Source organism: Balaenoptera physalus (assembly GCF_965194825.1).
Source record: "Balaenoptera physalus genome assembly, chromosome: 1".
Taxonomy (NCBI): Eukaryota; Metazoa; Chordata; class Mammalia; order Artiodactyla; family Balaenopteridae; genus Balaenoptera; species Balaenoptera physalus.
The window spans coordinates 23,831,293-23,975,471 of record NC_138882.1 but is presented as its reverse complement, the minus strand read 5'-3'; the positions used below and the strand labels follow the sequence as shown (position 1 = coordinate 23,975,471).

The 144,179-nt window shown below is 40.7% G+C and overlaps 2 protein-coding genes and 2 pseudogenes across 11 annotated transcripts; 3 read left to right on the top strand and 1 right to left on the bottom strand.

Annotated features, from left to right (window-relative positions):
- Nucleotides 1–24,627: 24,627 nt before the first annotated feature.
- Nucleotides 24,628–51,502, top strand: LBR (lamin B receptor). Of its 5 annotated transcripts, XM_082426747.1 has the most exons (15): nucleotides 24,628–24,763; nucleotides 25,410–25,753; nucleotides 29,574–29,752; nucleotides 31,346–31,561; nucleotides 33,963–34,073; nucleotides 34,304–34,496; nucleotides 35,591–35,787; nucleotides 37,685–37,739; nucleotides 40,425–40,616; nucleotides 41,353–41,456; nucleotides 42,380–42,505; nucleotides 45,516–45,684; nucleotides 48,480–48,560; nucleotides 48,658–48,780; nucleotides 49,515–51,502. In XM_082426747.1, the coding sequence occupies exons 3-15, from the start codon at nucleotides 29,588–29,590 to the stop codon at nucleotides 49,673–49,675; spliced, it is 1,893 nt and encodes a 630-aa protein (XP_082282873.1). In that variant the 5' UTR covers nucleotides 24,628–24,763; nucleotides 25,410–25,753; nucleotides 29,574–29,587; the 3' UTR covers nucleotides 49,676–51,502. The 5 variants fall into 5 exon arrangements, with proteins under 5 accessions (XP_082282873.1, XP_082282874.1, XP_082282872.1 ...); XM_082426748.1 differs by lacking the exon at nucleotides 25,410–25,753 and having other exon boundaries at nucleotides 33,963–34,046; XM_082426746.1 differs by lacking the exon at nucleotides 25,410–25,753.
- A 116-nt stretch (nucleotides 51,503–51,618) lies between these two features.
- Nucleotides 51,619–118,775, bottom strand: DNAH14 (dynein axonemal heavy chain 14). 4 transcript variants are annotated; one of them, XR_014254163.1, is made up of 9 exons: nucleotides 103,599–105,837; nucleotides 102,227–102,454; nucleotides 90,998–91,195; nucleotides 86,371–86,561; nucleotides 81,377–81,537; nucleotides 80,136–80,332; nucleotides 72,497–72,574; nucleotides 71,405–71,544; nucleotides 68,090–68,201 (listed from the first exon to the last, which is right to left on the bottom strand). XR_014254163.1 is itself a non-coding variant. In XM_082427208.1 (8 exons), exons 2-8 carry the CDS (start codon nucleotides 102,272–102,274, stop codon nucleotides 53,316–53,318), a joined length of 1,104 nt encoding a protein of 367 aa, XP_082283334.1. In that variant the 5' UTR covers nucleotides 102,275–102,454; nucleotides 118,643–118,775; the 3' UTR covers nucleotides 51,619–53,315. The 4 variants fall into 4 exon arrangements, 3 of the variants coding, with proteins under 3 accessions (XP_082283334.1, XP_082283332.1, XP_082283333.1); XM_082427208.1 differs by lacking the exons at nucleotides 72,497–72,574; nucleotides 80,136–80,332; nucleotides 81,377–81,537; nucleotides 103,599–105,837 and adding exons at nucleotides 51,619–53,531; nucleotides 53,950–54,096; nucleotides 118,643–118,775 and having other exon boundaries at nucleotides 68,038–68,201; XM_082427206.1 differs by lacking the exons at nucleotides 72,497–72,574; nucleotides 80,136–80,332; nucleotides 81,377–81,537 and adding exons at nucleotides 51,619–53,531; nucleotides 53,950–54,096 and having other exon boundaries at nucleotides 68,038–68,201.
- Nucleotides 106,871–113,522, top strand: LOC309643526 (exosome RNA helicase MTR4 pseudogene; annotated as a pseudogene). The gene has a single exon. The product of its transcript is annotated as an exosome RNA helicase MTR4 pseudogene (transcript).
- A 2,060-nt stretch (nucleotides 118,776–120,835) lies between the features above and the next one.
- LOC309644220 (homeobox protein CDX-1 pseudogene) lies at nucleotides 120,836–122,459 on the top strand (annotated as a pseudogene). The gene has a single exon. The product of its transcript is annotated as a homeobox protein CDX-1 pseudogene (transcript).
- The last annotated feature ends 21,720 nt before the right edge of the window (nucleotides 122,460–144,179 follow it).

Below are 144,179 nucleotides of genomic sequence, written 5' to 3'. Positions count from 1 at the left end.
GGTTTAGGGCCAGGCCATTCTTTATCTTGGTTTTCACAGAACAAAGCGGTGCTGTTCCTCCCGGCAGCAGGGGTCCTGGGGTGAGGAGGGGCGCGTACTACTCCCGCTGGCTCTGGCTTTTGTGTTCTCTTCTAGCCTGGTCTGGGAGCCCAGCAGGCCCAAGACGCTGCAACCTGGACCGGCACAGCCGGCAGGGACTGGGGAGGGCCGCATAGTCCCAGCAGAGTAGCAGAATGTTTGCCAGAAAACTCCAACAGGCCATCTGCTTCCAGAGAGCAGAGCACACGGTCTTGAAAGAGGCAGCCGGGGCTATGGAGCCACAGAGGGCTGTCCTAAGGGAGTTGCTTTTTTAAAGGTTTGTTTTATCTATCGTTGGTTCATTTGGGTTTGAATGTGTTTGAAAGCAGCCCCTCTAGGCCTCGGCCAGCTGCTGCCCTGCCCCGCGCCTGCCCTCTAGACCCTAGCGGACATCCTCAGACGGAGAAGGGATGAGGGACAAACAGTGGATGCAAGGCGAAGGAGAAGGGCGTGGGTCCTCCAGGTCCTTCAAAAGCAATCCATCCCTCTGGGTTAGCTCTGGCGGGGGCAGGAAGCCCCACACGCTGTTCCCCTCGAAACACTCAAGGGCAGCTGGAAGGGAGAGAAGTGCCTCAAAGGAAAAGTGGAATTACCTCCCTAGCTGGGCCATTGCAGTGGCCATGGTTCACAGCAGGGCCGTGAAAGACCCCCGCTGGGGGAGATGACCCACACTCTCTGTCACTTTTACCCTGTAGATGCTGATTAGCAATTCAACCCTGGAAAGTTTTGCTTCTTGGTTTTTATTTAATCATATTTTATTTATTGATATTTATTTATTTTTGGCTGCACTGCACGTCATGTGGGATCTCAGTTCCCTGACCAGGGGTCGAACCCATGCCCCCTGCAGTGGAAGCGTGGAGTCTTAGCCGCAGGAAAGTCCCAGGTTTTGCTTCTTGGGCTAAAAAAAGCAATGAGGGTGGAGCCCTCATTGGGGTAATAGTGAGAAGTGACCCCCATTTTCACCTGAAAGCACTGGTGGGGAGAGCTGCTCCCAGGTGGGTGGGTCATTCAGTCATTCAGCAAGTGTTTATCTAGAGGCGGTGATGTGAAAGGGTCCTGAAGGATAGGTGGTGTCCTATGCGGCGTGCTCGGACGTGGCGGCATAGGAGAGGAGTTGCAGAGGTTAAGGGCAGGTGGGGGATGACTGGTGGCAGCTGGCTAGCCATTTTGGCTGTGGTTGCTGCTTTTACGTGAGATCAGATTTTCCTCAAGCATGACACCCGAGAAAGTGTAGTGGCACAGGCTGGCTTTCTGAGCAGAATTCAAACTTTGGTCAAAGCCCATTACAACCAATTTTGTATCACAATAAACATGCTCTATAGTTTAAAAAACCCTCAGACCTCAGCTAACTATTCTATATTGCTGAAAACCCTGAATATGCTCCCAAAGCAGTAAAACAGAAACCCTCGCTGTTCCTTGCTCTTGGTTGAGAGACCGTGGTCATCTGTATCCTTCCGTGATCATCTGCATTCTTCGCTGCAGGAAGGGCGGCCCGGGAGCCTCCAGATCACAGACACCCACTGGGGCTCGGCTGGTGTCCGGAGGCATCCAGGACCGGAGGATTAGGCACTCTCTCTCCTGCTCTCCCTACCAGGTGCCGGTAGAAGGACCGTCTTCAGTGGTTGTCACATAGGTCTCATAGGTCTGCACTCCCTGTCTGCTCGGTTCACCCTCACTCCCTCCTCCCCCACTGTGATCTGAAGTGTCCCTCCTCTGACTCCCAGTGGCTGCTCGTCCTCACCCCGCCTAAGGGCTGACACCTCCAACCTCCCCTTCTGGGTGCCCAGGGCTCAGTCCCCGGTGAGCCTTTCCTTTTGCTTCCCGACTGTTCCCCACCTCCTCCTCTGGCCGCTCGTCCTCTGCACCCCCCACCCCGCCCCAAGTATCAGGAACCTCAGGTCTCCATCGTTGTTTCTCTCCTTTTCCCCTCCTCCGACTAGACTCTTACGCGTGCTCTCATTCACTCCCGAGGAGGACAAGTATATTCGACGGTGTGGAAATCCGTCATTTCCTGGCCTCCTCTCTCTCAAGCTCTTGTTCCATTAACCCGTTGTTACATGGAATATCTACTGGATATCCCAGAGGCATCTCAAATTCATCATGTCCCAGGCTGAACTTGTCCCCTTCCCCCCAAATCCTTGCCCCTCCGTCAGTACTTTTTTTTTTTAATAAATTTATTTATTTTTATTTTTATTTATTTTTGGCTGCGTTGGGTCTTTGTTACTGCATGTGGGCTTTCTCTAGTTGAGGCGAGCGGGGGCTACTCTTCACTGCAGTGCGAGGGCTTCTCATTGCAGTGGCTTCTCTTTGTTGCAGAGCACGGGCTCTAGGCACACGGGCTTCAGTAGTTGCAGCACATGGGCTTCAGTAGTTGTGGCTCGCAGGCTCTAGAGCGCAGGCTCAGTAGTTGTGGCACACGGGCTTAGTTGCTCCACGGCATGTGGGATCTTCCCGGACCAGGGCTCAAACCCGTGTTCCCTGCGTTGGCAGGCGGATTCTTAACCACTGCGCCACCAGGGAAGTCCCAGTATTCTTTTGTTTTTGAAAAACTGTATATAGTTTATATATAATTTGGTTTAAATATTAATTTTATATAGGACCCCTTGTTCCAAGTTTGGAATGCTCTAGCTTGTCCCGGTTTGGTCCTAATATATAGGTAATTCAAACTTTCTCTGCCACCTGATATGTGCCTGGTGATTCCCACAGTATTTTTCCCTTCCTTCCTTCCTTCCTTCCTTCCTTCCTCCCTCCCTCCCTCCCTCCCTTTCTTTCTTTACTGGGGTACAGTTGTTTTACAATGTTGTGTGAGTTTCTACTGTACAGCGAAGTACAGTTCCCTGTGCTCTACAGCAGGTTCTCGTTAGTTATCTATTTTATACCTATTAGTGTATATATGTCAATCACAATCTCCCGATTCATCCCATCCCCCCTTCCTCCCCTTGGTGTCCAAATGTTTGTTCTCTACGTTTGTGTCTCTGTTCTGCCTTGCAAACCTGTTCATCGCTCAGAGAGAGATGTCCCCTCCTCCAGCTCACCCACCCAGAAGCCTGGGGGTTAGAGGAATGAGGCTTCAGAGTCGAACCACTTGGTGCAAATTCCAGTTCCACCACATCCTGTGTTAGCCTGGCAAGTTCCTGAATCCCTCTGCGCCTCAGTTTCCTAGAATAAAAACAGCCCTTCTTAGAGAGTTACAGTGAGCAACAAAGGAGATGTTCCATGGGTCGCGGCCATACAGAAGGCGCTCAATAAATACGAGCTGTTATTAGCTCCCTTCCAACGAGAACGACAACGACAACAACACACACACACACACACACACAACCCTGTGGGCTCTACCTCGTCTCCACATTCAGGCCCCTGTTCTCCACCCTCAGGACCACAGCCTTGACTCAGACCTTCATTATTTCTGCCCTGAACTACTGCAGTAGACTCTCTCACCCTTCACGCTCCCTCTACTCCAGTCCAGGTGGAAATTCCTTTTTAAAAAAAAAATATATGGGACTTCCCTGGTGGCACAGTGGTTAAGAATCCACCTGCCAATGCAGGGGACACGGGTTCGAGCCCTGGTCAAGGAAGATCCCACATGCCGCGGAGCAACTAAGCCTGTGCGCCACAACTACTGAGCCTGCACTCTAGAGCCTGCAAGCCACAACTACTGAGCCCATGTGCCACAACTACTGAAGCCCACGTGCCTAGAGCCCGTGCTCCGCAACAAAGAAAAGCCACCACAGTGAGAAGCCCGCGCACCACAACGAAAGAGTAGCCCCCGCTCGCTGCAACTAGAGAAAGCCCATGCACAGCAACGAAGACCCAACGCGGCCAAAAATTAAAAAAAAAAAAAAAAAAAATATATATATATATAACAGTTTTATTGAGATATAATTCACATACCACATAATTCATTCATTTAAAATGCATATTCAGTGGTTTTTAGTATATTCGCAGAGTTGTGCAACCATCTCCACAACCATTTTTAGACCATTTTCATCGCCCCAAAAAGAAATGACCCTGAGCCCATTAACAGGCCCACTTCTTCCTCCACCCCCAGCCCTAGGCAACCACTAATCTGCTTGCTGTTGCTATAGATTTCCCTATTCTGGACATTGCATATGAATGGAATCATGCCATATGTGGTCTTTTGTGACTGACTTCTTTCACTTAGTGTGATGTTTTCAAGGTTCATCCGTGTTGTACCAGGTTATTATTCCTTTTTATGGCCAAATAATATTCCACGGTATGGGTGTGGCACATTTGGTTTATCCATTCACTGGATGATGAACTGAACAACAAAGAATTGTTTCCACCTTTTGGCTATGACAAATAACGCTGCTATGAAATTTGTGTACAGTTTTTGTGTGGACATATGTTTTTATTTCTCTATATACCTGGAGGTCATACTTTATGTTTAACTTTTTGAGGAACTGCCAAACTATTTTCCAAAGTGGCTATACCATTCTATAATCCTCTCAGCCAACCTCGGGCATGGTCTGCCTGTAAGGGCGTCCTAAGCTGACTTGAGCCACATCTTCTTCCAAAAATGACTATTTTTATTTTAGTTGTGTTCTTGTTATTGTCTCCTGCTTGTCCATGTTTTCATGATGTAGCTTTGTTTCATTATGACTCACCAAGGACTGGGGGAGTCCTTCACTCTCCCACTAGAAGGCACACTCCCTGAGGGTGGGGGTGCTGTGTTTGTTCCCATCTGTTTCCAGTGCCCAAAACAAGTTCTCAGTAAATATATGCTGACTCAACTGACAATGCTCCATCAACTGCTACTCGATCTGTAGTTACTGACCCTGATTCCCAGCAACTGTTAAAGAAACACCCCTGTGTGTGATGGAGCATTGCTGACTTCTGATGGGTGTTCTGTTTGGTCCAAACTTTAGACTGTGTGGCACATTTCTAAGAGTGCCGGATTGGGTAACCGCTTTTCCTGTGAAGTCCTGTGTTCTTTTATGCACAATATATAGCTTTAATGAGAGTGAACATTTGTTTGGAGGATTTGCTGTATGTCAGGAGCTGTGCCGAGCGCTTAATGCATTACCCCTTTTTACCTTTATAACAAGCTGTATGGGGTAAGTACTATCATTAGCCCCATTTTACAGCTGAGGAAATGAGGCACATAGAGGCACTGACTTTCCCGAGGTCACGTGCCTGCCGGGTGAGAAGCTGGGAGTCTCAGTTCAGGAAATATGTCTCTGAAACTGATCCTCATCCTCATTGTGCTATGCCCCTCCCCCAAATAAATACCTGGCCAATAGATTTTGCAGGGAAAACGCATCCAAACACACATTCTCCTAAGCAGCTGAATTTTGAAGTGTTTTTTCCCCCATTTTTTAATTTTTTATTTATTTATTTATTTATTTATTTTAGCTCCTAAGTTTACTTTATTATTTTTTTTTCACACACACACACTGTATTTTATTTTTACAAGAGATAAATATACTGACACCAAGCATTGTACATGGATGACCACAACAAAAGCAACAATGATTGCAATTACCAAACATGAAACACACTCATACTATGTCATAATATTGACATTCAGTCCAGTAATCCTCCACTGTAACAGCTCCTTTACTTTGCAGTGAAAATTGATTTGTATATTCTTTGCCTCTGAGTCCTTGTGGGATTTTTTTTTTTTCTTTTAAATTCAGACAGAAAGTCACAAAAATTATACTCATCCTCATCAGTTCACTCAGTCCCATGTAATTAATTGTTGTTTTTTTTTCATCTTGATCTTTTGTTAGCACTTTTATGAGTTCATCAGTTTTTCATCAGAGTTCTGAAAATGCTTATTCATTCAGTTCAGCTCTTTATTTCCATTCCATCCCTTTGGCTGAACATTATGAGCACAATATCTGCCCTTCTTGTATTCCCCTCTCTCGTGGAAGGCATCACTATCCAGTAACCCAAGCCCAGTCTCCTTTGTCATCCCGCCACAAACAGTCATCAAATGCTAACAAGACAGCTTCCTAAATCTCTCTGGAATTGATCTCTTCCCCATTAGAGTTCCCTTTTGCAAGTCCATTTCTTCATCATAAGTCTGACACGTGAGCTCTTAATTGCTCTGCTGCAGTTTTCTCTTCTTCAGTCAGTGGTAACAGCTTCAGGTCTGTTTGCTTTTGTAGTTCTTGTATCAAGGTCATAGTCTTATTGAAAGTAGCACACATACGGCTCTTAGTCTCTTTATGCTCGACAGCAATTTGTTTAAAGCGTGCATGCAAAGTTTGATAGCGAGACTTTATTGCTGACAATTCCTTTAAGAGTGTAACAGGATTTTTCATCAGTTCCAGCTTATCGACCTCCGCCTCCATGTTGAATAGTTGACCTCCCCCATTTTTTAATTGTGGTAAAATATAAATAAAATTTACCATTTTAAGGGACTTCCCTGGCGGTCCAGTGGTTAGGACTCCGCGCTTTCCCTACTGGGGGCGCGGGTTCAATCCCTGGCTTGGGAGCTAAGATCCCATAACCCCGTGCAGTGCAGCCAAAAAAAAAAATTTACCATTTTAACCATTTTAAGTGCACAGTTCCATGGCATTAAGTATATTGACGTTGTTGTGCAACCATCATAATCATCGTCCGTCTCCAGAACATTTCATCTCAAACTGAAACTGCACACTCACTAAACAAGTCCCCATTCCCCCCTCCGCTGGCATCTGGCAACCTCCATTCTACCTTCTGACTCTATGAATTTGACTAGACCCCTCGTCTAAGTGGGATCACACAGTAGTTGTCCTTTTGTGACTGGCATATTTCACTTGACCTAATATTCTCAAGGTTCATGCATGTTGAAGCAAGTGTCAGAATTTCCTTCCTTTTTAAGGCTGAATCCTCTTCCACTGTATGTATAGACCACATTTTGTTCATCCATCCATCTGTCCAGGGACAGTGGTTGCTTCCATGTTTTGGCTGTTGGCAATAATGCTGCTGTGAACATGGGAAACATGCTGTGAAGCATGTTTTTATGAAATTGATCAAGGAAATCAAGGCCTCATTGGGGGTTCCCGAGGGCCGCGCTGATGGGAAGGAGGCGCTGTCACCTCACCTCATCTTGCCCCCCGGCTCCTCTGCCATCCACCACTGCCCTTGACCATCCCTTTAGGCATCTGCCTCTCCGCCTGGCTGTGAGGACATATGCTGGGTTTTATTGTCTTATTCCACTGCTTTACTGCCTCTTCCTGGCACCTGAAAGCCCCCGTTCCCCCCGAATCCAGGCAGCAGGGACCCTAAGAGCAGCACAGGATCTGGGGGCTCCGTGCTGAGAGGTACCTGCTCCGGGGCTTCTGAGTGGCTGCTGCTTAGGCTGCCAGGGCGGCTGGCCCAGCCCTCCTCATCCCCAAGGGGGCGCCACTCAGGGAAGACGAAGAGGTCCACTTACCCCGGTCCTCCATCCAAGCCACCCCTGTTTCCTTTCCTGGCCTCCGTTTTTGTCTTCTCCTCTCCCCAGAGCATGTCGGACAAGTGGGGACAAAGCAAGGGGAATTTGAAGATTTCTGACAGGCACAGTTCCTAGAAACTTAAAAAAAAATTTAAAATAAATGTTCCAAGAGGACTTCCCTGGTGGCGCAGTGGTTAAGAATCTGCCTGCCAATGCAGGGGACACGGGTTCGAGCCCTGGTCCGGGAAGATCCCACATGCTGCAGAGCAAGTAAGCCTGTGTGCCACAACTACTGAGCCCGTGAGCTACAACTACTGAGCCTGCGCTCTAGAGCCCGTGAGCCACAACTACTGAGCCCTCGTGCCACAGCTACTGAAGCCCACACACCTAGATAGAGCCCGTGCTCCGCAACAAGAGAAGCCACCGCGATGAGAAGCCCGCCCACCACAGAGAAGAGTAGCCCCCGTTTGCTGCAACTAGAGAAACCCCGTGCACAGCAACGAAGACCCAACGCAGCCAAATAAGTAAATAAATAAAAGAAAAAAAAAAAAAAAAGGTTCCAGGAGATACAGTTCTGCCCTAACAAAAGAGTCTCTCAGGTGCGGGTCTCCAAAAGGTCACCAGGCTACATTACTCAGCGCTGGGTGAGGAAGTAACTGAATGCCAGGGGACTGGCTGCAAAGGGCCACCACTCCAGGAAGGGAGACTTTTCTTTCTCCACACTTGCTATTCAGAGGGCATCTTATTACACCACCACCGCATCTGTCCTTGTGAAGAAAGGACAGCAAGCTGCCTCCCACACCAAGGCAGTGTGTTCAGTCTTTCACTCCCTTAGCATTTGGGGAGCACATGCTATGCCTTGTTCTAGGGCTGGGAAAACAGACAAACTCCCTGCCCTGCAGGAACGATTCTAGCTTGGAAAAACTGATGAATGGAGTGACACGGGCGGAAAGGGCTCTGGAGAAAAGGGAAGGAAGTATGGGGTGGTGGGGAGCCATCATTTTCAACAGAGTGGTCAAGAAAGACCTCACTGGGAAAGTAACATTAGGGTAAGAGCTGAAGAAGAGAGAGAGAGCACCCGGCAGTGCTGGAGAATGTTCAGGCAGAGAAGGCAGCATGTGCAAAGGCCCTGCGGTGGAAGCCAACAGCTAGGAAGCCAGGGTGGCTGGAGTTGAGTGGGCAGAGGGGGGATGTCAGGGGATGAGGCCAGTGAAGGGTGTGGGCGTGGCCTTCTGCACCACTGTGAAAGAAGGGAAGCCACCGGAAGGTTTGAAGCAGACACATGACATGACCTCAAGTTTTAAGAAGAGAACATCAGTTGGTGGCTGTGTGGAAAGCAGCCTGCAGGGCAAGGACAGACGCAGGGGATCAGTTACAAGGCTGTTACAATAATTCAGGCAAGAGATGGTGGCAGCGAGGGTATGAGAAGTGGGCAGATTCTGGATATGCAGCATTTTGGAGGTAAAGCTAACAGGATTTCCTGACAGGTCAGATATTTCAATTTTAACACAGAGTAGAAACAAATAAAAGAGCCCTGGATTCGATTTCAACAAGCCTGGCTTATATTTCTGGCTCTGCCTCCTGCTAGCCATGAGACGAGGATAAGCAGATCAACCCCTTAGATCCCAGCTTCCTTATTTGTAAAAAGGAAGTGAGAAATATCTGCCCCTTTACCCGACAGGTTTTTTTGAGAGGATCAAAAGAGAACCTGAGGGTGACCACTCGCTGAAAGCTACAGAGTGCCATGCTTCTGCCAAATAAAAAAAACCTGATGATTTGTTTTAATGACAATAATATTTCTCTCCATCAGTGGAGTCTTTTACCTTGGGGAGGGGGTGCCAGAGGGATCAGCCCCCTCTCTCTGCCTCCGCTCTGGGTGCTGGTGTGCTGGGGTCGGGGACCTTCCCCTTCCTATAACCTACCAAAAGTGCCACGGACAACTCTTCAGGTTGTGCCCTGTCCAAGGGCTCCTGGGTGAGATGCGGTGGGTGCTGAAATCCAGCCTGTGTGTGCCCTGCTTCAGACCTTGTACCCTGATGGGGGGCTGCATCTGCCCCAGGAATGTTCCTTGTTTTGTTTTATTTTTTTTCTCTAATTTGCACAAGACAGAGGATCAGGCAGCCCCAGCTGCCCCTAATTCAGCAGCTGAGGCAGAGAAGGGAGGATGCAGGTAGGGGATGAGGTGGTGAGCTCATATCTTCCCTGTTAGAGTAGTTTCTGTGGTCTTACAGGAGAAAACATTCTCTGGGGAAATCTTTTTTTTAAAAAATAAATTTATTTATTTATTTTTGGCTGCGTTGGGTCTTTGTTGCTGCGCGCGGGCTTTCTCTAGTTCTGGTGGGGGGGGGCTACCCTTCGTTGCGGTGCGCGGGATTCTCCTTGCGGTGGCTTCTCTTGTTGTGGAGCACAGGCTCTAAGCGCACGGGCTTCAGTGGTTGTGGCACACGGGCTTCAGTAGTTGTGGCGCATGGGCTTAGTTGCTCCGCGGCATGTGGGATCTTCCCGGACCAGGGCTCGAACCTGTGTCCCCTGCATTAGCAGGTGGATTCTTAACCACTGCGCCACCAGGGAAGCCCTTAGAAGTCTTTTTAACTTGGATTGATGTGGGTTGCACAAGGCAAAATTGGGGCTCTGGAATCATTTGAAGGCTAGAGAAGGAAAGGAAAAAAAAGCAACTGAGGGATCCTACCACCGGCCCCTTTCAAAGTGGCGCCACTGTAGAGAAAAGATGAAAACTTGAGATTTAGGCGGATGTGTTACACTGCGTCCCACCCGATCAGGTGCTTAGGGTGCCAAGGGCCTGATCCCACCTTGCCGTGACCCCCTGCTTTGACCTCTCAACTTCTGACCCTGAAATTCAAGTGTGGCTCCCCCTTGGCATGATCTGTGCCCATCCTCTGGCTTGTTTAGCAGCTGGCTGCTCTAGCAGGCAGGCCTGGTGTCCCAACCTGGCCTCAGGCCATGGTGAGAGGGCTGCACATTTTCAAGGTCATTATCTCTCCTCCAGGTTCCCCAAACCAGGTGAGAACCAACTTTGGTAGAATGGGTTTTGTAATGTATTGTGTGTAGGGTGAGCCTCTGTTTTTCTCCATCTTTCCTCTGCACGCTTCCCCTGGAAGGAGAACCCTAATTACCCTCTGGAGTAGCACCCCTCCCCCACTCCTAGATCATGAACTTTGGGCGGGGGGTTAAATCCAGCTTAGCAACATGGCGGCCATGGGACTCGCGAGCTTCTCACTGGGGAGGGGTAAATGTCCCAGGCAGAGCAATGACATGAAATGAGCCTTTCCAGAGGATCTTTGGGTCAGACGTTCCCTACTGGACCTAACAACAGGAAGGATGGCCTGAATCTTGAGCTGCTGGGACCTGACAATGAAACCAACCTTCAGCAGAGGTGGAGCCAAGAGCTGCCTCTCTCCTGATGGCATCACGTGAGCCTCTGAATCAAGCTCTACTGGAAGTACCAGATCTATCCCTGCCCTTCCCCAAAAGGCACCAATAATTTCCTTTTTTTTTTTTTTGCATAAGCCACTTTTTTTTCTCCTTGTAAATTACTGCAAAGGTCCTTATTGCATAGACCACAGTTCAGAGAGGGCCGCTGCCCACAGCGGTGTAGCAGAGTGAGGTTATATGGGCTACTGTGACCTTCCCCTGACATAAAGCTGAAGGCTTTGGCTGGGACAGTTGGTAAAGCTGGAGTTGCACTGGCTAATTGTGAGCGATGCCTCAGGAGCTTGTCCTGCCTCAGAGGGGACTGGCGGGTCAGTCACGGGGGCTGCCTCGTCAGATGACCTGGGCTCCTCCCGGGCCATCAGCCTCCCCTGAGGCCTGGCCTGCACTTCCTGTCTCTCTGACTCACTCTCTCTGTGCCCTCTGCCCTCTTCCCACCTTTTCTACATCTGCTGAGATGCTGCCCACCCCTCAAGGCCCAGCTCGAATGCCACCTGCTCCTGTCACCCCTGCGGGCGTGTCCCCAGCACAGGAGCCCTCTCACTGTGGTGGGGACAGCACTGCATAACCAAGAGGACTGAGGCCTGGCTCTGCAGCCTTCCAACTGTGTGAACCTGGGCACGTCGCTTGACCTCTTTGAATCTGATTGTCCTCATCTGTAAAATGGGAATGACACTCTACCTTGAGAGGACAGACCTTGAAGGACCTGGATGCAAGGTCCCAGAGAGGCAACGAGACTCCTGAGAGAGGTAGGGTGCAGGCAGAGGGGCCCAAATCACCGCTCACAGAGCCCTGTGCTCTAGCGTGGGATGCAGCTGCAGAATGATTCCCGCAGGCTCACCTCCCCCAAAGTCCTCCACGGGGGCCTGGGGACAGCATGGAGGTGGGCCTAGGCGAGAAGGGTATCTGTGCCCTGAGCTACACACCCGCTGTGGTCGGGCACTTGCACCCCACATTTCCTCCTTCCTCCGGACCTCAGTCGAGAGGGCAGATCCCACGGGGACAAGGGTGGATTCTTCCCCATCCTGTGAGCTCGACAGGTGAGCCCAGCCCAGTGGCATACAGGTGCCTCTTTAACTGGATTGAGAAAGTGGAGTGTTTCCCCTCCCCATTAAAAAAAAAAAAAGGTTGAATTAAGCAGAGCTCCAGGCAAATGCAGAGGCTGAAAACAAGAAAGGTCACATTTGTTTTTCCTCAGGTACAGCCCTGCAATCTCAGCTCTCCACCCTGTTGCGGGTTCCTTCACTCATTCAGCTTTACAGAAAGGGTGTTTCTAGAATTCCTACTCTGAGGGAGGCTCCTGGGGCACAGAGTGAGGGGGCGCAGATCTGTTCTCAGGCTGCGCAAACAGCGGGCACCGAAGGCAGAAGGCCTCAGGCACCATCCAGACAGACGGAGGGGCTGGACCCCAGAGGCCGGCCAGATGCCAGACCCTGCGAGGGCTGACCCTGGCCTCCCCCACCAAGCTGACTCCTCCTTTCCTCCCTAGAGTGGACAGACAAGCTGAAAACCAACTGGGTTGAGCTTCCTTCTCCTTAAATCTCTGGCAGGGACAGGATGGAAGTTGGGGGCTGGGAAGGAAGAGAAGCCAAGGTCTGGCTGCAACCCTCTGAGCACGGCGGCAGAGGGGCCAGACCCTGAGGGAGCAGGAGGGCAGTGCCCTTCACGTGCTTATCCCGCTGTCGAATAGCCGAATGCTCGGGTCCAAGTGCCAGAGAATGAGAGGCTTTTGAGCACGGAGAGCTGTGAGAAATCTCCGAGTCAGATTTACACCAGGAGAATAAACTTCTGGGAGAATTGCAAAAATCCCCCAAGCCTCGCATCCTCTGCTGTGTGCTTGGCTCAAGGTATAAATATTCACTGTGATTCAGTCAGATGAAGCAAAGAATAAATATTATTCTGGGCTAAAGGAATAAAAAGTCCAGAGGCAAATGACAGAGATGTGTCTAAGACGGCTGAATGTTTTCCTTGAACATTGTGGGTTTCCAAAGATCTCTTGATCCCAAAGACATGCTTTTGGTCAATAAAATACTGAATAAAATGCATCATGTTTCCAGAACCAAGTCCAATTCCATTGGGAGGAAAAACGAAATCAGGCCACATAGTGATGCTTTGAATACTGGGAAGAAGGCCCGTTATAGTGGGTACCGTTCCGAATCTTTGGATGAGAAAGGACAGAAAGACAGACTGACCAGCTGTGACTGCCCACCACTTCACCGTGGTGTGTGTTCAATTCCAGACCAGCCCCTAATCTGCGGAGGGAGGTCAAGGCCAGACCAGAGGGCAGCAGACGAGGGAGGGGCAGTGGAGATGCCTCACAGCCCCAGGGAGACCCTGGGTCCTGGAAGGGCAGGGATTAGTGTCCCCCTGGAGGCAGACTCAGTGGGGTAGTGTGGAAATGGGGTGACAAGGAAGGAAGGAAAAGGAGAGCAGACAGAGAGAGGAAAGCGGCCTCTCCCTGTTCTAAATACCAAGTGCAGTAGGAATCCTTCCCAGTTCAGTCCCGGCCCCCTCCATTCAGGGGGCTGCTTGCAAGGATGCCCTCCCTCCCACCCACCGCTTGCTGGGTCTGACTTGGACGCCCCCCTCTGGGCCCCATTGTCTCTTCCACTGGGCTGTGGCCTGGCCCTAGCACAGTGCTTGCAAACTGCAGGTGCTCTGGAGGTGATGTCTTGAATGAGTGAACATCTGTCCGCTATCAATCTGCAAGACGCCTGAAGCCCCTTCTCCAGCATCCTGAGGCGGGTGTACCCTTTACTGTGGGCTCATGGTTCCAGGCGCTGTGCAGAAGGCCCTCCATGCAGTGCCTCAGGGGTGCCAACTATATCGTTTTCTTTCTGGCAACAATATTTTGGATCAGTAGAAGTGTCTTTGAAATGCAACTTTTTAAATCTTTTTTTTTTTTCCAATATTTATTTATTTATTTATTTATTTATTATTTATTTATTTATTTATGGCTGTGTTGGGTCTTCATTTCTGTGCGAGGGCTTTCTCTAGTTGTGGCAAGCGGGGGCCACTCTTCATCACGGTGCACGGGCCTCTCATTATCGCAGCCTCTCTTGTTGCGGAGCACAGGCTCCAGACGCGCAGGCTCAGTAGTTGTGGCTCATGGGCCTAGTTGCTCCGCGGCATGTGGGATCTTCCCAGACCAGGGCTCGAACCCGTGTCCCCTGCATTGGCAGGCGGATTCTTAACCACTGCGCCACCAGGGAAGGCCCTGAAATGCAACTTTTTAATTACAGAATGAATACTGCCCCTGGGAAGGGGCCTTTTCCCAAACGCTCCAGGAAGCACTTGGCAGGATGCCTTTCCAAGGGAAGCAGAGCCCAACCAGTGCCTGTGGCTGTGACAGACCCAATGTCCTGTCCAAACAGGAACCTGGGCCCAAAGAGGGGCTCCCAGGGGAAGAGCAGAGGCCGCCTGAGGCAGAAGCCCCCCTGCTCACCAGCTCCCTAGCATTCCCCCGACCCCAGGAGGTCCCTTCGGCCATACGCCAAAGGCTGGGAACTAGGGTCTCTGCAGACGCAGTCCCCTCCACCTGTACCAAAATATTCCCTCCACTCCATGCAAAATGGCGCCGTCTTCCTGGAGCCTTTGGGCCGGTGTGTGTTGACATCTGTCAGCCGAGCCAGCAATGGCTTTCCCATGTGTCTCAGGCCCGGTCACACACACAGTTCTTCTCTTTGTTCTCAGGAACCAAACAGAGCCAGGAGGGCCAAAGCTGGGAGGGAGCTTCCGGAAACATCTGCGGTGGCTGGACAGAGGTGAGCCGTGACCCCGGCTCGCTGCAGAGCTCTGTGTGGCCTTTGGAGGCCAGCCTGACCCCAACCCCTGAGAGCTCTACATCCTGGGGTTTTCCTGGGCTGACTCCCTGTCTTGGGAGCTGGGTATTTATATTCATATCCCAAATGCTAATTAAGATCAAACTGACTCTGCTGTTCACTCTGGGGGACCGCAGTCTGGACAGGTGACACAGCCTCTGCCTGTCCTCCAGGGGCACCAGCCTGCAAGGGCTTCTCTCGGGGAACCGCCAACGTCATAGCCCGCCTGGGGGCTGTGCTTGGAAATTAGTTAAAGGTGTCTAGTCTTTAAGAATGATGAGAAACTTGGGAGGAACTATGTTGACAGCCGACACTCAGACATTTCCTCAAATAAGCATGGTAGGACCACTCCCAGTCTTGCTTTTCCAGTCTTATTTACCTGCTGAGCCGGGGGTAGCAGGCGGCAGAGAGCTGCAGGGAGGCTGTTTTGTCTCCTCCTTGATGGGTCCCCGAAACCTTTGGAGCCAGGGAGGTTCACACTGCCTGTGCCCTCAGGATGCCTTTGATGTGACTGTCAGAGAGTATGTCTTCTTGTGGCTCTATCAGGATGTCCCATTTCATGAAACTCCAGTATTTCTATCCTTAATTGGCATATCCTCACTGAAACTCTGTGGTCTCTTCTCAAGCAATTTTCTGGTAAAAAGTTTTCCTGGCTAGCCTGTAAGCAGTATTTTCTAGCATTTGTGTTAGCACCGATCCAAGTGGCAATTTTCGACCAGCTGTGAGACTACCTGGCAGGTTTTCAAGATCAAGCAAATCCACAGGCTTAAACAGGCAGGGTGGTTCAAGCCACTGAAACACCCTGAGACACGGGGTGGGGAGGGACAGGGCACCCATGTCTCCTCCATCTCCTGTCACCACTGACCCATGTGCTTCTCACTCAAGTCAAACCATAAGGAGGGCTGTTAATTTTTAGAGAAAATCAAACTATGTTTTAAAAAATCAAATTGCATTCTTGTAAACACTCTTCTGACTATCCCATTCTGATGGGACAGGGTTACACTTTGGGGACTTTTTATCAGGTGCCAGGACCTGGGTGCTTCTCTGGAGGACAAAGACTCGCTCCCCTCCTAAGCTTCCAACAGTAAAGGCTCCAGTTCATTGCCGACTTTGACCCATCAGCCTCCTCTAAGATAAGCTTCCGGGTTTTCACGTTGCAACACACATCAAACCGCAGAGGTTATGACTTCTCTGTGTTTCTCCCCTCGTGAACCACCAGGCAGGGCAACAAGCCCTGCCCACTTCCTGCTCACGTGTTGGGTCTGCAACGACCTTTTATTCCATGAAATGAAGTCAAAAGCAAACCCTAGACAATAGCCAGGAGACTCTGTGAGGTGGACACTGCAGTCTGGTCACCAACTCAGAATTGCCTTATCTTCAGAACAAACTGCAATTACTTATGTAACAAATCCCAGCCAATCTCATAAACTTCAGGCTTTAGGAATGAAATATGGATTAACTCTACTCTTATGCGTAAAGATGTTCATCTTCTATCTCTTGTATTTCTTTTTTTTCCCTTGGTGGTGCAGCTGAGGCTCCCAGGGGAGGTGTAAAAGAAAGAGCTTCTGATAGAAGCAGATATGGAGTTTGGAGGCTGGGTTTTTGTGACATCAAATAGCCCTGCAGGGGGCTGGTTTTTTGTTGTCACAAAGAGCACAGCCTAAAAAGACAGCTGCGCAAACAGCAAGCAAGTGATTGGGTGTGTTCACCACACTGTGCACAGCCCTGGTTGCCAGCAAAGGGGATGGATAATGAGGTCACATGACAAGTCCTAGCTTTCCTGGTGCCTACAGTTCATGAGCCAACACCCACATCAAGCCACCACTCTCACTGGGTATATAATTACTGGTTCTGAGGCGTGGGGCAGACTCACCACCAGCGACATCTTGTGCCCCATCCCAACTCTCTGGGAACCAGCTGGGATTTCAGCTGCTCTTGGCTGGCCTCTCTTAGCCCCTTGTAGGTAACCATGGGCTCTGAGTCACTCTTGGTTTCTCTTCCCAGCTCTTCCCACTTACTCCTTGTGTCAACCTGGCAAGTCAGCCAGCCCTTTTTTTCAGCTTCTTCACCTGCAAAATGGGTATAATGTTCCCACCTCATCGGACTGTTGGAAGGATTAATAGAGCTATCTGCACACAAGATCCCGGCACTTAGTGGAGTCTTATTTTTATTTATTTTTTATTTTTTTAAGTAAATTTATTTATTTATTTGGCTGCGTTGGGCCTTCGTTGTGGTGTGCACCCTTCTCATTGCGGTGGCTTCTCTTGTTGTGGAGCACAGGCTCTAGGCGCGTGGGCTCAGTAGTTGTGGTTTGCGGGCTCTAGAGTGCAGGCTCAGTAGTTGCGATGCACGGGCTTAGTTGCACCGCGGCATGTGGGATCTTCCCAGGCCAGGGCTCGAACCCGTGTCCCTTGCATTGGCAGGCGGATTCTTAACCACTGCACCACCAGGGAAGCCCTGAAGTTTTAATAAGTGTTAGGTAGATCACGCATCTTTGTATTCGCAGATATTGGCCGGCCTGCAGTGGGCTGCCGCATTACTGTGCGCAGGACAGAGGGCAGGTCCAAGCACTGGCCTAACTCTTCACATTTCCCTATTTTTTTCTCCCCTCCAGTATATCCTTTAAAATAATCATGCCAGGATATACAACCCCAACTCCCACCGCTGAACACTTCTGTGGTGTGGCCCTGCATGCAGCCAGCAATCTGCCACCTCCCTCCCCAGGTGAGGGTACAGCACGCTGAGGGGCAGCGCCACTGGAGAGTGACTTGGGCAGATCCTGATAGGAAACTCTCCGAGCCAATAGGTCCACGTCACCATAGCAACCACGTCACCCCTCCAGGGTGGTACATTTTCTTCCTCTGTTCTTCTCATTCTTTCTTACCCTTTTTTTGTTCCCCCAAGGGTTTTTGTTTGTTTGTTTGTTTTGTTTTCTTATCCATCCAACAAATCTTTATACCATGAGCCTATACCAAGGCTAGGACACAAAGACCACTAAAATGATGAAACGGTGCGCATCTTCAGTTTGGAGTTAGAGGCCAGCACACACGTCACGCTCACTGACGTGTGGTGATACCAGTTACAAGGGGAGACATGCCGCACTAAGTCTTTTTTAGCCAAGACATGCCCTTCTTCTGGCAGAGCTGGGCCTCATCCACACGTGACAGCCCTCCATCTACACCTGACAGCCCTCCCATCTATACTTGACAGCCCTCTGAGGGCTCTGGCTGGTCCAGGCAGGGCACTCTCTGCAATGCTCCCAAAAACATTTTGATGGACGGCCCTTTCCTCCTCCTTGGGACAAAGATGGTGCCTCCAGGTCCTGTCATGCTGGAGTGATTCTCATGTGAATCAAACCTTTTTTGTTCTTCCTATTTAGAAACTTGCAACAAAACAAAGGGGTTCAGATATTGTTTTATTCTCTCTGGACTCCTTAGGTGCATGACAAACAGAGAAGTTTCCAGCCCCTCTGCTTTCGGTTTCATCTGTTCACTGCGATAAGGTTCTAGAAGGGCTCCTGAGCTGTGCATCACTTACCTGTGCCAAGAACCACACAGACATTCCAGACTTCTGCCTTGAAAGTGAACCTGGCAGTCCATCAACTTCTAGCTACTTTTTAGACATCCTCTGCTCCATCCTCTTGGTTTGTGGATTATAAATTGTTCTCTTCGTGGAAGAAGTAGAAGCAGAATTCTCCCCTGCCACAGCTGGCCGAGGCAGAGCCGGTAGAGGGAGCTCAGGGATGTCATTAATTATTAATTAAGTGTATTCAGAACTTCTAACACTTGGCACACGGGCAACGGGAGAAAACATTGAAAAATGATCCAAATCTTACCGACAGGGAGAGAAACTCATCATGAAACACTGCTGAGCTTGTGGCCAGACAAAGCAAGTTCATGTCAACATGGGCATCGATGGCCATGTGATTTTCAGGAGCCCCAAGTCAGATTGCCAAACCTGGTGTGTACCACGTCCCACGTCCTCCTCTCTCTACCTGAGGTGAATGCTTTCTTTCTGGACCCAGATCATCAATCCTCAGTGAACACCGACCTGTTGGTAAGCTCTTAAAGGCCCTGGTGTGAACTCAGTGAGTATTCCTTGCCAAATCAACTTGAAGGCAGAGGACGAGGTAGAGGCCTTGGTTTGTATGTGGTGGGCAAAGAACATGCTCAAGTAATTTGAAAGACTTTCTTCATGGTCCCTGGCATTTTAGAATCACCTGATGGTTGCAAAATCACCAGCAGTACAAGTATTTTGGGCAGGCGGAGGATATTGTTGGATTTGAGGTATTTCCAAACTCTAGGAAAGACATTTTTCCAATTTAGTTACTCTAAGCTGTTTTAGGGATGCCAAAGAACTTATCTGGTTATAAAGTAGTCAGTCCAGTGTCACTGGTATCAGGGATTGGGTGATGATTTTCCAGCCCAAAGTGTTAATTCAGGGAACTGGAACCTCAGTCTCCCTCTTGTGGGAGGCTGTGTTCTGAACCATAGCTAGCTGGCTCCACTAACTTTTCCAGGCCGTCTAATTCCAGACTGCCATGTGGATCCTTGTTGGAAAGGCTTGTTCCTCAAAAGCAGTGTACTTCATCACCCTTCCTGCTATGAACTTATATCTCATTTAGATAAACATAAAAATTCCAGGCACTGCTGGAATTTGTTGTAAAATTTGTTTTAAATTTTGTCTTCAAATTTCTTCCATCGTAAGAGTTTCATACATATTTGCTGAATGAATGGCTTAATAAATTAATGAATCAGAACTATTTAGTGATTGCTTATTGTTAAATTTAAACCTCACAACTGCGCTGTGAACGATGGGTATTATTTTCCCCATTTTATAGATAAACAGTCTGAAGATAAAATTTAAGGGCCTAAGGTCTGAAGTGTAGGTGGAGAGGTGAAGATTCAAGTGCAGGTCTCCCCATCTCTGAAATCCACATTCTCTGTGGGACTCTGTCCTGCCAAATCAGTAATCCTCTGACTCTTTTAATCATGGGTCCTTGGAACTGAAAGGAAACCATCCTGCCTCTTAGTTATCATTTCCCTGTGTATATTCCAAAGGGTGATGTAGCACTGGACTTTAAATGCTTATGTGTCCAAAAAGTTTACCCTGCAAAACATGTACAGCTAACATGCTTTTACACTTCTCTTCCCTCCTCGGAAACCGGGCTGGTTAACTGTTGCTTCACCGGCCTCTACTCACACATTCACCAATGAAAAAATGTTTCCTTGCTTTGCAAAGGACAGTCCCATGAAAGAGGAAACATGTTGAAGCTCAATTCTCCTCCTCCTTGAATTAATTATCCTGAGATGAAAGTAACTTGAGGCAATAGGTTGCTTTTGTGTTAATTTACTCTTGTTAATATTTTATATTTTAGCTCTTCTCAAGTCATGTTTTCCTAAGGAACTGGGAAGAGTTTGTCACTTACTTGCAAACATTTTTCTTGCCTTGGCCTAAAGAAGTTAGAAAAATTTTGATCTATACTATATACGACACTAACTGGTATTGTACTTAAAAAAAATGCATGACACAAATACCTCTTAGTCTCTTAGCGCAATAATTTTTAATCTAATGGGCATATCCTGAATCAAAATTTCCAGGGTGCCTTGTGTGGCTTGACAAACCATATATGATATTATTAAAATATTTAAAAATCATAAATATTTTTTAAATTATTTATTTATTTATTTATCCCACGAGGTATGTGGGATCTTTCTTTGTTCCCGACCAGGGATCTTACCTGTGCCCCCTGCATTGTAAGCATGGAGTCTTAACCACTGGACTGCCAGAGACGCCCCCATAAATGTTTATTTTATTAAAACATTGGTAGTACCACCTTACACCCCTTAGGATGGCTACCATCAAAAACAAACAAACCAAAAAACACCAGAAAATAGCAAGCATTGGTGAGGATGTGGAGAAATTGGAACGCTTGTGCCCTGTGGGTGGTACACTGCGATGGAAAACAGTATGGAGGTTTCCGAAAAAATTTAACATAGAATTACCATATGATCCAGCAATTTTACTTCTGGATATATACCCACCCCCAAAATTGAAAACAGGAAGTCATATACCTCTACACCCGTATTCAGAGCAGCAATATTCACAATAGCCAAAAGATGGAAGCAACTCAGGTGTCCATCGATGGGTGAATGGATAAACAAAGTGTGGTATATACATACAATGGAATATCATTCAGTCTTAAAAAGGTAGCAAATTCTGACATATGCTACAATGTGGATGAACCTTGAGGACATTATTCAAAGTGAACTAAGCCAGTCACAAAAGGACAAGTACTTTGTGAATCCACTTATATGAGGTATATAGAATAGTCAAATTAATAGAGACAGAAAGTAGAATGATGGTTGCCAGGGACTGGAGAAAGGGGAAATAATTATTTAATGGGTACAACGAGTTTCAGTTTGGGAAGATGAAAAAAGTTATGGAGATGAATGGCGATGACAGTTGTACAACAATGTGAATGTACTTAATGCCACTGAACTGCACACTTAAAAATGGTTAAGATGAAAAGTTTTACGTTATATGTATTTTACCCCAATTAGAAAAAGAAGCAAAAAAATTTGGTAGTATTTATAGATATTATTGAATATTATTAATGAGCAAAGGATTTTCAAAGTAACTGACAGGAATTTATATTGCCCTTTTGGATATAATAAAGAATAGGAGGAATTCCCTAATTTGACTTTATGATTTGAGAACATAAAGAAGGGCATCCTGTTAAATGCATGGTCAGCACTCTAGGACTATTTCACAAGCATATACATTGTCTAGTAGGCATATGCAAAGCAAAAGTGTGTTCAAAACATAGACCATTTAAAAAAAAAAAGGAATGTAAAGAGACCTGAGTAGCCTGCGTTGGCCAGTGGAAGGAGACCCAAAGGAAACTGGGGCCTCTCTCCTCTGATCAGGATTGGTGTCTTGGCCTTGACTTGTGGAGCAATAGGAGTTCTCTCTAGGGCCAACAGAATGAACACAGAGAACATCATGGAAAGTAAAACAGGAAAAAGAAGTGGAAATTAAAATAAAAGGAGGGCTGTATATTTGTAGAAATGACATTTTTGATGGGTGCTGCTGTTATGCTATCTTGAAGGTTAATGCTATGGGAAGGATTATAATCTTGTACTTTTGGTACGTTACAAATGGAATCATTCTGAATGGTCCAAGATAAACTTTCCTTTGTTACAGTACATAGACAAAAGATTACTTTACTGAGATTTCAGAAATCTAAGTATGTAAAAACTATACTCATACAGGCAAAAATGGCATTTTGTTCCACAGTGTGACTTACCCTGGAGAAGACTCCAGTTCAGAGTACCACGACTTGCTTTGCTATAGCAGTGGTTATCTCTGGGATCCTAGCCTTCTGTATCAAACATAAACAAGCAAAGAAATATCTTAAGTAACTTAGTATGAAGATGCAATTTTTTTATGCCAAACTATTCATGTCAAATAATATTTAGAGTTGTTTAATGGCTATTCAAGCTGATTCTGTACAGCTTTCAAATACATCTATATTGCAATTACATTTCATCTGTTTTAATAGATATAATATTCACATATATTGTTCGTCATTTATGTAGGTGTGTGTTCTGAATAAAATAATACACTACTGCGCTCCAAATAGGTTTTAGGTTGTACAATCAGTTAGGATGCACTTGCTCAAGTAAAATGAAGAAATTTAAAAGAATTCTGCAAATCTGATCTTAAACATTCATCTCAAATATTTTATATCATCGCCCTCAGACATGTTTTAAGCAGATTTAATTGCACTGGATACTGTAGTAAATATACTACAAAGATTACAGTGACCCTTCTCTTGCTATCTCAAAGTGAATTTTCTAAGACAGCCCCTTAGAAGAAGGAAGGAAGAGGAAGACATACAGGCAATTTTACAGAGTCCAGAATTAGGGCATCAGAATTAAGAGTCATGGTGGAAAGGATCAAAAGTGGAGACAAGGGTAAGTTTGCACACCAGGTGTGCTCAGAGGAGCATAGTCACAGGGGTTCTGTGGCTATTAGGAATAGTTACTATCTTAGGTCCCCACATACCCACTACAGTGTTTTCATTTCTGTGTCATTTGCTGCAAAAAATGAGGTAGCACTAATACTATCTCACCTTAAGGGCTAAGACAACTGAGGCTGAGGGCTTTGCCAAAAATCACAAAGGTTTTCTGACTTTGAAGCTCGGTGTGCATTCCTGTAGCTCAGATTTCCACCCAGGGCAAATTTGATGACAATGACAATTTGATGTCAGAATTTGTTCTAGGGAAAGGCTCGGATGAACTCATTCACACTGGATGTGAATGACAGAGAAAGCTCAATGTATTTTTTTTTCTTCTTATTTTTGTAGTAGTAAACCTGGGTGTTTTGTAGTTATATAAGTGTGAGAAAATGAGAGCTCTTGCACCCAAAGCTGGGCTATAAATGGTAATGCCTACTTATTATAATTTAATGCATAGTGCTTCCAAAATAGAAATTCACTTAAATTTACCTAGTAAGTTAGGTTAACCTAGTAGTTGGGTTAAGAAATACTTTGATTAAAAACCACACTGCAAAATGGGGAACCTCAATGGACTGCTTTAAACTCTTGACCTCAAAGGAAGGAAACAAACTAACCAATAATGATAACTTGGAGAGAAAAAAAAGGTTTAGGATCCATAACAGATTCTGAGTTAACAGTGTAATGATTCAGCATTTTGGAGGCCAAGTAAAACCAGACTTGTGGGATGCACGTCAAGTGGCATCTCACTGTGTACGGCACAGTATTTTCTCTTCCACGCCGCACGTTGTTGAATATCTTCTACCGTATCTCTGCAGGACCTCCACTTAATGTTAATCCCCCTCCTCGGGCTTCCCTGGTGGCGCAGTGGTTGAGAATCTGCCTGCTAATGCAGCAGACACGGGTTCGAGCCCTGGTCTGGGAAGATCCCACATGCCGCGGAGCAACTGGGCCCGTGAGCCACAACTACTGAGCCTGTGCATCTGGAGCCTGTGCTCCGCAATAAGAGAGGCCACGACAGTGAAAGGCCTGCGCACCGCGATGAAGAGTGGCCCCCACTTGCCACAACTAGAGAAAGCCCTCGCACAGAAATGAAGACCCAGCACAGCCATAAATAAATAAATTTAAAAAAAATTTTTTTAAAAGGCAGCCAAAAATAAATTAATTAAAAAAAAAAAATCCCCCTCCTCACAGCAGTCGGGCTAGGAACGCTGCGAGCTGTAGGGAACCCTTGGACATTCTTCACCAACCCCCTCCCACCCACTGGCCCCACTGCCCGCAAGCTGCGGTCCAGGTCAGTTTCTACCGACGTGCAGCCATCGCCAAGACAAAGGAGCCCCAGATTGCCTTGTAGCCACTGCTTGCCCTGGAGTCTTCTGGGTTTTTTTGTTTTTTTGGTTTTTTTTTAACACGGTAAGGAGAGCAGCAATAGTGTTTTAGCAAGAAGTACTTTCGGTCTCGGTCAGTTGATCTTTAGTTATCACTATGCAAATTTACTTTATAGCCCTTTTATATCTCCCGCCAAGCCACTTCACACACCAATTTCCCTACTGTGCATCGCCAGACAACCGTGGCGAGTGCCGGGAGGGAAAGGGCGGGGAATGCGCGCGGTCAGCGGGCTACAAGAGCGCCTGGGCGGCTGAGATAAGGCCCGGTCAAATACGCCTTCTGGGCCGCACCAAAGCTAGACCCGCCGGAATCCTCTTCCCCCATCGCGGGCCTTGCCGCGGGGTGGGGCGGGGCGGGGCGGGGCGGACGCGCCATGTCGCAGAACCAATCGACAGCGCCGGGCACTATTCAAAAGACCGAGGGGCCAATGGGAGCCCTGGGAAGCCAGACTGGGGGGCGGGGCGAGGAGAGGGCGGGGCCGGGGAAGCGCGCGCCCGGGCTGCGGGACCGCGGGGCGCGAGAGCGCGAGAGCCGGCAGTGTCGCGCGCGTGGAACCGTCGCCGGGTTTCTGCTCCGCAACTCTCCCGGAGCTGTTCGTGTTCCTGCCGGAGTCCGGAGCAGGTGAGCGCCCGTACCCCCGCCCCGCTCCCCGCGGCGCAGTTTCCGAGGGGCCGGGGGGAGGCCCGCGGGGCGGGCGCGGCGGGTGGGCCGGGGTCCCTGGGCGTCGGGCCTGGCGCCGCGGCCTCGCCCTCCCCTCCTCCGAGTCGGTCCGGGCCGCTGCTGGCGAGGCTCAAGGTGCGCCCGGCCCGGCCAGCTGCGGAAATGGAGCTGCGGTTTTAAATTGCAGACGTTTCCCTCCATTTTGGACGCGCCGCGTCGGAGTAAAATGATGTTGGCTGGGGAGGATGTGTGGGTGGGTGACCCACCCCGGTCCCTTTGTCCCCGCCCTGCAGCACCAGCCCTCCCAAGCCGGCTCCGAGCGCCTTTTGACAGATTAGCGGGTGGCTTGGTGGGCCCTGCTCTCGGGGAGGCGGAAAAGGCGCGGCAGCCTGGCGGACAGGGAAGTGGGGTTGCAAAGTTGCCTTTAATTCTCGCTGGTTGTCACTGGCCTTGAGGGTCCAGGCCGTCTCTGTTCGGCGACTCTCCAGTGCTGGCTGCGCGCGTTGCATTCCCTCGCCCGGTGTTTCCGCACACTCAAGAAACGGGTACTTGGGCAGGTTGGCGTGCTCCAGCTAAAGCTCGATCCTATTTTTTCATCTTTTTAAAGGCTTTAAAAAAATTCTTCGTAATGACACCTTCCGACACTCGCAAGGGACACTTAGCGCTTGATGGCAGAGGGCCTGGTTCCAGGCGGTTCATCAAAATGATTGCACGGTCTGGTCGGGAGTTAGGCTGTGGATACTCAGAACGACCCAGTAGATACATTGGACAGCGCGTGGACAGTGCAAGGGTTCAGCCTGGAGCGAGCGAGCTTGCTCACCTGCTGTGACGGGCATGCACCCGGCCGGAGCCCAGCGAGATCCACGCTCCTGGTCCCAGCCCTCAGGGACCTTGCAAATAAATACGTGCAAATCTGTAATTACACTTTGTAGCAACTGCCGTGGAGGAAAGGTGTGTGTGTGTGTGTGTATGTGTGCTAATTTAGACTGGGCACCAAGTCCAGTTTAAGTTTAGTTTCTGAGAGCTGTCTAGGGAGGAGGGAAAAGAGTGAGTAGGAGGGGAATTATTGTTACCTTCAGTTCTTTGTATTGCTTAGGGGAAAAGTCGGGCCATGCCACCTCTACAGCCAAGAAGGTGGCGTTTCTTCTGCATCCTGCGACAGGGGCAGGAGGTAGGCCAGGGGTTCCTGTTTGGGTTTTGCCTGGCAGGCCAGCCTTGGGCCCAGGTGTTGAAGAGGGAAGCTGTCAAACTTCATTTGAGCTTCCCTTTCTCTGCCACGTTTAGACTAACTTGGGAAAGTGAGGAAAGATGACCAACGGCCTCTGTAACACTGCGATCAGCAGAGAATAGCACATTCTGTTGTGCTGATAAACAGTAACATATTGGAGCCGATATGTGTGGGGATTCCAGTGCCAATTGACACTGAAGTTAGCAAGCATGTGGCTTAATAGAGAAAAGCCTGAGGGTCCCCATGTTTCCACTGCTAATGGGGAATGAAGACATTGTGTTCAGTAAACAAAATCTTTCTTTGCCAACCTACTTGGCTAAAACCTCCCTTCTGAGGGAGGCCTATTCCTGCGTGTTTTGACTCCATCAGGTGAGCATAGTGATGTGCACAAACGTCCTGGGGTTTTTCTGTCCTGCCTGGCGGATTCACTCCTGCAGAATTAGGATGTGATGCACTGTGTGACACTTGTGTGTGGATCTCGTGCAAAGTGGAGGTGCACATAATGTTGGTGGTTTCACCTTTTGGAACATTTGTGTGTGAGATAGTGGTCTCCTAAGGAGCGTGCTGGTTTGTTCCTATTTTTTCTTTTTTTCAGCCATTGTATGGAAGAGCGTTATTGAGTCCTAATTCCTAATTCTTTTTTTAAAAATGTTTAGAGACCTAACAGATATCCACCAGCTATCTTAATTTGTTTAACCCCAAATATTTAATTGATAACAGAAAAACCTCTTTGGCACTGACCTGTGTCCAGTATTGCACAGATACTGTGTGTGTGGTGTAAATAGGTACAATGGAAAGATGACAATAAATGAATTTTCTGAAAAGGACAGAATCTGCTCAAGGGCCTTTTAAAAAATCTAGGTGGCCCCCAAGTCCTGAGGGCCTGTGTTTCAAAAGTTTATAAAGAGTTGTTTGAAACTCGGATGGCATCTTCACGTAGAAAGATGTAATTGCCTTCTGCCAACCCTGGTTGACCAATGTCAGAGAACTAGTACTAATAGCAGTGGTTTGATTTTAGGGGGTCCGAGGAGAAGGAGGGGGCACGAGAGAAGGAGGGCACATTTCCTTCCTCTTTCTTAGTGTTTGGAGGCTCAGAGCTAAATGTTGAAATAGGCAAAACTTGCTGTTGTCACCTTCCTTTTTTGTGCCCCTCCTCCGGGTCCCAAGGTGTCCACCGCCCTCTGCTTCCCAAGTGCCCCTCACGTGACTCCTCAGCCAGGTGTGACTTCATCCCCAGAGTGTCTGGGGTCCCCCCCAGACCCCCCCAAGCCCAAACCTTCTCATTACCCCAGTGATACTATCTCAGGTAGGTTTGGGAAGAAAGCCATCTCTTGTACCTAATGTGTAATCACCACCTAAGTCTTTGTGTTTTCTTTCATCTACTGACCTAGCTCCTATCTATCTAAGCAAGTGAAGCTTGTGAAGTTTTTTCCTCAGGCGATTAACAGTGAAGAAATGTGGTGCTTGGGAAAGACTTTTTCTCAGGAGGGGTGTGGTAATCTTTCTCCTTTCTTAACTCTGGAGAGTCTTCAGAAGTTCTCAAGCGTTGTTTTTGTTGACAGGAGCCGGGTGAGGAATGTATCTTTATATGCCCAGAGGATATTTCGGGAATTGCTTAGTCGGTGGGATGAGGGTGATGTAGGGAGAGATTTTTCTGTCGTACTGTCTGCTTCTTAGACGAGGCCCAGCTAGTTCAGTTGGTGTTGCAGCTGTCGGCAGGTGCTGGTTTTGTCCTGTGGAAATGTGAATCTGCTGGTCCAAGGAGGGAGAAACATTACTACCTAAGAGCTGGAAGCACCCAGCAATCAGTTGATGTTTGAAAAACAGGCCTCATGTAAGTGGCAATTCCTGCAGATTGCTTGTGGCTTCTTAGAGTGTTGTTTTTATACCAGGCTTCATGGGCCATGTTTTGGTTCAATGGAGAAGAAGGTTACAACCGGGGGTTGATGTCTGCTGTAGGCTTTTGAAAAAAGAGCTAGGATGTTGGCCCAGGTATGTGGTTGGCAGTTACTTGGTATGCATTTGAGACTTCAGCTGTAAGACTTGAAAGCTTGGTGAAAACCCCAAATTTGCTATTCATTTTAGATTTGGAGTTATATTTTTCTCCCTGTTGGTTGGTTATAGCAATGCTAATTACACAGCCTTGATTTTCCCAGTCTGTTGCATAGTTTACTGTTTTTAATAAAGGTAATTTGTTAAAAATTAGATAATACATCTTTAAAGCCTTTGTAAGACTACAGTCATCCCCCCTTATCCGCAGTTTCACTTTCTGAGGTGGTCACCTGCGGTCCAATAATATTAAATGGAGAATTCCAGAAATAAGTAGTTCATAAGTTTTAAATTGTGTGTCACTGTGTAGCGGGATGAAATCTTGGGCTGTCCCTCTCCGTCCAGCCTGGGATGTGAATCGTCCCTTTGTCCAGCGCATCTTGCCCATTAGTCATTTAGTAGCCATCTCGGTTATCAGATCAGCTGTCGAGGTATCACAGTGCTTGTGTTCCAATGACCCTTATTTTACTTAATAATGGCCCCGAAGCACAAGAGTAGTGATGCTGGCAATTCCGATATGCCAAAGCCGTGAAGTGCTTCCTTTAAGCGAAAAGGTGAACATTCTTGGCTTAATAGGGAAAGAAAAAAATCCTATGCTGAGGTTGCTAAGACCTATGGTAAGAACGAATCTTCTATCTGTGAAATTGTGAAGAAAGAAACAAATTCATGCTAGTTTCGCTGTTGTACCTCAAACTGCAAAAGTTACGGCCGCAGTGCATGGTTAAGTGCTTAGTTAAGATGGAAAAGGCATTAAATTTGTGCCTTTAAGATATTTTGAGAGAGAGACCGACCACATTCATATAACTTTTATTAAAGTATATTGTTATAACTGTTTTATTATTAGTTATTGTTGTTAACCTCTTACGGTGCCTAATTTATGAATTAAACTTTATCATAGGTATGTATGTATAGGAAAAAACCACAGTATGTATGGGGCTCTGTACTATCTGTGATTTCAGGCATCCACTAGGGATGCCTGGGGGTCTTAGAATATATCCCTCTTGGATAAGGAGGGGACTACTGTATATGCAGATTTATCAGTCAGAAAATGTGTGTCCTTTGTGAGATTGTGCCTTGTTAATTAAAGAAGTATAGTTACTGTAGGCGGGTAGCATCTTGCATGGTGCAAATCATTTGGAGCCTTTATGTTTTGTCATATTTAATATTTAGTGTCACTTCTGTGTACAGTGGCTGTATAAAGTGATTCCCAGTGAGATATGGTGTAGCAGAAAGAACAACCTCTATGTCCTGACTCTACCACTTCATGCCATCTGTTACTATGCCCTTGAACAAAACAGTTAACATCTTTAAGCTTCAGTTTTCTCACCTTTAAAATAGGAGTTGTTCACCCTCTCCTCTAGAGGCTTTTGTAGCCTGAAAGTCTTGACCAGTTAAACATTTTGGAAAGTTGCATTTTAGTGTTTAATCTATGAAAAAAGACAAATGTAAGTGTGTATGCGCTGACTCTATTTTTTTTTTTTTTAAACTATTCAGACTGATTTTCAAAAATGCCAAGTAGGAAATTTGCCGATGGTGAGGTGGTAAGAGGTCGATGGCCCGGGAGTTCACTTTATTATGAAGTAGAAGTTCTGAGCCATGACAGCAACTCCCAGCTTTACAGCGTAAAATACAAAGATGGAACTGAACTTGAATTGAAAGAGAGTGATATCAAGGTAAGCACTCTTTGGTTTACAGAGCATGTTTATAATAGTTGGGAAATCACTGTAGGTGTGGTTTTTAAGCTTTAGAGCAGTCAGGTCTGGCTCTCTGCAGGCATAGGGTCACTCTCCTGCTTTAGGTCAGATCCTGTTTTTTGGCTTTGGGAATGTATGAATGAGGCACAGTGCCCTGTTGCTAAGAAGCTGTCAGTCTGCTGAAGTCAGACACTTCCATCGTCCTCTCCCTGGTTTAATGCACTCTGTCATTCTGTGACAGTTTGTCGTGCGTGATGTTGGAGCACATCAAGGGTAGGGAAGGGCACTGGGTTGTGGGGAAGGCTTTCAGAGCTGAATGCTGAGGACAGATAGGGAAAACTCAGGTGATGGGGTCGGGGGGCTTCCACAGCGGACAGCATGCCAAAGGCTTGGGTTGGGGGATACAGACGGCCAATGCTGAAAGGGTGCGGTGGGCGAGGGCCAGAGGAGGGGAAAGAAGGAGCCAGAACTGGAGGGGTTTGGGCTTCATCCCAGACACCGAGGATTTAATCAGGAGAGTGACATTAATTAGATTTGAGTCCAAGACTTCTCAGCCTATCTTGTGAGGACCTGAGCTTGCAAATATCTGGTCCATGGTATGGAAGTATTTACATAACATATCGTAATTACTAGGCAAATGGGAAAAAAAAAAAGGTAAAAAATAAAAGCCCTAACTTTTCACTGTCAGATTCAATAGACATAATATTACTTTGTCAAAATGCTATAAAAGTTGCTGCCCACCCCTTCTCAGGTCATTCCTTGCTGCAGGTCAGTAACAAACAGGTCTTGAGCCTACAGTCTATGGATCACATAGGCCAGGGGTTGGCAACATTTTTGAGTAAAAGGACTTGGAAATACAGTTCGTGCACTGCAGGAGCAGCTCTGGACATGGCTGTGTCCCAATGTGATTTTATTCTTGGACACTGAAATTTGAAGTTCAGATGATTCTCACATGCCACCAAGTTTCATTCTTCTTTTGCTTTTGTTTGCAGTCATTTGAGAACTGTAAAGCCATTCTTGGCTCCTGTGCCACCCAAAATGGGTGGGAGGGATTTGGGCTGGGAGGTAGTTTGCCTTCCTTAGGTCTAGGTTCCTGGAAATATTGGGAGTTAGGTGAGGGCAGGGTAAAACATTGCTAAGTAACCCAGTCTTGGACTCATTTTCAAGATCTGACCGTGTTTTTTTCAGAGTGAAACCGCGAGACGAATTTTCTTGTTATTGTTTGTGTGCTAATTTTTTTTTTTGTCCTATCATCTCAGTTTTAATCAATGTTATTTGTATCTCTTATATATGTTATTAGGAAAATGTACAGCTGCTTGGTTTAGAACATTCATTTCCTGGCAATACCTTCAAAGAAGAGTTAGGGGTGGAAAGGCTGCTTTGGTCTCAGGAGAGGCGGGTCATTATAGCTGAAGTTGTTATTCGCCTCATCTGATGGATGCTCAGATCCCACGAGTTCCCAGGGTGGTTTTAGAGTCACTGGCGCGATCACTGCCATTGCGGCCCTCTGGCAGTGTGGGTCTGCGTGTGTTATGACTTACGGTGAAGCTCTGCCTTTTCTCCTCCCTCTAGCCTTTAACCTCCTTCAGGCAAAGGAAAAGTGGCTCAACTTCCAGTTCTCCCTCCAGACGCAGAGGGAGCCGCTCCAGGTCGCGCTCCCGATCCCCTGGCCGGCCCCCAAAAGGTTCCCGCCCATCCGTCTCAGCTTCGCACCAGGCCGACATTAAGGAAGCAAAGAAGGAAGCAAGGAAGGAAATGTTGGAAATTAAACTGACTCCGCTGGTATTGGTACGTGTGTTTGGGAGATCTCCAACCTTACACAGTGTTTAATCTGCCCAAATCATGTCTTCCCCTTTATGTGTACTCAAGTGATTTGCAGTTAATAATATTAAAGATTACATTAAAAAATGAATGTTTGGAAGAATAGAAGGTATAATGCTTTTAAATACCAGGAAAAAGAACATTTTTAAGTTATGAGTGCAATTTAATATTGTGGTTTTTTTTAAAAAAAAGCAGTGTTTAAATTTGAAATAGATGTAGATTGAACTGAATAGTTTTTATAGTGAATAAAAGTTCATGTAGAAAATAATGAGACATAACTGTATCTTATAAAAACATATTCTTGCTGTCTTAGTATCATTGTACTTGATTGCTTTCCCTATTCAAAGATGGTACTTATAATGGAATTTACTTTCAGAGTTCAAGGTTGGAAATATTAGGGTGTGCAGAGCCTGGAGGACCTTGCACAATGAATATTTTAGATAGTAGACCAAATTGAAATTATAAATAAACAGAATTGAAGAAAGGTCGTTGTTTATTCTGTTCACTTAATGTTACCTCTTTTCTGGATAAAATGCACACAGATTTTTGATAACCTTAGAAAACTGGATTACTACATAGTGTTTTGTAGTCAGATTTTAAATTTTAAGGTGTTGGGCATAACCTTCTGTGTTGTATTTTCCTGCATCACTTTTGTTGTTGTATGGTATTATTTGGATTTATCATAAATTATATAGAGGTAATGTAATTGTTAGCTCCCTTGTTGATAGACATTTAGCTTTTTTTCTTTCTAAGTTTTCATTATTATAAACAAATATTCTTACACAACATCTGATATAGCCTTAGGATAAATTCTTATAAGTGGAACTGCTCGGTCAGATGGATAGAGCAGATTTGAGGCTTTTCTACATATTGCCAAATTGCTTCAGGAAAGTTGATACCAGTAGGCGTAGGGTATGAATGACCATTTTCTCATTCTGAGTATAATAGTTAATAGGTTTTTTCTCTTTTGTTTTGTTTTTTTTGGCCAGTATGATTCAAAGATTTTCAACTCACCATTTTAAGTTGCATTTTGATAATTACTAGTGAGTTTGAACATTCTGTTAGTGGCTCTTTTTACTAGTCAGGTGACTGAAGGTAAGGAACAGATGCTGTATGCTTTCTGTCACATTTCATTTTTAGCTTTTAGTGACCGTTATATTTTTTACAGTGTAACCTCCTTATAGTCCTGGTGACCCAAGAGCCGCAGACTGGCTTTGCGCCTCACCCGTCGAGCCCTAGGCTCACTGTGGACCCATCACTGAGTTGAGGATGGGGTGACGTGTGTGAAAGAATGTACTTAGGCTGCACGTAGCTTTGACATCACATCATACTTATTCTTTTGGACTCCTAATTGTGATCTTTGCAATACCTTGCCTCACTGTGTGAATACCCTGTCAATTTGCAGTCAGTACAGTTCAGGGTCAGCTGACTAGCTGTGTTACAGGATTACATTTGTGGTTGCTGTGGATTACACATTGGACCTTTGAAAAACCGAGAGTGTAGTTTTTAGGTGGGTCCGTTTGCTGCTAAGTGGCTTGTTGGCACTTTGGTAAACTTAAGTATATGTTGAATGCTGTCACTGCTCAGTTAGACCTTGATTTGAACTAGAACTTGATACTATATTAATGCTGTCTTTTGACAGTTGGCCTCCCAAAAGATATGTCTTTTTAATTAATCTGTCAGTGACTTTAAAGGAGCAAAGTTACCTATTTCAGCCATACATTGCCCGGAAAATGTTTTGTAAGTGAAAGTCCTTCCTCTGTACAGTAAATAAGAAATTCCCTCCACTGCTTGAAGAGAATGACATTCAAGGAAAGAGACTGAATTGAGAAAAGAGACATTAGGGAGAGAAAATGTAAGGTTAAAGAGAAATAAGGCAGATGAAATTCAGAAAGTAGGCAGTTTGTAGGTTACTAGTAATACTCCATAAGTAGCCACTATTTCTTAATTTCCTGTTATTAGCTGTTTGGGGGCAGTGAATGTCTTTTCCTCTTTTTTTTTTTTTTAACCAATTAATGAGCTGATTTACCAATTTTTACTGTATCTGCCTCTCATAGTGAATATTATTAGAGCATCTGTTATCGAACAGTGAAATTATAAGATTTAGTCTAATTTTGTTTAAAAGATGAAAGATCTTATGTGGAAGCCTCTACTGTAAGAGCCAATCTTTTGAAGATTGGGAAATTCTAATCAATTTTATTCCATTTCATTTTTAACAGAAGTGGGCTGAAATTCTTCAGCATTACGGCTGTGAAAATCTTTGGTTGGTTTTATTGCTTGGTTTCACAATACTGAATTTTTACCATCATGTTCCTTTTTACTAAGTTATCATTCTTATGGTTAAAATGTTTTATATTCTTCAATTTAGAAGCCATTTGGAAATAGCATCAACAGATATAACGGGGAGCCTGAGCACATAGAGAGGAATGACGTACCTCACAAAAACGCGCAGGTACACAGGGGTTCATTTTCCTCTCAGGTAATTTTTTTCCTTGTTTAAGTGACTTTATCTAAAGAAGCACATTGAAAACCATAATTTTTCTTAGAATCTTTTCTAAGATTCTGTTCTTAAATTAAGACTGAGTATAATTTAACAAATTTATTCTTATTAGTGTATATGGCTATATTAAGGTGCTGAATTAGTTAATGTGGTAGCATTAATGAGACTTACTGACTACAGATATTTAATACTTTTTATTTTTTAAACAGGAAAAATTCCCTTTGTCACAAGAGAGTTGTTATATACCTACACAGTATAGCCTTCATCCAAGAAGAGAAGAGGTCAAATTAAAAGAAATAGATTCAAAGGAAGAAAAAATTGTTACAAAAGGACCTACGTCGTTGAGAACCTTTGAAGTGACAGCCACACAGCAGAAGGACTTAGAATTTGGAGGAGTACCTGGTAGGCATCAGAACCGGCCTAGGGAGGGCAGGCAGGGTGGGCAAACGCTAGTCGCTATAAAGTGAGCAGGAAAGGCCTTTCTCTGAGGAGATCTGAAGGCGGCCAGGTAGTGAGCCAGGTCGGAGCCTGGGGAAGAGTTTTCAGTCAGAAGGAACAGCAGGTGCAAAGGCCTGAGTTAGGAGCATTTTTGAGGGTTATCATAGAGTAGAAAGGGTGCCGTTGTGGCTATGTTTAAAACTTTTAGCAATCTTTTAATAGGTTTTGAGCAAAGAAGTGCAAGGAAATGATGAAAGGAAGGTTGGTATGACTGTTGTATATAGGAAGGACGGTGAGCTATTCGTGACTGGGAAATCTGCTGATAATCAGATCTCAGTGACAGGGCCTGGCTTGGCAAAAGCACTGGGAATAAGCTGCATGCATCCAGTGGGTGCATGGTGTCTACCCTACCTGTTAGGCAGGTTGCTTTTGAGGGTCAAAGATCTGAAGCATTCAGAGGCTTGGAGTTATTAAGTGGGTGGAGCTGGTGAGGTTTTATGACTTAGTAAAAGAAAGTACTTCTTGGTTAAATGGTTCAAAATCCTGCGTGGCTTAACTGCTTTGTATTTTGTAAGTTATAACTCTTGGCTAACTGAATCTGTTAAAGATGGTGTCCAGCATCGCTTAAAAGTCTGCGCACATGTAGTGTGAATGTGATAACTATTTTAACTGATAGAAACTTAGGGGTATAAAGTTTTTTGTTCTTTAAAGATTAGACCGATAGTTTTTAGATGTTCCAATCTTCAGTTTGCTGGAGTTTCAACATGTTTGCTCCCATAGTGGTTGGATTTTAAATGTTTTAGAGCTTGGTTTCCGAAGTGGAATTTAGCTCATCAGTGCTGGGCATTTGCTGTTTTACTACCTTCATGCCTGTGGTTGCTTTCCCACAGGATGTGACAGGTAGAGTTAAGACTTTCTAATGGTGCATTCGAAATTGGTTTCAAACAGCTAGCCAGACTTGAGTTTCGACCTTAGAAATTCAAGTGATTTTTGAAAAAAATAAAATAAAATAACCTGGATTGAAATTAGAGCCTTGAATGTTCACTAATTATTTGCAGGTGTTTTTCTCATCACGCTTGGCCTGCCTGCTTTCCTCTTCCTGTTGCTGTTGATGTGTAAACAGGAAGAGCCCAGTCTTCTGAATTTCCCGCCTCCTCTGCCAGCTTTGTACGATTTATGGGAAACCAGGATATTTGGGGCCTACCTCCTCTGGTTTTTCCTTCAGGCTCTGCTCTACTTACTGCCGATTGGGAAGGTAAGGGTTTGTTTGTGGGGCATATGGTATTATGAGATTTTCTTCCCCTCGCTCCCGTGTTTATATAAAGGCATTTATAGTAGTTTTAAGGTTAAAAGCTGTCCTTGGTCATAACTACCCAAACTTACTTAGTTTTAGTTTGTTAAGCCTTTACTCTTCTATTCTGTAACACATGCTTATTAAGCGAAACTTAAAGAATCTGATTGAGGGTTCTTGTGTAACTTTCCAAACCAAATAGAGAAGAATAAGTCATTTTGCAAAATAGCCTGACTAATGGTAGAGGTGGCTGGGAAAAAAAAATTCCCTCTCACTATATGTCATTTCAGATGCAGAATTTTAAATTACCGGTTGATAAGCTACTGAGCTCAATGGACTTTAGTCCGTTATCTTTTACTTTTTTTTTTTTTTTTTTTAATATGATGAGTTTCTAATTTTCATCTCTTTCAGAAATTTGTTGTCTGGTCCATTGAATGTTCTTTTCAGACTCATGCAGTGTCTTTAAAACTTGTCCTCATTGCTAAGTGTAGTTTTTTCTTCTTTCATTAGAATACTCTACTTGGATATATTTAAAAGGACATGAGATTCCCTAATTAATAAATAATTCATTTATAGATCTTGTTCTTAGAGCTTTGCAAGTTTGCCAACTGTCTGTAAACCAAAGGATCAGTTTTATTAGGAGTGGCAAATGCCAGGGATAGGAGGATAGAGCTGCAGACTTTAAATACTTTGGAACCTCACCATAACATTGGCTCTAGAGAGGATTCTTGTGATGTGAACCTTCAGGTATTTTTGTGATAAGGCTCTATAGTAAAAAATCACAAATTCAGGTAAACTCAGGTAAAGCTAGTTCAAACTAGATAATATTTATTGAGAAAAGCAGTTTTGATGGTTAAAATATATATATATGTCTGTATCTATATCTATATATATATATAGCTATATATCTATTTTTTTTCCCCACAGACTAAAACCCAACACAGTAGTTCTTAGATACCTTTAATAGATAAGGATCATTTGAAATTAGCATGTGGGGTTTTGTTAATCCTGTAATCTCAAACAGATACTACATTTCCCCTGGGTTCCCTTTCATAGCTAATGAAAGGGTAAAGTAGTTTGGCCCAAGACAAATGATACCATATTAGTATTTTACAATTTATAATGAATTGCACCATTTCTGCATAGTTATTTTGGGGAGTAAAATGTAGCTGCCGTTGGGCAAGTGGACTTTTTATTTTAACTCATCCTGTTCAAGTAGCGTGTTTCCTGAGTACCTTTTATATGGGGATGCTGTGGGTGATCCACATGAAGAGATGAAATGGTCCAGTGGACATGCTCTCCGTCTCTTATTGGAGATAAAAGAATCACATGAAATGATTGAATAACTAAGTGAGCGTATATGTATAAATAGCAGAGCAAGTAAGTATATGAGTCTGTATCATCAAATTGCACATGGGCCTTGGGGATTGGGTAAGTGGGGTTGAACCCGATTGAAAGGATGACACAAACGTGAGATAGTGGAGTTGTGTTCTGCTTTGTAAGCAGTGGGGAGTCATTGAAGAGTTTTGAGCTAGAGATCGACTAGATGTACAGGTTTTTGAAAACACATCTGGTCTTGTGGTGGGACATGGGATCATTGGGGGAGAGTGGCTATTGCAATAGTCTCAGTACACGGAGAAGTCATTACTAGATTTGTATTTGAGATAAATTCCTGAAGGTGGAATTACTTTACCAAAGGGCATGCCATGAAGATGTTTGAGACTTGTTACTAAAGTTTCCTACTAAAAGATGATCCTCCTTCTTGGGCATGTTGAAATTTAGGTGATTTTACAAGACATATATATCATGGTAAAATGTGCTTTTTAAATTTTAAATTAAAAAAATAACCTTTTCTTTTAAGGTTGTAGAAGGAACACCTCTTACTGATGGAAGAAGACTCAAGTACAGATTAAATGGTGATTTTTTTTTTTTTTTTCAAGACTCAAATTGATGACTTGATAGCTCAAACTTTTGGGTGCTGTACTCTTTAAACTGTCAAAGCTGATTATGCCAGAGCAGTAAATAGTAAATTTCTCTCAGTAGTCCGAAGAGCATGCAAATAAACTGCTCGCACCTGCAGCCAATATGTCAAAATTATGCCATGTTAAGTAACAAACCACTCAGTCACTGTTTTCCACTCTCCAGTTTTATTTTCTTAGTAGCATTTATCACTCATTGAAGCAATTTTGACTATGTATTTTATCATCCCGAGTCATCCCCATGGCCTAAGAAGTTCTACACTGATGTGGGCTTCCTGGCCACTCCTGCCCTCCGGAGCTCTTGCTCATTTGCTCCATCCACTGGCCTCTGGGCTGTCTCTAGGCTACATTCTCAGTGCTTTTGCCTGGAAAACTTTCCCCAAAGTGTCGGCTGCTTCATCCCTGATGTGCCTCTGCTCAGAGGAGCCCTCAGATCCCTTTCTTTCCTTTCCCCTGCTTTATTTTCCTCTATGACAGGTCTTTCTGACATCAGTGTACTTGTCTCTTCACTGGGGTCTCCCCACTAGAAGGTGGCTTGTGGGCAGGGACTTGGCTGTGTTCATTGTGGTACCCTTGGTGCCAGCAAAGGGACTGGCCTGTAGGAGGCGCTTGTTGGTAGGAGCCCTGAGTGGATGGAGTGGAAGTCTCGATGAGCATCTCAAGAAGTGGGCATTGTCCCTCTTGACGTGGGTACCTCCCGGGGTAGGAGTGTGTGCTGAGTAAGAGGAACAGTCCACCTTTGGCATGTGAAGACTTTGATAAAGTACAGTTAACCTGCTTTTAAGAAATACATGTATAGTGTAGTTATCCTTAAATGATTTTCCATTTTAACTAGATTGGGTAGACTGTTTTCCTTTTCTTGGGAATTATATTGTAAATTTTAATTCTTGGCCTGTTTTAATCCTATCGCTTCTCACCTTTCGAACTGTGGATACTTTTTTCAGTGACTCATCTAGCATCCACTGTATCTGAAATCACTCGACTGGGCTCTAAAAGGGAAGCCAAAGGTATTTTAGATGACTGCCTCTTGTGCCAAGTGGGTAAGGCGTTGAACCTAGCTCAGCGCCTGACCCGTGGTAGATGCTTAGCACTGACTTGCTGCTACTGTCAGATACTTTGTTTACTTTTACCAGATTCCTTGCTGCTGGAACCAGGTTTAGAATCTCCAACACACCCTCTCTCCTGCACCTTGCGGCCTCAGTGAGGCGAAGTCTGGGGAGGCGTGGGGTGTTCCCTTTTGGCCGTCAGGTCTGTCGCTGTTCGTGTTTTGTGGGCTTCTCTCTAGGTACCCACTTACTTCTCTTCTAAGTGCTCTTCTTTTCTGTTTTTGCTTCCCTTTGAGGGGTGGCTCACTCAGAGGCTGAGAACAGTAGTACTGGGCTCGGAGCTGTCGGAGCAAGCAGGCAGTGGCTGAACTAGTTGCTTGATCCTTCCTTTGAAAATTTCCTCATCTGGTTCTAGTATTATGAGATTTTACCATCATAAACTAAGGAGAGTCCTAAGACATTTTGAATAATTTAATCCACGTAGGCTAGAGAGCAAGAAACTGCTTCATCTACCATTCTTTTTCTTTAATGTTCATAAATTTTATGAGCATTAAATGAATCCTTTACAAAGTTAAAGAAAATGTTTAAAAAGTTAAAAGTTACTCTTTGGAGTAAACCTGACAATGTGGAAAATGTGGATTTAAATAATAAATTAGAGATGACCATTTGACTTTACAAAAGCTTTGGTTTTAGAATTCTTATAGAAATAACACCTGCGTCTTTTCTGTGTTACACTGTTTTTATCCAAATGTGATTTGACTGCTTACTCAGAGAACAGTTTTTGCAGGCACTCAGCTCCTGAAAGGAAAACTGTTTCTTGGGTGCAAAGAAAAAGCAGCCAGTACACTCAGCTTCTGTCTGTTGAGCCATAGCAGGGCTAGCTCGGAACAGGAGTTCCTCTTGTGGGGCCTCGTGGGTGCTTTTGACTTTGGAATGAACATCTGTGGGCCTGGCAGTCCCTCCCTGACATCCCCACTCAACTGGGTCCCCTCAGTCTCCTGCCTGGCCCTGGGGAACATTTGGGTTGTGGCCTCTTCTTTGAGGGCAGGGTCGTGAGGTCTTTGTTTGGGAGGTGGAGTACGACCAGGATCCTTTGACACCCTTATTGATAAGTTATTTCGGGTAAAAATATTTATAATTTATAACCACCAACATTGCCCTAAAGGCTTTAAAATGTGTGTTTGGCCCAGCTCTGTCAATAATTAGCCATTTGACTTTGGCCTGAGGGGTTTGGATTTTGTGAATTTTGAGGTTCTTTTCAGCTTTTTAATAGTGAATTTCTGTGCACTTCTTTTCAGCTCTCTCTTCATTAAAAGCAGATGACTGTTCACAATGAAAAGTAGTAACTTAAGTGTGTTAGAATATTTCAAAAATTGTGTGCGAGATAAGGCATCTGTATTGAAGACTGCTAACCTCAGGGGCACTGCTTGTTCATATATTTGTGTGTGTGTAGCCTGAATAATGAAACAAAGATTTTAAAAAATAATGTTGCATTATTTTATAACGGTGTAAATCTCATGTGAACCCTGGGTTAACATTAATTTTTTGCCCTCCTCCCCCCCCCTTTTTTTTTAAGGATTCTACGCTTTTATCCTGACATCTGCACTCGTCGGAGCATCTTTCTTCTGGGATGTAGAGCTTTGTTATGTGTACAGTCATTTCCTTCAGTGTGCATTTGCAGCCACTGTTTTTTCTGTGGTCTTGAGTGTTTATCTCTACGCCAGGGCTTTGAAAGCGCCCCGGGATGAACTGTCGCCGGCCAGCTCTGGTGAGCAGTGTTAGAACGTGGGTCCCACAAATGCCTCCCCACACCCTCACCCCACTGGCCCCCCAGCATCTGTTTCTAGGCTTTCATAGAATTCTCTTCTAGCTTCAGTTTATGAGAGATGACGAGAAATACGGAAAAAAAAAAAAAAAAAAAGGTGAAAATATTTAGAGAAAAATAAAAGGAGGAAAATCTGATTTTTTCCCCTCGTGCTTTCCTATTTGTTTCTTCTTCCTTTTTTAGTCACTTGATGACAGTAAGACATTTTAACAACTTACAGCATTTTAGTAACATTAGTATTATAACAATTTAGGACAAATATTTTTTGTCCAAAATAGTAAACATCCTTTAAAAAAAAAACAAACAACAAATAATAGAGATTACAAATTGGTTGATTTTAGCCTAAAGTACTTAAACATTAAAAAAAATTAAGTGGCTTATTTTTAAAATTGTGAGTCTACATTTAAAAAAGCTCCAGTTCCCTCAAAATCTAGGAATCTGGCGCCATAGGCCCCATGCCTAGAGCAGCGTGGATGTTTCCAGATGGGGCCAGCATCCCCTGCCCCCTGTGTCCTCATGGCCCCTCTTGGCTCTCACCATCATGCCTTTCCTCGCTGGCTGTTCGCCAGGCTCCTGGAGGTGATTGAATTGTGACCCTGGAGAGTGGATAGCAGTGCAATTTTAAAGCCTCACAATTGGGTTTGGAATACTGTTGGGATAAGGACTTTTCCCTTCATAGGAAATGCTGTCTATGACTTCTTCATTGGCCGTGAGCTAAATCCTCGGATTGGTACTTTTGATCTCAAATACTTCTGTGAATTGCGCCCCGGATTGATTGGATGGGTATGTCTTTTTTTTTTTTTTTTTTTTTTTAATTTCAATTCAGTAGTACAAATTAGTCTTGCTTTTAGAAAGGATTGTAGACAATGTTAAAGTAAGCTGTGGGTGGTATGTTTTTAGGAATAATCACGGCATTGCATAAATCTGTCTACTTAAAATATTTTCTTGCTGTAAATATAGTCCAGACGGTTAAGATGCCCTGTTACAGGTTATTAAACATTAAAAGAGTTTGTTTTATTTTGATTATATCAGTTTATGTTTATGTAGGAAAATAATAGTGTATGAATTAAGAAAAAATGTATTTTCCTCCCCTTTAAAAAAATGTATTTTGACTTAATTTTAGACTTGTACGAGAGTTGCAAAAATAAAGAGTTCCTTCATACCACTCTCCCCAATGTTAACATCTGGCAGAACCATAGTATAGTTATCAAAAACAGCAATTAGAAAGAAAAAACCCCCACAAATTAACATTGTTACAGTAGTATTAATTAAATCCCTAGACCTTATTTGAGTTTCACCAGTGTTTCATGCTGTTGGACTTTTCCAGTTCCAGAATCCTCTTCAGGGTCCGACCATGCATTTATTTGTTATTTGGCCTTAGTCTCCTTTAGTCTGTAACAGTTGCTAGTCTTTCCTTGTCCCTCATGACCTTGACACTTTTGAAGATACTGGTCAGTTATTTTGTAAGAGTGTCCTTCAGTTTGGATTAGTCCAGTGTTTTCTCATGATTGGAGTGAGTTATACGTCTTTGGCAAGAACATCACAGAATAAGTGTCCATCTTAGTGCATCTTATCAAGGGACTCCTGAGGTTGATATGTCTTATCACTGATGGTGGCTTCTCGGTAAGGTGGTGTCTGCAGCTTTCTCAGCTGGGAAGTTACCACCTTTCTCTCTGTAGAAACTACACCTGCCCCTTTTATTTCAGGTGGTCATTAACCTGGTGATGCTTTTGGCTGAGATGAAGCTACAGAATCGCACTGTTCCATCCTTAGCAATGATTTTGGTCAACAGTTTCCAGCTCTTGTATGTGGTGGATGCTCTCTGGAATGAGGTAATTAATTTTAAGAGCTTTGGAGTCAGACGGCGTTGAGTGTGGGTGAGTGACCTGACGCCTCTGAGCCTCAGCTTCTTACACACAAAGTGAGGAGAATATAGCCTGCCTGCAAGGCTTGTGAGGATTAAAGGAGATGTGGATCCCTGTGACGCACTGAGCTCACACACAGTGAGCACTGACAGAGGGTAGGTGTCGAGAACTGTGGTGATACTTCCGTGTATGTCAGCTGCTTTGTCAGGTGCTAAATATTTAAGATCTGTGGATCTTGGCTTTGTGGGTGTGACCGATTCATATAAATAAAACTTTATTTATATGAATTATTAACATTAATTTCTTATTGATTCTATCAGATGAAAATGGATGGACAGATTATCATCGAATTAAGATAGTGTTTTTTGGATTGTCAAGGGGAAGATAGTTCTTAAATAAAGGGGGAGATGTTTTATTGTTGGTGTTTCAGAATAAAAGAGTAGCTCTAATTAGATGGATATAAAACCAGAAATCATGATACATCGAGGAAACCCGTTTAAATAAAGCTAATTTCCTAACACTTGGCTTTTCTCATATGTTGATACATCATCAGTTTTTTCTGCTGCTTGAAGACTGGTAAATGTTTGCTAATCTCGGTCTCACCTAACTATATTCCTCTTGAAAATAATTTCTTCCTTCGGTCTGTTTTACAACTGTTTTATCGTTTACTGTTATCTTTGTCATCATCTCCTCCAGATTCCAAGTTGAGTTTTCTTTCAGTTTTAAAAACAAAATTGGCAGCCCTATGTCATAATGTTCCAAAGTAAATTTTCTTGGCAGTCTGTTGACATTTGGAGAGAAGGTCCATCTCCTTTAAGGTGTTTTTTTAAAAACTGTATTATTTGGTCATATTCAGTCAAAATGACTTTGAAAGCTTGATACTGATTTGTCGATAACCTTCCTTTTCTTTGGGAGGAGATTAGGACCTCTTTGAGGTAAACAGACCTCGAGTGCAAGTAGCTACATCTGGATTCTTGTGGAGCTCCTGCCACTGAACACAGACCTGGGCTCAGCCTTAGAAGCTGCAGAGATTGTGGGAGCATCTGATACAGAGTCCTTTGAAAATTCCAAGTCTACTCAAAATTAAACATGCTTTTGAAATTTAAAAAAAAAAACAAACCAATTCTTGTAAATGCACTTAGTCTTGCCAGTTGTAGGTCTTTCTTTGATTTTGTAATAAAGGGCTCCTAAGAAGATGGTAGGTTACATTTTATAGGTCAGATGATATTTCCTCTGTTGCTTCATCACCTCAGAGATTTTTTTTTTAACTTCCTGTCTGGAAGCTTTTCAGTGATGAGTAATTCTTCCTTCTAGTTCTCTGTCGTGTCATGGTAGTCACTTTTGAAGTGACTTAGAAATTCATATTTTCTAGAGATTTAAACAAACATTGATTTCTGTTAATTAACAGAAAATGTTTGTATTTTAAGGCAAAACTGTTAAGGCAGTTTTTCACCAGGGGTAGTGGATTAAAGTTGAGAAGTTATTTTTTTAAATATGTTATCAGTATCTCAGCCAGATTATAGTAGGCTTCTTGAAGAAAGGACTTGATTTTACGATTTTCTTTAGTATCTGGCACACTTTTGGGCAATTAGTAGATGCTTAATAATTTTCTTATTACATTGGGTGATAGAAATTCTTCTACGTGTTGATGTGTGCTACACCTTAGAAAATGGAGAATACGAACTTACCATATAAATGACCGTTTCTCTGAGCCTCCGCTGGCTGTCCAGCAAATCCCCTGAGGCCCCAGGAACTGGGTAGGGCTGCGGGTTCTGCCCCTGCTGGCACCAGCTGTTTATGACTTGTCCCCCACTTGCTGCCCACTCCCGTGTGCCCTGTGGTTATCACTGGTCTGCTCTTGTACCTGCTCCCGTGTGCATAAGAATAGGCGCTCTTGACTAGAGGGTGAACCAAAGGGCCTGGAGTTGTTACATCCATTCTTCTGTTCCATGGTCCTTTTGCTTGCTTTCTGGAAAAAAATGCGTTTTGGAGATTATCACTCTTTTTCTTTAACCTAGAATATTGATTTTTTTTAAATTTTAATTTTATTGGAGTATAGTTGATTTACAATGTTGTGTTAGTTTCAGGTGTGCCGCAAAGTGATTCAGTTATACATATATTCATTCTTTTTTAGGATCTTTTCTCATATAGGTGATGTTCCCTGTGCTATACAGTAGGTCCTTGTTGGTTTGATTCTTCAGCAGAGCTTACTTATACTTGCTAATTTTCCTAGTCAGCGGTGAGTACTAGTGTCAGAGGCAGATTAGAGATGCCCTTGGGCAGGGCCGTCTCCACTTCCAGAGCCGGGCCTGCAGGTTTCTGGTCCACGGGGATCTGGCTGCTGGCTTGCGCTGACCAAATCCCCAAGAGAGTGCGTTCAGGTCCTGATTTACCCTGAGCAGCGAGGCAAGCATTTTCCCATGTTGCCGGGTAGTGTGGAAAAGCTACACGAAAAGCCAGATTGCTATCAGAAGTTAGGTTGGTGCACGTGTGCTGGGTGCTGGGGTGGCAGGTGGAAACCCGTGGTCCCCGCCTTCCATCTTCTAGTCTAGTGGCGAGAGTCGCTTATTTACAGGACAGTTACACGGTTGCTCCAGGCTTCAGCGGGTGGTGGGTGGTGGCATCTGAGAAGTGCCTTGTCTAGGGGGAGGCTTGAGGAAAGCAGCACGGGTGAGCCTTCAGCTGAAGTTGGAGCGGGGAGTTCCAGGCAGAGGCGTGGAGGCACAAGGGGCGTTGGGAGCTCTGTTGTTTCAGGATCGTGGAGGGAGAGGGTAGAGCGACAGGAGAAGAACAGAATGATACACGTGCCAAGGGAACCAGATCCCCACTCCCACTTTAAAACGGTTTTGGTTGGTGTACTTTCCCTTAGCCCTTTGTGAATTTGACTGTAAACTAGAACTTTATTTGAATACTTTAAACATAGCAGTTTTTGTCCCCCAAACTTTAAAAAAAATTTCCCCCCTCCATACCCTTATAGGAAGCACTGTTGACAACCATGGACATTATCCACGATGGATTTGGATTCATGCTGGCTTTTGGAGATTTAGTGTGGGTTCCATTTATCTACAGCTTCCAAGCCTTTTATTTAGTCAGTCATCCAAATGAACTGTCTTGGCCAATGGCTTCTCTAATCATTGCTCTGAAACGTGAGTATTAACTTCAGTCTCTGTGTATTAAATATTGTGTGCTGACTCTGCTGTGCTGTGATATCTACATATTTATAGCGTGCCCTTTTACTTATTTTTTATTTTTTTATTTTTTTCAAGTCTGAATGGCTCTTTTTATTGTAATAAATGGATAAATAACCACTTAGTTCCAACAACCCAATTAAGTACTAAGTAACCAAGTTCATGTTTATAAAAGGGACAAATATGGCCGAGTTATGTAAAAGAAAATGCTGTTATACACTGGGAGCAGCTATCTAGCAATAGGACACAACTACAGATCTTATCAGAATGAGGTGACTGAGAAAAGCAAGGCTGATGGGAGGGAAGAACAGAAGACACAGACATAATAAGATATCATCTTAGGTAGCAGAAGGCATCTGAGAATATGGTGTTTGATCTGAAAATGGGGCTCAATGCTAGCTTTGACACTAGCTGTGTATTCTTGTACAGGTTACTTTTCTCTGATCCTTGAGCTCTTTTAGGAAAATCAGGATTGAATTTTAGTCTTTCCTGGACCTTTTTTTTTTTTTTTTTAACATCTTTATTGGAGTATAATTGCTTTACAATGTTGTGTTAGTTTCTGCTGTATAACAAAGTGAATCAGCTATACGTATACATATATCCCCATATCCCCTCCCTCTTGTGTCTCCCTCCCACCATCCCTATCCCACCCCTCTAGGTGGACACAAAGCACCGAGCTGATCTCCCTGTGCTATGCGGCTGCTTCCCACTAGCTGTCTGTTTTACATTTGGTAGTGTATACATGTCCATGCCACTCTCTCACTTTGTCCCAGCTTACCCTTCCCCTTCCCCGTGTCCTCAAGTCCATTCTCTATGTCTGCGTCTTTATTCCTGTCCTGCCCCTAGGTTCATCAGAACCATCTTTTTTTTTAGATTATACATATGTGTTAGCATACAGTATTTGTTTTTCTCTTTCTGACTTATTTCACTCTGTATGACAGACTCTAGGTCCATCTACCTCACTACAAGTAGTTCATTTTCATTTCTTTTTATGGCTGAGTAATATTCCATTTTGTATATGTGCCACATCTTCTTTATCCATTCATCTGTCAGTGGACACTTAGGTTGCTTCCATGTCCTGGCTATTGTAAATAGAGCTGCAATGAACATTGTGGTACATGACTCTTTTTGAATTATGGTTTTCTCAGGGTATATGCCCAGTAGTGGGATTGCGGGGTCATACGGTAGTTCTATTTTTAGTTTTTTAAGTTACCTCCATACTGTTCTCCATAGTGGCTATATCAATTTACATTCCCACCAACAGTGCAAGAGGGTTCCCTTTTCTCCACACCCTCTCCAGCATTTATTGTTTGTAGATTTTTTGATGATGGCCATTCTGACTGGTGTGAGGTGATACCTCATTGTAGTTTTGATTTGCATTTCTCTAATGATTAGTGATTAGCGTGCCCTTTTAAATGGCCATGATTGGCTCAAGTTTGAAGTAATCTGTGATGGATGAGTTGAGTAATAAAAAGATTCTTGGCATCTTACAAAGAGAATGGATGTTTCTTTCTTGGGTTCTTCAGTAGTTCTTTAAACATAATTTTAAACAAACCATTTGGTTTTAAAATTTAGTTTAAAATAATAAGTTAATTTAAAATTTTATTGTCTTAGTAATGATTCATTTTTTCTGTTGAGTGCCTGCTTTTTCTGGTAACACCTTAAAAAGTAGGAAGATTGGTCTTGCCTTCCTAGAGCTTGCATTCTAACCGGAGAAATAAGACGCTCAGACACTGCATTGAGGGGTAGGAAGAGTCTAGAGGAGGGACTTACAGACCAAATATGATGGGAGTTTAAGGTAGAGAGTGTGTCTCTCTCTGGGGGAACATCAGTGTAAACTTATTGGAGGATATGGTGTTTGATCTGAATTGTAGTGGGTAAAAGTGGGATGGGGAGATACATACATCGGACAGAGGGAACCACTCGGCCAGGGTGGATGGTGGAGAGGAGTGAGGAGTACACTTTGCCCGGCTGGTCGTGGGTTAGCTTCGGGATGGCTTTCTTTCGTTATACTGTTGGTTAAACACCTCCGCCAGAGGGAGGGCAGGGAAAATTAGCACTGGACTTCAGATATTGCTAGTTTTGCTACACTAATCAGTATTTATGGTAGAAGAAGAAATTCAAGCTATTGGTTGAAATTAAGATTTAGTTTCTTCATTGGTTTGGTTAAACGTGCCTGTGTGTTATTCAAGACAGGATATGTATATTTTACAGTTAAGCTAAAAATAGGGAGTAGAGTTATTTCTTACTACTTTATTGAGGACTGATAATAAATAGTGATATGTCAGGGCCTCTTAATTTTGACATTTTGGAATTTGAAATAAAGCTACCAACTTGGAGGCTTACAGTGGGATTCGGCATATGTGCAAGTTGTTCTGGTGCAGATTCTGAGCTATAGTTTTATTAATAAAGCATTCATGTTGTGGCCAGTAGGTATCATAACTAACAGATGAACTCCAGTATTGACTTTATTGTAATGTGGGCTGCCTTAGATTTTGTTCATGGATGTAACTATATTTGTTAGTTTTGCCTTCAAGGTAGATGATGAAAGCTGTATGATAGTGAGATATCAGGATCATATCTTCTTTTGACCTTCTAAGATTGAGAGGTTTTGAATTGTTAAGAAATCAAACTATTCTGTACTTTGGAAATTTCCTTGGAGCACAGGAATAATTTCTAAATGAAATTACAGATGCTTTTAAATAAAGATTATATCTAAATTGTTAACAAATGAAATTTTTAAAAAATTACAGTGTGTGGATTTGTAATCTTCCGATGTGCAAATTCTCAGAAAAATGCATTCCGGAAAAATCCCACTGATCCAAAGCTTGCACGTAAGTATTGGTTTATATTTATAGTATTTATACCACATAAAGATTTTATGTCTGTTTGTCTAGAGATCATTAAAAATGTATTTTTATTTTTGTATAGATTTAAAAACCATTCATACTGCAACAGGAAAAAATCTTCTCGTTTCTGGATGGTGGGGTTTTGTTCGCCATCCCAATTACTTGGGTGACCTCATCATGGCCCTGGCGTGGTCCCTCCCATGTGGTAAGCATTTAAGAAGAGAACTGATTTGACTCTTTCTCCGGCCACCACAGGATGTGTGTGTGCTCGTTGGGTCTGGGTGTCGCCTGTTGGAGGTTTGGGTTGCCCGTTCCCCATCTGGGTGCTGCGCTTTTGCGTATCCAGCACCTCATTCATCCAGCGTCTGAGGGGAATTAGGAATTCACAGAGCCTGAAGTTTTACTCTAAACTTCTGCAAGCAAAATTTTAAGTTTTAAACTGTGCCTGGTAGCTTTTTTTCTAAGAAGAATATGTAGAAATTAACTTTTTATTCGTGACTCAGTGTGCATAGATTCTGAAAAACTTCGGTTCTTAAGAAGAAAAGGCACACTCTGTTCTGTTTGTGTTAGTGCCAGCGCATACCCTGCAGTGCTGTCTGCCCTGCCCACCCTGCCCCACACTGGTGGCCTGCCGTCCTCTTCCTGGGCACCGGTGGGGAGGAAACGGGGAGATTTGCGTTAAATACAGAGGTTCTGATTATGAAGGATTGTTAGGGTGGATTAATCACTGTTCTCTGAATAGCTCTTAATTCAAATACTACCTCCTGCCGCACCCTAGTGGGATTTTACGAACCGGTTTAGTTGTTTCCCCCATTGGAGAAAATGAAGTAACGGGATGGTCCATTTTTAGACGATTTGGGGACCAGCAGGAAACAATACTGTGTAGTTGTGTAGTGATAATAAAAATACCTAGTACTAATTTACTGTTGCTGTCCCCAGGTTTCAATCACATTCTGCCTTATTTCTACGTGATTTATTTCACCATTTTGCTGGTGCACCGGGAGGCTCGCGATGAACACCACTGTAGGAAGAAGTACGGCCTGGCGTGGGAGAAGTACTGCCAGCGTGTCCCGTACCGCATATTCCCATACATCTACTGATTCTGGCCTAGGCGCTGTCTAAATGCTCCTGCAGTTTTGGCTTCCATTTGCAAAAAAAGAAAAAAAACCCAAAATGAACCTTTTGTTGCACCAACAGGATCTTGATGTTTCTCTTTCTTTTTGAGGCAGGACTACAGAGCCAAGTAGTAAGTCTTTTAATGTAACCATGTTTATTTTTATTAAATCATAACAATTAACATAAGGAAAATATAAATAAAGACGTTAGAATTTGCATTCTAATAGGAAATTTTCAATCCTTAAAAATCTGAAAACAGAAAATAGTCTTACAAATGCACTGAATACTGTTGATGTTTAGGGTTTCTGATTACCTTTCAAAGTTTGATTCTTTTGTCCAGTTGCTTTTTCTTAAATGAAAACACTGTTACATTTTAAAGTACATTTATGTTTTATTGCGTTAAGAGAATAGAATTTTCATTTGTTTCCCTTTAAATCATTTACTAGCTATGTGATTTGAAAGTAAAAACTGGTCCTCTCTGTTCAATGCTGTACGGGAAGGGGGATGATTGATAGTGGACACTGTTTAATGAAGACCATTAGTAGTGGTTTGCTTAACCTCAACTTGTAAAACTGCATTTGAAACTGTAAATACATAGCTTTTATGTAATATATGGCGACTTCAGATTTTTCTGTATAGTATTTTGAATGTGAAATAATTTTTGGGACTAAGTATCTTTTTAACAAACATTTGCAGTATTTTAAATTAAATTTTGTAAAGTACTACATGCGAATTAAACATTTTGAAAGAAGTGGAATTCATTTAATATTGTATGAAAGATGCTATTAAGAGTAGGAAGGGTATTTTTCCTAATCCAAAGTTTGTGAATTTGGCTTTGCTACCTCAATCGCAGGTGTTTGTTTGCCTTTATAAACTGTTGCAAATAGAAAAGTAGAATAAATGTATATTTTTGGAATAACATCACTATTTAAACATTTTTACACAGAGTGGTGTTTGAAAATTTGCCATTTCTGAAAGGCTAATATTTTTATATGTTTTTGACTTTTTAAATTAAACTGTGTTTTTGCTACTGTTAGTTCAGGCAGTTTATACTGTATTTTGCATAGCCTTTGTATTTACAAAACTCTACTCCCTGTAAAGGAGTGTTGTATTCATCTTTAGAAATCTATTTATCTAAAAACAATTTAAGGGAATAGCTTAAAATCATTTCTTTTAGTTTAATAGCTGTGCATAAGGTAGCTTTAGCCATTAGATTCTACTTAAGTTGATGTAGTCTCATATTAATTGTCCTATAATGGAACAGTAGCAAATTCACTAAGGTTTCGTATTCAGAGTTAAATTGTTCTCCAGAATCTTAAACATAGGGGAATCTAATAAATATAGTGTATATGTTTGGGTTTTTAATTATACATTTTATATATGAGCCATTTAGATATGCAGTGTTTGTTCTACGCTGCAGTTCGAAGTGTATATAACTGAACTTATGTTAATGTGATCATGAAGAACATTCCGCATCCTCTAGTCTTTAAACATCGTTTTGGTGAAATTTTCAGTGTTTTTTATTAGTACTGATGTATGCAAGCAGTTTTTTAATGCTTGTCTCCTGGCATCAAAAAATGGCGTCCCAGCCTATTCTATACTAGATTCACCAATGAAGCTTTAGGGGAGGAAGAAGGACCTTTAATTCTTTCCTTGGTAATGAGAAAAGAGCTGTTTCCAACACAGTGCTGCAGTTTCTGGATATCAGCTGCAATTTGTTTTTAATTTTGTTTTTGACATGTTTATTTGACAAGTTTTATAATGAAGTTTTTTAAGTTGGAAATAAAGTTGAAAATAAGATGTTGCTTTGATCACTTTGGAGTCTGTTTTTTTTTTTTTTGACCTGTAACTCTGGGATCATTGGGACCAAAACAGGAGCCCTTAGATTACCACTCCCCACCCAACCCCTGTTTTTTTTCTAGGTTCCTTTGGGCCCCTCCTGGACCACAAGGAATCCAAAAGGCAAACTGGGACCCCAGGCAAACTGCTGTTTGCATCGAGGCTCTCAGAAGTTGGAGCTTGAAAGGGGTTAGTGGAGGGTCCCAACTCCCAGACATTGGTCATGGATTTAGTATTTGCTCTTTGAGAAAATAGAGGAATGATCAAAAGTATCATAGACTCAGTAATACTTTCAAATGAATTTGTATTACTCACAAAAGCACCTAAGTGCATGTGAAAGATAGTACACGTGTGTGAGAGGCATTTGTGTGTCAGTGAAATGAGATCAGACACTTTCATGTCTTCATCTCTCTTCCCAGTGTGACATGGCTTTGCAGAACGTGGGTGTTTCGAATATGCACCAACACCAAGTAGGCTAAAAATATCACATCATGTGATTCTTATCTTGGTCTTATTTTTGTACTGTTTGAGGAAAAGGCTTTGCTTATTGGTGGTTTCCATAACTCATGGACTGTTTTGTTTCAGCAGATGATTGTGGATAATTCCTAAAACTATTTTAACAAATGAATTGGACCAAATAAAAGATCCCACCTTGTATCTTTTGTTAAAATCCTATGTTTTATCATTTTCTTATTGATTCCTAAATGACAGGGGCTAGGTCTTTATAATTCTTTTCTATAGTGCTATGTGTAATTAGATTCTCATTGTATGTGTTTTTGATAATGTGACTTTCAGATAGTACAATTTCCTAGACACAAAAGTAAGTAGACGTTAATATTTTGTTCATGGCTGTTACAGAGTCTAGTTCTGGGTGTGAGCCCCACCCTCCCTCCCCCCCCCCCCCCCCCTTATTACAGACAGAACGGATTGTTTGATCTTCATTTGTGGAGACATGGGATTTGTTTTCTGCCAATGGACCCATTGCTGAGGTAATGTGACAATGAACATGGCTTTGAATCCTAGCCCTGCTTCCTCCTGGCCATGTGAGCTTGGGCAAGTCACTTAATCTCTCTGAGCAGCATTCTTCATGTATAAAATTTGGTTGATATACCACATAGTACATAGGTGGCCTGAAGATAATATAGTAATTTTTATGATTACTCAACATAATTGGTGCTCAATAATAAAAATCTACCTACAGAAACACATTTTGACATTTATCCAATTTTCTGAATTCTCAGCATTGAATTCTCAGGGTTAGTTTTTCAGTGGAAGGAGAAGGTCTGGTGAAGTCAGAACAAGACCATTTCTTTACGGGAAGAAGAGCCTCTTTTGTCTCAGAAGTGTGCAGTCAGGCCAACAGTGTCATGCTCTGTGTTCTCTTAGAGCAGCCTGGGAAAGTATTCCAAAGAACTACTCTTCATGTATATGTTTTATTGTATATAATTGCAGAAATCACTTTTTGGAATGAAAAATTTCATAAAAACATGCCCTAATATCTTGCCAGTTGCTGTAGTTTTCCCTTTTAGAAAAGTCAAACCCTCTGCTTTCCGGGACGTGCTCCCTCACCTGAACTGGAGCCCACCCACAGGGACATTGCTTAGAATGGAAGCAGCTGGGCGCTTCCTCTATGTGTTGAAGTTTTCATGTACAGATGGAAGGAAGAGACAGCCCTGTCTAGTCTGGCTGATGATACAGATGTTTTCATGAAGGATGTACATGTGAATGTCTTGAAACATGTAATTCTGGTTAGGAGTCAAAAATTACATGGTTTGTTATGGAAGTTCATTTTTCATTCTTCTCACACAGCAATGCAACTTGCATTGTGATCCAGTGACTAGGAGGTTTCTTTGTGGATAAATACACGGACGTTAAAAAATTTGAGGGTAAGCCAGCAGCTGTCAAAATACTGGACTTCTCAGGTGTCTGGTAAACTGGGCATTCAAAAGTATAGAGTTCTGACTCTGTTTGCTTAGAAGCATTTGGTCTTTCAGCAGAAATCTGAAAAAAAAAAAAAAAATCCAATAGCCAAATTGTATAGTTCAAGTAAACCCGTGGCTCACATTTTCTTTACACTAGATTTGGGGGGTTTGTTACAAATTGAATACTTTTAACTTTAGATGATTATGTGGTTATGTAACTGCATATGGAAATTATGCCTGAAGAATTTAATATTTTAAAGAGTAACTAGTATGGCTTTATGGTACATATTCTTAAGAAATCACACTGGATGTTGGTATAGCATCTATTTTAGATTTTAGCAGTATTCGGGGCTATTTTACCTGTTTGTAGTCTGAAGTATATCAGCCAGTCTCCCTAGTGAAATCATAAGAATGGGAAGTAGAAGGAAGGAATGTTTTGTATTACTGAGGGAAAACTCAGTGGTTTAAGACGTCGTGATAAACATTTGGGTGGTTACCTTTGTTGGCAAGAAGTATATTTCAGGAAAATCACAACATATCTCACAAGGCAGCGAGTCTTCTAGTATTTTTTCTTCATGATTCCACCTTGCCCCCTCAATGAATAAACCAAAGACGTGAACTCCAATGTGTGTGGGGTCTGTGCCCTAAGATCAAAGAGAGGTGTTGTCAGTGGGTCCCAGATAGGACCTTTCCTTTAATAGAAGCTGCTGCATCTGGAGGAAGGTCAGGGAGGAGGTCAAAGAAGAGGAGGTGCACTTCTCTGCCATTGCCGTGTGGGACCACCCCGTCCCAGGCCTGTTTTCCCAGGTTCTAGGGTGAGTACTTCATTCTTTTCCTACTCTGAGAGCATAAACAATTTGTAGTCTTTGGTCTATATATGATGATCCGGGATTGACAAGTATTTCAAATACAGTAAAACTCCAAATTTCTGGAATTATAATCCCTTAGGCCAGTGTTTTAAAAGAGAGCAAAAACAGTTACAGAACGAGTCAATCTTCTAGCAAGACGGAAGAGTAGCAAGACCCTGCGCTCACCTCCTCCCATGGCCACACCATATTTATAGAGCAAATGTTGATGAGAACGACCTGACGACTAGCAGAAAAGATTCTCCACAACTCAAGATACAAAGAAGGAACCAAAATGAGACAGGTTGGAGGGACAGAAATGCAGTGTATAGGTAAGACCCACACCCCAGGTAGGCAGCCCACAAATGGGGGGATAATCACAACTGCAGAGGTTCTCCCCAAGGAGCGAGTGGTCTGAGCCCCACATCAGGCTCCCCAGCCTGGGGGTCCTGCACCAGGAAGACAAGCCTCCAGAACTTCTGGCTTTGAAGGCCAGTGGGGCTGATGTATGGGAGAGCCAAAGGGCTGTAGGAAACATAGACTCCTCTCTTCAAGGGCTCATGTAAAATCTCACATGCTCTGAGATCCAGCCCAGAGGCAGTAATTTGAAAGGAGCCTGGGTAAGACCCACTTGCTGATCTTGAGGAACCTCCCTGAAGGGAGGAGGCAAGTGGGACTCCCCCTGGGGACATAGGTGCTGGTGGCAGCTATTTTGGAGAGCTGTCACTACCATGAGGGCTCTGGTGCTGGCAAGTGGCATTCTGGAGCTCTAGTAATAGCTTATTAGTGGCGGTGGCTTACCTGCCCACCAGCAGACTGCCCCAGGACCCAGACGCGTAGGCTTGGGGCCAGTTCTGCCTACCAGTGTGTCCAAAGCAGTCAGCCCCACCACAGTAGAAGGGCCCAAGTGGCCACCTAGGGTGTACCCCTAGAGAATACAGCTCTGGTGACAAGAGGGGAGCGTGCTGCTGCGCCCCATAGGACATCTCCTACATAAGGCCACTTCTCCAAGAACAAGAAGTGTAACCAATCTACCAAATGTGTAGAAATTAACACGGAGGATTAAGCAAAATGAGAAGACAGAGGAATGTGTTCCAAATGAAATAAGACAAAACCCCAGAAAAAGAGCTAAATGACATGGAGAGACGCAATCTACCTAATAAAGAGTTCGAGCTAATGATCATAAAGAGGCTCAACAAACTTGGGACAAGAACTGATGGATGCAGTAGAAATTTAACAAAGAGTTAGAAAATATAAAGGAGAGCCAAACAGAGCTGAACAATACAGTAACAAATAAAAAAATACCCTAGAAGGAATCAATAGTAGATTAGATGATGCAGAGGAATGGATCAGTGAACTGGAAACAGAGTCGTGGGAAATCCCCCAAGCTGAACAGAAAAAAGAAAACAATTTTAACAAATGAGGATAGTTTAAGAGACCTCTTACATCAAGTACAACATCAAGTGTACTAACATACATATTATAGGGGACACAGAAGGAGAAAAGAGAGAGAAAGGGGCACAGAACTTATTTGAGGAGATAGAGATAATAGCTGAAAATTTTCCTAACCTGGTAAAGGGAGCAGACATCCAGGTCTAGGAATTTACAGAGAGTCCCAAACAAGATCCACCCAAAGAGATCCACACCAAGACATATTGCAATTTTAATTGCCATATTAATGGCAAAAATTAGAGAAAGTTAAAGGTAGCAAGGAGAAAGCAACTGGTTATGTATAAGGGAACTCCCATTAGACCATCAGCAAAATTTTCAACAGAAAAAACTGCAGTCCAGAAGGGAGTGGCACAATGTATTTAAAGTGATGATAGGAAAAAATCTACAACCAGGAACACTGACTGGTGATGCTCTCATTCAGATTTGAAGGAGAGATCAAGAGTTTTACAGACAAGCAAAAGCTAGAAGAGTCCATCACCACTAAACTGGCTTTACAAGAAATGCTAAAGGGACTTCTTTAAGTAGAAAGGAAAAGACCACAACTAGAAATATGAAAATTATGACTGAAAAAATCTCATTGGTAAAGGCAAACATACAGTAAAGATATTAGCAGAAGAACCACTTATAAAGCAGGTAGGAAGGTTAAAAGACAAAAGTAGTAAAATCATCTATATCCACAATGCAGCCAAAAATAAATTTAAAAATAAATAAATAGCTATTTATTACAAAAAAACAAAACAAAAATGGAAACAAAAAAACCCCAAAGTTAGTAGAAGGAAAGAAATAAAAATCAGAGCCGAAATAAATGAAATAGAGACTAAAAAAGTAGAAAAGATCAATGAAACTAAGAGCTGATTCTTTGAAAAGTACCACAAAATCAATAAACCTTTAGCCACACTCATCAAGAAAAAATGAGAGAGGGCCCAAATAAATAAAATCAGAAATGATAGAGAAGTTACAAATGACACCACAGAAATACAAAGGATCATAAGAGATTACTATGAACAACTATATGCCAATAAAATGGATAACCTAGAAGAAATGTATAAATTCCTAGAAATGTACAGTCTCCCAAGACGGAATCAGGAAGAAATAGAAAATATTAACAGACTGATTACCAGTAATGAAATTGAATCAGCAATCAAAACACTCCCAACAAACAAAAGTCCAGGACCAGATGGCTTCACAGGATATTAAAGAAGAGTTAACACCCATCTTTCTCAAACTCTTCCAGAAAATTGAAGAGGAAATAATGCTTTGGATCTCATTCTACCAGGCCAGCATTACCCTGAAACCAAAACCAGACAAAGATATCACAAAAAAAGAAAATTACAGGCCAATATCACTGATGAACACAGATGCAATAATCCTCAACAAAATATCAGCAAACTAAATTCAGCAATACATTAAAAGGATCATATACCATGATCAAGTGGGATTTATCCAAGGGATGCAAGGATGGTTTAATATCAATCAATATATATATAGTGGACTATTAGCCATAAAAAAAGAATGAAATCTCATCATTTGCAATAACATGGATTGACCTGGAGGGTGTTATGCTAAATGAAATAAGTCAGACAGAGAAAGACAAACATTGTATGACTTCACTCATATGTGGAACCTAAAAAAACAAATGAACAAACAAACATAGCAAAATAGAAAGAGACTCACAGATATGGAGAACAAACAGATGGTTGCCAGAGCGGAGGGGGGTAGGGGTTGAAAAGAAAATAAATGTAACTATGTGCAGTAATGAATGTTAATTAGCTTATTGTGGTGGTCATTTCAGAATTCATATTTATCTGAAACCATAAGGTTGTATACCTTAAATATATACAATTTTTTTGTCAATTATGCTTCAATAAAGTTAAAAAAAGATGAACCATGGTAAAAAAAAAAAAAAAGACTTCACTCTGTTCAAACTTTGTCATCTACTTCTACCATTGTGGCTACAATGATTCATTTTGGCTCTTGAAATTTTAAAAGGTTGGGAAGGGTTCTGAATCATATCTTTGAATGGTATGAAAAAGGCTAAATGAGTTTTGATAAGTAGAAAATTTAGTCACTAGCAGCTCCAATTCTGGGTAACTCCAGTTGTGTGTTAGGAAGGCTCTTACTTCTCTGGTCAGGCAGGTCACTTGGGAGAAGGGATGAGCATAGCTGTCCTAAGCTCAACACTCCAGGCCCCTGGGCCAGCTCTTTTGCAGGTGAGCTGTGGTGTGGAACAGCCAGTGCTGTACTCACTGACATTATCTGAGCTCAACTCTGTGGAACACAACTGTATCTGAAGGTGCAAACTGAACTCATAGAAAACACCTTGAAATTGTCTTATTCTATAAAAGACTCTTACTGGAGATTGCTTTGTATAATGACTTTCACTTCTCTTTAACTCTTATGTAAATCCAAAGTTTCTTATACTGCATTTGCTCTAGTATTGTCCTTTCATATAAATCTTGGAAGAAGTTAATATAGTGCATTTGACAAAGTGACTTCCATTTATACTTGACTTGTATCACTTGGCCATGGCATATGGGGGGTCTTTCCTCTCGAAAAACTCAAATCATAGGTAATTTGTAAATAGCTCAGATTTAACTCTCCAAAGAGCCACTCAGAATAAATGGAAGTAATCTTACTTTAATTAAATCGAAGCTGGTTCTTGGTATAAAGCAGAAATAACTGAGAACATAATTGTGAGGTTACAGACAAATGACAAAGTTGGGAGGTCAGCACATACTCCCTTCTCACCCTCTGTGAGGCATAAGAAAAGGCACCAGCAAACACCTGCTTCTCTGCAACATTTGCATGTCCAATGGGCTGTGTAGAAGAGGTTAGGATATGGGCTATCGAGTCAGCTAGACTTAGGTTCAAGCCTTATGATCTGAGCTCTAGTGATCTTGAGAAGGCCCTTCACCCTCTTTGAACCTTAGTTTCCTGATCTATAAAATGAGGATACTTTTTGAGGATTAAATAATACAGATAAAGAGCTTAGCACAGTATCTGGCACATAGGAGATACTCAGTAAACGTTGGCTAATAAGCATCAGTGCCATCAATCACAGATAGATAGATTGTGATCTTCTGGAGGGCAGGAGCCTTATTTTGTTCATCTCTGTATTTGCACCACCTAGCACAGCACTGGACACACACACACATGCACACACAGGTATATGACATGATACATGTATATATTGCAAAATGATCACCACAATAAGTCTAGGTAACATTCATCACCATATATATTTATAATTTTTTCTTGTGATGAGAACTTTTAATATTTACTCTCTTAGCAATTTTCAAATATGCAATACAGTATCATTAACTATCGTCCCCATGCTGTACATTACATTGCAGGGCTTAATTTATTTTATGACTGGAAGTTTGTACTTTTTTTACCACTTTTACCCATTTCACTCACCTCCCTACCCCAGCCTCTGGCAACCACCAATCTGTTCTCTGTATCTATGAATTTGGTTTTCTTTTTTTTGGATTCCACATATAAGTGAGAGCATATGGTATTTGTCCTTCTCTGTATGACTTATTTCACTTAGCATAATGCCCTCAAGGTCCATCCATGTTGTTGCAAATGGCAAGATTTCCTTATTTTTTATGGGTGAATAATATTTATTCCATTGTATATTAGAGAGTAGATCCCAAGAGTTCTCATCACAAGGAAAAAAACATTTTTCTTTTTCTTTTTGTATCTATGGGTGTTAACTAAACTTTTTGTGGTAATCATTTCACAATATATCTAAGTCAAAAAGTCTGAGAAAACCATAATTCAAAAAGAGTCATGTACCAAAATGTTCATTGCAGCTCTATTTACAATAGCCAGGACATGGAAGCAACCTAAGTGTCCATCATCAGATGAATGGATAAAGAAGCTGTGGCACATATATACAATGGAATATTACTCAGCCATAAAAAGAAACGAAATTGAGTTATTTGTAGTGAGGTGGATGGACCTAGAGTCTGTCATACAGAATGAAGTAAGTCAGAAAGAGAAAAACAAATACCGTATACTAACACATATATATGGAATCTAAAAAAAAAAAAAAAAAGGTCATGAAGAACCTAGGGGCAAGATGGGAATAGAGACGCAGACCTACTAGAGAATGGACTTGAGGATATGGGGAGGGGGAAGGGTAAGCTGGGACAAAGTGAGAGAGTGGCATGGACATATATACACTACCAAACGTAAAATAGATAGCTAGTGGGAAGCAGCCACATAGCACAGGGAGATCAGCTTGGTGCTTTATGACCACCTAGAGGGGTGGGATAGGGAGGGTGGGAGGGAGGGAGATGCAAGAGGGACGAGATATGGGGACATATGTATAACTGATTCACTTTGTTATAAAGCAGAAACTAACATACCATTGTAAAGCAATTATACTCCAATAAAGATGTTAAAAAAAATCAAATCATTGTGCTGTATACTTTAAACTTATACAGTGCTGTATGTCAATTATATCTCAGTAAAACTAAAAAAAATATTGCATTTTATGCATATATACCACATTTTCTTTATCCATTTATCCATCAGTGGACACTCAGGTTGTTTCTATATCTTAGCTATTGAAAATAATGTTGCTATAAACATGGGAATGCAGATATCTCTTAAACATAGGGTTTTTGTTTCCTTTACGTATATTCCCAGAAGTGGAATTGCTGGATCACATGGTAGTTTTATTTTTAATTTTTTGAGGAACCTCCACGTTGTTTTCCATAGTAGCTGCACCAATTTATATGCATTTAAATAAATGTTTAAGATCAACGTAAGCTACAGAAGTTTTAAAAGATCTAAATAAATATTCATGATTGAAAGTCTCAATATTGCTAAGATATCAATTCTCCAAAAATCAAGACAACTTTAAGGAAAAAGAGAAAAGTTGGAAGACTTTATACTACCAAATATTAAGAATTACTATAAGCTACAGTAATTAAAAGAGTGTGGTGCTGGCACAAAGATAGGCAAATAAATCAATGGAACAAAATTGAGACTCAAGAAATGGGCCCAGGCATATAAAATTACTTGATCTGTGACAAAGATGAAGTAGGGTAAGGATGACCATTTCAATAAAAAGGAAAAGGTGCCAAGTCAATACTTGGATACTCATATGGAAAAAATGACTTTTGACCCCACCTCATTACACACAAGCTCAATTCCATGTGGATCATAAGCCTAAATGTGAAAGGTAAAGCAATATAGCTTCCAGAAGATAACATAGGAGAATACTTTCATGACCCTGAGATAGGCAAATATTTCTTAAAAAGGACACTCAAAAATACTAACCCCCAGGGCTTCCTTGCTGGCGCAGTGGTTAGGAATCCGCCTGCCAGTGCGGAGGACACGGGTTCCAGCCCTGGTTCAGGAAGATCCCACATGCTGCAGAGCAGCTAGGCCCAAGCACCACAACTACTGGGCCTGCGCTCTAGAGCCCACGCGCCTAGAGCCGGTGCTCTGTGGCGGGAGAGGCCACCGTGGTGAGAGGCCCGTGCACGGCAATGAAGAGTGGCCCCTGCCCACCGCAACTAAAAAAAGAAAGCCCACACGCAGCCACGAAGTCCCAACACAGCCAAAAATAAATAAATTAATTAAAAAAAAAATACTAACCCCCAAAGAAAAGATGGTTATACTGGATTTTATTAAAACAGAGAAAAAGAAGACATCATAAACAAAGTAAAAAGGAAAGCCACATACTGGCAGAAGAAACTTCTGATACATATATCCATATATATATCTGACAAAAGACTTATGTCCAGAATATATAAAGAACTTCTGTAAATCAATAACAAAAAGACAGCCCAATTAAAACGTGGGCAAAAGACTCAAACAGGAATTTCACAAGAGAGGATATTCACATGTCAATAAGCATATTAAATGGTGTTCAACTTCATTAGTCACCAAGGAAATGCAAATTAATACCATGAAGAGATATCAATACATACCCACGAGAGTGACAAAAATTAAAAGATAAACAATACCAAATGTTGGCAAGGATGTGGACTAATCTTACACATTACTGATAGGTCTGTAGATTGGTACAATCACTTTCAAAAATGATTTGGTAGTATCTACACTTAAGCTAAATATATGACCCTCAATTTAATTCCCAGGTATATATTCAAGAGAAATGAGTATTTATGCCCATCAAAAGACATATACAATAATGTTAAATCACCTTTAATCATAATAGCTCTAAACAGAAAACAACCCTAATGTCCATCAGTCAGAGTACGGATAAGTTGTGGAACATTAACACAGTAGAATACTACAGAGTGATGAAAAAGAATAATTACTGTATGCAAAATAAGGACGAACCTCACAGATGTAATGTTGAGCAAAAGAAACTAGACACAAAAGAGTACATGCTGCATGATCCCTTTTATAGAAAGTTCAAGATAGGGAAAGTAATTGATGATGATAAAAGCCGGAATAGTGATTACCTTTGAGGAGAGCATTAACTAGGACGGGATGTGAGGGAGCCTTCCGAGGTGGTGACTGACAGTAGTCTTATAGCCTGATCTGAGTAGCTGAGTGGAATACTTAATATTTGTGACCTTTACTCTGTATATGTTATACCTCAGTGAAAACAAGCAAAAAGAAACAAGTAAAAGAGCAATAAACCCAAAGAAAGCAGAAGGAACTAAAAAGATAAACAGAGGTTAAAGAAAGGAAAGCAAATGAACAAGACACCATTAGAGTTAATTAATAAAGGCAAAATTTGGTTTATATGAAAAAGTAAATGAAATAGACAAACTTGGCCAGTTTAAATTCGGAAAAAAAAAAAAAAGAGATGAGTAAAAGGATGTATAATAAAGAATTTGGCTAGCCTATGTCCCTGGTTCCTGGAAGGTGACCTCTAAACCCTTGGAATTTGTTATTCATGGTGGGCTCCTGGGACTACCCCTGAAGGTTTATGCTAATGAGGTGATTGTTGGTGGTCCCTGGATAGTTTATGCTAATGAGATGACTCAGGGTGGGAGTTGGTTATGCCAGAAAGAGCCACTGTAATATTAGAGGTTTGTGATATTGAGCCAAATGATAGCAGCGCAACCTCTGGGGTTGAGAGAAGACTGAAGATTGGATTCAGCCATGTGAGCAGTGATTCAATCAAACATGGCTACATAATGATACCCCAATCGAAAACTGAACACTGAACAACCCAGGTGAGCTTCCTGGGTTGGCAATACTCCATACACACCTAGCTACACCTCAATACCAGGAGGGTAACACATCCCTGAAGATGTGGAAGCTTTGTATTTGGAACCCTCCCAGTCCTAACTCTGCCCTATGTGTCTCTTCCTTTGGCTGGTTCTGATTTGTATCCTTTTGCTATAATAAAACTGTAATTGTGACACTTCCCTGAAGCTCTATGAGTCTTTCTAACAAATTATTAAGCCTAAGGGTGGTTTTTCATTTGGTGTGAGGAGTCTTGGGCAGAATTAGTCTTAGACAACTGTGCCCTTAACCTCAAGTTTGGCTAACCCCAGGTAGAGGACAAAGAGTAATTTGGAGGGCATTAAAAATCCTATTCACAAGGGAGCCCCCCTACACTGATGATGGGAATGTAATTTGGTGCAGTCACTATGGAGAACAGCACAGAGGTTACTTAAAAAGCTAAAAATAGAGCTACTATATGATCCAGCAATCCCACTCCTGGGCATATATCCAGAGAAAACCATACTTCGAAAAGATACATGCACTCCAATGTTCATAGCAGCACTATTTACAATAGCCAAGACATGGAAAGCAACCTAAATGTCCATCAACAGAGGAATGGATAAAGAAGATGTGGTACATATATACAATGGAATATTACTCAGCCATAAAAAAGAATGAAATAATGCCATTTGCAGCAACATGGATGGACCTAGAGATTATCATACTAAGTGAAGTAAGTCAGACAGAGAAAGACAAATATCGCATGATATCACGTATATGTGGAATCTAAAAAAATGATACAAATGAATGTATTTACAAAACAGAAACAGACTCACAGACTTAGAAAACAAATTTATGGTTACCAAAGGGGAAACGTGGGGGGTGGGATAAATTAGGAGGCTGGGATTAACATCTGCACACTACTGTATATAAAATAAATAATCAACAAGGACCTACTGTATAGCACAGGGAATTGTACTCTATACTCTGTAATAACCTATATGGGAAAATAATCTGAAAAATAAAAGATATATGTATATGTATAACTAAATCACTTTGCTGTACACCTGACACTAACACATTGTAAATCAACGATATTCCAATATAAAATAAAAATTAAAAAACTCCTATTCACAATAGCAACAATTATAAACCACTTCGGAAAACAATCTAACAAGAATTTTCTAAGACCAATGTGAAGAAAACAAAACTTACTAAAGAATACAAATGACCTAAGTAAATGGAAAGACAAACCATGTTTCTATTTGGGTTGGCCAAAAAGTTCCTTTGGTTTTTTAAGTAAAAATAAAAGACATATTTTTCATTTTTACCAAGAACTTTATTGAACAGCATATTCACCGTTTTGTTCTACTACCTTCTGTCATCTTTCAGGCAACTTCATAATTCCATCTTCCCAAAACTTTTTATCTTTTTGAGCAAAGAACTGTTCCAGGTGCCTTTTACAGTCTTCCAGGGAATTGAAATTATTTCCATTAAGAGAATTTGTAAAGACCAAAATTAATGGAAATCCCAAGGTGCAATACCTGGTGAATAGGGTGGTTGAATCAGAACTTCCCAGCCAAGCTGTAACAGTTTTTGCCTGGTCTTCAAACAAACATGCAGTCTTGCATTATCCTGATGGAAGACTATGCGTTTTCTGTTGACTAATTCTGGACACTTTTCTCCAAGTGCTTTCAGTTGGTCTCATTGGGAGCAGTACTTGTTGGAATTAATCGTTTGGTTTTCCAGAAGGAGCTCATAATAGAGGACTCCTTTCCAATCCCAGCATATACACAACATCACCTTCTTTGGATGAAGACCGGCCTTTGGTGTGGTTGGTGGTGGTTCATTTCGCTTGCCCCACCATCTCTTCTGTTCCACATTATTGTACAGTATCCACTTTTTATAGCCCATTACAATTTGTTTTGAAAATGGAACGTTTTCATTGCGTTTAAGTAGAGAATCGCATGCGGAAATACGGTCAAGAAGGTTTTCTTCGCTTAACTTATGTGGAACCCAAACAGTCAAAGCGATTAACATAGCCAAGCTGGGGCAAATGATCTTCAGCGCTTGATTTGGATATTTTGAGTATGTTGGTTCTCTTGCGCGTGGTATAACGTTGATTGTTCTCAATTAATGCCTCGATTTGATGGCTATCAACTTCAACTGGTCTACCCAACTGTGGAGCATTGTCCAGCGAGAAATCTCCAGCACGAAACTTTGCAAACTACTTTGACACGTTTGATTAGTCACAGCACCTTCTCCATATACTGCACAAATCTTTTTTTGCGTTTCAGCTGTGTTTTAACCTTTCTTGAAATAATAAAGCATAATAAGCCAGAAATGTTGCTTTTTTTCTTCCATCTTCGATATTAAAATGGCTACACAAAAATTCACCAATTTTGATGTTTTTTAAAAAATGCACCCTGATATGACAGCTGTCACAATACAATCTAACAAAATTAAGCACTACTAGAGCCATCTTACGGAAAAAACCAAACTTTTTGGCCAACTCGATATTGGAAAAACTCAATTTTAAAAAGATAGTAATTCTCTCCCAGATTTATAGGTAAATGTACTCTAAGCTGATCAAAATCCCAACAAGTTGTTTAAAAAGTGAAATGTGGTTGGCCTATTCTCAAATTCACCTAGAAGAGAAAGGGCATAAAAGTCAAGATAGTTTTAAAAAGGAACAATGAGTTCATGGATTGGATGACAACACCGATGCCAATACTACCCAAAGTGATCTACAGATTCAACATAGTCTCTATCAAAATCCCAATGATGTTTTTTGTAGAAACAGAGAAATCCATCTTAAAATTCATATGGAATCTCAAGGATAACTGAATAAACAAAGTAATATTGAAGAACAAAGTTTGAGGTCTTACACTTCCTGATTTCAAAGCTTATTACAGAGCTACACTAATCAAAATAGTGTGCAACTGGCACAAAGACAGACAATAGAACAATGGAACAGAATAGAGAATGAACCCAGAAATAAGCATGTATATGCTCAAATGATTTGCAACAAAGGTGCAAATATTCAATGGGGAAAGGACAGCCTCTTCAACAAATGGTGTTGGTTAAATTGGATATCAATGTACAGTATGGACTGTTACCTTACACTATACACAAAAATTAACTCACAATGGATCAAAGACCTAAACTGAAGAGCTAAAACTATAAAACTCTTAGAAGAAAACATAGGGGAAAAGCTTTATGACATTGGATTTGTTAATTATTTCTTGGTTATGGCACCAAAAGCATAGACAACAACAACAAAAAATAGATAAATTGGGCTACCTCAAAATTAAAAACTTTTATACATCAAAGGACACTATCAACAGAGTGAATTGGCAACCCACAGAATGGGAGAAAATATTTGCAACTCATATATCTGATAAGGAATTAACATCCAGAATATATAAGGAACTCCTACAATTCAACAACAATAACCAAAAAATCCTGAGTAAAAATGGGCTGAGGACTTGAATAGATATTTCTCCAAAGAAAATATACAAATGGCCAATAAACACATGAAAAGATTTCAATACCACTAGTCATTAGGGAAATGTAAATCAAAAGCACAATGAGATACCACTTCACATCCTTTGAGATGGCTACTATCAAGAGCCAGAAAATAACAAGTATTGGTGAGGATGTGGAGAAATTAGAATGCTGTGCGCTGTTGGTGGGAATGCAAAATGGTGCAGCCACTATGGAAAAGAGTATGGCATTTCCTCAAAAAATTTAACAGAATTACCATATGATCCAACAATTCCACTCCTAGATATATACCCAAAAGAACTGAAACAGGGATTCAAACAGATATTTGCATACCCATGTTCATAGCAGCACTGTTCACAATGGCCAAAATATGGAAGTGACTCAAGTGTCTATGGACAGATGAGTGGATGAACAAAATGTGGTGTTATGGACTGAATATTTATATGCCCCCCCACCCCCGCCAATTCATATATTGAAGCCCTAACACCCAGTGTAGCTGTATTTAGAGATTGGGCCTCTAAAGAAGTAATTAAAGTCACGTGGATGGGGGTCTTGATCCAATAGGATTAATGTCCTTACAAGAAGAGACATCAGAGAGCTTGCTCCCTCTCTCCACACATGCACACCAAGGAAAGGTCATGTGTGGACATAGCTAGAAGGCAGCTATCTGCAAGCCAGGAAGTGCTCTGCAACAAGAGAAGCCACTGCAATGAGAAGCCCACGCACTGCAACAAAGAGTAGCCTCTGCTTGCCACAACTAGAGAAAGCCTGTGTGCAGCAATGAAGACCCAGCACAGCCAAAAAAAAAAAAAAAAAGAAGTAGTTAAAATGGTAAATTTTATGTTATGTATATTTTACCACAATAAAAAATAGTAAAAATGTAATAAAAATTTGATTAAAAAAAAGGAAAAACGAGGACTGACTTGCTCTACCAAGTCTCCACATATAACTTTACAGCTTCTAGACATGTGTGGTGTTGGTCCTGGAATAGACAAATAGATTCCTAGAACAGATTGGAGTTTAGTAAACAACAACAATGGCCTTCAAACCAGTGGGGCAATGGTGGGAGAGTGACTGGGCTGGGGGTGGCCTTGGGCATCTGGCTGTCTGCACCCTCACACTCCCCGCCTAAACTGCCTCTGTTCATAATCAGCACGTTGCCCAGTGCCCTGAGTTTCATTGCAGGCTGGCTGGGGGTGTCTCCTTGAACCTAACTGAACTCTGGAATGAGTAGGTTGCTGGGTGGCAGGCAGTTCAGCTGAGCCACCCTCAGGAGAGGTTTGCCCCACTGGTTTGAAATACCACCTTCAAATCCCAACCTAGCAGTGTTCAGTCTTCATTTGTGTCAGGGGAGAGTTATAAAGTTCATTTATTGTACTTATTTAAATCTTTTATTCATTTAATTTCTTTATAATTCTTTCCCACCCCCTAGAAGAAGAGTGGGAGAGATGGCATTTGATGGCATTTGGATTTGATGGGGACTGCACCATGCTTTACTGCCTAGTATAGGGCGGGGCACGTGGTAAATGAGGAACAAAGGTTTGTTGAGGGACTGATTGATGGATTGATTGAATGAACGAATGATTACTCTTTCCAACTTTTGAAGTACTCCAGTACCTTAAAGGCTCTCCTGACTATGTTGAGTTTCTTCTGGATGATTATGGAGAACTCCTCATCTTTCATGTCAGTGGTGTCAGAGATCACATGATAGGTAAAAGTCAGGTCATCTGTAGAGATTCCTTGGGACCTTCCATAGTCTTGAAGCACAGCAATAAGAAAGGCTTTGGAGAAAAACATACACCAAGTTCCTTGTGAGTCTCAGGGATTTCGGGGTTGTGCACATCCCAACGTTTCCCTTGGGAATTAGCAACATTGATATCTCATGGGAAGGGAAGAGTGGAGAAGAAAGAGTAAGGAAATGCAAGAGGCGGGTGTGAGACTGGGCTAGGGGGGAGGAGAGTGTAAATCCAGCTGCCTCGCTTGGGCCTTGGTGATATCAGTCTGGCCAGCAGCATGAGCTTCCTGGGGAACTCAGGTTCTTTTGTAGGACCAGTGCCCCTCCCATATTCAATATGGGTGCTGAGGGGCTATGGGTCCTGGGACCTTACCCACTTTTGACCCAATCTTGGCAACAATCATAGTACCTCATCTTCCTGGCAACAAACATGGGTCCCAGGGGCAAGGCCAAGACCCATGTGTGTCAGAGCCCTTCTCAAAATGACACCTGGGTATTGGGAAAAGGAAGGCTCATTTTCCTCTGGAGTTGCTAAACTGCTTGTGGCCATTTATTGCCTTGGTTGCATGGAGAAAGGCTATGTACGGCAGCAAAAAAAACAAAAACAAAACAAACAAACAAAAATGAGACCAAGATATAGTGGAAACAGAGCTAAGATATGAGGAGGCAGGCTGAGAGTGACATGGAGGATGATTGACTACCTGAGTCCAGCCGTGCCTGAAGCCAGCCCCCCTTGGCTTCCTTTCCACTTATAAGCACCTATAACTTGTCCTCTTTTGCTTAAGCAAGTTTGGATTACATTCTGTAATTTGATATCAAGATACCTAACACAACTCTTAACTGTTCTCCTTGCCACCAGTTCCTCTTTCCCTTGTTTAATCCATTCTGCATAAATTGCCAGTTGAGTAACTCCATTCTACTTTTTTCTTTTTTCTTGGCCACCCCGCATGGCATGCCAGATCTTGGTTCCTCGACCTGGGATCGAACCTGTGCCTCCTGCAGTGGAAGCACGGAATCTTAAACACGGGACCGCCAGGGAAGTCCCTCAAACTACTTCTTGATCATGTAATGCCTCTGCCTAGAAGCCACCACACCAGTGCACACGCAGTTAATTTTAGTTTCCTTAACTGGGTAATTAGCACCCTGCCAGACTGGCATATCTCCTCTACTCTGCTGCTACCGAAATACCCACTAAGACAGTGAGCCTGACTTAGTGTCTTTGCTCAGCCATCTGCCTTAGATGATCTTTCTCAAATTTCCCTACAATTCTTCAAGGCCCAAGAATCTATCTCTACTGGCCCAGACAGAAGTGACCTTCTCCTCTGTGCCCCTCTCAGAAGGCTAAAGGCTCCAGGAGACAAGACCTGGGTTTTGGCCACCTCTGTGCCTGTGGCAGCAGCTGTCACACTGCGGCCCTGTCTGGGTACTCAGTGACTGCTGGCTGTACTGTCTCTGTCCAGCCAGACGTATGTCCTGAGCTCCAGGCCTGTATAACCAACTGCTTACTGGACATGGTGTTGGTGTTCTCCAAACATCTCAAACTTGACATGACTCTCATTTATCAGTTTGCTCCTCTCTCTGAGTTCCCTATTTCAGTCAATGACATCAGCCTCCACCCAGCGTTCCAAGCCAGAAACCTGGAGTCATGCTTAGCTTCTCCCTCCCTCTCACCCCATCCTCTCAAACATGGAGTCCAGCTGGTTCTGCTTCCTAAATGTCCTTCTAGTCAACGACTTCCCTTCGACTCCGCCACCGCTGTCCACATCCAGGTCACCACCAACTCTTGACTGGAGAATAAAGCAGATGCCTAAGTGACCAGGACCCAGACTCCGGTCCCGAGCTTCTGCAGTCCACCTCGCCCTTCCTCCATGCTGCAGCCATCAGACCATGGGCCCCTTGCCTGGAGCATGGCAGCGGTTCCCACTGCCGCTGGAGGGAGCAGGCTCCCTGGGAGCTGGCCTGCGCTCATCTCTCCAGCTTCACCCTAACCATTCTCCCTTTGTTGGTCTTTGGCTCTGGTCATGATGAACATTTGGTTTCTCTAATGTGCTTTTTTTCTCTCTCACCTCTGGGCCTTTGAATGGTATTCTCTCTAATAAAAATACAATTCCCAGTTTAGTGCAGTGGTTAAACATGTGAATTTCCAAGTCAGACAGGCTAAATTCAAATCTTGGCTCAGTCCCTTAGTAGCTGTGTGACTTTGGACAAATTACTTAACTTCTCTCTGCCAAGGTTTTCTTGTCTGAAAATAGGGATAATAATAGTAACAACACCATAAGATTGTCATGAGAATTGAATGACTTAATATATCCAAAGTCCTTAGAAGAGTGCCTGGCACCCAGTAAGTACTCTACAGTAAGTACTAAGGGTGCTAATTACTCTCCTCTTAGTTGGTCTCCACCTGGATAATGCTTAACTGGTAACAATCTTCAAGTCTCTTCTTAGAAGTTATTTCCTTAGTGGCCTTCCCTGACCCTTAGTTCTGGTCCCCCTGTTTCAGGCTCCAAGAGTATTCATCTATTCTTACATTCATTCAGAAAGTCATTTGCTCTTTCTTCAAATGTTGAATATTTATTGAGAAGTTTTTTGCTGGTGAGGGCTGCATTAGGTGCTTGGAATACAATAGGGAGTAAAAACAGACCTGGTTCCTGCCTTCATGGAGCTTACAGTCTAGTGCTGCCCCTTTACAACACCCATTATACCCCGACCATACATTATTGTAACAGGCTCTTGCTGGATATCTGCTGGATATCTGCTGGATGTTTGTGCCAAGCTGGTGGGGCCTAGGACCCGGCAAACATTTATTTATTAATTCTTATTAAATGAATAAATGAATGAAGTGGCTGAAGCACAGAATCAATCCCTTGGGTAGGTGCCCATCTCCAGGAGTCCACTCTTAAAATGTAGGCGCCTTTAGGAGGAATCTAGTGTTGTTGGTCTCTGACCTCATAGAATTAACAGCATAGAGATGAGAAAGTGAGACACCTGCTGGGGTGCAGGTGAGGTCTGACAAGGATGTGGGTTTATTTTGGTTCATGAGGAGATGGGGCGAGGGAGGGATGTGGGTGGGGAGGGAGAAGAGAGACTGCTCTAGTGCAGGCAAGAGGTCCTGGTACCTGTTGGGGGGGGTAGGGATGTCATAGGGGCCTCTAATCCTAGAGGGGAGGAAGACATGGGGGAGTGCTGGTGGAGGGACTGGAGACAGACTTGTCTGGACCAGGTGTCTCTGGTCCTGGTTCTCATGCTCACCTTGTGGAAAGAAGAAAGCTGGGAGCCAATATCTTGCAGGGAATCCTTCAAAGAACTCCTTCTTTTGATCAGTGGGGTGTTGGGAGTTTTGGCTAGGTGATGAGCTGGAGTGCTTCCAAGCTGTGACAAGTCTCATATACCTATTGGAAGGCAGATCACAGGTTGGTGTAGTTAAGGGCATAATAATTGCACATTTTCAGATGATCTGAGCAATTTCTTCCAGCCTCTCCTAGATTTCTCCTTTCCTTTTCATCTCAAGCTCTCCCTCTTCTCTGGACCCTAGTCCTGTACTTTAATGAAAACCAGCTATGGCTTTAAAGCTTTTGAGACCACAAAACACTGGAACACATTGGATTTGGGTAATAAGGGATGTTTTTATTACAGTAGGAATCCTGGCTGGGCCTTGTGGAATCTTGTGGATTGGTTTTGAGTTACTGCCTTCAAACAGTAACACTTACTTACTGTTCAGTGGTGTAAGAGACAGTTTGGTACAGACTTTGGAACTAGATTTTCTGGGTTCAAATCTCAACACTTCCACTTTCTAGCTGTGAAACCTTGGGCAAGTTACTCCATACTTTTGTATCTCAGTTTCCTCGTCTCTAAAATGAGGATGATAAATAATAGTACCTACTTCATATCATAGGGTTACTATGAGAACTGAGTTAGCATGAGTAAAGCACCTTGAAAAATGTTCGATACCCTGTGAGGTACCCCTTACCCCTTAAGTGTGAACTACTCTCATGCCTTTCAAATTATTTGTATTATGTATTAAATACACTTAAAAATTACATGCGACTATTTTTTATTTCTTTTCACATTTCTTCCTGCTAGCGTCACAAGCATAATAGAAAGAGGAATGTACCAGGTTTTGTTTCTACCTCTGTCTCTTAGAGCAGAGTGACCTTGGAAGAAACTCTCAACTTCTTAGGTCTCCATTTCCTCCTTCTACACTGAAGATAAAAATCCCTCCTTTGCTTAAATTCACATGTTGCTATGAGAACCCAAAGAGGCCAAGCATGAGAAATTATGCTGTAAAACCATTAAGCTCAAAACAAGAATGAAGAAGAAATGTAAAGCAGCTTTCATACATACGGTATTAAAGAAATTCAGCCTCTGGATGAGATCATTAACCCAGGAACTTAGGGGTTTACTTGACTTGCAGGCATGTTTCTGTTGGGATTTAGAAACAGGCACATAATTTTTAAAAGATTTGTCTTTGGGATCATTAAGAACATATCTGCAAACTTTGGTGACAGTCTCAATTGCCAGGGTTAAATAACTTGGCAAGAGGATGCTGTTTTCCAACTGAAAGTACTTAATGAGAAATCTAAAGACTAATACCAAGGCAAATCAGCATAATCTTAAAAGTGCTTTGGATAAAACACTTGCAAGTTTCCATCCTGGCTAGTCTTTTATCATTTTTCTCAAGTTCTTTAATCCATCTTCTTTCCTGCCACCACTCTTCCTACCCACCTTTTTCCCCTTATCTGGGAAGATTACCTTCACAGGCCATTAAGTATAAGCAATCTCAACTTTCTGGCCTTCCTCTATACAAAATTCTATAAATCTCCATCCATTGCCTCTTTTTTCCCCTCTTTTCCTTCCAGTTCTGAGTCAAGTTGATTCCTGCCCCTGTGCTCTGCATAGCTCTTTTGGAGTAGTTTTTCTTTTCTGTAGCTTCAGCTTCCCATTTTCCATCCCTTTGTTTATTAACACACTCTTCTATCTTAAATACACAAACCACCTAACACTTAATCTTACTTGTTTGATTCTCAAAAAAATAGCAAACTAAATTCAAGAATACATTAAAAGGATCATAAACAGTGATCAAGTGGGATTCACCCCTGGGATGTAAGGATGGCTAAACACATGAAAATCAAAAAATGTGATATACCACAATATAAGTATGAAGGATAAAAATCCTATGATCACTTCAATAGATGCTCAAAAAGCAGTTGACAAAATTCAACATCTTTTCATGATAAAAACTCTCAATATTTGTTTGTCTGTCGATGGGCATTTAGGTTGCTTCCATGACCTGGCTATTGTAAATAGTGCTGCAATGAACTTTGGGGTGCATGTGTCTTTTTGAATTATGGTTTTCTCTGGGTATATGCCCAGGAGTGGGATTGCTGGGTTATATGGTAATTCTATTTTTAGTTTTTTAAGGAAACAAATGGATAAAGAAGATGTGGTACATATATACAATGGAATATTATTCAGCCATAAAAAGGAATGAAATCGGGTCATTTGTAGAGACGTGGATGGACCTAAAGACTGTCATACAGAGTGAAGTAAGTTGGAAAGAGAAAAACAAATATTGTATATTAACGCATATATGTGGAATCTAGAAAAATGGTACAGATGAACCGGTTTGCAAGGCAGAAATAGAGACACAGATGTAGAGAACAAAAGTATGGACACCAAGGGGGGAAATCAGGGGTGGGGGTGGTGGTGGTGGTGGTGGTGGGATGAATTGGGAGATTGGGATTGACTAATACACTAATATGTATAAAATAGATAACTAACAAGAACCTGCTGTATAAAAAAAATAAAATAAAATAAAATTTTAGAAAGAAACCTCTCAACAAATTATGTACAGAAGGAATGTTCCTCAGCATAATAAAGGCCATATATGGCAAGCCTGTAGCTAACATCATACTCAATGGTGAAAATTTAAAAGCCTTTCCTCTAAGATCAGGAATAAGACAAAGACTCCCACTTTCACCATTCCTATTCAACATAGTACTAGAAGTCATAGTCATAGCAATTAGGCAAGAAAAAGAAATAAAGTCATTCAAATTGGAAAGGAAGAAGTAAAATTGTCTCTGTTTGCAGATGACATAATCTTATATGTAGAAAATCCTAAAGATCCCACCAAAAAAATGTTAGAATAAATGAATTCAGTAAATTTGCAAAATACAAAATTAACATACAGAAATCAGTTGCATTTCTATACAGTAACAACAAACTATCTGAATGAGAAATTAAGAAAGCAATCCCATTTATAATAGCATTGAAAATGATAAAATACTTAGGAATAAATTTAACTAAGGAAGTGATAGACCTGTACACTGAAAACTGTAAGACATTGATGAAAGAGCTTGAAGAAATAAATGGAAAGTATTGTGAAAATGTCCATACTACCCAAAGTGATCTGCAGATTCAATGCAATCCTGATAAAAATTCCAATGACAGTTTTTACAGAAATAGAAAAAGCTATCTTAAAATTTGTATGAAACCACAAAAGACCTTTAATAGCCAAAGGAATTTTGTGAAAGAAGAACAAAGCTGGAGGCATAACACCTTCTGATTTCAAGCTATATTACAAAGATGTAGTAATAAAAACAGTATGGTACTGGCATAAAAATAGTCACATAGAATTGAGAGCCCAGATATAAACTCAGGCATATACAGTCATCTACTTTCTTTTTCTGGCTGCGCCGCATGGCATATGGGATCTTAGTTCCCTGACCAGGGATCAAACCCACGCCCCCTGCATTGGAAGCTCAGAGTCTTAACCACTGGAGCACTAGGATAGTTCCCATAGTCAGTCAACTAATTTTTGACAAGGGCACCAAGAGCATGAAATGGGGAAAGGATAGTCACTTCAGTAAATAATGTTGAGAAAACTGGATATCTACATGCAAAGAGAATGAAACCAGACTCACAAAAATTCAGCTGAAATGGATCAAAGGCTTAAATGTAAGGCCTGAAACCATAAAACTCATAGAAGAAAACATATGGAAAAAATCCTTGATTTTGGTCTTGGCAGTGATTTCTTAGACACCAAAAGCAGAGGCAACAAAAGCTAAGATAAACAAGTGGAACTATGTTAAAGAGGTTCTTCACAGCAAGGGAAACAATCAATAAATTGAAAGTCAACCTACAGAATTGGAGGAAACATTTGCAAACTGTCTATCTGATAAGGAGTTAATATCCAAAGTATATAAGACACTCATACAACTCAACAGCAAAACAAACAAACAAACAAACAAACAATCTGATTAAAAAATGGGCAAAGGATCTGAAAGAACATTTTCCCAAAGAAGACACACAAATGGCCAACAATACATGGTACATGAAAAGGTGTTCAGTATCACTAATAATCAGGGAAATGCAAATAAAAGCTACAACGAGATATTACCTCACACCTGTTAGGATGGCTATTATCAAAAAGACAAGAGATAACAAATCTTGGTGAGGATGTGGAGAAAAGGGAACCCTTAAAAATTGTTGGTGGGAACGTATATGGTAGAGCCATTATGGAAAACAGAATGTTGGCTCCTCAAAAAATTAAAAATTGAACTCCCATATGATCCAGCAATCTGACTGCTATAAATGTGAAGGAATTGAAATTAGTATCTTGAAGAGATTATGTGCAATTCCATGCTCATTGCAGTGTTATCCACAATAGCCAAGATATGGAAACAATCTAAATGTCCTTTGATAGATGAATGGCTAAAGCAAGTGTGGTATATACATACAATCAAATATTATTCAGCCGTAAAAAAGAAGGAAATCCTGCCATTTGTGGCAACATGGATGGATTTGGAGGATATTATGCTAACTGAAATAAGCCAGACAGAGAAAGACAAATACTGTATGTATCATTTACATGTGGAATCTAAAAATAAAAAAGCCTATTTTACAGAAACAGAGTAGAATGGTGGTTGCCAGAAGCAGGGGGGAGGGGGAAATGGGGTAATGTGGGTCAAAGGGTACAAATTTTCAGTTATAAGAACAACTTCTGAGGATCTAAAGCACAGTGACTATAGTTAATAATATGGTATTTTATACTTGAAAGTTGCTAAGAGTAGATCTTAAGCAGTCTCACCACCATAAATTAAAAAAAAAACTTAACTATGTTAACTATGTGAGGTGATGGATGTGTTAATTTTCTTGATCTTGGTAATCATTCTACAATGTATATGTATAATAAATCATCATGTTGTACACTTTAAATATATACAACTATAATTGTCAATTTTTCCTCAATAAAATTAAAAAAAAAAACCCTACTTCTTTGTTGCAAGGGAGACAAAAAAAAAAAGACCCCTTGTAGCTCTCTAGGCTTGATCTTTTCTTTACTCAGGCTTCTTGAAGAAGTTCATTGACTCCTGTCCCCTCTTCCCATTGCCTGCCAAACCTGTTGTCATTTGGTGTCTTTGTTAGAAGTCATCAGTGACCTTCTACTTTCCGTATTCATGATCCCACGCTATACTCATCTCTCCCACTTGTCTTATTTGTATTCTCTGCAGCTTTTGACTAAGTTGATTACTTCCTCCTTCTCTCTTGCCTTGGCTTCTGTGTCCACACTCAATCCTAATTTTCTCTTGAATTCTCTACTTCTTAGGTCTCATTCCTTGACTACTCTTTTCCTTCCCTTCCCTCCTTTTAAGGTGGTGTTGCCTAGAACTCCTTCAGCCTTCTTCTCTCCCTACTTTACATTCTCTTGCTCAGATCTAATCCACAGCTGTGGTTTCCACTACTTTGTCTAGGCTGATGATACCAAAATCTTGCTTTGCATTCTTACCCACTTTCTCTTGGATAGCTTCACTTGGAAGCCCCTCTAGCTCCTCGAGATGTTTCATGTCCAAAACAGGATGTCAGCATCTGCCCTCAAACAGCCTCTGTTTCTGCCTGTTCTGTCTCTGAATGTCACTACTGCCCAATTGTCCAAGCCAGACATTTCTCCCTGGCTAATTTCAGCTCTTGCTTTTCAGTCAGGTATGCCTTCACCTCAGCCGCATGTAACTATACTTAGAAGATTCCAACTGGGTCATATTCTCCCAACTTAACTTTGAACTCAAGTGACTCCCAGCCCTTTCACTAATTAGCTTTCTTAGTAAGTCATGAAGCCTCTCTGTTCCTCAGTTTCCATATCTGTAAAATAAGGGTATTTGAGTAGAGGATCCCCAAGATCCTTTCAAGCTCTGAAGTCTTACGATTCTAAGTGTGTGAAGCTTGCAGACACAACATCTCAATTTTCATCACAGTTTGCATTCAGTGTTTAAGTATTATAATTGTCATTGCTTTCTCTAAACTGTACGTTTTCTACCATAGGTTTTTAAAATAGCTTTATTGAGATATAATTCACACACAATTTATTCATCAGGATTTTGTCCATTCTTCAGGAATATTTGAGTTGCCTCCATCTTTTGGCTATTATGAGTAATGTTGCTGTGAACAATCATGACAAGTTTTTGTGTGGGTACAGTTTTAACTTCTCTCAGGAATATACCTAGGATTGGAACTGCTGGGTCAAATGGCAACTCTACGTTTCACTATTTGAGAAACTTAGAGACTATTTTCCCAAGTAGCTACTTCATTTTATCATGAGCAGTATATGAGGGTTCCAATGTCTCTGTATCCCTGCAATGTTTATTATTATCTGCATTTTTGATTCTAACCATCCTAGTGGGTGTGAAATTAGATCTCATTGTGGTTTTGATTTGCTTTTCCCTGATGATGAATGATGTTGAGCATCTTTTCATGTGTCTGCATACATTTTGGTTACAAATAAATTTTAGCAAGTAGGCAAATTCACAAAGGTGTAATTCACGAATAATGAGGATTGACTGTGTGTGACCATGTGTGTGTGATTTCATCATTATTTGTAAGCATTATCCTGCTGATGCTTGTAGCTGTAGTTCATTTACTTTCACTACTTGTATAGTGTAATGTATGAATATACCATGTATTTCTCCATCCTATTGTGGACGACACATTAGTGTTGTCTCCAGCATTTTACCATTATAGATAATGATGTCCTGAATATTTTTGTACATGTCTATTGATACTCATGTGCAGGGGTTTACATACTTTTTATGTAGTTGAGATAATACTGTATATGCCATTTTGAGTTTTTTAAAAATTCTTTAGTCACAAAATAATATAACAAGCATCTCTCCCTCCTCTGCAATTGTGGAAGTTATGTGATTTGTTTCAATTGTTTTAGTGGTTACCCTAAAAATTACAGCATGCATACTTAATTTGTAAAAGTCTATGGGTTATTATTACTTTTAACTTCCTTCCTTAAGACCTAAAAAGTCCATATACTCCCCAACCCTGGCTCATATGGTATTGTTGACTGTTTTTATTCTTGGTCTTTCCATTTCAAAATGTTCAATATTCTAGTCTTCTTTAAAAAAGAATCCCACTGGACATTAATATTGTTGTTGTTTTTTATTTTTGTCAGAATTTATTTACCATCTCATTTACTACTTTTTTCCCCTCTTCATTCCTTCTCACATCTCAGAGTTTCCCCCTCATCTCTTTCCTCCTGCCTGATGGAAATGAGGAAGGACATTCAGGGTTTCCCTTAGCATTTGCTAATGATGAACTCTCTCTGCTTTTTCTCTTTTTGGTCTGTTTTATTTCATCTTCATTTTTGAAACAAAAGTTTGTATATACAATTTTAGTTTAACAGTTCATTTCCTTTGACACACTGAAGATACCATTTCCATTCCTTTGAAAGTTACCTTTTTTTTTCCCTAGCTGCTTTTAAAAAGATTTTTTCTTTGATTTTCTGCAGGTTCATTAGGATGTATCCATGTATAAGTTAAAAAAGCTGTATAATGTTTGGGTTTCATTGAACTTCTTGCATCTATCAATTCTGGAAAATTCTCAGCTCTTATTCCTTTAATTATTGCCTATGCTTTATCCTCTCTCTTCTCTCCCTCTGAACATCAATCAAACTTATGTTGGACAGTCTGTTTGCCCTCTTTGAATCAATAGCTCTTTCATATTTTCCATTCTTAGTCTCTTTGGGCTGCATTCTGGATATGTTCTTAGGATCTTTTTTTTTTTTCTTTTTTGCCTATAGAAATTTTTTTGGCCTATAGAAACAATTTATTGCCAGGGGGCAACGGGGGCAAGAGAGGCCAGAATTTTACAGCCAGTACACAAGTCACCCTCAGCTCCTACTTTACAAAAGAAATTTTTACAGCCGCCAGCCCTCTGCACAAGCTGCATCCCGTCACCCCCCATCTCACTGAATACAGCTTCCTGGTTCCCTCCAGTTCCTGGTTCCCAGCAGACCTGGGCCTGCAGCCACCTGACCTTGGAGTTGACCTGGGCCCTGAGCTCACCTTGGTGCTGGGTACCAGCTGGCCCCTACCAGGCCTGTCCTCTCCTTGTGGACCTGTCCTCAGCCTCATCTCCCTTGATGTGCCTCTTGGAGGCCCTAGTGGGGACAGAATGGGCTGTCAGCCCAGTTCTGCTGGCTTTTTTCCAAAATTTTAACTTGGGTTTCTTGAATCTAAAACATATGTGTTTTTATAAACACTTATGCAAGCATGTGTTTTATAGAAGTATATATATGTTTTTATAATCCTTAAAAATGATATATTGTTCTAAAACTTAAAAAAAAATTTAACAATACATCTTAGAGATCTTTCCAGTATATCAGCACATACCTTATTATTTAGATATATCATAATTTATCTAACCAGATTTCTGTTAATAGATATTCAAGTTGTTTTCAGCTTTATGCTATTATAAACAGCCCTGTGATAAACATCTCTTAGATAAATTTATTTAAGTAGAATTGCCAAATTGCCCTCTAAGAGATTTTATTAATATATACTCACACCAAAAGTATGTCAGCATCTTTTAATGGATACATAACATTTCATCATGTGGATATTCCATAGTTAACTTACCCCTTCCCTAGAACTGGGACATTTATTTCAATCAAGCCAGTAACTAGGAAAGGATAATTGCTTACCTGCCACAATTTTGGCACTCTTGTATTAAGAAAAGAGTCATATATTTCCTCTAATTCTTGGGTGAGGATGATCTCTCCTTTTACAGCAAGCTGAAGATCTTTCAGAGATTTATGTATAATCGATAATAACTTATCAAATCTTTCAATTTCTTGGATCAAAAAGTTTAGCAAGACACAGTGGATAAGGGGATCATAGCCTGGATTTAAAAAAGAGATGAAATTGTGATATCTTTCAGATAAAATGAGGCTTTACTTGGAGAGATATAGGTTTGGAAGTTAAAGGAGTTTCATGTGTCGAGTCCAGGGGTTGAAAAATATTTTCTGCAAAAGGCCAGTTAGTAAATATTTCTATTTACTAACTTTGTTAGTAAGTAGGCTTTGTGGGCTGTACTTTCTCTGTCACAACTCAACTCTCCCACTGTAGAGTAGATGCAGGCACAGACATGTGAAAACAAATAATCATGGCTGTATCCTAATAAAGCTTTATTTGTGGGCACTCAAATTTGAATTACATAAAATATTTGTGTGTCACAAAATATTATTCTTGTTTTGATTTTTTTCCAACCATTAAAAAGTGTGAAAACCATTTTAGCTTGTAGGCTGTACAAAAACAAACAGTGGGTTGGCTTTGGGCTGCAAGCCCTAGTCTGCCCACCATTAATCTAGACTTAACCATAATAACTATTTCGACAGACTATTGCTCAACTTTTGGCTTCAAAATGAATCTTTTTAAAGGGCTAAAATCTGGATGTTGAAAATGTAACAGGGCAAATAGCTGGGCATGAAACTAACTCTGGACAATGAGGTTTGCGCATCTCCTCTGGACCTGCCCTCCCTCCCTCCCCTTGGTTCTGTAGACTCAGGACCTCTCCTATCAGAGGGCCCATCTAAACCTCCCTGCCCAAAATGCTGTTTCAGAAGGCAAAGAAGCAAAAAGTACAGAGATCTAGAAGCTCTGTGGAATCTCTCAAGCAGAGTTTCTCCTTTCTGGTTTGCTACATTATCACTTCTTCACTTTTTGTTTTGGGGTCATGGACCACCACCACCACCCCCATCCGCCCCCATCCTTTTCTCCTCTGCTCCTCATCTTCCAACTTGGAGACAGAAGAGCATGTTAGGGCATTACTTTTCCCATCTCATGTCAGCCTTTTTACTTCTGCCGTACCTTTTGTCCTCCTGATGCCACAGTCCTTCCCTGAGGAGGCTGGGGTGAGGGGGAGAAGTTCACGGCCCATGTTTACCTTTGAGATCTTTGTTAAAAGACTCCCAAATGGGGCTGAACATGATGTACTTCAATGTGCTTGGAGTTCCAGCACATTCTTCTTTCTCCACAGATAGTGGCAGCCGCTTTACCACATCAGATAAAATTTCCATCACCAGCTCATCCTTACTCTGCTCCCGACTGCAAAAGAAATCAAGAGAAAAAGGAGATACAGACCTGTCTAATCCGGGAGAACCCTCTATTTAGGTCCCATCTTAAGGTAAACACAGCTTCACAGAACCACAGAACTGCACAACTCATATTAAGATGACATCTGATTGGATTCTGGCTATGGCTTTGGCTGACTATTTGGTCATAGCTGCCAAGGTCATTCTATTGGCACAAAATAGACCAGTGAACTCTCATTTCACTGACTGAATGAACATATACTATCTGTGACATAGAAGGAAAGCTGACATGTAGAGAAAGAAGAGTACCCAGTTGGGAGACCATGGAGATTTACAGAGACCACAGAGTTCATTTCATTTTACAGGTGAGAAAACGGTCCAATGCACTTCAGACATTTGCAAGGAAGTACATATTTTTAAAGTTTTCTTAAGATTTCTTTGAAAAATATTTGGCCAAATGCATCTGCATGAAGGAAGAACAAAGACTGAAATGCAAAAGAGGAGGCAACCAGACAGACGATACCTCAGTAGCTTTATAGGTTATTCAACTGCATGTCAAATTCCTCTGTGTTCACACACAGAGTTTCGTGGTGACACACTCAGTGGGTGGTGGTAGAAGAACAGTGTATGTATGGGTCAGGGTGATATAAGCAAAGTCACAAAAACACTAGAGTTGGAGGAGCTCTTTGGAATCCTTTCACAGATGAGGAAACCAGGGTTCAGGGAGTGATAGAACCTCCCTAAACAGTGGATGAGGAGGGAATGGGGCCCACCTCTTTCGATTTCCCTCTCTCTGTTACTATCTATACTAGTAGGAACTGGTTTTCCAGCAAACATCCCAGGTTTCACACGGCCGAATGAATTTTGTCCTTCAAAGTAAGTGATAATCTGGTGATAAGGTGTGTATTTAGGTTCATAGTGCTGCTTCTGAGACAGTTTATAACTCACATGAAGTAATACATTTGCTAACTTTGTCATTACACTTTGTTTTTGACTTTAAAGTAGGGTTACTCAGTGGAATTCGTCCAACATGGCTTCAAATGATTCAAAAGATCAAAAGATTACAAAAATCAAATGTATCTTCAAAGTGCAAAGATTTGCTTCCACTGAAGACATTACCTTGAATGTGAGAGATCAAGTCCCACAGACAAGTTTCTTTTTTAAATTTTATTTATTTTTTATACAGCAGGTTCTTATAGTTATCTATTTTATACATATTACTGTATACATGTCAATCCCAATCTCCCAATTCATCCCACCACCCCCACCCCCACCACTTTCCCCCCTTGGTGTCCATACGTTTGTTCTCTACATCTGTGTATCTATTTCTGCCCTGAAAAGAGGTTCATCTGTACCATTTTTCTAGGTTCCACATATATGTGTTAATATACGATATTTGTTTTTCTCTTTCTGACTTCACTCTGTATGACAGTCTCTAGATCCATCCACGTCTCTACAAATGACCCAATTTCACTCCTTTTTGCGGCTGAGTAACATCTTCTTTATCCATTCATCTGTCAGTGGACATTTAGGTTGCTTCCATGATCTGGCTATTGTAAATAGTGCTGCAATGAACATTGGGGTGCATGTGTCTTTTTGAATTATGGTTTTCCCTGGGTATATGCCCAGTAGTGGGATTGCTGGATCATATGGTAATTCTATTTTTAGTTTTTAAAGGAACCTCCATACTGTTCTCCACAGTGGCTGTATCAATTTACATTCCAACCAATAATGCAAGAGGGTTCCCTTTTCTTCACACCCTCTCCAGCAGTTGTTCTTGGTAGATTTTCTGATGATGCCCATTCTAACTGGTGTGAGGTGATACCTCATTGTAGTTTTGATTTGCATTTCTCTAATAATTGGTGATGTTGAGCAGCTTTTCATGCGCTTCTTGGCCATCTGTATGTCTTCTTTGGAGAAATGTCTATTTAGGTCTTCTGCCCATTTTTGGATTGGGCTGTTTGCTTTTTTAAAATTGAGCTGCATCAGCTGTTTATATATTTTGGAGATTAATCCTTTGTCTGTTGATTCGTTTGCAAATATTTTCTCCCATTCTGAGGGTTGTCTTTTCATCTTGTTTGTAGTTTCCTTTGCTTTGCAAAAGCTTTTAAGCCCACAGACAAGTTTCTAATAGGTTTTGAGCAAAGGCAGCATAACTGTGATAATAATAGCCTCCCAAAATGACCAAAGGGACATTAATACACATATTTGGTTTGCTTATTAAAAGTATTCCTTAATAATCATCTCATCTCTTACTGGTGTATTTGTTGAATGCTAAAAGTGCAGAATTGGACTTCCCTGGTGGTCCAGTGGTTAAGACTCTGCACTTCCACTGCAGGGGGCACGGGCTTGATCCCTGGTGGGGGAACTAATACCCCCCACATGCTGCGTGGTGCGGCCAAGAAAAAGCATTGTTGTCAACGTCATTTAAAAAAAAAAAAGAAAAAAGAAAAAAAAGTACAGAATTAATCTTTAGAAGTGAAGGGCCTGCAAGGAAATTGAACCTGATATTCTGGGCACATACTGGGGGATTTCCAGTTGGGTACTTTTCTTTGTCTACATGTGCAGCTTTCCTTCTATGTCACGGATGATTAGTATATTTTCATTCCGTCAGTGAAATGAGAGTTTGATGATCTTATTTTGTGTCAGTAGAATGATCTTGGAAGATATGACCAAATAGCCAGCCAAAGCCATAGCCAGAATCCAATCAGATGTCATTTTAATATGAGTTGTGTAGTCCAAAGAGACAGGAAGACTGTAAAAGAATGCAGGATTTCAGTGGGTTCAGAGGTTTTAGAGGTAAGTGGAAAAAAATGTACATGTATGTGTAGGTAAAGACATGTAAAATCTGATCTATGAGTACACAGACCTCTTAGGTAATGTATAACTGGAAACTAGGGTGATGTGGGCGTCACGACCATCACCTTATGGAGTTGTTGAGTTATTATCTTAAGGACAACTATAAACAAGGTTCAAAGCATCCTGTGCGTGTTGCCAAGAATGGATTCATGTTTTGGTTAAAATCTCTTTTTTGTTTAGTTTATTTGCTTGGTTTTTTCAGCCTCAAGCAAACTGAGAAGGCAAACTCAAAAATCATGGAAAGCGATAAAATTGGTCCCTGGTAAGCATCTTTCAATTCTGGGAAGATTTAGAATTAGATATAGATAGGGTTAACAGAATCAAAATCATCATAAAAATTTTTTTGTGTTGAGAAATCTATACATGTTGGTATTTTAAATATTTGTTACATTTAAGAGAATTGGGGCTCTTAAAGCCTTGTGACTCCAATTTAAAACAGATAATTGAGAAATTGGTTTAAATTTATGATTTTAAGTTGAAATCTAGCTTAACTGATATAACATATTGAAAAATATGGGAAAATTTAAGACTTGTCATATTTATTTGTTCAATTATTATATTTATAAGAATTATTATAAGGCTTGAAAAGTTTTGGCAGCCAGATAGCTGAAGTATATTAACTTTATAATGAATGTTAATATATTTGAAAGTGTTTAAGTTTATAAATGGAACCAAACACTATTCAAAGCCTTTTTAAAGTGACTGTTGGTCTTCCCTGGTGGCGCAGTGGTTAAGAATCTGCCTGCCGATGCAGGGGACATGGGTTCGAGCGCTGGTCTGGGAAGTTCCCACATGCCGCGGAGCAACTAGACCGTGTGCCACAACTACTGAGCCTGCGTGCCACAACTACTGAAGCCCACGTGCCTAGAGCCCATGCTCCGCAACAAGAGAAGCCACCACAATGAGAAGCCCGAGCACTGCAACAAAGAGTAGCCCCCCTCGCTGCAACTAGAGAAAGCCTGCACACAGCAACGAAGACCCAATGCAGCCAAAAAAAAAAAAAAAAAGTGTTATAGTTTGTTGGGCTTATAAATTGAAAAACTAGATTTCTACACTGAACTTAAATGCATAAGGAAACAACTGTATTCTTAACACTGCCCTGTGAGGAAAGTACTGTTATTATCTCTGATTAAAAGGTGATGAACCTGAGACAGAAAAACTTAATTGACTTCCCCTAGTTCACAAAGTCAAGTGATAGATAGAGCTGGGATTTGAACCCAGACATAACAGGGTAAGCAGAGACAGAAGTGTGCATGTGTGTGTTACTTTCTTCCTGAGCAGATATGAATGACCACTTTGGGAGATGTTTAGAAATAGCAGGAACACACTTTGTTGGGGCAGGAAGAGTAGGAACATCCCTTTGGCAGTCAAGCCATTGGGGGTTTAAGCCATGTAGTTCTGGCATTAAACATGATCTTATTTTATAGTCACAGGCTGAGGAGCCCTGAAACTTTGGGTGATATGTGCTGCATCATTTAAACCTCACAATAGCCTTGAAGGGCAGACAGATATTATCGCCACTTATGGATAAGCAGGATAAGGATACTGAGGCAGTGTGACCTTGGATACAGAGCTAATAGAAGGTGGTTACAATATGTTGGTTACAACATAGGTGTCTAAAAGTAGGGCCAGCTCCTCTTGACTGCACTGTCTTCTTACTTATTATGATGGCTATTTTTTTCCTGTCCTGTAGAAGTAAGTATAACATTTCACATTTATACAAATTCAGTTAAAAAATACCACTCATCAGGTACAATTCAATCACTCACTCAACAAATATTTATTGAGAACCTACTACATGCTTGGTATCAATAATTACATATATATGTGTGTGTGTGCTCCTGTGTGTGTAAACTTGCTTCTCTGTCATTTGGAGAATTTAGTTTCTGTATTTTTAGACTGTATTTTTCTATAAATTCTATACTGTATCTCTTCAAATGGATATTTAATAATTTTCACCCAATATTTTTTCCTAGTGCGTTCTTACCTGAACATGAGGCCGGTTGTGGTAGGTCTTGGTTGCATGGCAATGAGTTTATCAATGAACTTCTGGCCCTGGATCTCCCTGAAGCCCCTTGTGGTCTCAGGGTGTAATTCCAAGAGCTCAGGAGGGTCATCGTCAGGTAAGGACTGGATAATGTGTATGTAACCCTTCATGCTTCCAGATTTTGGCACTGGCTGACATATGTGAAAATTTAAACACTGTTAGTTTTTGCCTACATATTTACTTTTTGTAATGTATGAAGATGGTATTTCTCCATGAAATTTTATACATTATTTTATTCTTATTTGTTGGTGGTATATTCTAGACACTTCTGTCAAAAGCTGCATTTGGGCTATATTGTAAAGTGCAGTTGCATGCAGTTGCATAATAGGCACATATAACTTTCTCACTGGGAAAAGAGAGAAAGAAAAAAAGAAAGAACAAAACACATTTCAGAGGCTAGCGTGATTCTGACCACCCACTGCCTCAGTGAACTACACCCACAGATAGTGGATGCAATCAAGTTTAACAAATCATTTTACTTTGGTAAAACCTACACAAGAAACGTGGGAATGATCTTAAGAATAACTGACCACTGAGGGGATGGGGGGTGGGTGGGCAAAACTGGTGAAGGTGGTCAAAAGGCACAAACTTCCAGTTATAAAGTAAATAAGCAAAAAAATAATAAAATAAAATAAACATTTATCTAATAGGGAAACAAAAAGCTCTTTCTTCCTGTTTACCAGCTATATCTCCCACTTGATAAGTTATAACTAGGTACTGATTGGATAAAAGCTCTGTAAGAGCAGTTATTCCTTTGGCTGATCCCCAAGGTCACAACTACTTAGGAAAAAATATGGCTTCAAAAACCTATTAAGTGATAATGATAAATGTGGCTGTGCTGGTTAAAAATATGTCAAGTTCTTTAACATTCAACCCTTCAAAAGATGGAGTCTAATTCTCTTCTTGACTGGAGGCTGGACTGAGCGACTGCTTCTATCAAACAGAAATAAAATGGAAGGGATGGAGTGGGACTTTTTTTTCTTAAACTTTAAAATCAAATTTTATTAAAAAAAATTCAGCTCATAAAGTATATATTATTCTACCCTCTGTCTTTTTTTCCCAGCTTTATTGAGGTATAATTGACAAATAAAACTATATATATATATTTAAGGTGTATAACGTGATGATTTGATATAAATATATGTTGTGAAATAATTACCACAATCAAATTAATACATCCGTCACCTCATATTCTCTAGCATATTTCAGGTACACAATACAGTATTAGTGTTAGGGGAACCACTGACTGAAGACACCCGCCCTGGCCAGGCCCAATAGCAGCCACTAGCGTGAGTCATCTTACAACAGGAGGTCCTGGTAAGGAACACGGAACTAACAAGCTATCACTAATCGGAAGAATTCGGGAAAGGTCAAAAGGAGAGAGGAGATTCCAGTCCATATATCCTACCAACCTCCCAGAGTCCTCCTCGCTGGAAACCATCTTGGCTGAATGATGCGCGGTACCACCAGGAAAGACCCTGAGTCAGAGTGATTGGCCAGAGGCAACCTGGAAACTAACCCCATCACCATGAAACCTGAGACTGCAAGCCACGTGGCAGAGCGGTTCTCCTGGGGTCCCTTACCCTGCTGCTCTCCGTCCAGGAGCCCCTTCCCAATAAAGTCTTTTGCTTTGTCAGCACGTGTGTCTCCTCGATAATTCATTTCTGAGTGTTAGACAAGAGCCCACTCTCGGGCCCTGGAAGGGGTCCCCCTTCCTGCAACATTATTAACTGTAGTCCCACGCTATACATTAGATTCCCAGAGCCTCTTTATCTTATAACTGAAAGTTTGTACCCCGTGACCAATATCTCCCCATTTCTCCCTAAAGCGGGACTTTGGAGACCAGGTCTTAAAAGGCACTGGAGCTTCTTTTCTCTCTCTTAGTTAACTCACGCTGGGGAGTGACAGTTGCCATGTTTTGAGGACAATCAAGCAGCCCTGTGGTCCTTAATGTTGAGGCACTAAGACTTCTGGCCAACATATGAGCTTGTGGGTTTGGGAGTAGATCCTCCTGCCTCAGTTAAGCCTTCATGACAGCAGCCCCAGCTGATATCTTGACTGTAACATTACGAGAAACCTTGAGCCAGAACAATGCAGCCACGCTGCCCCAGGATATATGTTGGTGCAGTTTTTGTTTATTAGATTATAAATCGATTCATAAGGAACCCACAATGTTTAAAAATGAATTGTATCAGCCTGGACTAAAAGGGACAGAGACAGTAAAACATGAAGAGAGGACACTTCAGATAGGAAGTACAACTACAGACAGGAAGCAGCTGAGGAAACTATTTAGCTGCAAACATGGGCTACTTCCTACGGAATTGGAAGGCTAACTCAGAAGGTGGAACCAAGATCCCAGTGGAGGGAGGCAAGAGCCTCTGAGTCCTCCCAGGAAGTAAGACTGAGTCCTAATCAAGGAACTGCAACATTTACCCATTTGGATTTCAGAATTTCTGTGGACTAGTGAGGGTTACATGCCTTCCACTTTCCCCTCTTTGAAGGGAAATGTCCATGGAAGCACAGTCCTATGCTTCTCCCATCACTCCCTGTGATATATATGGTGGTGGTTGGACCAGATCAAGTGTCTTTAATTCAAAGATCTTCATATGAAGAGGAACCACTTAAGGAGTTACACCCAAGGACCTGCACCAAAGAGTCTCATCTGCTCCAGGACCTCACAAGATCCTTGACCTTAACACTGCAATGAAATGAGAACTTGCAGGTGTCTGAGAGGAGGTGAGTGCATTTTGCATATGGAAAGAATGTAAAACATTTGTGGCTAGAGGGTGGATTCTGAAAGTTTAAAAACCTTGCGCCAAATTCTTTAACTCTCCTCCTCTCTATCTGATTCTGTGGCTGCTTGACTAATAGAACACTGTACAGAATACTCATTCTGTGTCATGTCTGGTCCTAGGCCTTAAGTGTTAGAGAGAAAAAAAAAAGAATAACTGATCACTGACAAAGAAGACAAATGTTCATAGGGCCAGGAAAGTGGGTAGAAGTGGCTTTCTTGATATCTTCAAGGAAAACATTGACCAATTAATGAGGGCCACAGGGAAACATCAACTAACAAGTAGAATCATTGATAAAAAAATTTATCTGCAGAAACTAAGATTTTGACAAGGAACAGGAAGAGGTGGCAAGTTGGAACTGTCATAAAATTGCCAATGTTTAAAGCAACTAAGTAACTGAAATATACGGTTTCAGAATCCCATTCTGTAGTCTGATAGAATTCTGCCAATGGAATTGTATGCTGCATGTTACTGTATTTCTTATTCTCTTGTGCATACTCAAAGTAACAGCCTGTATACAAAAACCATGCCCACTGCACTTTTTTTCTTTTTTGCATTTGAAAGATTTTCAAGGATAATTTTACCTTAAGGGTTGACTTTAGACTCTAAACAACTAAAACATTAAACAGTTTTTTAGAATGGAAATCTTAAAAGCAACAACTTCTAGCTTTTCCTGCCTTAACAGGAATGCTCACCCAGAGGGCGTCGTCTTCCTTCTCATCTTCCATCACCTCCCCTATGCAAATTCCCACCCATCACACTGATGTCAAGTCCTCCCTCCATGTTTTCAGGCCAGAGGTCTGCAGGATTTGTGCCTCTGCTAGCAACCATCTGCCAGGGGCACAACTGCTGTGTGTAAACTGGAGTTTCTTGCTCCACAAAGATGGAGGTCTAGATGGAATTTAAACACTAAGTAGAGAGAGGACAAGGGAAGATGCAGAATTGCATCTTCTTGGGTGCTTGGGGTTGGGGTAAAATCCTTGAATCCCAGCTCTCCTTACTGTATGTGGCTGCACCCTGAGAACCTCAGTTTCCTCATCTGAAACTGGGGATAACATCTGTTTCACATAGTTGTTTTGAGCATTAAATGAGAAACAGACATCAATTGACAAGCGTGGATCAGATCAATACAAGTTAGCTTTCTTCTGCTTCCTTGTGCTCTGTATTTTATACTCTAGGTTCCTGGAGGGCATGAACCATTTATCATTCTTTTTATTTACTGGCCAGCATAATGCTGTATTTAATACTGTAGACTCCAGGTTGTGCCCCTGTGGAGGGTCTTGAGAGTATGGATGGGTAGACGAAATGGTAATTAGTAGAGTAATGGCAATTTACTTTTGTAATACTGAAAGTTAATAAAAGCCATTAAAAGTGAACATTAAGGGGGCTTCCCTGGTGGTGCAGTGGTTGAGAATCTGCCTGCTAATGCAGGGGACACGGGTTCGAGCCCTGGTCTGGGAAGATCCCACATGCCGCGGAGCAACTAGGCCCGTGAGCCACAACTACTGAGCCTGCGCATCTGGAGCCTGTGCTCCGCAATGAGAGGCCACGATAGTGAGAGGCCCGCACACCGCGAGGAAGAGGGGCCCCCGCTTGCCGCAACTAGAGAAAGCCCTAGCACAGAAACGAAGACCCAACATAGCAATCAATTAATCAACCAATCAATAAATAAATCTTTAAAAAAAAGTGAACGTTAAATACAGATTTTAAATAATGCAGCAATATTTAGTTAAAAAATAATCAAGTAATGTTAAGAAATGAAATCCTTTTCTTACCTCATCAGTAGAGAAACGGAAGTCATCTTTCAGCACTTCAGGATTGCAAAATTTGTAGAGAAGGGTGTTTAAACATCTCCTGTCCCAGCTGTCAGTCACCCGGCCACCGTAAACCACCTCCCCAATCAGGTAGCGCAGTGTCTGCCACGGAATATTGGACTGTGCGCTCAGGAAATTTTCCAACACTTTTATGGCAACCTTTAGAAAATCCACTAGTTTTCATTATTTTAGTACGTGTTTTCAGGTTGCTTTCATGATTTAACATAAAATCAACAACTCAAACAGCTACATATATTTTCACTTTAACAATATGTGGAAATAAAAAGAGCAACAAAAATATTAGGCTATACATTTTTATCCATTGATTCTTTTTTGTTGTTGAACAAACACTGAAATAGTTAATTGATTAATATTATTATTTTTTGAACAGACAAAACAAGCATGTAGTACTGAATTCAGAAGATACAAAAGGATAAACAAGGGAATGTAAGTTTTCTCCTGCCCCCTACTCTAGCCATCAGATTCCCTCCCTTGAGGCCATCACCGTTAACAATGTCTTTGGTACCCTTACATAGATATTCTATGTAACTTTATGCACATAAATTGATTTAATTGTTCCTTTTCTCCCTCCTTACCTCACCTCCTCTCTCCCTCCTCCTTTCTACCCTCCCTCTGTCCTTCAACTATCTCTCATCTCTCCTTCTGTCTCATCCATCTTTTTTCTGTTTTCTTGTCTTTATACGCACTGTCCTGCAATTGAACAATGTATCTTGGCTATTGTTGTTCAATGGCTGCAACAATTCATATTTCCACTAACAGTGTGTGAAAGGATTCTTTGCTATGGTTCTCTCTTCCCTTGCACTACTAGGAGGTGTTGCCCTATGTAATTTTTTGTACTTTGCTGTTAGTTTAATTTGTATTTCATTTGCTACTGGTTATTTTTAGCATCTTATGCCTATTGGTCAAGAGTTGATCTGTACATTTACCTATTTTTCCTTTGGATTGTTTGTCTTTTTCTTGTTAATATGTAAGAGCTCTTGGTATATTATAGACATTAACTCTTTGATAGTTATTTGCATTGCAAATATTATCCTAAATCTGTGATTTGTCTATTGACTTTATTTTGTCACCATTTGCCATATAGAAGTTTTTATAATCAAATACGCCTATCTTTTCTTTTATGGTTCTGGGTTTCCAATTTTAGTTAAGTTGTCCCTAACTCCATGATTGTACATGTAATCTCCCAAATTTATTTTTAAAGATTTTTATTGTTTTATAAGACATCTAAAATTTACTCCATTCTGCAATTTATTTTTGTATATGGTATAAGATAAAGGGCCAAACTAATTTTCTCCCAGCTGGATGGCCAATGTAACCAGTAACCTTTACTTTTTAAAAAAATCCCTCATTACTGAGTTAAAATACTTTCTATGTCGAATATTAAAATTTCATATAAACTCAGATATTTGGAGAATACAGAATATTTCTGTATTCTCCATTATGTCCCACTGATTTATTGTCTACTTCTGCCAAACACTATTGGATTTAGTATAGTGGATTTTTTTTTTTTTTTGGTATGTTTTGATATCTGGTGAAGGAAGACTCTTGCAGTATTTTAATTTTTTGTACATTTCTAGTTCATTCTTCAGTGTGTCTTCATCCATGTCAATTTTATCAATTCCAAAATGTCCCTAATAGGGTTCTAATAACATTAAATTTATTCATAATTTTGGAAGAATTGGTAGTTTATGATATGGGAAGTCTTCCCATCCAAGAGAGAAGGCAGGATTAAAAAAAAGAGCTGTGGAATCAGACTGCCACAACTGTGTAACTTTGGTGAGTCTTTTAAGTGTCCTGTGGCTTCATTTCCTTATCTTTAAAATGAGGATAATTAGTGTACTCACTTCATAAGGTTGTTGTGAGAATTAAATAATTCATGTAAAGTAATAAGAACATTTTAAGCTCTCAGCAAATGTTATTCTTCTTTTTTCCTCCTAATTTACAGTGTTCATTATTTAGGACACATACAGTTCTTGTTAAATTTTTTCCTGAATATTTAAAAATTTTTTATCATTATTGTGAATGTACTACGTGTTCTCTACTTCCATTTCTAGGTGTTCATTGCTAGGGAAAAGTTACTGGCTTTTATATGTTTATGTTTTTACCCAGCCACTTTACCAAATTCTCTCATTACTTCTAATAGGGTGGCTATTTTTTCTTTTAAACTAGTCTCTCAGGTTTTCTAGATATAAAATTATATCATCAACAAAAGGTATTTTTTTCTCTTTTTTCCCTCTTTTTACAGCATTAATATGAATTATGTATTTTCTTATCTTAATGCATTTATTAGAACTTTTAAGGCAATGTTGAATGACAATGGTGATAAAAGGCATCCATGTGTGATTCTTGATTTTATTTGAAACAATTTCAGTGTTTGGCTATTTAGAATAATATTTGCTTTAGTTTTTTGGTAGTCGTTTTCATAAAGCCGTTCCTTTGAATCCTATAAGAGTTCTTATTAGGAATGGTGCCTGAATTCGTAATAAAGCCTTTTCTACAACTATTGATCTGATCATTCAAATTGAAATTATAGATTTCCAGATAATGAGCCACTCTTACATTCTTGGAATAAACCCTACTTGGTCATGGTGTATTATTTGATTCATTGCTGAAACCTATTAATAGTTTAATATAGAATTTTTACATCAAGTCCTAAGTGAAATTAGCCTATAGTTGTTTTCTGTATTATCCTTACCAATTATTCATATTAAAATTTTGTTGGTTTCATAGAATCAACTGGGGAGATTGCCATCTTTTTCTAAGGTCTGGAATAGTTAAAAAATTTTTTTAAATTAATTAATTTATTTTTGGCTGCGTTGGGTCTTCGTTGCTGTGAGTGGGCTTTCTCTAGTTGCGGTGAGCAGGGGCTACTCTTCGTTGCAGTGTACGTGTTCCCATTGAGGTGGCTTCTCTTGTTGCGGAGCACAGGCTCTAGGAGCTTCAGTAGTTGTGGCATGTGGGCTCAGTAGTTGTGGCTTGCGGGCTCTAGAGCGCAGGCTCAGTAGTTGTGGCACAGGGGCTTAGTTGCTCTGCGGCCTGTGGGATCAATCCAGGACCAGGGCTCAAACCTGTGTCCCCTGCATTGGCAGGCAGATTCTCAACCACTGCGCCACCAGGAAAGTCCTGGAATCGTTTAAATAATGTTAATATATCTGTTTTTTAAAGTTCAGAGTGAACTAAGTTGTGAAACCATTTCATTCTGGTGTTATTTGAAATTTCTCATGGCAATTGGTCTACTCAAAATTTCCATTTCTTTTTGAGTGTTTTGATAATTCATATTTTTCAGGGAAATCATTGGCTTCATCTAGATTTTCAAACGTTATTAGTCTCATCAAAAACCAATTATTAAATTTATTTTTCTTTCCTACTTTTTTGTATATTATATATTTCATTAATATTAATGAATATTAATATTAAAATTATATTTATTTTTACTTCTTTTTGTTGTTTTTTCTAATCTCTTAAGATGAATGCTGATTTCTTGTATTTCTTCTTTAATAATGAATATTTGAGGTAGTTGTTTTTGTTTTCCTGAGCATAGCTTTTGTATCTCACATTATTTTTGGTATGAAGTAGTCTCATTTCTATTGTGTTTGAGATATTTTGCGACTTCCCTTTCTAATATTCTCTTTATCTTCCCTTTTAATATTCTTATCTAGAGGCGTGTTTCTTACTTTCCATCTTGTTAAGATATCTTGGGTCAAATTTTTACTATTTACTAGTTTATGATTAGAGAATGTGACATAAAATCATTAAATATTTTTCTTTGTGGCCATTTTATTTTATTTTTATTTTTATTTATTTTTTTAACATCTTTAATGGAGTATAATTACTTTACAATGGTGTGTTAGTTTCTGCTTTATAACAAAGTGAATCAGCTATACATATACATATACATATATTCCCATATCTCCTCCCTCCTGCATCTCCCTCCCACCCTCCCTATCCCACCCCTCTAGGTGGTCACAAAGCACCGAGCTGATCTCCCCGTGCTATGCGGCTGCTTCCCACTAGCTATCTATTTTACATTTGGTAGTGTATATATGTCCGTGATTGTGGCCATTTTATGATTGAGTTTTCTAACAGTTCCTTAGCTATATGAAAAAATATGAACTGTCTATTAGAAAGACGTTAGGTTCTATATACATCTGTTCTATAAACATCTGTTAATCAAGTTTGTTGATTACACTATTCTATTCTTTTTCTTATTTTTGCTTATTAGAGCTAATTCTGAAAGAGCTTTTTGAAATTTCCCACAATAATCACATTTATATAATGTATATGTACACATATACATGTGTCTATATAGACATACATGTATGTATATATGTGCTATAGTGTACCACTCTCTGATTAATCTAGAGACCACATAGTGAAATAGCTGAGAGCACAAACTCTGAAGCTAGACTACCTGTGATTGAGTTGTGTCTGTTCTGCTCACTCATTAGGCAAATTGCCTAACCTCTCTGTACTACATTTGTAAACTAAGGATCATACTGCCTTCTTTATAGGGATGTTGTAAGGTCTCAATTAATTCATAAAGTACTTAAAACCATGCCTAAGAGAAAGCACTATAAAAGTTAACTATTTTCACGACTCTTATATCTTCATAAATTCTTTCTCTTGCTACTGTTTTGTGCTTTTTCAGCTTAAATTCCATTTTGTCTGATATTAATAATACCATTCCTGCTTTTTGCTGTTTTTATTTTCTTGGTAGTTTCAAGCTTTTTCATTAATGTAAGGGTTTTTCATATAAATTCCGTATAGTTGAGTTTTGTTTTGTAACCCAATGTAATAATTTCGCCTCTTAATAAGAGAATGCAATCCATTTATATTTAATGTAATAACTGTTAATATTCCTTTCATATTGCTTTACATTATTGTTTATTTTAGTATGTTGTTTCTCTCCCTCCCTCTTGTTTTTAGTAGGTTGATCAAATTGTTATTTATTTGCCTTTTTCTTCTTCATTAATTTAGACATTATACCATTTCCATTACAGGTTACCTTTCCTTTCCTTGAATTCATATTAAAATAACATTTCTTTTTTCAAATGAAGAGAAGATATCAATTATTTCCCTACCAAAATTTTCCATTTCCCCATTTTTTTCCCTCTGCCCTCTCTAACGTTAAAACCACTAATAAGGTGCAACATTTAGAAAACTTTTACTTCCCTCCACTCCTCTTTCCTTTCCTCACATAAACACTTCAGAAGGTTTTCACTCTCCTCTTCACTCTTCATGTACATGCTTCCTTCTACTCCAACTCCTAGGCTTTGTTGAGATAATTTAGTACTCTTAGCTTAAGACTATTAAGGGAATTTTTCTTGTAGTATGACTCTTCCTCTTAAATAATCTATATTTAGCAATTAGACTACTCACCCTCAACTGTTTATTATTATCCATTTTGATTTAATAATGTACTGAAAGGCTTACCAATATACTGCTCACCAGTTTCTACTTCTTTTCATTTTCCTTTATTTTGTGTCTCTATTTTTGATATATTTGTAAATAGTACAGATCTTACTCAAGCATTTTCCACAGATAGAGAGCATGAATTATAATATTATCTAGGTCCTAGCTGATATGCAAATATCCTTCTTTTACCTTGACAAAGTGAATGACATCTTGGCTGGGAATAAGATTCTTGGCATACAGTCTTAGTCTCCCAGATTCTCTAGATGTTATTCCACTATCTCCTAGCTAGTGACGTAGATGACAAGTCTAAATGTCATCACTGTTCTTATAAAACTTGTCTTCAAAGCTTGGAGTTCAGGAATTTTCCAGCTTATGTCCAAATGTATGTCTTTATCACAACTCTACCTGAATTAGTAAGGATTTTCAATCTGTAAACTCAAATCTTTAATCAGTTAAGAGACAATAAAATAGATTTCTTCTTAGTTTGTTTTTTCCATCTATTCAATTTCCTCCTCAGGAATTCATATCATTTGAATGTTAGGGGTTCCCTTTAAATACCTTCTTAATTTTTGCCTTATGATTTCCATCTTATTGTAGCTTTCTTTCTATGCTCTGAGTTATTCCTTCTATTTGATTTTTCTAGCCATTAACTCAAGTCTCAACCATGACCATTTTTTCCTTCAATTCTTCTACCTCTTTTTTTTTTTTGGCTGTGTCAGGACTTAGTTGCAGCACGCAGGGTCTTTGTTTTCATTGAGGTGTGCGGGATCGTTTGTTGTGGCGCAGGCTCTTTGTTGTGGCACATGGGCTTCTCTCTAGTTGTGGCATGTGGACTCCAGGGCACGTGGACTCCAGGGTGTGTGGGTTCTGTAGCTGTGGTGCACGGGTTTTAGTTGCCCTGTGGCATGTGGGATCTTAGTTCCCTGACCAGGGATTGAACCCACATCCCTTGCATTGGAAGATGGATTCTTTACCACTGGACCACCAGGGAAGTCCCTACCTCATTTTTTTTTTAAGTTCAAAAATCACGGTGTGTGTATACAACTCCAATTTGTTGATGAGAATACATGGAGCCTATGCACTAATTAACACCTCTTGTCACGTGTGTGTAAATAAGTCATGCCAAAACACAGTGATGCTGGCCCTTTTTTGTGATAATACATAATCTTTGGAGATAGTTTATAATCATAAACTGAGCTAATAAGACAAAAATAAAAATTCCATAATTTGGAAAAAGGCAAAAGGATGACCACATTATCTTTTCAATGTCCTACTGAAACATTGTCTAACATGCTCATTTAAGGATTATTAAATACTTCAGGAGTATCTACTTTTGTTTTGACTTACTACTTACTATTGATTAGAGCACTTTACAACTCTGTGAGAGTATATGCTAACTTATGGAAAACTGTTAGCCCTGTATCTGTTTCTTTCTGATAACAATGCAAATGAAATTTTGTCCTGTAGAAATACAAATGGTTTCTGGCTCATAAAGAAAATTACAACCCAAATGTTACAATTTTATTGCTTGTAGGGCATTTACGAGTTTTATATGTAATTTGGTAATCATATTTCATTGCAATATCTTTCAGTAACTATAAATATTTCTGTTCTCTTATACTTTTTAAAAAATAAATTTATTTTATTTATTTTTGGCTGTGTTGGGTCTTTATTGCTGCATGTGGGCTTTCTCTAGTTGGGTGAGCAGGGGCTACTCTTTATTGCAGTGTGTGGGCTTCTCATTGCAGTGGCTTCTCTTTTTGCGGAGCAAGGGCTCTAGGCACGTGGGCTTCAGTAGTTGTGGCACGCGGGCTCAGTAGTTGTGGCTCACAGGCTCTAGAGCGCAGGCTCAGTAGTTGTGGCACAGGGGCTTAATTACTCTGCGGCATGTGGGATCTTCCCAGACCAGGGCTCCAACCCGTGTCTCCTGCATTGGCAGGCAGATTCTTAACCATTGCACCACTAGGAAGTCCCTCTCCTATACTTAAAAAAATCAGTTTAACCATCCTGCTGGTTCTTTTATCAATGAGTTAAAAAAATATTTGACAAGTGCTCATTTAAAAAAATTGTGTGTGTAAAATGTGTATGTGCATGAGCTTTTGTATCCTTATGGGCTCTTATAATTTTCTATTTCTTGTGTTCTTTCTTTGTCTATGGGATTTTGTTAGATATGTTATTTGTCCCGGTCTTGTCTTTGGAGCTTAGGTCCAGGTTTTGGGGAGCTTTCAGTGGTGACAGCCTTACATATGGTGGAAAATATATTGATGTTTAGTCCTATGGCTTGGTAGATAGCACCAGTCAGATTGTCAGTCCCCTGAGGAAACTCTCCAAGTTGCCTGACAATAAGCTGGCTGAGCCTGGAACTCCCCCTAGTGGGAGGAGCTGTGTCCAAACTCAACTCACTGAACCAGAAGTTCCTACTTCCTTAATGAGAGGGCTGTGCATGAATCCAATTTCCCCCAGTTTCAAGGTGCTAGCATTTGGAATTTCTAGACAACTCCCTGAACATCAGGTACCAAAACTCAGACATCTTGGCACCAAGGCAGTCTCTTTCCCACTGGCAATGATGCTCTCACATTTGCCACATTAAAGGGGAGAACAAAGGAGGGGAAGGGTATTTCTTTTGGAGAGCAGTGCCATGATGTAACCAGCTGCTTCTGGCTTAATGAATCCTCTCTGCCAAATGCCAAAAGGAGAGCAGCATCCCGTGAATTCCAGCCTGCACCAAGTGATGCTGCTGGTATTCACCCAAGCTCTTTGCATGACAAAATACCCTGCCATCACCTGGCCATTCATAATCCTCCATTTATTATTTCCCTTGCAGACGGTTTAGTATATATTGAAAAAAATATATACTATAAATATATGTGCAAAAATGAGATCATACTATACATGTTCTGTTATAACCCAATTTTAGTAATCAATCTTGTAAATGTGACTAACTTCTTCTATATCAATAATAACAGGAATTCTTTAAAGGCTTTTGAGATATATTATCAAATTGTCTTCTGGAAAGTTAGGAAAAATTAAATTCTCAATAGCAGTATGAGATAGTGCCTGTTTCTCTGCATTTTTTAAATTTATTTTTTTAATAGTTATTTATTTAATTTATTTATTTAATTTTTTTGGCTGCATTGGGTCTTCGTTACGGCATGTGCGGGCTTCTCTCTAGTTGTGGTGTGCGGGTTTTCTCTTCTCTAGTTGTGGTGCACGGGCTCCAGGATGTGTGGGCTCTGTAGTATGCAGCATGCAGGCTCTCTTGCTGAGGTTCACAAGTTCAGCAGTTGTGGCACTAAGGCTTAGTTGCCCCACAGCACGTGGGATCTTAGTTCCCCCACAGCATGTGGGATCTTAGTTCCCTGACCAGGCAACGAACCCGCATCCCCTGCATTGGGAGGTGGATTCTTTACCACTGGACCACCAGGGAAGTCCCTATTTCTCTGCACTTTTGTTTGTTTATTTTAACCACTGTGGTAGTGAAAGGTGGTATCTCATTGTGGTTTTAATCAACATTTCCTTGGTGATTGTATTTGGCAGTGTTCTCCAGAGAAACCGAACCAATAGGCTGTATATACATACAGAAAGAGCTTTATTATAAGGACTTGGCTCACACAATTGTAGAGGCTGACAGATCTCAAGATCTGCAGTTGGCAGTGGGAAATCCAGGAGCGCTAGTGGTGTAGCTCTAGTCTGAAGGCCAGCAGGCTCGAGACCCAGGAAGAGCCAATGTTTCAGTTCAAGTCCACAGGCAGGAAAAAAGACCAGTATCTCAGTTCAAAGGCAGTCAGGCAAAAGGATCTCCCTTTTTGTTCTATTTGGTTCTTCAACTGACTGGATGAGGCCCACCCAGTTTAGGGAGAGCAGTCTGCTTTACTCAGTCTACTGATTTAAATATGAATCTCATCCAAAATCACCCTCACAGATACACTCAGAATAATGTTTGACCAAATATCTGGGGATCTTGTGGCCCAGTCAAGTTGACACATAAAATTAACCATCACAATAACTGATGAAGTTGAGCAAGTTTTCACAATCTTATTGCCTTTTTGTATTTATACTGTGAATTGCTTATATTATAACCATTTGTCTAATACATGGTGCAAGTATTTCCTCCGCAGTATATCATTTGCCTTTGCTTAAGCTTTGAATAAGGTTTGGACAGACGTGTGCTTGAGCTCATGTTCCTTGACAAATACCCAGAATGCAGCTGTTTCGTGTTATGTTCTGGTTACGTGCAGAAGCACATACTCTGATAGGCAGTGTGGCTTGCAGTGAGTATGACAGCCCCTTGTGAAAACTGAAAAGCATAATGCACACGTAGGAGAGATGGAAGGGTACCCATCTAGGGTGGGTCTAGGAGATAAGACACCCAGAGGCAGAATCAAGATTTTCCTCAGAAAGTTTCTTTTGGATCTTCCCTTACATATAACTGAGTGGGTAATCAAGGCAATGTTCTGCACTGAGAGCACCACTGCAAGAAAATTAACCTGGTAAAAATTTAAGCAGGTGCTACCCATGTTTCCTTTAGCAATAAAGAAAACACCCTGCTATGGAGAAAAGATAACCCTCCTCCACTGTTGGTGGGAATATAAATTGGTGCAGCCACTATGGAGAATGGTATGGAGGTTCCTCAAAAAGCCATATGATCCAGCAATCTCACTCCTGGGCATATATCCGGACAATGTTAGAATTTGAAAAGATGTGTGTACCCCTATGTTCATAGCAGCACTATTTACAATAGCCAATGACAAGTGAATGGATAAAAAAGATGTGGTATATACGCACAATGGAATACTTCAGTCATAAAAAGAATGAAATAATGCCATTTGCAGCTACATGGATGGACCTAGAGATTATCATACTAAGCAAAGTAAGTCAGACAGAGAAAGACAAATACCATATGATATCACTTATATGTGAAACCTAAAATATGACACAAATGAACTTATCTACAAAACAGAAACAGACTCACAGACATAGAGAACAGGCTTGTGGTTGCCAAGAGTCGGGGGCAGGGGAGGGCTGGATTGGGAGTTTGGAACTAGCAGATGCAAACTATTATATATAAAATGGATAAACAACAAGGTCCTATTGTATAGCACAGGGAACTATATTCAATATCTGGTGATAAACCGTAATGGAAAAGAATATGAAAAAGAATAGTATATATAACTGAATCATTGTGCTGTAGACCAGAAACTAATACAACATTGTAAATCAATTATACTTCAATTAAAAAAAAACAGTCTGCTATATTAAACACAAATAGAGGGTTCTATATAGAGAATAGTGAAGAAAGGCTCTTAAGCTAAAGTTTTTCCCCTACAATGGGTCAATGTAATCTTTCTTGCTTTAAATGAATAAGTAAAAACAACAAACACTTTTGTGGTGATTTATATGTATCAGACACTGTTCTAAGTGCTTTGCCTCTATTGACTAGTCTGACTCTTATAATGCCCTTTGGCCTAGGTACTTTTTTGGCCAAGGAAACTAAGACGCAGAGAGGTTAACAAGCTTGCTCAATGGCTTGTAAATCCTTGTTCAGCTACAAGCGGAGGAGCTGTAATTTGATTCCCGAAAAGAAGCCTTCCAAGTCCATGCTTTAAATGTTAGCCAGCCCTTATTGCCGAGTTACAGAGTTCATTGTCTTAGAACCATGAAAAACACTTAGTATTTGTGTAGATACACACTAGGCTTTTCTGTATCTTATTGTTATTTATTTGTTGTTATTATTGTTTAAGGTACCACACTTGCCTCCAAGTCTGAAGAACTAAACGCGTATGCAAAATTCCAGCCCAACATTCCATAAATTTTTCTTTCATTGATCAGAGCATTGAAGAAACATAAGCTGAATAAAAGTTTTTTCCACCATGGTCCACAGTCTGGTTTTTCAAATATCTCCTCTGTTACCTCTCCACTCCCACTATATCCAAATGTCTGAAGTAAATTACTTTTCAACCCCTGGGGATTTTCCACTGCAATCTTTAAAACAGATGTGAGTAAAAATAACATGTGAGGACAGATACAGGCACTAGGACTAGGGGGGACTCTTCTTTGCATAGAGAACTACCTAAGAATATAACTGTTTTTAAGATTCAATGGCAAATCGAAAATCCTGTGTTATTCTTTTCCCATTTGAAAACTTCTGTAAAAGGATTGTATCAGATTTCCTATTGCTCCAATTCATACCTTAAAATAAGTACAACATTGTCATTAAAAGCACTCCTGTTTGCTCTGGAAGCCCAGCATTTTAGAAAGTTTGACAGCGAAGAGTTATTATATTCTAAATGCTCAATGGCAGCTAAATGGCTGTAACAGAATCAGGGTTGCATGGCCTCAGCAAGGCAGCAGATAGAGGGGGCTCCAAATTATAGGAAACAGAGAACTCATGGAACCAACAAAAGTATCTAATCATAACAGATAATTTGGTGTGTTACTAAAGTGTTCTGCTTGAATTGAAAATCACTTTGATTGATTTTTTAACTAGGAAAGTTGAAGTGAGGAGGTACAGGAGGTGAACTGGGGAGAGAATCACTTGGAGGGCTTTTTCTTTAAGAGTGTGGCTGTAAGTCCGATCTGGCACACATTCTGCCTATGCCATTGGTGAGTTTTCTTTGCTATTGACTCCATTTTTTGGTCAGCTGGACACTTGTTCAACAGAATCGACCAAGTCTTAGTATTTATTCAAATTTAATGGTGGATATGATTAGAAGTCACAGATAATTTTTAATTAGGACTTCTTAGTCAATAGTTTCAACCTGCTTTTTGCCAGACCTTTTTCAGAGAATTAATAACAAATTATGAAACAGAGACAGGAAAAAGCTAGAGAAGCAAAGGGCAAGGAAAGGACACAAATTCTATACTCTGTACTCTGGTTTATAAGAGTTGGAAGCCTAAGCATCCTTGTTTGAGAAAACAAACATCTAAACTGTGAATCACTTGAAAGCAAGGACCTTGTCTATACTTTTGCATCCTTCCTGCTCCACAGCGCAGGGCTGAGCACAGCAGAAATTTAGCATACTACAATTAGCACTCTCTTCTTAATTCAGAATGATGAGTGCAAGATAATTTACATTCAAATAGTGTTTCTGAGTCAATATTAAAATCTGTTATACCTTTTCCTTACCTTTAAATTCTTTTGAAGAATAGGAATTGGGAAAGAACTGTCTGATTTTGAGCTTAACCATAGCCTAAACCCAGGCTCTATTGTCACATTTGGACTATTAAATCTGCAAAATAAAAAATTCATAAATATTTTAATGTGAAAAATTTAAATGAAACCAACATGTTCTAAGAATCATAGTTATTTTAATGTTTGAAGTGGTCTTAGATACCCTTTTAATAATCAAACCATAAGAACTTTCATGTTGCATAAGAATTTGCATAAGACCCATTAATTCCCATTTTGAAAAAGTAGTTTTCCCTCCCTTAGGTACAAAAATGATATAGGCTTATTGCAAAAAAACTTGGAAAAAATTACAAATTAAGGACAAAATGACGAGTTCTACTCTGGTTAAATCTGGCACAATTGAACATCATAATAAACAATGATGGTAAAAGTTTATAATCCATTGAATACAATAGAAATCCATGAGTCCATGCTGTTATAAATAAATAAATAAATGGGGAGAAAGAAAATTCCCTTATAGTAGAACATAATTTAATAAATTTAGAAGGAATTGTGGAGTTAGAAAGTTACCATTTGGCAAATAATTCAGTAATAATTCAGTCAAAAATTATCAATGGAAGTGAAAAGTAGTGGGTGAAAGTTTGAGATGTACAGATCATCTGAAAGTCCCTACAGTTGGTAGATACCACTTTAATTAAATGATCAAAATTAATATTCTATACTTCTATAAACCAGAGTATAGAGTATAGAATTTGTGTCCTTTCCTTGCTCTTTGCTTCTCTAGCTTTTACCTATCTCTGGCCCCCCTAACTCTGTCCAGAAGTGGGACAGATTGACGTCTTGTGCCTCTTGCTATGACGTACCAAGAAGGATACAACTTCACTTCTGTGGTATTCCTGCAACACTGCATAACCTAACTCTAACCATGAGAAAATAGCAGACAAATCCAAACTGATGGACACTTTACAAAATAACCGGCTTGTACTTTTCACAAAACGTTAAAGTTGTGGAAGACAAAAACAGACTGAGGAACTATGCTAGAGCAAAGGAGATTTAAGAGACATGACAGCCGAATGCAATGAGAAATCCTGAATTGGAACCTGGACCTAACTTTTTCTTCTTTTGCAATAAAAGATATTATTGAGACAATAGGCTAGACATGATTAATTTCTGTTGATTAGATAATCAGTATACACGCTGCAGTACTTAGAGGTCAAGTGGCATTATGTCTGCAACTTACTTTCAAATGATTCAGAAAAAATTACATATACATGTATGTACATATGAAAGAAATGAGAGGGCAAACGTTAACAATCATTAACTCATTTAAAGAAAGAGAGGTTAAGGGTATAGTTTGTGTATCATTCTTGCAATTTTTCTGCAAGTCTGAAATTATTTTTTTAATTTAAAAAACAAACCAAAAACAACAAAAGCAAAAAAACACTAAACAAAAAATTAAACAGAAAAACAAAAACTAATCTGAAATTCAACAGAGTAGGTGTAAGTATACTTTTCTCTTTTTCCCCTCTCTGTCTGCATCTCTCTCTCTTTCTGTCATTTTTAAAATAAAAATATACTGTACATACATGTACTTTACAGGCTACATATCTGTAGCCTGCTATTTTCCTCTAACACCTATAAGGTATAATTTTCAGCACTATTAGTAGTGGATTGAACATTAAAACAACATTACATTTCAAATGTTATTAAAAATCAAAACAAAATATATACTATTTAATCTGCAAGCAAAATATTTCCTTTTAATAACCACTCCATCATGAGAGTGGGAAAGAGAACTCTGTGTCATGGTCTGTTACATCACTACTCAACGTTGGGATTATATATCAACATCTTACAACCCTTTTAGAATTTGGATTCCATGAGAGGGGGTTTCAGGTCTCTTCATTTTCAATTACATATGTGAGCAACCACATCCAAAGATCTTACCTAAGCATGATTCTGACTACTCTATTCATTGTTTTCTATACCCAGTCCATTTTCTACCTTTACCCCAATTTAATGGAGGCCACCATGAGGCCATCTGAAACAACAGATTTGGTGGCAAGGCAACACCTCAATCTGATTACCTTTGTTGTTGACCTGGCTCCTATCTAGAAGAAAGCATTCAATGTGAAGCTCCTGAGAAAAACCTAAGGCCACGGTCTTATCTTCTGATGTTTGGGAGAAAGAAATAGCTAACATTTTTAAAACTGTGAGAGCCCAATCTAGTGGACTCTCAGTTTAGACTGTAGGCTTAAAGTAGAGGGCTCCTCCTTTACCAGAGCGATTATTCTTCATCTTTGCTTACAAACTAGTTTTGTTTTTTTTAAATCAAAGTTCATCTCTCTCTTATAGGACTTCAGTAAAAGTGGCAAAAAATCCACACCAAATTTCTGGCCACTTTTCCTAGAGCTACATGCTTGGTAAGCATGTGGTCTGCTTCCAAGATATCACAGGGAACAGTTTTGCCACGTGGTTGGCCATGGCATAACAAGGGCCATCAGCATTCAAGTCTTCAACTTGAGTCCTTACTGCCATCATCTGACTTTTAAGTCGGTGTCAGGTATTTGAGGATTTTTTTCATGTCACTGCCTTATTTATAGGTACTAAAATATATATTAATTATGATACAAGTTCTGTCTGCTCTAGCAAAGATACAAATATAACAATGGCTTTTAAAAGGTGGAATTTTATTCTTCTCTTACCTAACAGTCCAGGGCTTATATGTAAGCTCCACAGTATTAGGAACCTAGGCTTGGCTTCTTTTATCTTTTTTTCTGCTATCCTCAACATGCACTTTCCATATCTAGGCCCCAGATGGTTATTTTAGGTCCCTGGGACTCCCTGAGCCTCAGTCCCCCCTACCAGCAGGCCTAAATACCAGCTCCAGGAACCCTGGGCCCTGTAAGCCAGAGACCTCGAGTTCTGGCATTGCCCACCAGAGGGCCAGCATGTGACCAGCCTCACACACCAGTTGGCTGGCATCAGAGCCAGGACCACTGCAGTCCCACAGCCTGCCATGGCAGGACCCAGACAACCCGCCAGTGGGCCAACACCAGCCCTAAGACACATTGGGCCCCTCAGCCAGCTGTGTCAGGTACCAACCCTGCCTGCCAGCAGGCCAACACCAGCTCTGGGACACTTTGGGCCCTTCAGCCAGCAGCCCCAGGATCCAGTCCCACCTACCATCAGGCTGACACCAGCTTCAAGTCCCCCAGGACTCTCCAGCCAGCCACCTTGTGACCCCAACCCACCAACCAGTGGCCAGCAACCTCTACACAAGGCAGGGACTGCCTGGCAACCAACCAGGCCAGCGGCCAGCCACGCCTACTAGACCACCCACAGTAGTCAGCTCATCACAACATAAGGATTCATGCCGCCCACAAAGGGGGCACCCTTAGACAATACAGCTCTGGTGACTAGGGGCAGGCTCTGCTGGGATACACAGGACATCTCCTACAAAAGGCCACTTCTCCAAAGTCAGGAAATGTAACAAACCTACCAAACACGTGAAAATAAGAGCAGCAAGTTAGGCAAAATGAGGAAACAGAGAAACATGTTCCAAACAAAGGAACAAGATAAAACCCCAGAAGAAGAACTAAATGAAGTGGAGATAGGCAATCTACTGGAGAAAGAGTTCAGGATAGTGATCGTAAAGATGATCAAAGAACTCAGGAGGATTTTGGATGAGCAGAGTGAGAAGTTAGAAGTTTTTAAAAAAGAGTTGTAAAATATAAAGAAGGACCAAACAGAGATGAATAATACAATAACTGAAATGAAAAATACACTAAAAAGAATCAACAGTAGACTAAATGATACAGAGGAACAGATCAGTGAGCTGAAAGACAGAGCAGTGGAAATAACTGAAAAGGAACAGAAAAAGAAAGAAAAGAGGACAGTTTAAGAGACCTCTGGGACAACTTCAAGCATACTAACATTCACATTGCAGAGGTCCCAGAAGGAGAAGAGAGAAAAAGACAGAGAACATATTTGAAGACATAATAGCTGAAAATTTCCCTAACTTGGGAAAGGAAACAGATATCCAGGTCCAGGAAGCAGAGAGAGTCCCAAACAGGATGAACACAAATAGGACCACATCAAGACACATGTAATAAAAATAGTAAAAATTAAAGATAAAGAGACTATTAAAAGCAGCAAGGGAAAAGCAACACGTTACATACAAGGCTACAAGGCTATCAGCTAACTTTCAGCAGAAACTCTGCAGGCCAGAAGGTAGTGGCATGATATAATTAAAGTGATAAAAGGGAAAAACAAGAATAATCTACTTGGTAAGGCTTTCATTCAGATTTGATGGACAGATCATAAGTTTTACATACAAGCAAAAGCTAAAAGAGTTCACCACTACCAAACCAGCTTTACAAGAAACATTAAAGAGACTCCTCTAAGTGACAAAGACCACAACTAGAAACATGAAAATTACAAAAGACAACATGTCAAATCAGTGGGAAAAACTGATCTAGAAAAAAAAAAGATCACATGGGAATAAAATGAAATTGAATATTTCCTGATTCACACCAAATATACAAACAAAACAAAAAAAATTTTAACTCCAGTGTAATTAAGTACTTAAATGTCAAAATTAAAACTTTAAAATATATTCGAGTATTTTTCTGGTTTGGGGGTAAGGAAAGATTTATAAACAAGAGCACAATATAAAAGTCTATAAACTGAATTGCATTAAAATACTTTTTTTGCTAAAACCTCACATTTAATGAAGACAAGCTGTATACTGCGAGATATCTGAAAAATATATGTGGTACATAGTCTCCAAAGATAACCACCATTAATTCCTTCCCTCCTTGTACATGCATGCCTCTCTACTCATCACAAAATGGAGTCTATTTCTCCTCCTCTTGAATCTGAGTTGATCTTAGTGACTTCTTTTGACCAACAGAATGCTGTCAAAATAACTTTATGCCAGTTCCAAGCCCAGCCCTTAAGAGCTGTCAACTACAAATTGGCACTTGCCATGGGCACTTGCCATCTACCTCTACAAGGATTAAATCAGGTGCCACTGCAGCTGCTGACCTTCAACACCCCCTGAAAGGGATTCAGGGTGGAGATCAGGAATGAGGCACTCTGTGCTCTGAGAAAAACTGGCAGAGCAGGTCTTTACATAGATATTTTCAGGAGCTGATTTTAGGAGCCCAATTCTTGCATCTCCTCACATCTAGAAAAGCACTAAACTCCTTCATGGTGACGTCTGCACCTCGTGACTAGCAGAAATCTTCTGCAAAAAAATATGTGCTTGATTGCATATACTCCCCCCTCACCAAAATCACATGTATACTGACCTTCCCCCCTGCTTCTCTGGAACAGTTTCTCAGAGCTATCTGAAATGCTACCTCCCTGGCTATAGTCTTCATTTTGCCCCAAATAAAATTTAACTCGCAACTGTCACATTGTACATTTTTTTACATCGACAGAGCCCTGCCAGCTTCCACTTTCCCCCTTGAAGCCAACAACTGTGTAAGAAATCCAACTACCCTGCTGAGACAACCATGCTCCAAGTCAGCCACGTGGAAAAGCTCTGAAGCGCCAGACATGAGTGAAGACATTTTGAACCTTCCAGCCGAGTCCAGCCATCAAATAAATGTAGTCAAATGAGTGACCCAGGGCCACATGAAGCAGCAAAAACACCCAGCTCAGCCTAGAGCCTAGAGAAATAATAAATCATTCTTGATTTAAGCCACTGAATTTTAGAGTGGTTTGTTAAACAGCAATAGATAACTGAAGTGACATCTAACATACATATCACAAAGGATTAGTCTCAAGAACCTAAAAAGAACTCCAGCTGCCTGCTGGGAACCCTCGCTGCACTCTGTCTTCAGCCAAGGAGCTGCTCATCCGCCAGTGATTGGGAAGGTAAAAGAAAGGTCGGAGGAGGAAAAGGAGGCAGGGAAGAAGTCTCAGTGGCTGTGTGACTCCAAAAATTTTGTCTCCCACAGGCCCCTGTTGAGGCTTCACTTGGCGGCACTGTCAGTGTGGTCGTGGAGCATCGTGGGTGGGGGGGAGATTTGGTCTCGCAACTCCGAAGGATGGCGGACGGTTTCCGGGATGAGCTCTTCAGCGTGTTTGGGGACGACTCGACCACTGCGCCAGCAGCCAAAAAAGACAAGGAAAAGGAGAAGGGGAAATGGAAGGGGCTGCCAGGGGCTGCGGAAAAGGCTGGAAAACGGTTTGATGGTAAAGTACAATGAGTCAACTAATATTGGAAAAAAAAGAGAGATGCAGACTTCGAGGGCACAGATGAACACATTTTCGGAAAGAAGCCCAGGGTAGAAGAGTCAATAACTGAAGACTTAAGTTTGTCAGACTTGATGCCAAGAGTCAAGGTACAATCAGTTGAAACTGTAGAAGGGTGTACACATGAGGTTGCACTTCCTGCAGATGAAGATTATCTACCACTTAAACCTCTAGTTGTTAAATCTGTAAAGGAATACCCATCCATTCTTGATGCTTTTCAAAGAGAAGCCATTCAGTGTGTTGATAATAATCAGTCTGTTTTAATATCTGCACATGCATCAGCAGGAAAAACTGTAGGCGCTGAATATGCCATTGCATTGGCCTTAAGGGAGAAACAGCGTGTAATATTTACTAGCCCAATTAAGGCCCTGAGTAAGAAATACAGTGAAATGTATGAAGAATTTCAAGATGTTGGTCTGATGACTGGAGGTGTTACTATTAATCCTACGGCATCTTGTCTTGCTGTGACCACAGAGATTTTGAGATGTTTGCTGTACAGAGGTTCTGAAGTTATGCGAGAAGTTGCTTGGGTCATATTTGATGAAATTCATTACATAAGAGATTCAGAATGTGGTGTCATATGGGAAGAAACTATTATTTTGCTTTCTGATGATGTTCACTATGTCTTTTTTTTGGCTACTATTCCAAATGCCTGACAGTTTGCTGAGTGGATTTGCCACTTATATAAACAGCCTGGACATGTAATTTACACAGATTATCTGCCTACTCCATTACAGCACCACATTTTTCCAGCAGGGGGAGATGGTCTGAACATTGTAGTTGATGAAAATGGTGACTTCACAGAAGATGGTGCAAGTACTTCGAGATGCTGATGATTTGGCAAAAGGAGATCAGAAGGGGCGAAAAACAGGAACAAAAGGACCATCAAATGTGTTCACAGTTGTGAAGATGATTATGGAAAGAAATTTTCAACCTGTAATTATTTACAGTTTTAGTAAGAAAGATTATGAACCGTATGCACTTCAAATGACCAAATTAGATTTCAACCCAGATGAAGAAAAGAAGGTGGGTGAAGAAGTATTCAGTAATGCAACTGACTGCTTGTCAGATGAAGATAAAAAGCTCCCTCAGGCTGAACATGTACTTCCTCTCTTGAAGTGAGAGATTGGTATTCACCATGGTGGTTTACTTCCTATTTTGAAAGAAACTATAGAAATTCTCTTTTCCGAAGGATTGATAAAGGCCTTTTTTGCCACTGAAACTTTTGCTATGGATATTAACATGCCAGCAAGAACTGTTTTATTTATGAATGCCCAAAAATTTGATCGGAAGGATTTCTGATGGATTTCCTCTGGTGAATACATTCAGATGTCTGGTTGTGCTGGAAGGAGGGTAATGGATGATAGAGGAATTGTAATTCTTATGGTAGATGATTGGAAAACAACTACTTAAGGGCTCAGCTGATCCTCTAAATAGTGCTTTCCGTTTGACCTACAACATGGTTTTGAACTTACTACGAGTAGAAGAAATTAATCCTGAATACATGTTGGAAAAATCCTTCTACCAGTTTCAGCACTATAGAGCAATTCCAGGAGTAGTAGAGAAGGTAAAGAACTCAGAAGAACACTAGAATAAAACAGTAATACCAGATGAAGAAAGTGTAGTCATCTATTACAAGATTAGACAGCAGCTTGCCAAATTGGGTAAATTGAAGAATATATTCACAAACCAAAATATTGTTTACCATTTCTATGACCAGGTCGTTTGATAAAGGTAAAGAATGAAGGAGATGATTTTGGCTGGAGTGTAGTAGTGAATTTCTCAAAAAAATCAAATGCTAAGCCTAATTCTGGTGAACTGGATCCTTTATATGTAGTAGAAGTACTTCTGCACTGTAGCAAAGAGAGCTTGAAAAATTCAGCTACTGAGACTGCAAAACCAGCTAAACCTGATGTGAAAGGAGAGATGCAGGTTGTTCCAGTTTTGGTGCATCTCCTGTCTGCTATCAGCAGTGTTAGGCTTTACATTCCTAAAGACCTTCGACCATTGGACAACAGACAGTGTTTTAAAATCAATACTGGAAGTTCAGAAACGTTTTCCTGATAGTGTTTCCTTATTAGATTCTATTGATGACATGGGCATTCAAGATCAAGGACTGAAAAAAGTCATCCAGAAAGTAGAGGCTTTTGAGCGTAGAATGCATGCTCATCCACTTCACAATGATCCAAATTCGGAAACTATGTATACACTTCATGAAAAAAAAGCACAGATTGCAATAGACTTCAAATCTGCAAAGTGAGAACTAAAGAAAGCAAGAACTGTCCTACAAATCGATGAATTCAAATGTCGCAAACGTGTTTTAAGGAGGTTGGGATTTGCTATGTACATCTTCTGATGTCACAGAGATGAAAGGATGAGTGGCTTGTGAAATAAGCAGTGCTGATGAGCTCCTTCTAACTGAGATGATGTTTAATGGCCTTTTCAATGACGTATCTGCAGAACAGGCAACCTAAGCTGCTTTGTGTTTCAAGAGAATTCTAGTGATATGCCCAAATTAATAGAGCAGTTAGCAGGACCACTTTGTCAAATGCAGGAATGTGCTAAAAGAATGGCAAAAGTTTCAGCAGAAGCCAAATTGGAAATTGATGAGGAGACTTACCTAAGCTCATTTAAACCTCACTTAATGGATGTAGTATATACCTGAGCAGCTGGAACTACATTTGCCCATATCTGCAAAATGACGGATGTCTTTGAAGGCAGCATAATTCATTGTATGAGGCACCTGGAAGAACTACTTCGACAAACGTGTCAAGCAGCAAAAGCCATTGGAAACACTGAGCTGGAAAATAACTTTGTAGAAGGAATCACCAAAATCAAGAGAGATATTGTGTTTGCTGCCAGCCTCTACTTATAAAGAGTCAGCTAAAGGAACGTGGGATTTTAAATTGTTCACCACCTGTCTGATTACAGTTGACTACAAATGCAAAAAGTAAAAAAATAAAAATAAAAATAACTCCAAAGAGTAAATCCACTAAAAAAGGACTAAAACAATTACACAGATAGGCAAATGACATGTACAGGCATTTCACAGAGGAAGAAATAAACATAAGAAGAGATGTTCAATATCATTACTAATCAGAATCATGCAAATTAAGATCACAAGTTAACCATTCTGTAATTCAACTGGCAAAAGATAAGAAGTCTGACAGCATCAAGCATAGAGGAGGTACATCAGTAATATCTCTTTTATTGCTGGTAGGAGTGTACAACCACTCCAGAAAAGTTTGCCGTCTTCTTTAAAAACTGAACATTAGCGTACCCTATAAATAAGCAACTACATTCGGATAGACCTACATACACAAAAAAACTTTTCCACATGTGCAACAGAAGAGACACGCATAAGACCTTCCACAGTAGCCTTGTGCATAATATCTAAAAGCTGGAAACAACACTAAAAGCCCATCACTAAGAGAGTAAACAAATTATGATCTAGTAATACAATGAAATTTTATACTACACTGAATATACAAGATTAATCTTGGTAAAATATCATTGAGGGGAATTATTAGAAAACTCATTCATAATATTATTCTTTTTTGTAAACTTCAAAAACAATTAAGCTTAACAATATACTGTGTAGACATACATATGCGTGATTTAAAAAATTTTTTAATACTGCAAGATAATTTGAAAGGAACTAAATCAGGAATGATGGAGACCTGAGGACCTCCATGTTTGCTGCCCTTGCTGAACTCTTGCTGAACACTCTAAAATAAAACTGCTAAACAGTTGCTGAGTTGCCAAAATAATGCTGAGAACTGGACTTCTTCTGAACTAAAGAAAACATTCCTTTCCCTAGTAACAGATGAGATGTGCTCAATAACCCAATCGTATATATAGAACAGATGGGTCTTCCAATTCAAATTGTTGGTAAACAATTTGTTTAAACATGCAAGAACTTCCCCTTTTTTCCCATAAAAATCCCTACCCATTTTCCTCCAGTGGGACACTCTTCTGGCTTCCTCCAAGTCTGTGATCCCCCAATTGCAATTCTAAGACTCCCAAATAAACTGCCTTTTTGCCTCTTGATAGTTTGTGGTCCTTCCGGCTGACAATAATAAACACAAAATTCATGAGGAGGTATAGGAGGCAAGGAGGTAAAATAAGGGAGATATTTGTAGACAAAAGTTGCTAATATCCTAATTCTTGTCTTACGTGGTGAATTTGCAGGTGTTTGTTTTATAATTTGAACATATAATTTATTAGTTTTAAAAGGCCCATGCAAGGATCAATGATGACAGGGTGTCATCAATACAGTACAATACAATACAATCTGGTGCATATGAAAGTCCTACCCATTCTGTCAAAAAAGAGGCCACAAGTTTATCAGTTTACTGGTTTGTTAGAAAAGTTGCCAGAAGACAATAGATTAATATCTTAAAAATGCTGAGAAAAAAAAAACTGCCCTTCAAGAAGTTTAAAGTATTGTTCAACATATAGAAAGATTGAGATTATCATCCACAGACCCTCACTAATAGAACAATTAAGGATGTACTTCAGTACAAAGAAAAGTGACACAGAGATGAGGTATGAAATAATACTAATAATAGTGTAGACTTATACAGGGTGGTAGACTAAACAATGGCCTCCCCAAAGACGTCCACATCCTAACCCCCAGAACCTGTGAATATGTTAACTTACATGGTAAGAGGGACTTTGCAAATGTGATTAAATTAAAATCTCAAAATGGGGAGATTATCCTGGATTATCCAGTGGGCCCAACATAATCAGAAGGATCCACCTAAGAGGGTGACAGGAGGATCAAAGTCAGAGAAAGAAGACGTGAGGATGGAAGCCGGGGTCAGAGGAGAGAAGATGCAATGCTGCTGGCTTTAAAGATAAGAGAAAGGACTACAAGCCAAGGAATGAAGGCAACCTCTGGGAGGTGAAAAAGGTCGGGAAATGGATTCTCCCCAAGAGCCTCCAAAAGGAACGCAGCACACACATTTTAGACTTCTGACCTCCAGAACTGTAAGATAATAAAATTTGTGTTGCTTTGAACCACTAAATCTGTGGTAATTCCAGTAACAATAGGAAACAAATACATAGTTACATATATCCACTTATTAAATCCTCACAAAGTCTCTCTGAGTTAGGCACTAGTCTTAAACCCACTTTACATGAGTAAACTGGTATTATACTCACTCCACATGGGGAAATCAAAGTACAGAATAAATGGTGGACATGGGTGCAAATCCAGGGTCCACACCTTTAACCATCATAAAAGTGGTCTTTTAAAAGAAATAATGCTGTATTAGAAAAGATTACAAAAAAAATTTTTTTTAAATATGTATTATGTTAGTAAACATAATGAACAATTACATTTTAAAAGTTAAAATTAAAATACTAAAACAATAACAGGATTGGGCGGGAAGAAGTTCAATGAGTATTGTACATAAGATCCTTGTTACAGGCAACAGAAACAAATACTAAAAAAATTACTTAGTCAGAAAAATTTATGGACAAATATGTATTAAGGGTACACACTAAAATAACATAATCTATGGGGCCTAAACAGAGGTGGAAAAATAAATAATACATAGAATGATTGACTGATAGATAGACAGACAGGAGGGGTACAGATGACACAGAAAATTGTATCAATCCAACAGAAGACAGGGAAGTGTGGTATACAGAAAACACAAAAGAGAAGTTAATTTGGCCTGTTTCTTCAGTAATCACAATAATACAAGTGGATTCATCCCATTTATTTAAAGACAGATTGAACAATCAAACTAGATGATGTAGCTATATACGCTGCTTACAAAATACATCCATAAAACAAAACCATATCAAAAAGTTAAAAATAAAGAAATGGATGCTGGTGAGAATAGAAAATGGTGCAGTTGCTATGGAAAAGAGTCACAGCAATTCCTCAAGAAATTAAACAGAGAATTACCACATGATCCAGCAATTCCACTTCTAGGTATATATACCAAAAGAATCAAAAGCAGTGATTCAAACAGATATTTGTACACCAATGGTCACAGCAGCATTATTCATAAAAGCCAACACGTAAAAACAACTCAAATGTCCATGCACAGATAAATGGTTAAAGAAAATGTGGTATATACATACAATGGAATATTATTCAGTCTTAAAAAATGATATTCTGACACATACTACAACATGGATGAACCTGGAAGACATCATGCTAGGTAAAATAACCCAAACACAAAGGACAAATATTGTATAATTCCACTTGAATGAGGTTCCTAGAATAGTCAAATTCATGGATACAGAGTAGAATAGTGGTTATCAGGAGCTGGAGGGAGGCAGTAATGAGGAGTTATTGTTTAATAAGCACGGAATTTCAGTTTCAGATGATGAAAGTTGTGGAGATAGATTGTGGTAATGGTAACACAACAATGTGAATGTACTTAATGCCACTGAAATGTACACTTAAAAATGTTATGTTATGCATATTTTACCACAATTTAAAAAAAAAAAACAAGAAACAGAAAACACTATACCATGCCAATAGTAATCAAAAGAAAACTGGTGTAACAATATTCTATCAGACAAAATAGAGTTTAAAGGAAAAGCATTAATAAGGAGAAATTGAGACTCAACATAATAGAGGGGACAATCCATCAAAAAGCTACAATACTTGTAACTTTCATGTACCTAAGATTGCCTCCAAATATACGAAGCAAAACCTGACAGAATTACAGAAAACTTGACATTTCACAAAAACAGTCATAGTGAGATATTTTAACACACTTATCTCAGTGATTTATAGATCAAGTGAACAAATAAAGTAGAATGTATGCACAAGATTTGACCCTCAAAATGAATAGGCTTGACCTAATAGATATATAGAGAGCCCTGTACATAATAAATAAGGAATTTACTTTCTTTTCGAATCACATAAAATATATATAAAAATTGGCCACATCCTAGGTAACCAAAGACAACACATTTCAAAGAAACAATATTATGCAGACCACATTTTGTAATATAGTGCAAATAAATAAGTCAACAATAAAAATACATTTTTTAAAACCGCCTTGTTTGGAAAGTTGAAATAGCACTCCTAAATAAATCTTAGATTAAAAATGGAAATTACTCTCCAGTTAGAACCATCCGAAAATTAAAATATCACGTATTCAAAGTCAGTGCACTTACTTCACTCTGTATAACACACTCTAGGTCCATCCACATCTCTACAAATGACCCAATTTCACTTCTTCTTATGGCTGAGTAATATTCTATTTATATATATGATCCAGATTCATTCATCTGTCGATGGACATTTAGGTTGTCATACAGAGTGAAGTAAGTCAGAAAGAGAAAAGCAAATATCGTATATTAACGCATATATGTGGAATCTAGCAAAATGGTACAGATGAACCTATCTGCAGGGCAGGAATAGAAATGCAGACATAGAGAATGGACGTGTGGACACTGTGGGAGGGAAGGGGAGGGTGAGATGAATTGGGAGATTAGGTTTGACATAAATACACTACCATGTGTAAAACAGATAGCTAGTGGAAACCTGCTGTATAGCACAGGGAGCTCAGCTCAGCTCTCTGTGATGACCTAGATGGGTGGGATGGGGTGGGGAGGGAGGTCCAAGAGGGAGGAGATAAAGGTATACATATAGCTGATTCACTTCATTGTACAGCAGAAACTAACACAACATTGTAAAGCAATTATAGTCCAATAAAAAAAAAAAAAGTTGGTGGTTGCAGCTTTAGCAGTTCTTAGAACTTAGAAATTAATATTTAGAAGAGTATTAAATGCATTTAGTATTTTAAAGACTGAAAATAAAGTATTCAATAAAGAAGCCAGAAAATGAACAAGTTCAAAGGAGGAGAAATTAATAGAAAACAATCAAGATCAATAAAACTGCTGAAAGCTGATGAAGGAAAAAAAAGAAACAGTACACAGAAGGCTCTCACTTACCCCCCAAAAGTAAAATACACCAGGCCAAAAGAGTTTTACAGGTGAGTTTTATCAAACATGCAAAGAACAGAAAATCCTTATAATATACAAACTCTTCAGAAATAAAGAAGGAAAGCCACTGAACTCTTTTCTTGAAACTACAATAGCAATGATTCCCAAACCAGACGAGTACCGTATACTGCACCAAAAAAATTATAGGCAATAATACTTATGAACATAAACACAAATATCCTAAATAAATTATTAGCTAATCAAATCCAACGTGTCAATGTGCATATGTGATGCATACACATATACATGTACATATCTTAGTGGAGTTTATCCCATGAATGCAAATTCAGTATCTATGTATGTTAGTAATGTAATTCAATATATTAACTTCTTCGAAGATAACAGCTACTTACATAAGATCACATATCTACTCATCTATATTTGTGTCGTGTGGCTACACATATGTGTTATGTATATTTTATGCAATACATGGTGTCAACTAAGGAGTTCATCACTCACTTACTGGGGAAAAAAACGCCAAACTCTCATTGAGGTGGGAATAGAAGAGAGCTCACTGACAAAGAGCCACCAACAAGCCCTGCGCCAGGAAGGCAAGCTGCTGGAGGGCAGGGACAGCTGTCCGACTCGTGCCTGGGCAGCGCGGTGCTCAACCACTACCTGCGGCGCGAATACTGAAGGCGGTATTCAGAGGCTCGGAGCTGGGGAACTTCGAGGCCCTCCGTTTCCAGGCAGCCCAGCAAACCAACGGTCAGCGGCCCTCTCGGCCCCTCGCCCGCCGGTGCGTAAGGGGGGGGGGGTCCCCGTGTAAGGGGGGGGATCCCCGAGGCCCTTACCTGCTGCGCTGTGGTCCGATGGCCACCTGGGCCCGTCTTAGGGCTCAGCGGCGAAGGTTCGGCCTGCACACGCTGGAAAGCGCCAGGCGAGGACGACCCTGAGGGACGGAGGAGGGACGGCCACACTGCGCCCGGCCCATTCCCTTGCCTGCTGTAACCACCCCCCAAGCCCGCAGCCGCCCGAGCGGCCTCAACCCCAGCCTGCAAACTCTAGGCCGGCTCGGCCAACGACTTCCGGGGGCGGGGTTTCGAGGCCCGCGCAATGGATGCTGGGGGCATGGGGCGGGACCAGGGCACGAATTGAACCCGCAGACGAGGAGGTGGCCGGCTCCTTCAGTAGGGCGTCGCCAAAGCCCCAAAGGGTATCATGACACTGACCGTACAGGAAAAGGGGTGGGGACAGAAATGTGCACCAAAGGCAGATCTGATATCTTGCACAAGGTAAAGACCCCAGTCTAACATAGCTACCAGTTGCACAAGAAAAACAGGGACTTTGCAGAAAGAGTGCCTCTGGGGACCTTTGAAAGGAACGACTTATGTTTAATCTTTTCACAACCTGTGGGCATAAACTTATCATTTAAAAGTCTCAGTTATGAGTAAAAGGTTATATATGGAAATATAATATGAATCTAAGAGTTTGTGGACTGAAAGAAATGCACAAACTGAGAGTTGTGATTTAAGTTTTACTTGGGGCCTTATGAGGACTTTAGCCCAGGACACAGCCTCTCAGATGACTCTGAGAAACTGCTTGGCAGATTATGGGGGTCTCGGGGAGGGCATATATATGTGATTTTGCTAAAGGTGGATACTTGCAGTCAAGCACACATTTTGGCAGAGGCTTGCTGCTAGTCACGAGAAGGTTGCTGCTAGTCACGAGGAGCAGATGTCTCTGTTAATGATTTTAGTGCTTTTCTAGATGTGAGAAGATGCAAGAAATTGGGCTCATAAAATCTCCTGAAAATATCCAACTATCTGAAGGCCTCTTCTGCCAGTTTGTCCCAGCGCACAGAGTGCCTCATTCCTGATCTCCGCCCTGAAATCCTTTCAGGGGGTGTTGAAGGTCAGCGACTGCTCCATTCTTGTAGAACCAGAGGGTGAGCAACAATTTTTAGTTGGCAAGCTATAGGAATTCTAAGAAATAATTGTATGTTTGTGTGTCTATGTAAAAATACCTCGTTTCTTTTTAAATGTCTTAGTAGGTGAATGTCCTATTATGTTACTCACTCAACAACTATTTATCGAGCACTTACTATGTGCCAGGCACTGAGCTAGGCACACAGGACACATGGGTCCCTTCTTTACATTTCTTGGTAGGGGCCGCAGAAGAGAAGTAATATAGAGTTTTGCTGGATTCTACTATAGCTAAAACTGTATTTAATTTAAGAATAAACTTCCCACTTTTTATATTAATAAGGTTGAATATATAATCATTCAGCATGTCACAATAAAATCTGAGTATGAATTTGAGTCTGAGAAGCTGTTAAGAGTTTGAGTGTCGAGGGTGAGGAAAGATACCACTTTAAAAGGGAAAATCATTTTGGAAATAATGTTACCTTATGTGCCAATAATCATTTCTATTTGATAAACTTAGCCAAAAAGTTGAGAGTTATAACTCAATAAAATACCAGTCAACAAACTGTCTAAAACAAAATAAGATAAACAAAAAAACTATGAGGCTATCTTCTCCACCTGTCTTCTCTGTCTCAACAAATAGCAGCTGGACTGTGGAGTCTTCCTTGACACTTCCCTCTCCCTTACTCTCTACCCTAATTCAATTTATTATCAAATTCTGTGGATTCTATCCCCAAACTATGTTTTGTCCGTCACTTTGCTGCACCTCTACTGTTTTGCCTATAGACAAAGAAATGGTCTTCAAACCAGAACCCCCAGAAGAAGCACAGACTTTCAGGAGTGTGAGGCTAGTGATGGTTTTAAAGGAATCCATTTATAGATCCAGATCTTTATACATACCCTTTGCTAATCGTCATGAAGATTTGCCTTTCCTAACCTTTCTTTCGAAATCTTTCTTCACCCACTTTACAAGAAAAGACAAGCCCTCTCCCATCTGGAATCCCACTGTGGTGCTTTCCAGGTGTAAAAACTCTCGAGAACACCGCAGAGCCAATGCAAAAAAAAGAAAAAGAAAAAAAAAATTTAAAGGAAGGAGCACTTCTTTCAATGATTAATTAAAGCATGTATAAGGGCCGGGAGTTCACGTGCGCAGTGGCTCGTGGGCTCCAGGGCCCAGCGTGCGCACGGGGGCAGGGCGCGCACACCATGTACGCGGGCGATGTGCTGGACGAGGATCCCCCCGTGTACCCCGGCCCCGCCAGAGCCACCAGTCTCGGCCTGGGCCCGCAAGCCTACGGCTTCCCGCCCCCACCCCCGGGGCCCCCTCAGTACCCCGACTTTACCGGCTACTCACGTGGAGCGCGCCCTTCTCTGCGCGGAAGGACGGATAAGCCCCAGCCGCCAGCCTGGCCCCGCTGGCATTCGGGCCCCCTCTGGACTTAAGTGCGGTGCCCGCGCCCCCCGGGGCCTGGCCCTGGTCTCCTGGCGCTGCCCCTCGGCTGCCCAGGCACACCGTCCTCACCCAGAGTGCAAAGCCGGACACCCTGTGAGGGGATGCGGTGCAGCCTGGCGGCCAGAGGCGGCGTTGGCAGCGGTAAGACCTGGACCAAAGACAAATACCGCGTGGTCTGCACTGACCACCACTGCCAGGAGCTGGAGAAGGAATTCCACTACAGCCCAGCCGTTACATCACCATGCGGCGGAAATCAGAGCTGGCCGCCAACCTGGGGCTTACTGAACGCCAAGGGAAGCTCTGGTTCCAAAGTCGGCGGGCAAAGGAGCGCTAAGTGAACAAGAAGCAGCAGCAGTCACCCCTGCCAACCCATGATGTCACCCCCACTCCAGCTGGGCCGCCCCTGGGGGGCCTGTGCCCCTGCTCCGCCAGCCTCCTGGGCGCCTCCTCCCCAAAAGTGCCTGTCAAGGAGGAGCACCTGCCGTAGCTCCCTGACCAGCCTTGTGGGCTGGGGGCCTTGGGGACTCAGGTGCTGAGAATGTGGCTCACGTTGGGGCCCAGGAGGCCTTGTCTAAGTCCGAGCCCTGCCACTGACCTTCTGAGTAACCTTGGACAAATCACCCACCCAGCCCCCGCATCCCCTGGGCCCATCAGTGCAGTGAGCCTTCTGGATAAGGACCTTTTCCAGCTCTGGTGTTCTAGGCCTCAGGGGAATTAGGGAGCCTGGGGTGGGAGGTCTTAATCCCCAGGGGGCTAGGGCCACCCAGCTCCTCTTCCATAGGCTCAAAGATGGGAGGCCCATGTAGGGGCTAGACTCCTGGAGAAAGGAGATGGAACCCAGAGAAGATGGAAGGCTTGCAGACCATGACCTGAGGTGGAGGGGGGGGCGGTAGTGTGAGCTTACACCTGCCTTTTCCTGCAGCCTCACCTCTACCTGCCCCCATTGTAACATGCCTTGAACCCTCTCCAGGATGCAAAGCACAAAGCCCGCAGGATGGGCCTGAGCAAGAGGCTCTGATGACTGTCCTTTCTGCATTGCAGAGCCATATCCCCTCACTCGCATTCTCAGTGGGGTCTCCATATTGCAGGGGAGGCCCCTGAAGGGGGACACAGGGGCAGAATCCACCCTGCCAAGTTTCTGCTACCTCACCAGGCTGTCCCTCAGGGCCCAGGCCCCAGGGAACCCCCAGAGGACTTTCTCTGGATCGAGCAGACCTCACAGCTGTGCAAGCGTTCCACAGAGAGTGGAATCTCTGGGATGCAGCTTCAAGAATAAATTTTTTGCTCTTTTTTTAAAAAAGCATCTATAGACATATTCCTATTTTTCTCTATCTTTATTTCTGTGAAGAATGAAGAGTGGTGCTAGAAATGGCAACTGTTGGGATGTCCTGGAATCAGATTACTGAGCAATGTGGACATTGGATTGATGACTTACTTAATGGATTCATGTCTTCCACACCGCAACCAGTGTCCAAGAATTCTTTACTCTTAACGGAGAGGCGAATGAACGCAAAACAGAGAGGATTGGTAAAAAATATTCATTACTAAATAGGACTTTTTTTAATGTGTTAAAATGTAAGCAATATTTTCCAGCTATTTGTAATACTCATTCCTACCAGATTTCATTAGCTGGAAATAAAAGCACTTTCAAAGAGTGAAGCAGTACTGGTTAGTGACACATTCTTTTAATGTAACTAGAATATTTTACAGAACATCAGGTTCTTTAAAACACACTGCATGAAACCAGAGGACTGAAATATTAAGTGATTTCTTTTAAATTCATCCATTCATACAGTAAGTTAAAACATTTAATTATATCATGAACTATATATTCCAATTACATTCAATCTTCATCTTACTTCATTTCATAATATATGTAATATTTTTTATCTGCTATAAAAAATTACTTCCTAGATGCTGGACTAAATAGATTTTTTAGCTTCATATGCTGTTCTCTCTTATTAAATACAGGGATTATTTTGACCTTGATGTATATGACATGAACAGAGCTATTTCTGAAGTAGTGTCTATGATTCTTACTTTATAGCAAAAGCTGATGACCAGCTTTCAATACTGAGGAAAATCATGCTTTTAATCACACACCTTCCTTCATATACAATTTATATTTTAACTACATATTACATTTCATCATTACAATTTAAGTAATGAGAAATGTATATAGGTTTATTCTTATTTAACTTATTAAAATGAATAAATTATATCTACATTATTTATCATGATTTGACTGGTTTTATTAATCCATTTTAAAAATGCCTTCATAATTTCTTTCCCAGTGCTTTCTATAGCTTCTGTAATGTTTATTAATGAATTTATTTGAATTGAAAGACGAAGTCAGATTTTATGATCAGAAGTCAGTCTGATTTAGCTAATTGATTTGGCAATGCTAATTACTCAGCTGACAGAATTTCCATTAGGATTCAATGAGCTAAATCCACAGATACATGGTTTGACAAAAAATATTATTGAAAGACATGAAAATAGCAAGAGTCTTTAAAATTGTATTGGCAAATGTGTATTAAAACTTTAAAAAATACTTCCATTTTCCTAATCCTTTCTGAGAACACTGAGTTGAATATGGTGCCTATTAGTGGGAAAAAAAGGTCTAATTAAGTAATTTGATAAAAAATCTTGGTAATATTTTGGGGAGAATACTTCTCAAAAATTGAGAAAATGAACAATTCTAATGACTAGGTGATCAGCACCATCTTTAGATCTCCCTCTTCCGCTGCACTGCTCGCCAAGGAGCAGGGAGTCCATAGGGCCAAGCTTGTGCCCTTCTCTTTTAGACTGGCCAAGCTGAATGGACTCTTTTCCTGCCACACTCCTGTATAGAACTCCAAAGAGTCTGAGAATTTTAAATTTAAATCTAGCCTTCCATGTCATTATGAAAGTAGATATAGCTATCGATAGATAAATTGACAGATATCAATAGAACATATTTTATTTAACTATGTATTAACTTGATTTACAGTCAATCCTCATTCATGGATTTCATATATATGAATTTTCTCACTAACTTAAATATATTTGTACCCCCCAAATCAATACTTGTGGTGCTTTTGAGGTCATTCATGGACATGCCCAGAGTGGTGAAAAATTTGAGCACATTCCCAGCTGAGGTTGAACAAGGAGACTATCTGCCTTCTCATTTCAGCTCTCATATGGTAAACAAGTAATCTTTCATTGTATATTTAGTGCCATGTTTTTCTCAATTTTATGCTTTCTGGTGGTGATTTTGTTGCTTGAATTGGTCCCCAAATGTCATGCTGATGTGCTGTCTAGTGTTCTGAGTGCAAGAGGCTGTCATGTGCCTTATGGAAAAAACAGATGTGTTAGAAAAGCTTAGTTCAAGGCATAGGTTATGGTGCTCTTGACTGTGAGTTCAGTGTTAATGAATCAAAATATATATTAAAAGATATCTTTAAACCGTAGTGGACATAAAACAATTTTATGTATTGATCAGTTGATGAAAATGTTTTGAGTAAAGGCTCACAGAGATCTAACCCTATATTTCCTCTAGGTTCAGTATTCACCAAGTCAGTGTTTGTGACGACGTTGTAGAACTTAACTACTGCAAATAGCAAGAATCAACTGTATATTTTCAATAGAGTGAAATGTGTAGTATTGAGCCTTCTTCAGTTCTCTTGCCCCAGCCCTGCAAATGTTAGGGCCTCTACGGTTTAAATCAATTTTTTCCAATTCTTTGCTTTCAAAAAAAATTGAAAGAAGATCTAACAGAATTGTTATCTGATAGGTGAAAAAAATAATTTTTATGATTGATTACTATTTGGATGTTTGCATGTAACTCAGAGGTTCAAACAATTATGGCAACAAAACTCCTTTCACTCTTACCTGTTGTATTTATCTGAACATGGTTGTCACCCCTTTCACTGGTAAAAATGAAAAAAGGGACCAGAATTGTTGCTGACCCATCTCATTCCATCAATAATTCATATAAATCATATTTATCCATGGAGATGTGAAGTGCTTTTTAAAAAAAAGAACCCCATTTATCTCCTTAAAAGTTTATTTCCAAAACAATTTTATCTTGTTTAATAATTATTTATAAAAGTCTCTATTGGATCTAGAAACAAATGACAATGAAAACAGGATGACCCAAAACCTATAGGATGCAGAAAAAGCTCTTCTAAGAGGGAAGTTTATAGTAATACAATCCTACCTCAAGAAACAAGAAAAATCTCAAACAACCTAAACTTACAACTAAAGCAATTACAGAAAGAAGAACAAAAAACCCCAAAGTTAGCAGAAGGAAAGAAATCATAGAGATCAGATTAGAAATAAATGAGAAAGAAATGAAGGAAACAATAGCAAAGATCAATCACAGTAAAAGCTGGTTCTTTGAGAAGATAAACAAAACTGATAAACCATTAGCCAGACTCATCAGGAAAAAAAGGGAGAAGACTCAAATCAACAGAATTAGAAATGAAAAAGGAGAAGTAACAATTGACACTGCAGGAATATAAAGGATCATGAGAGACTACTACAAGTAACTATATGCCAATAAAATGGACAACCTGGATGAAATGGACAAATTCTTAGAAAAGTACAACCTTCCGAGACTGAACCAGGAAGAAATAGAAAATATGAACAGACCAATCACAAGCACTGAAATTGAAACTGTGATTTAAAATCTTCCAACAAACAAAAGCCTGGGGCCAGATGGCTTCACAGGTGAACTCTATCAAACATTTAGAGAAGAGCTAATGCCTATCCTTCTAAAACTCTTCCAAAATATAGCAGAGGGAGGAACACTCCCAAACTCATTTTACAAGGCCACCATCACCCTGATACCAAAGCCAGACAAAGATGTCACAAAGAAAGAAAACTACAGGCCAATATCACTGATGAACGTAGATGCAAAAATCCTCAACAAAATACTAGCAAAGAGAATCCAACAGCACATTAAAAGGATCATAAACCATGACCAAGTGGGGTTTATGCCAGGAATGCAAGGATTCTTCAATATACACGAATCAATGTGATACACCATATTAACAAACTGAAGGATAAAACCACATGATAATCTCAATAGATGCAGAAAAAGCTTTTGACAAAATTCAACACCTATTTATGATTAAAACTCTCCAGAAAGTGGGCAAAGAGGGAACCTACCTCAACATAGTAAAAGCCATATATGACAAACACACAGCCAACATCATTCTCAATGATGAAAAACTGAAAGCATTTCCTGTAAGATCAGGAACAAGACAAGGGTGCCCACTCTCACCACTATTATTCAACATAGTTTGGAAGTTTTAGCCAAAGCAATCAGAGAAGAGAAAGAAATAAAAGGAATCTGAACTGGAAAAGAAGAAGTAAAACGGCCACTATTTGCAGATGACATGATACTATACATAGAAAGTCTTAAAGATGCCACCAGAAAACTACTAGAGCTCATCAATGAATTTGGTAAAGTAACAGGACACAAAATTAATGCACAGAAATCTCTTGCATTCCTATACACTAACAATGAAAAATCAGAAAGACAAATTAAGGAAACATTCCCATTCACTACCACAACAAAAAGAATAAGATACCTAGGAATAAAGCTACCTAAGGAGACAAAAGACCTGTATGCAGAAAACTATAAGACACTGATGAAAGAAATCAAAGATGGTACAAACAGATGGAGAGATATACCATGTTCTTGGACTGGAGGAATCAACATTGTGAAAATGACTATACTACCCAAAGCAGTCTACAGATTCAATGCAATCCTTATCAAATTACCAATGGCCTTTTTCACAGAACTAGAACAAGAAATTTTACAATTTGTTTGGAAACACAAAAGACCCCGAATAGCCAAAGCAATCTTGAGAAAGAAAAACTGAGCTGGAGGAATCAGGCTCCCTGGCTTTAGACTATACTACAAAGCTACAGTAATCAAGACAGTATGGTACTGGCACAAAAACAGAAATATAGATCAATGGAACAGGATAGAAAGCCCAGAGATAAACCCACGCATATATGTCACCTTATCTTTGACAAAGGAGGTAAGAATATACAATGGAGAAAAGACAGCCTCTTCAATAAGTGGTGCTGGGAAAACTGGACAGCTACATGTAAAAGAATGAAATTAGGGCACTTCCTAACACCATACACAAAAATAAACTCAAAATGAATTAAAGACCAAAATGTAAGGCCAGACACTATCAAACTCTTAGAGGAAAACATGGGCAGAAAACTCTATGACATAAATCACAGCAAGATCCTTTTTGAACACCTCCTAGAGTAATGGAAATAAAAACAAAAATAAACAAATGGGACCTAATGAAACTTTAAAGGTTTTGCACAGCAAAGGAAACTATAAACAAGACAAAAAGACAGCCCTCAGAATGTGAGAAAATATTTGCAAACAAAGCAACTGACAAAGGATTAATCTCCAAAATACATAAGCAGCTAATGCAGCTCAATATCAAAAAAACAAACAACCCAATCCCAGAATGGGCAGAAGACCTAAATAGACATTTCTCCAAAGAAGACATACAGATTGCCAACAAACACATGAAAAGATGCTCAACATCACTAATCATTAGAGAAATGCAACTCAAAACCACAATGAGGTGTCACCTCACACCCGTCAGAATGGCCGTCATCAAAAAAATCTGCAAACAATAAATGCTGGAGAGGGTGTGGAGAAAAGGGAACCCTCTTGCACTGTTGGTGGGAATGTAAATTGGTACAGCTACTATGGGGAACAGTATGGAGGTTCCTTAGAAAACTACAAATAGAACTACCATATGACCCAGCAATCCCATTCCTGGGCATATACCCTGTGAAAACCATAATTCAAAAAGAGTCATGTACCACAATGTTCATTGTAGCACTATTTACAATAGCCAGGACATGGAAGCAACCTAAATGTCCATCAACAGATGAATGGATAAAGAAGATGTGGCACATATGTACAATGGAATATTACTCAGCCATAAAAAGGAATGAAGTTGAGTTATTTGTAGTGAGGTGGATGGACCTAGAGTCTATCATACAGAGTGAAGCAAGTCAGAAAGAGAAAAACAAATACCATATGCTAACGCATATATATGGAATCTAAAAAAACCATACTGATGAACCTAGTGGCAGGGCAGGAATAAAGATGCAGATGTAGAGAACGGACTTGAGGACATGGGCAGGGGGAATGGGGAAGCTGGGACGAAGTGAGTGAGTAGCATTGACATATATACACTACCAAATGTAAAAATGGATGGCTAGTGGGAAGCTGCTGCATAGCACAGGGAGATCAACTTGATGCTTTGTGATGACCTAGAGGGGTGGGATAGGGAGTGTGGGAGGGAGGCTCAAGAGGGAGAGGATATGGGGATATATGTATTCATATAGCTGATTCACTTTGTTGTACAGCAGAAACTAACACAACATTGTAAAGCAATTATACTCCAACAAAGATATGAATATATATATATATATATATATATATATATATATATGCCTATACTAGAAAAGAAAAAAGTCTCTATTGGATTCGTGTTGTTTTGATCAATTGTGTACTGGTGATAATTGTAATTGCTCAATCCTTATTGAACTTATAGCCTTTTGATAATTTACATGCATATTTTTGTTACAGAGACACATAATAGGTGACTCAGTGAAAGATCTCAAGCATAATAATATAGTAAATTAGGATAGAAGTTTGTGGGGAATTTGGAATGGAATTGGAAAAGAAAAGGAATGATATAAAATTTCCACTGTTAAAGAAAAGCTAGTTCCAGGAATTTTTAAATGGATAATGGTGGGCATCAAATAATGCAGTTTTTAGATTCTCATTGAACCCATTTAAATAGAGATGTACCATCAACAAAGTGAAAAGGCAACCTATAGAATAGGAAAAAATATTTGCAAACCCCATATCTGATATGGGGTTAATACCTAAAATATATAACTCAATAGCAAAAAACAACTAACCCAATTAAAAAATGGGCAAAGGACCTGAATAGAAATCTCTCCAAAGAAGATATAGGAAAGGCCAACAAGTACGTGAAAAGATGCTCAACATCAGTAGTCATTAGGGAAATGCAAATCAAAGCTACAATGACACGTCACCTCATGCCTGTTAGGATGTCCATCATCAAGAAGACAAGAGATAACAAACGCTGATGTGGATGTGGAGAAAAGGGAACCCTGTGCACTGTTGGTGGGATTGTAAATTGGTACAGTCACTATAGAAAACATTTTTTCCTCAAAAAATTAAAAATAAAACCACCATGTGATCCAGAAATTCCACTCCTGGAAATATATCCAAAGGAAATGAAAACACTAACTTGGAAAGATATTTGCATCCCCATATTCATAGCAGCATTATTTACAATAGCCAAGACATGGAAACAACCTAAGTGTCCATCTATGGATGAATAAATAAAGAAGTGGTGGTATGTATGTATGTATGTATTTATATGTTATTCACCCTTGAGAAAGAAGAAAATCCTGACATTTGTGACAATGAAAGGACATTGACAGCATTATGCTCAGTGAAATAAGTCCAACAGAGAAATACAAATACTGTATGGTATTACTTACATGTGGAATCTAAAAAATAAATAAATAAATAAATAAATAAATAAATAAATAAACTCATTAAAAATAGATCAGAATTTCAGAGGTGATTTTCAGAGGTGGAGTTTGGAGGGGAAGGGAAATTGCAGAAAGGTGGTCAAAAGGTACAAATTTCCAGTTATGAGATAAATAAGTACTAGGGATGTCATATACAACATCATGACTATAGGTAACACTGCTGTATGATATACAGGAAAGCTGTTAAGAGAGTACATCTTGTGAGTTCTCATCACAAGGAGAAATTTTTTTCTTTTTTCTTGCTTTTTTATTGTATCTATATGAGAAGATGGATGTTAGCTGAATCTATTGTGGTAATCATTTCACAGTATAGGTAAATCAAACTATCATGCTATATAACTTAAACTCATACAGTGACAGATGTCAATTATTTCTCAATAAAACTGGAAAAAATAACAAAATTTAAAAATAAACAAAATAGGGGCTTCCCTGGTGGCGCAGTGGTTGAGAATCTGCCTGCCAATGCAGGGGACACGGGTTCAAGCCCTGGTCTGGGAAGATCCCACATGCCATGGAGCAACTAGGCCCGTGAGCCACAACTACTGAGCCTGCGCACCTGGAGCCTGTGCTCCACAACAAGAGAGGCCGCGACAGTGAGAGGCTCGCGCACCGCGATGAAGAGTGGCCCCCGCTCGCCGCAACTAGAGAAAGCCCTTGCACGGAAACGAAGACCCAACACAGCCAAAAATAAATAAATAAATAAATTAATAAAAAAAATAAAATAAAATAAAATAAACAAAATAAAATGAAATTGTAACTTTCCCATTAGAAAATAAAATAAATTAGATGTAACAATTCTATTTTAAACTATCAATAATTAAAATACAGCAGAAACATATTCTTTGTAACTGTTAAACATGATGAAAAATGTAAATGTTATCTTAAAAATATGTGAGGGGACACATCATTTTTCCAATAATTTGGGGGAGACATGAGAGAAAAGTTGGAAGATGACTGGGTCATTATTCCTTATCTTGGTCTACTGAAACATCCTTCTGACTTGTTCTCCTGTGTCCACCTTTGCCCTCCTCCTGCCCATTCTACCTGTAATTCCAGAGTAAATAGAATCATGTCCCTCCTCTGCTTATAAATCTTTGAGTGCTTTCTATTTAAGCTATCTTAGGTAAAATCCACAATCCTAGGGGTGCCCTAAGCCCAGTGTGGTCAGACCTGAGCATTTCTTTCCAACATCTTTTTGGTCCACTCTCCCTCTCTCAGCTAATCACAGTGACCTTCTTTAGGCTTCTCACATGGGAAGTAAGTTTCTTGCTACCTCAGCCTCTGTGCATGCTGTTCTCTCTGCCTGAGATGCTCTTACCCTTAGCCTTCACCTCTTTATTTCAATTGTCCTTCAGGGGACAACTGAAATGTCACTTCCTTAAAGAAGCCTTCCTTGGTGCCCCAATGTAAATTAGGTCCGTTGGCAAATTCTCTCATTAACCCCCTGTAATTTTCCTTTATGGTGCTCATCACAATTTATAATTATACATTAATTGGTATAATTATTGGTTTAATGTCGGTCACCCTCATTAGACTATGCTCCATGAGGGCCTGTTCTCTGTCTTATTCAACCCGGTATTCTCAGCACAGTGCCTAACACATAGTTGGTTCTCAACAAATATTTATTAAAGAAATGAAATAAGGTAGCTAAATAAATTAGCATTTTCTTTCTGGCAAAGATATCAGAACCCATGTAGTTCTCATACTTTTCTTCCATTTTTTAGCTCTAATTTTTAAGACCGAAATTCATCTATTTTTGAAAAGTTCTCCTTACTCGTCTTTGTTAATTCCTACTTCACCACAATCTGAACACACCTCAAAACTCACCTTTTTGTTTAAATCCACAGCAGTGGATTACATTTGTAAGTGCGCTCATTTGAATTATGTTTTGTAGATGTTAACTCTTTTAAGCGTTACTGTTGTGGGTCTTTTAGATAAAGTGCTTGTCAGTTACCCTGTAATCTGCAGTATGAACATTTGCATACGCTCAGTTAGGCCCTGGATCGAGACAACCATTCTCTGTAACTTGAGCCATTTGCTCCAACACTAAATCTGTGTTTTTAGAGCCAAAAGAGCTCTTAAAGGTCATCTGGCTTTTCCTTTCCATTTTCCAAATGAGAGTGATTTTACATTTTTGCATGTATTATTCTTACATTCCACAAATAATTTTATTTTACTTTCCTAAATTAAAAATTAATCAATATTAAAATTATTTCCCCAAAGGAAATAATCTTCAACTCATGAGCTTAAAAGTTAAAAGTATTGCTCTACTCCTTTACACACTTACTTCTGGCTCATTCGTCACTTTACAAAAAAAGTATTATGGACTAAAATTTAGTTATTTTAGGTTATCTAAATACCCACATTGCTAAAAATCTGATGGGTATCCGTAAGTCTGCTTTTAATGACTAATCTATTCTTGGTTAATCCTAATTTGAATTTTTTTAAAATATGAGTGATGACCAATCTTTGATTTTGTTTAATATTAATTGCTTAAATCCAAATTTAGGGACTTCCCTGTTGGCGCAGTGGATAAGACTCTGTGCTCCCAATGCAGGGGGCCAGTGTTCGATCCCTGGTCAGGGAACTAGATCCCACATGCATGCCACAACTAAGGAGCTCACGTGCTGCAACTAAGGAGCTGGTGAGCTGCAACTAAGGAGCCTGCCTGCCGCAACTAAGACCCAGTGCAACAAAACAAACAAATCAATAAATAGTTTTTAAAAATCCAAATTTGGAATGAAGTTCATTGACAGGTTTCATGTAAAATGGTCTTGATACCGACCAGGGTTCTTGGCCTTTCCCAATCAATAGAATTGACTAGAGGCCAGACAAGAAATTCAGACAAGGCTTTATTGGGGCCCCTGTGACCACAGAAGGGAGCAAAAACAAGTAACAGGTTCCCTTGCTCACTTCCTGAGGAGGGGACGAGCTGGTTCCTTATACGGGGTGAGGGTAGGGGTGTGTCCAGGGGCCGGGCCAGAGGGGTGGCTTAGGTGTTCTGCCCACCCCTTTGTGGCGCTGAGTGCAGGGGGCATGCACAGTACCCTGCTTTTGCTCCCAACACCCGGTATTTCCTCCCGGTTCTTCAGAAGTGGCAGTTGGGTTTTTTGGTCTTTTTGTATCTTTTGGTCCAGAATTTGCCCCAACTGTGTATGCACACAGTTATTTTTAGTCGCATATAATTTCTTTGTATTTTGTTGCTCAAGGAGAGGTTTGTCCAGGTGCAAGCATTGCAGCACTGTAGCAAAGGGTCCCAGCCTGTCTCACTCTGACTGGCTGAGTGGGGCCAGTGTTCAGCCAATACTGAGATATTATACTGGACCTCACAAACACTCACCTTTTTTATGCTCAGACATTGGTTTATTTTCCAGTCCATGTTTCAGTGTCAATGCTTCCTTCTGTTAACCCTGATGTAGTTCCCTTAGAGGCAAAAATATCACTCAAAAACGTTACTCTTTTTTCTCTACTTCAAGAAAACTACTAGATATTTTAATTCTGTAACAGAAAGTGAAATTCTGGGAATTTTTTCACTCATTTCCTTTTTGGCAAGTTTACTAGACTGCTGGATTCCTTGAATAGGCATAAAAGACTTAAATTTTATAAAGCAACTTAACATATAAGAAAATGCAAATAATGGTACTTTTAAATGAAAACTGTGTAAATGGGTAAAGAGGAAGTCACTCACATGGTACTACTTGGATTTTTAGAAAGGCATTTGATAAAGTTTCTTATGATATCCTTATGGACACAGTGGTGATACTACGCTTAGGTGTATTTGTAATTAGTGGGAAAAGGTTTCCAACATCGTGTTCCTGGGCTCTTCTTAGCCCAATCTCATTCAAAGTTTTTTCAAAGACTTAGACATTGATATCTATGGCATGCTGATTTAGGTGTGTACTGCATAAAACTGGGATGGGGCACATAACATGACTGAGCCAGGATCCAAGAGAACCTCACTAAACTGGAACAACAGACCACATCTATCATGATCCAATTTCACAGGAATGTATGTAAAACATATCTAGATCTTATCAGCTAACTTTCTCAAAACATAAGGGGATAGGTGTGTTTAGTAATAGTAATCATGAAAAAATCTTAACCTTTTTAGTCAATTGTGAATTCATTTAACATGAATTAAATTGAATTAGCTGATGGAAAAGCTAATCCTCAAGTATCCTGAGGAAGTGGGAATAGATATATTCTTTGTGCCCCAGAGCATATTACTATAGCTTATGCATAGAGACTGCAGGGAGGCAGATTGACATTAAATATGAAGGAAAAATTTCTGATGAGTCAAGCTATCTAATCACCTTGAAAAATAGTGAAGTCCCTGGCACTGGAAGAAAATTAAGCACAGGCCCGACAAGCATTTGAAGAGAGTGTTAAATGGGAGATTAATGCACTAGACAGGAGTTTTGAGTCAGTGATTTGTAAGGTCCCTTCTAGAGTCACAATTAGATGGAGGGCCAGGACGCTGATGAGCTATGCGTGCCTATAGCGTATACTCTACCGACCCCTCTACCACTGAACCAGGACGTGTGGAAACCACCAACAGTGTAGAATTGATTCTAGATGCCTGTGTTAGTTACCTGTGGCTACTGTAACAGATTTCCACACACTTGGTGGCTTAAAACAAGAAAAAGTTATTTCTACAGTGCAGGAGACCAGAAGTCTGAAAAGAGTTTCACTAGGCCAAAATCAATGTGCCTTCTGGGCCATGTTCTTGCCAGAGGCTCTAGGGAAGAATCTATTCCTTGCTTCTTCCAGTGTCAGGTGGCTGTCAGCATTCCTTAGCTTGTGGCCGTATCATTCCAGTCTCTGCCATTATGGTCACATAACCGTCTCCTCTTCTGTGTGTCAGATCTTCCTCTGTTCCCTCTTACAAGGTTAGATGTGATTTACATAGAGCACCCACCCAGATAATCCAGGATGATCTCCCATCTCAGGATCCTTAACTCAATCACATCTGCAAAGCCCTTTCACCATATAATATAACATGCACAGGTTCCAGGGATTATGACATGTATCTTTTCAGGGTTGATTATTGCCTACCACAAAGCTTATACACTATTCCCAAGAAAAATAAAATAAAAATTTAGGGAATTAAAATGCAAAATAATATAGCAGTATAACAGAGAACATGTACTTCACAGTTATATTAACTTGTATTTGAATTCTGGCAACTAATTGCATGACTTTGGGTAATTTAATAAAATGTGCAAACTTTAGTTCCTTGCCTATGAAATGAAGATAATACTGCATCTCATAGTATTGTATTAAAAATGAATGAGAAATGCATGGCAACTGCCATATGGCAAGCACTTATTAAATGGTATCTACAATTATTATTATTATTATTACTTATCCTTTGAAGAAGTGACAGAAAGACAACAAATTGTAGATTCACAATTTAGTAAAATGGCATGCTACTTGCCCCTAATATTCCTTTTCTCAACTTCCCAGTAAAATATTTGAAAGGATACATAAAAACCACAAAAACTAACTGCAGCTCTGGGAATGAAATATATTGCAATATATTACTGATAGTGGAATGTATGGCAATTGGCTGAGAAATACATTCCTGGACTCTACATATCCCACCTTTTAAAACAGAAGAGCAAATATAATTCCACAAAGAAAGTAGGAAAAGGTTTGTTCTCCAGCATTGCACTGACTAGAAAACCATAGAGTTACGCATTTACTGCACCAAAATCCTTTTCTGCTTCAGGTAGACTGATGACCTCCTTCCCTGTCCCCACATTCCCATTCAGAGACTGTAACTTCTATGATACCACAGGAGCAGCAGTGTCAAGCATAGAGAAGGATGTACAGTGATGTATTACATCCTGGAAGCACTGTGGGCAGGACCAAGAAGGGACGGATCCAGGTAGCAAGGCATGTTAGGAAATGGTGTCTTTGATTTTGTACCCCCCAAAATCCTATGTATTGCACTGGCTTCTGATAATCAGGGAAATCAGCTATAAGGGTAGGGAAGGAGGTCCAATTAGATAAATGCCTATGAAGACAAAATTTGGGCTAAGGGTTGTCTATATTAACCTTAACACTGATTCTACATATGGGAGTATCTCTTAGTTCTCAAATTAAAGCTGAGAAAAGCTAAAGACATTCAGTACAACTGGCCTCTTGGCCCACAACAGGCTTGATAGCTGTTTCCTTATTCAAAGATTACTAAACAAAGAAAAGAACGCAATAATAATAGCATACGCTATCTCCAGCAATGGCATATTTACTGAGCCAGGCACCGTTTTGAGTTCCGTGTCAGTTATCAATAGATCATCTCTAGCCCTGAATCACCTGTTCAGTATATGTTCTGTGATAAACAAGAATTCCTTTGAGTATTTCTCCTTTAAATTGAACACAATGTTCAGTTTTCTCAGTAGAGAGCACTGGAGAATCATTGATGGAAGAAGAGGATCTCCTGCCCTTTGCTGCAGAAACGGGAGTCAATGGTATAGGTGTGAGTTCATTCAGCAGAGCCTGCCTCAACCACAGGGCCTGAACAGGTCCATCTGCGACATTGCAGCCTCGGCTAGGCAAAGCCTTTCCACAGCTCTCTCAACACAGCCCATGTGCTCTGAAAGACTCCTGTCCCTGCAAATGCCCACATTCCCATTGCATGCCCACATCACTGGCTGCTGATTGCCAGATTGCATTCCCAAGGGTGCCTATTGCTTGCCCATCAGCTCCAGTCTGGCTAAACCAGTGAACTTCTCTGCTACTCAGTGAGCTGAACCACGTCTTCTCCAGCAGAGGTCTGAGCGCTTTCCACGTTTCTCTTTCCTGCCTCCTTCAGCCCTAGGGAACCATATACAGTTTCCTTATATCATACAGTTACTCTTTGATCATAGTTAATCCTTTTTTATATCAACTTCCCCAGTTTAGTGTACTGTGTGGTCTCTATCTCCTGAATGGACCCAGACCTCTACCAGCACTTTACACGTATCAACTCATTTACTTTTTGTACCAATCTTGTGGGGGGAGTACTATTATTAACCTTGTTTTTCAGATGAAGAAATTTTGTGAGATTAGAAAACTCACTCAACAACTGAGGTTTTAATTTTAAAGTTTTTTAAATCTAAAAACTCAGAAGCAAATGTTCTCTTAAAACATATTTTATGTAGGATAAGGAAGAAAATTTTAGAAACCTTCTGCTTGGTTTTCTCAAGGAAACGAGAAAATAGAGCCTTTAAATAGGAACGATGAACCACAAAAAGTGAACCATCTACACTAGAGGCAGTAAAGAGCAAAATTAATATGGCAGAAAAGTGAGTAAGTGATGTGGCAGTCTAACCAAAACAGCCCCCCAAGAATGAAGAAGAAAAGGTGAAAATAATGAGAGAACATGATAGAAATCCAAGTCAAAGAAGTGAAGGCAAACCTACGAAAGTTATATCTTCCCAGGGAAATAACTAAAATCAAGGGGTCAAAAGTACTCAGCAGAGATTCTACTAAGAAGAAATTGAGACTCATGTATTACTTTTTGGAAAAATTTTTGGAATTATTATTATATGGCCTCCTTCGAACTCCCATAGCACTTTCTTTGCACTGTAGCATTTGCTGTATTCTGTCTTGAATATGGAAAGAGCGCTAGAACTGCACTGAAAGAATCGTGTTTCAAACCTAGATCCTTTCACTTATTGCCTGTGTGACTCTAACAAGTCTCCTCCCCTGTGTCTCTGTTTTATATCTATCTTATAATATACCTTATATCTACCTAAAGTAGTTTCTCTATCTTAAAAAGTTACTGGATTATGCAAATAAGAACAAACATACATGGAACTATCTAGAAAATGACCCCTAAACCCAAACCTTTATATCGCTTTGTGAACCTAAATATTTAAGGACAAAAATCACGTCTATTTTCTTTGCGTCTTCTTCAGTACCTAGAAATTGTAGGCACTCTATCAATATTTATTAAGCATGTTTAATTTAAAACAAGGCTAGGGTAATAAATCTAAATCTATCCAACTGTCACAAAAGGAACATTGTGTTCCATTCAGAACAAAAATGTATAGATGAGCAGAATTGATTGTGTTTATAAGCAGAAGCAAAATTTATTTATTATTGCTACTTGTTTTAAGTTCAATGTTTATAAAAGAGTGAACATTAAGCTGTTTTCATATGGATAGTAAATTTTGATAACTTTCTCCAATCTGTTACAACTGAAACATTTTAGATCAATATACTGTAATTTACAACTAACAGTAATGCAGAATGTGATTTGTAACAGTTTGTTTTCACAAAGAAAAACTGATTCAAAAAGGCAAAAGAAAATTACAGCAATTAGCATAACCATCCAAAGCAATACTTTCTAAGCATATGACTAGTATATTCAGCAGAAATATGCAATAATTTGGATTCACAAACATGTCAACTTTAATCAAGAAGCTTAAATTCCTAAATTAAACTGAGCTATAAAAATCAGTTTTGGGCTTCCCTGGTGGTGCAGTGGTTAAGAATCTGCCTGCAAATACAGGGGACATGGGTTCGAGCCCTGGTCCGGGAAGATCCCACATGCCAGAGCAACTAAGCATGTGCGCCACAACTACTGAGCCTGTGCTCTGGAGCCCGCAAACCACAACTACTGAGCCCGTGTGCCTAGAGCCCATGCTCTGCAACAAGAGAAACCACCGCAATGAGAAGCCCATGCACGGCAATGAAGAGTAGCCCCGACTCGCGGCAACTAGAGAAAGCCCTCACGCAGCAAAGAAGACCCAATGCAGCCAAAAATAAATAAATAAAATAAATAAATTTATTTTAAAAATCAGTTTTATATAAGTGAAAAACAATGATTTCTCTAAGCCAGCTATAGGAATAGGTTTAAACCATATTGAAAGTCAATGTTATCCAAATAAAGAGTTTTCTTAGGCTCTTGTTTGGTAACATGCTACTGTTGTTGGTAACAGAGGTCACCCCCAGAAAATTCATCCAAGTCCAGAATGTCCCCAAAGTTTGAATTTGTATCCACCTGTGTAGGGATGTCCTCTCAAGTCACTAGACAGATTATCCTCTGAATTGAATTCATAAATATTTCCCAGATTCACCCGTTCAACCATGAATCTCATAGACTTGGAGATTAAGTCTGGGGAAAGCCTTTTGACAAACTAAACGCTGGGAGTCATCCCAAGGTTTGCATTTCACAGTCCACAGTAGAGCTGATCTCTGTTTCTCCAGTTTTGCAACTTCTTCATTCTTTCTACACTGGATTAAATGTTCAGGGCTCCTGTGTTGCTCAAATCCATCTATATTAGTGGTTCTTTCTCTGCTTTCACACACGATTCATTTACACAATTAAGTCGCATTGGGAACATGTCTTTCTTGGCAGTACACAAATAGGAAGTGTGTTCAAATTCAGAAGAACCAAGAGAAAAGGGCAGAATTTGAAAAAGTTTTTTCTCAGACTCATTACACTGATCTTGCCTTAGGAAATTGCTGATTCAAATGGTTTCTGCTCTCTGATCTATGCTCTATGTTTTGGCTAAAATAATCAGTTTGCTACAGCACTAGAAAGAGGTAGGCAGGAACTTATGTGACTTGAGTTTTAAAAAAAAACCCTACTGTAGTCTCTTTCCAATTAGAGATAATTTACTCTCAAACAGATATGCTGCTTAATTTTCTGTTCTTTGAACCAGTGTTGTTAATTTGCATCAAATTACTTAAGATAATAGATTAACCTTCCTGCTTTCAACAACTTTCACAACCTAGTCCCTGACTGTAACTTACTGTGAATTACTATGTTGACTCTCTTTCCCTGTAAAGAGATCAGAAGTGGATTTTCAAAGGACATGTATGATTAAATTTGAATTATGCATTAGTTTATCTGATTACAATCTTTCCTGACAACTAACCAGTTTTGATTATGGGTGTGGGAGTATATGAGTGAAGCAAGTTGTGGAAAATAAAGAGCCACAATCCTGGGGTTTAGGCCACTGCCTTGGGAAAGCAGCTGTGAGGTCCTAGGATACCACATGAGAGGAGAATATAGAAAAGGGAAGTGGGAGGAATCTGGAAGCCCAACTTTACTTTATCTGAAGGACTCAGAAAAAGTCATAGTCAACAGAGCCATCTATTGCCTCGTATACCTTTTAGCATTTCAAATACTACCATCGTCTTCAGCCACCTTGGACAAACCACTATGAATATAGTGCCAAGTCTTTCTGCTGTACCAGACCTCTGTCACTTCTTTTTATGGTCACCACAAAGCAGAAAACAAGTAGCTTTACTTTAAAATTAGAGCCCACCTTATAGTGCTTTGCTCATTAAGAATATTAAAACAGAATAGCTACCATATTTGCTGCTGTGTAGAAGGGGATTTAGCCTTATACAAAGAGAGAACTAGCCTTTATCTTTGGCTCCCGGGAAGTAACTGCTAAACACTTGGAATTTCCTAATAAGAGTGTCTTCTTTTTATTCATGGTGGGCCCCTTGGACAACACCTGATAGTTTATGCTAATGAGATGACTCAGGGTGGGATGGACCATGCCTAATAATCTTAGGGTGGGAATGGCCATCCCCAAAAGACTAACCATGTTATTAGAGGGTTGGGGCCTTGGGGCAGTGATATTAGCCTGACCTCCGAGGAGGGGAGCTGGGGATTGAGTACCAACATGTGGGCAATCAACCAATCAATCATACCTAGGTAATGAAGCCTCAATAAAATCTCTGGACAGCAAAGCTTGGATGAGCTTCTGGGATTGGCAATACGCCCTACATATGCATTGTCACACATCAATGCTGAGAGAATAACATCTGAGGACAGTGGAATCTTCACATTTGTAACCTTCCTAGACCCTGTCCTATGAGTGTCTTCCTTTGGCTTGTTCTAATGTGTGTCCTTTTCCTATAAAACATGTGATCATTGGTATAACAACTTTCAGTGAGTTCTGTGAGACTTTATAGTGAATTCTTGAACCTAATGGTAGTTTCGGGAAAACTGTGAACTTGCAGTTGGTGTCAGAAATCTTGGACAGACTTGACAGTCTAGAGGACTCTGCCCCTAAGCTTGAGTTTGGCTACCTCCAGATAGCTGCCTTTTCTAAACGTAAAAACTGGACGTGTCCAGCCTTAGCATCATTGCCCTCTTGAAGTTTTCAGGGATCATTCTTTCTCTGAGAATGGCTCCCATTCATTCTATGGGTCTTTCCCTCCTAACTGAAAATGTGTTAAGGAAACCTAACTCAAAATTGGAGTCAAGAAGCCATGTTGGAAGGGCCATCGTTCATGTACCACTCATTCCAGCATGAAGGAAGATTTCCTCTCCATCCAGCAATAGCAAGCTCTCCTGCCTGCAGCCAGTGAGAAGCTGCCACCATTTTGGATTCTTATTTCCTCCAAGGAACTTTTGTTCAAAACTACCTCCCAACTGCCCCCTTTCCTCTATAAAAGAATGCTCTCCTCCTTTGTTCTCCAGACTTGCCTATGGTTTGTCACTGTTTGTTTGTCCTGAATTGCAATTCCTCTGATATTCCCAAATAAACTCCATTTTTCTGGCTGAATTGCTTAGCCTTTTCTTTTAAAGTGTCGTCATTTTGTAGTGTCAGAAGTGCGATTCGAAGCAGAGAAACCCCTGAGGAACTCATGACCCACAGAATTGTGCATGGTACCCACTTGAACCCCTTGTGCACTCTGCTCCCATGAGTCGAATTCTTCCTTCCAGTTTCGTTAGTCTCCTCTTGAATTCAAACTCCCTCTTTTTGGTCGAGCCCTCAGACTTTACTCAGGATCTGTTTTCTTGAAGGCATCATCCTTTTGGTGAGTACTCATTTGGTTTTTTGTTTTGTTTTGTTTTATTTTGTTTTGTTTAATCCCTGGTTTTGAAGTAGGGGATCCCAATCCTCTAAATTCTCTCAGGAGGGCCCTGCTGCTGGGACCTTTGCTGGTTTTTTGTTAAAGAACTATGGTCCCTCCTCATGCACGTTCTTAACTAAATGGATCAACTTAACCAAAGATAATTTAGAACACTAATGGCCATTATGGGGAAATTTCAAGATTCCCAAACCTGTTTTTCTCAGAACCAAATTAGAAGACTGCTGCTCTGAAATTAAACATACTGAATGGGATGCCTATTTAATTGGTACCTGGAAGCTTCCAAACATACCCAAGATTCTAAAATTGCCTATTTACAAAATACCATTCCTAAATTATTCAAGGTGAACAGATGATTAAACGAAGACAGAAATGCTTCTGAGGTCTCTTTTCCCCTCCCCCTGTTCTCTGTGTCTCTGGTACCACCTTTCTCTTCCCCTTCTGCACAATACCCATCTCCTCTATACCCTCCACTTCCTCATTCTAATAGCTTCACTGAACTTCCCTTTTTCTCTGAACCTCTCCCTGCTTTCTCCTCCCTTAAACGTACTAAAACCTGCCCCTTCAAAATCAGACCCTCTGAAAATCCAAATGCTAAACCCCTAATATCTTATGTTCCCTGAACTAAAGCTGAACTACAAGCAGTAGTCAAAGATTTTCCCCAAGTAACTGAGGGTCTCCACAGATTTGCTGAGGAATTTAATATAGTCATCCAAACTTGTCAACCTGGCTTCCCTGACTTGTATCAGTCAGTACATATGCTTGTTGCTGAAGGTCAGGCCCAACACTGGATGAAATCTGCCAGTTGGGATGATCCTGAGAAGTCTTTAGAATTACAGCTTGGGGACAAAGAAAAACCCTTACTGCCTTATTCTATGATCAAGTTCAGGAAATTGCCTGGCAAGTCCATTTGGCAATTCCTAGGGCTTTCCCAAAAGCAGTCAATGGAAATAAGATCCAGGCTTGTACCCAGGAGCCCAGTGAGTGTGTGAACAATTATTTCAGCTCCATATCATGTTTAAAGAAGACTCTGGTCTTCCTTTGGATGTTGAATCCACTCAGGTAGCTTTTAACTCTATGTTCATTGTGCTTAATTGGGATCTTTCTCTTGTAATTAAAAGAACCAGGATAAAATGGGAAATTATGTCCACTCCAGATTTAGCAAATTTAGCAAGCCAGCTCACCCACATGCTAGACGATTCAACTAAAAGGAAGACCACTAAAATCCTTAGTCTTCAACTCCAACAAATGAAGGCCCCTAAAAAAAACCAGGGGCTTCCCTGGTGGTGGCACAGTGGTTAAGAATCCGCCTGCCAATGCAGGGGACATGGGTTTGAGCCCTGGTCCAGGAAGATCCCACATGCTGCAGAGCAACTAAGCCCGTGTGCCACAACTACTGAGCCTGCGCACTGCAACTACTGAAGCCTGCATGCCTAGAGCCCATGCTCCGCAACAAGAGAAGTCACCACAATGAGAAGCTTGCTCACAGCAACAAAGAGTAGCCCCCGCTCTCCACAACTAGAGAAAGCCCGCACGCAGCAACGAAGACCCAACGCAGCCAAAAATAAATAAATAAATAAATTAAATTTTAAAAATAACAACCCTCCTGGTCTCTGCCATTATTGCAAAAAGCCAAGACATTGAAAGAAAGACTGCTACAAGCTTAAGTGTTCCAGGCACCTTCAGTCCTCTAACCAGCCTTTCCAGTGTCCTCCTAATCCCCAGTGACAGGACTCCAAGGAACTACTAAGTTCTTTTTCCGGTCCCTCCCTTTAATTGACTTGGAGAAACTTCTCTCCAGATTTGGAATAAGTCTCTTTTTGTCCTTATTGACACTGGAGCTACACTCTCAGTGCTCAGCCCTAGTACCATTAAATAGCTCCTGCCTCAAAGTACTAAAACAGTTCAAAGAGTTGGGGTTTGTAATAAACCTCAGGAGATTCCTATCTCTAAACCTATCCCCTTTTACTTAGGCCTTCTAAGAGATACCCACCCTTTTCTTCTGAATTCTTCTGCTCCTATTTATGTATTGGACTGAGGATCTCTTAGGAAAATATTATGGTGGAATTTCTTTCTCCCAAAAGGGGCAAATTATTCTAGAATTTGACAGGAGCAACCAAAATAGCCAACCAGGTGAATCAAATGGCCTTTTGACTTCTTTTATTTGCTCATTGATGGCACAAGACCTAATTCCAAAGACACTAATCATTTATCCCTATTAAATCAGCTGCCACCTCTTTATGAGCAATATACTGATATTGGCAGAATCCACAGTGCAACTCTTAATATGACCCAAATAGATCTCTCAAAACCTCTCTCCAGAGTTAATCAATACCCTTAAAAAAAAAAAAAAGGCCCCTCAAAGCACTAAGCCAATAATAGAAGACTATAAGTCTCAGGACTGTATTATCCCCTGTACCAGTCCCTGCAACTTTCCTATTTTACCTGTGAAAAAATCAAATGTCCATGGATGAAGGCTTGGATTTACAGTCTATTGTCACAGTTGGATCTGAAACTTTTCCCTTATGGCCCAACATTTACATGACTTGTTAAAAA

Coding starts and splice junctions, on each gene's coding strand:
- DNAH14 (XM_082427206.1), bottom strand. CDS start 103,721: ATGAATTTTTTATTTTGCAGATTTAATAGTCCAAATGTGACAATAGAG. Junction 86,562..90,997: donor TCCGTTTCTCTACTGATGAG/GTAAGAAAAGGA, acceptor CACATATGTCAG/CCAGTGCCAAAATCTGGAAG. Junction 71,545..86,370: donor ACAACCGGCCTCATGTTCAG/GTAAGAACGCAC, acceptor GCCTTCCAATAG/GTATATGAGACTTGTCACAG.
- LBR (XM_082426746.1), top strand. CDS start 29,588: ATGCCAAGTAGGAAATTTGCCGATGGTGAGGTGGTAAGAGGTCGATGG. Junction 29,753..31,345: donor TGAAAGAGAGTGATATCAAG/GTAAGCACTCTT, acceptor TCCTCCCTCTAG/CCTTTAACCTCCTTCAGGCA. Junction 34,074..34,303: donor GGGGTTCATTTTCCTCTCAG/GTAATTTTTTTC, acceptor TTTTTTAAACAG/GAAAAATTCCCTTTGTCACA.